This window comes from Eriocheir sinensis, chromosome 18 (genome assembly GCF_024679095.1).
Source record: "Eriocheir sinensis breed Jianghai 21 chromosome 18, ASM2467909v1, whole genome shotgun sequence".
Taxonomy (NCBI): Eukaryota; Metazoa; Arthropoda; class Malacostraca; order Decapoda; family Varunidae; genus Eriocheir; species Eriocheir sinensis.
This window is the reverse complement of record NC_066526.1, coordinates 885,001-1,000,000: the sequence shown is the minus strand read 5'-3', so window position 1 is coordinate 1,000,000 and position 115,000 is coordinate 885,001. Positions and strand designations below refer to the sequence as shown.

General features: G+C 43.3%; 4 protein-coding genes and 1 long non-coding RNA gene across 9 annotated transcripts; 3 read left to right on the top strand and 2 right to left on the bottom strand.

Moving 5' to 3' along the window:
• The first annotated feature begins 28,086 nt into the window (after positions 1-28,086).
• On the top strand, positions 28,087-33,569 carry LOC127000211 (acid-sensing ion channel 4-like). Its single transcript, XM_050863628.1, has 7 exons — positions 28,087-28,222; positions 28,690-28,862; positions 29,488-29,694; positions 30,128-30,218; positions 31,012-31,211; positions 31,874-32,003; positions 32,858-33,569. Exons 1-7 carry the CDS (start codon positions 28,102-28,104, stop codon positions 33,208-33,210), a joined length of 1,275 nt encoding a protein of 424 aa, XP_050719585.1. The 5' UTR covers positions 28,087-28,101; the 3' UTR covers positions 33,211-33,569.
• A 5,380-nt stretch (positions 33,570-38,949) lies between these two features.
• Positions 38,950-85,410, top strand: LOC127000209 (uncharacterized). Its single transcript, XM_050863626.1, has 3 exons — positions 38,950-39,152; positions 82,984-83,528; positions 84,507-85,410. The coding sequence occupies exons 2-3, from the start codon at positions 83,363-83,365 to the stop codon at positions 84,815-84,817; spliced, it is 477 nt and encodes a 158-aa protein (XP_050719583.1). The 5' UTR covers positions 38,950-39,152; positions 82,984-83,362; the 3' UTR covers positions 84,818-85,410.
• LOC127000210 (uncharacterized) lies at positions 58,913-60,892 on the bottom strand. 4 transcript variants are annotated; one of them, XR_007753813.1, is made up of 5 exons: positions 60,881-60,892; positions 60,625-60,720; positions 60,465-60,560; positions 60,081-60,240; positions 58,913-60,048 (listed from the first exon to the last, which is right to left on the bottom strand). It is a non-coding gene; the product is annotated as an uncharacterized LOC127000210 (long non-coding RNA). The 4 variants fall into 4 exon arrangements; XR_007753814.1 differs by having other exon boundaries at positions 60,657-60,720; XR_007753812.1 differs by lacking the exon at positions 60,881-60,892 and adding an exon at positions 60,785-60,796.
• Positions 85,411-89,410: 4,000 nt separating the features above from the next.
• LOC127000208 (uncharacterized) lies at positions 89,411-99,160 on the bottom strand. 2 transcript variants are annotated; one of them, XM_050863625.1, is made up of 12 exons: positions 99,066-99,160; positions 96,571-96,724; positions 95,973-96,143; positions 94,952-95,155; positions 94,465-94,600; positions 93,892-94,059; positions 93,259-93,453; positions 92,768-92,927; positions 92,104-92,312; positions 91,444-91,604; positions 90,454-90,612; positions 89,411-89,686 (listed from the first exon to the last, which is right to left on the bottom strand). In XM_050863625.1, the coding sequence occupies exons 2-12, from the start codon at positions 96,697-96,699 to the stop codon at positions 89,561-89,563; spliced, it is 1,818 nt and encodes a 605-aa protein (XP_050719582.1). In that variant the 5' UTR covers positions 96,700-96,724; positions 99,066-99,160; the 3' UTR covers positions 89,411-89,560. The 2 variants fall into 2 exon arrangements, with proteins under 2 accessions (XP_050719582.1, XP_050719581.1); XM_050863624.1 differs by having other exon boundaries at positions 96,571-96,736; positions 99,067-99,151.
• An 874-nt stretch (positions 99,161-100,034) lies between these two features.
• On the top strand, positions 100,035-105,320 carry LOC127000207 (uncharacterized). The gene is made up of 6 exons (XM_050863623.1): positions 100,035-100,131; positions 100,750-101,240; positions 101,446-101,648; positions 103,820-103,981; positions 104,179-104,316; positions 104,568-105,320. The coding sequence occupies exons 2-6, from the start codon at positions 100,773-100,775 to the stop codon at positions 104,665-104,667; spliced, it is 1,071 nt and encodes a 356-aa protein (XP_050719580.1). The 5' UTR covers positions 100,035-100,131; positions 100,750-100,772; the 3' UTR covers positions 104,668-105,320.
• The last annotated feature ends 9,680 nt before the right edge of the window (positions 105,321-115,000 follow it).

Sequence of the window (115,000 nt, the reverse complement as noted above, 5' to 3'; positions counted from 1 at the left end):
CTCTCTCTCTCTCTCTCTCTCTCTCTCTCTCTCTCTCTCTCTCTCTCTCTCTCTCTCTCACGCAACATGATAAAGAAGGGATAGGAGAAGAAAGAATGAAAAGGGAAAGAAAGGGTACGTTAACCGAATGCCTCCAGCCCCTCCCTCGCTCTCTCCCTCCCTCCTTCTTCCTGCCGGTAAGCCAGAAATTTTAGAGATAAATTCATTTCGTCTGAGCATCGCATTCTTCTTCATCTCACTCGCCGTCCTTGTCTGAGAGGGAAAGTTTAGTTGCAAGAAGTGGTTTCCTATTTTGTGGAGGTGGTGCGCTTTCTCTCTCTCTCTCTCTCTCTCTCTCTCTCTCTCTCTCTCTCTCTCTCTCTCTCTCTCTCTCTCTCTCTCTCTCTCTCTCTCTCTCTCTCTCTCTCTCTCTCTCTCTCTCTCTCTCTCTCTCTGAATGGTATGTTTTTAATTTGATTCTTGCTGTGTGTGTGTGTGTGTGTGTGTGTGTGTGTGTGTGTGTGTGTGTGTGTGTGTGCGTGTGAGTGTGTGTGTGTGTGTGTGTACTACAAAGTCCTGGAGTTAAAAGCGACAGGTCAGATTTGCTACATGACTTTCTTACACGTTTTCTCTCTCTCTCTCTCTCTCTCTCTCTCTCTCTCTCTCTCTCTCTCTCTCTCTCTCTCTCTCTCTCTCTCTCTCTCTCTCTCTCTCTCTCTCTCTCTCTCTCTCTCTCTCTCTCTCTCTCTCTTAAAAGTGAGGGGATTACGACACCAGCCATGAAAGTGAGGAAAAAGAGAGGAGGAGATTGTGTGCAGGGAGATATGGAGGAGGAGGAGGAGGAGGAGGAGGAGGAGGAGACGATAGAGGTAGCTTAAAATCTCTCCACTGTGCATATAAAAGCTACACACACACACACACACACACACACACACACACACACACACACAAACACACGAAAACAAATACACCTTTACACCACCAAAACCCAAAACCAAAATCACAACAAGCAACAGCAACCTTTTCACACACACACACACACACACACACACACACACACACACACACACACACACACACACACACACACACACACACACACACACACACACACACACACACACACACACCTGTTCTCTATACCTCTAATTGTGTCCCCCGGCAACCCGAACTCCTCACAGCATGTCGACACATTCTGCATCCATCGAACAATATGGAAGTCAGAATTGTGAGCCCAACGAATGGAGGAAGAACCAGGGAGAGGAAGAGGAGGAGGAGGAGGAGGAGGAGGAGGAGGAGGAGGAGGAGGAGGAGCTGGATAGGAGGAGGAGGAAGAATAAGTTGCCCAGGAGGAGTTTCCGTCATGTTGTGTTCCTGTTTCATTTTTTTTCCAATTAGTTTTGTGGTTTATGACTTTTTTTTTGGTAATGAGAAGTTAGTTAGTTAGTAGCCTCGGTTAAGTTTGTATGAGTGTGTAGGTCTCTCTCTCTCTCTCTCTCTCTCTCTCTCTCTCTCTCTCTCTCTCTCTCTCTCTCTCTCTCTCTCTCTCTCTCTCTCTCTCTCTCTCTCTCTCTCTCTCTCTCTCTCTCTCTCTCTCTCTCTCTCTCTCTCTCTCTCTCTCTCTCTCTCTCTCTCTCTCTCTCTCTCTCTCTCTCTCTCTCTCTCAATATGAAAAGAGGAGTATACAAGCTTTAATGAAATACAAAGACACACACACACACACACACACACACACACACACACACACACACACACACACACACACACACTCAAATAGAAGTGTGGAGAGGGAGAAAGAAAGACACAGAAGGAGAGGGGAAACGCATAAAAGGAGGAGGATATTATAAATACAGAATAAATAAAGAAATTGAAAAGAGCCAAATGGAAGAAAGAGGGAAAGAGAGAGAGAGAGAGAGAAAGGGGTGAGAAAATATTTGGATATCGCCAGAATATTCATGCAAGAGATGTGTATTAGAGAGAGAGAGAGAGAGCGCTTCTCCAATAATGACATTATATAAAAGTCTATTAAAATGTTATTGTTTTAGTTATTATTATTATTATTATTATTATTATTATTATTATTATTATTATTATTATTATTATTACCATACTATTACTACTACTACTACTACTACTACAGTTATTCTTATTATTTTCTATTGCTGTTTCTTTTTCATTCCTAACGTTATTGCAATGTTTTTTTACTATTGATATTTTTTGGGGCCGTTCTCAATATTAAACTTTTTTTAGCCAGAAATAAATAAAAAAAAACAGATTTCCTTCTTGCGTCGGCTCCAGGTTTGTGTTGCGAGGAACTTTGGTGTTTTACGACTACGTATGTGACGCCAATCTCTCTCTCTCTCTCTCTCTCTCTCTCTCTCTCTCTCTCTCTCTCTCTCTCTCTCTCTCTCTCTCTCTCTCTCTCTCTCTCTCTCTCTCTCTCTCTCTCTCTCTCTCTCTCTCTCTCTCTCTCTCTCTCTCTCTCTTGCATTTCTTCTTTTTTTCTTTTTCCTTTCTTTCCTTCCTTCTTTCATTCATTCTTTCTCTTTTATCCTTATTCTCTCTCTCTCTCTCTCTCTCTCTCTCTCTCTCTCTCTCTCTCTCTCTCTCTCTCTCTCTCTCTCTCTCTCTCTCTCTCTCTCTCTCTCTCTCTCTCTCTCTCTCTCTCTCTCTCTCTCTCTCTCTCTCTCTCTCTCTCTCTCTCTCTCTCTCTCTCACACCAAATCCTTCATCAAACCTTTGCAAAGAGAGAAAAGCTTTAGTAAGGTTTAACACTCACCCTTCCAGCCCTCCTTCCTCTCCCCTTCCTCCCTTCTCCCTCCTTCCCTCTCAACTACCCAACCCCTTTCTCTCCTTCCCCTTTACCTGGTCAGGTCTCCCTCCCGTCAAGTTTTTCATTCCATTTCCTTCACTATTTCTCCCCTTTCCTTCCCGTCTCATTCCCCAACCAGCTCTCCCTCCCATTATCTTTTTAATTCCCTTTTCTTCACTATTTCTCCCCTTTCCTCCCCTTATCATTCCCCAACCAGCTCTACTTCCCTTTATCTTTTCCATTCCCTTTCCACTGCCCTTCATTCTTCCCTCCCTTTCCCCTTCCATTTAACTTCTCCCCCTTCAACTTTTTCCTTCCTTCTTCCTTACCCCTTTTCCAGCTAGTTTTCCTTCCCTAACCTTTTTCCTTCCCTCTCCTCTCCTCTCCTCACCCCCCTTTCCCTTTCCATCCCGTAGCTAGCTCTTCTTACCCTCATCTTTTTTTCCTTCCTTGTCCCTTCTTTTTTCCCTTCATCCTCCTTTTTTTTCCCGTTCACTTTTCCCAGCTAGTTCTCCCTCCCTCAACTTTTTTTCCTTCTCTGTCCAATACCTTCCCTCACCTTCCTCTCCTTTCCCAAACATCTTTCCCTCCCTTCAGCTTTATCTTTCCCTCCTTCCTTTCCTCCTCTTCCACTCCCAACCATCTCTCCCTCCTCTCAGCTTCATCCTTCCCTCCTCCCTTTCCTTCCAATCTCCTCCCCCAGCCATCTCCCTCCCCTCAGCTTTTTCCTCCCCTCTCCACTACACTTTCCTTCCCCTTCTACTTCACCTTCCCTTTTCCTTTTATGGTCTTTTATCTATCTTCTGCCTTCCCCTCTTTTTTTTTTTTTGTTTAATTCGTCAGGCAATCAAATTCTGCTCTATGGCGAAAGGCACGACCCGAAACACACAACACACGAACACAAACAAAATGAAACCACAAACGAGGGAGAAAAAACGAATCAAAACACTCTAATAGTCCGACATGAATCCCTATCATTTATGAAAACCTCTCTCTCTCTCTCTCTCTCTCTCTCTCTCTCTCTCTCTCTCTCTCTCTCTCTCTCTCTCTCTCTCTCTCTCTCTCTCTCTCTCTCTCTCTCTCTCTCTCTCTCTCTCTCTCTCTCTCTCTCTCTCTCTCTCTCTCTCTCTCTCTCTCTCTCTCTCTCTCTCTCTCTCTCTCACGGACACCCCCACCCCTACACCCACATACACACACACAAACATATATTTCCTTTTAATGATTCTTTTTTTAGGCAAACAAGAAATTAAAAAATGAATAATAATAATAATAAAGTATGGGAAAAAATATAGCGCAATCTTTAATTCCTTCTATTCACTTTTTTTTCCCGCCGTCAATAGAATCATATGTTCCCTTCCAATGATGATGATATAGTTTCCCCTAAAATTTTCCTTCTTCTATAATATCCCATCTCAGTGGCTGGTTACTATTTTTCTCTTTTCATCACTTTTTTCAATATTTTTTCTTTTTTTTTCTTTTTTCCATTTCTCTTTTTTTCTTCCTTTCACGTCGGAATTTTACAAACAAGTTTTACAATTTACAATAGGCGAGAGTCGAGCGCCAGCCACCGACACGCCGCCTGCATGTTAAACGAGGCCCAGGGAAACTAGATTTACAGGGAGAGAGGGAGAGAGAGGGAGAGAGGGAGAGAGAGGAGAGGAGAGGACAGGAGAGGAGAGGAGAGGAGAAGGGAAGTGAAGGAAAGGAAAGCAAGGGAAAGGAAAGGAAAGGAAAGGAAAAAAAGGAAAGGAAAGGAAAGTAAAGGGAAGGGGAGGAAAGAGAGAGAGAGAGAGAAAATATACACACACATACGCGCTGCAATATCAAGGCTAACTGCAATAGAATAGAGTAAGAGAGAGAGAGAGAATAAGAGCGGATATCATGCAAAATATTAAACGTAACACACAAATTTTACATTCAGGCTTCAATAGGCAAAATAATGAATAAAAAACAATAATAGTAGTAGTAGTAGTAGTAGTAGTAGTAGTAGTGGTAGTAGTAGTAGTAGTAGTAGTAGTATCAGCAGTGATAGTGACGATGAGGTTGACATGATAAAAGGAAAATATAGTTAATAGGTGACAGGAGTAATACGTGTTCGAAGTAACGGTCGTGTCAAGGAGAGAAAGAGTTTTGCGTCACTGGCAATTGTGTTCATAATGGGATAAGAGAGGAAAGGGAGTCCGATAGATTTTTCTTGTTGTTGCTTGTGATTATATTGTGTTTTGAGTTCCTCGTGTAAGTGTGATCTCTCTCTCTCTCTCTCTCTCTCTCTCTCTCTCTCTCTCTCTCTCTCTCTCTCTCTCTCTCTCTCTCTCTCTCTCTCTCTCTCTCTCTCTCTCTCTCTCTCTCTCTCTCTCTCCTCTTTTCTCTGTCCTTTTTCGTCTCTTCTTTACTTTACTTTTCTTTATTTTTCTCTATTATATTTTCTTCTCAACTTTTCTTCTCTCTTTTCTTTTTAGTTTTCTTTTTCTCTTTTCTTATCTAATATTTTCTTATTTATCTTCTCTCTCTCTCTCTCTCTCTCTCTCTCTCTCTCTCTCTCTCTCTCTCTCTCTCTCTCTCTCTCTCTCTCTCTCTCTCTCTCTCTCTCTCTCTCTCTCTCTCTCTCTCTCTCTCAAATCTCCACAGGTGAAACTAATTAGGGAGACGTGAAGGAGAGAGCTCTAACTTCTCTAACTAATTACAAGCTCTTCCTGCCACCAAATGCTGCCGCTCACCTGACGACTCTCTCTCTCTCTCTCTCTCTCTCTCTCTCTCTCTCTCTCTCTCTCTCTCTCTCTCTCTCTCTCTCTCTCTCTCTCTCTCTCTCTCTCTCTCTCTCTCTCTCTCTCTCTCTCTCTCTCTCTCTCTCTCTCTCTCTCTCTCTCTCTCTCTCTCTCTCTCTCTCTCTCTCTCTCTCTCTCTCTCTCTCTCTCTCTCTCTCTCTCTTTCCTCTTCATCACATCATCTCATTCATCTTTCATTTCCTCTTTCTTTTTCTTTCTCTTTCCTTCTCTCTCTCTCTCTCTCTCTCTCTCTCTCTCTCTCTCTCTCTCTCTCTCTCTCTCTCTCTCTCTCTCTCTCTCTCTCTCTCTCTCTCTCTCTCTCTCTCTCTCTCTCTCTCTCTCTCTCTCTCTCTCTCTCACACACACACACACACACACACACCGGGCCACTCGACGGTGATCATTAGGCGGCTCTGCATCACCTGTCCTCGGCGGGTAACAAACAGGTGGAGAACGCACTTCCACACACTGAAAACACTCATACGGTCATGCTTACATATCCATAGACACATACATACAGACATACAGACAGGCAAACATACATACTTGACCTCTCCTTTGGGCACTCTTCTAAACTCCTTTTTTTCTTTAAGGGGCAGTCAATAGCGGGCTTTATTTCTCATTATTATTTTGTTTTCCCCTTGAACTGCTTCCTTTACTGTAAAAACTACATACGTACATACACACACACATACATACATACATACATACATACAGGTACAGCTATACTCACATATCTGCACACATACTCATACTTATACATATTCGCATAAATGTCTACGCATAAAAAATAATATACAGATCAACAGGCATACATTGTTTCCTATATAAATCCATACATACATGCTTACATACACGCACATACATTCATCCTTACAAGTATACAGACAGATTTACACAAATAGACAGAGAGAGAAAGATAGGCAGGCACAACCAGATAAAGAAATAGACAGAAATACGGACAGACAGACAGACACTTTTTAATCATTCCTACATACAGACAGAACAGGCAGACAGACAGACAGACAGACAGACACAAACAGACAGACGAGCAGACAGAAAAACCTAAACACACAGACAGACAGACAGACACAAACAGACAGACGAACAGACAGAAAAACCTAAACACAGAGACAGACAGACAGACACAAACACACTCGCACGTGACATACCACACAACCCTCCTCGCCAAAGTTACACAGGAGATAAAAATTAATTACGCAAATGGATGGACGACAAGCGCGGGTAGACAGATCAAAGGTGGTAAAAATATTAATTAATCACGTTAATATGTCGCCTTCCGGATATGTAAATGATTTTCCCTGAACTTGGAGGATGTAGCAAGCGGCTCGGAGCTCTACAAACTGATATTCTTCTTGTGCCTCTCGTTGTTGTTTTTCCTATTTTTCAGTTTTCCAATATCAGATTTTAACTTTTTTTAGCGTAATATATATTTTTCTTTCTCTTTTTTTTCTTTTCTTTTTCTCGACACTAGAAATTTACCAACTGATATTCTTTTTGTTTTCTCTTATTTTTTCATATATTTTTTCTGTCTCTTCTTCCTTTCCTTACTCGCAACTCTAGAAATTTATCAACTGGGTTTTTTTTTTTTCGTTTTCAAACAATGTCAGATTTTAACTTCATCTCGATAATGCGGATCAGTTCTCGTCACCTTACTGAAAAATGGATATCAAAGTGTTAGAATCGGTACGGAGGAGGATGACAAAGATGATTCACGGGTTAAGAAACTTGCCATATAAGGAAAGACTTAAACAAAAAAGAAGAAGAGGGGGGAGGAAGGAAGGAAAGGAGGAAGAAACGAGAAGGGAGACCACGTGCAGGAAATGAGGAATGATAGTAGAAGGGAAAGGAAAAAAGGAAGAGAAAACGAAGAGGAAAGAAGAAACGGAGGAGAAAATCTTGCATTCTCTAGAAAGGCGAAGGGTGCGAGGAGACTTGATCGAGGCTTATAAATGGATGAAGGGCTTTAATAAGGGGGATGTTAATGAGGTTTTGATGGTAAGAGAGCCGGGTAGGACACGTAGTAATGGGTTTAAACTCTATAAATTCAGATTCAACAACAAGCACAACAAAGTGATGAATGAGCTGAGCAGGCGTGGCGTGGATGTGGTGAATACCAATATGATAGACACATTAAAAAAAAGGTTACATAAATTCATGGATAGTAAAATTATATCAACCACAACACTAACCATCACCCACCAACAACACCCTTCCCTCCCCCTCAAACACCCTTCCTCTTCTCCCCACCAACTCTCCCCCTCCAGCTCAACTCTCCCCTCCCCTTCCTAACACCCCATTTCCATCCCCACAACTCCCTCCCCATTCATCAACTCTCCCCTTTTTCTCTCTCCTCCCCTCCCTCCACCAACACAACCCCCTCCCCTACCCTCAACTCCCCGCTCCCGTTCCCCACACCCTCTTCCCCATCCCTTGTCTCCCCTCTTTTCCTCCCCCCTCCCCCCCACACATAAGCGAAAGATCCTGGAAACACATCAGACTATTAGACGTAATTGAAGAAACGGGAACGCTGACAGACAGACAGACAGACAGACAGACAGACAGGCAGACAGACAGACGGACGGACGGACGGACCGGTTGGGACGTGACTGTGTGTGAAACTCTTCATAAAATATTTCCTTCCAGCACAAGAGAAATATTCCCTGGAGGAGGAGGAGGAGGAGGAGGAAGAGGAGGAGGAGGAGGCAAGTGTGAAGAGAGTGTGTGTGTGTGTGTGTGTGTGTGTGTGTGTGTGTGTGTACCAATAACACACACACACACACACACACACACACACACACACACACACACACACACATTTAAAATACACAAATCCACCCATCCATTCATCCATCACAAATTTAAATCCCCATCACCACCACCACCACCACCACCACTACCACCTCCAAAATCCTCTTCTCCCCATCCTTAATACTCCCTTCCTTCTTACCCACATCTTCCTTCCTTCCTTCCTTCCTTTCTTCCTTCCTCCCCACCTCCTTACCTTGCCCTTCCCCCCCTTCCTTTTCAGATATTTCTTCATTTTTCTCTCTCCCTCCCTTCTCCTTCCCTTCCTTTTCGTCTCCTTCCTTTCTTCCATTTTTTTTCTCTCATTCATTTCTTAATTTCTTTCTCACATTATTTTTATCTTCCCTTCCTTCCTCTCCCGCATCTCTCCTCTTCTTTCTCCTTCGCTTTTCTTCCTCCTCAACCCCCTCCCCATTCCTTCGTCCCTCTTTACCTTCCTCCCTCGCTTCTCTCCCTTCCTTCTCTTCCACCTCCCTATTCCTCTGTTCCACCCTTCCTCTACCTTCCTCTCCCTTTCTTCCCCCTACCTCCCCATTCCTTCGCCCCTTCCTTCCTCTTTCCCTTCCTTCCCTCACTGCTTCCTCTCCTCCACCCCTCCCAGCCGAGCCCAGTTCTCTCCCACTTGTCCTCAATCCTATTTCATCGGGAGAGCTCTGATCATGGGGGAGAGGAGGAGGAGGAGGAGGAGGGGGAGGAGGAAACATGGAAACATGGAAACATGGAAATGCAGGCAACAGAAAGCCTATTGGCTCATTACGTGGCTGCCCGCTTTGGTGATTTAATCTGCTCGACAGCCACTTGGGGCCTGGGGAGCAGATGAAAGCACCTCGACATTGAGGAGCAGATGAAAAGCACCTCGATATTGAGGAGCAGATACAAGAACATAGAAATACAGAGAGACTGGGAGAGGACGAGTGGCCTACACAGGGCAGCCCCAGAATCCCCCCTAACACTCACGGTGGGTGAGGTGTAGTTTCAGGGGCACAGGTGGAGGCTTGATCCTCGTTTTACCGGCGGTACTAGGCACGCACCAGTAACCTGTCACCTTACTGCACCCACACCTCACTCCACCTGTCATGCGGACATTAACTGTTGCTTTACTCTATTGTTGACTTACGCTACTTGCAATCTAGGCTGTGGGAGAGAATTATATGAATATAGGTTGAGGTCTTGCTGCAATCTGTCTGAAAACATGCACCTCAATATTCAGTTCACTCCTGACGCAGCGAAGTGACGGTCGATTCTATATTTGAAGGAGTTGATGGTATACGCATTTACTACTTCTGAAGGAAGATTGTTCCAGTGACGAATGACTCGGTTTGAAAAGAAAAAGGAGGAGGAGGAGGTGGTGGTGGTGGTCGTGGAGGAGGTGGAGAAGGAAGAGTAGAAGGTGGAGAAGGAAGAGGAGGATGTGGAGAAGGAAGAGGAGGAGGAGGAAGAAGAGGCGGTGGTGGGTGAGTGAGTGGTGTTGATGGAGGTGGTGTGTGGTGTTGGTGAAGGAGTAGGAGGAGGAGGAAGAGGAGAAGGGGAGGAGATGGAGAAGGAAGAAGAAAAGGGGGAGATGGTGAAAGTGGGTGGTGGTGGTGGTGGTGGTGGTGGTGGAAATGGTGGTGGTGGTGGTGGTGGTGAAGGTGGTGGTGGCGGTGGTGGTGGTGGCGGTGGTGGTGCTAATTTCTCAGCCACGCCAGGCTCCAGCACGCTCCCGTACCCTTAATCTGACAATTTGGTGTTCGTGGGTAACGTTGATATGCGGGCCGCGGGAGGGACGTGGAGGCGCGGAGGAAACCAGGAGGAAAGGAGGAGGATAGGAGGAAAGGAGAAGAAAGGAGGAGGACTGGAGGAAAGGAGAAGAAATGAGGAGGATAGGAGGAAAGGAGGAGGACAAGAGGAAAGGAGAAGAAAGGAGGAGGATAGGAGGAAAGGAGAAGAAAGGAGGAGGATAGGAGGAAGGGAGAAGAAAGGAGGAGGATAGGAGGAAAGGAGGAGGACAAGAGGAAAGGAGAAGAAAGGAGGAGGATAGGAGGAAAGGAGAAGAAAGGAGGAGGATAGGAGGAAAGGAGAAGAAAGGAGGAGGATAGGAGGAAAGGAGGAGGATAGGAGGAAAGGAGAAGAAAGGAGGAGGATAGGAGGAAAGGAGAAGAAAGGAGGAGGATAGGAGGAAAGGAGAAGAAAGGAGGAAGATAGGAGGAAAGGAGAAGAAAGGAGGACAGGAAGAAAGGAGGAGGATAGGAGGAAAGGAGAAGAAAGGAGGAGGATAGGAGGAAAGGAGAAGAAAGGAGGAGGATAGGAGGAAAGGAGAAGAAAGGAGGAAGATAGGAGGAAAGGAGAAGAAAGGAGGACAGGAAGAAAGGAGGAGGATATGAGGAGAAGAAAGGAGGAGGATAGGAGGAAAGGAGAAGAAAGGAGGAGGATAGGAGGAAAGGAGAAGAAAGGAGGAAGATAGGAGGAAAGGAGAAGAAAGGAGGAGGATAGGAGGAAAGGAGAAGAAAGGAGGAGGATAGGAGGAAAGGAGAAGAAAGGAGGACAGGAAGAAAGGAGGAGGATAGGTGGAAAGGAGAAGAAAGGAGGAGGATAGGAGGAAAGGAGAAGAAAGGAGGAGGATAGGAGGAAAGGAGAAGAAAGGAGGAGGATAGGAGGAAAGGAGAAGAAAGGAGGAGGATAGGAGGAAAGGAGAAGAAAGGAGGAGGATAGGAGGAAAGGAGAAGAAAGGAGGAGGATAGGAGGAAAGGAGAAGAAAGGAGGACAGGAAGAAAGGAGGAGGATAGGAGGAAAGGAGAAGAAAGGAGGAGGATAGGAGGAAAGGAGAAGAAAGGAGGAGGATAGGAGGGAAGGAGAAGAAAGGAGGAGGATAGGAGGGAAGGAGAAGAAAGGAGGAAAGGAGGAAGAAACGAGAAGGGAGACAGCGTGCAGGAAATGAGGAAGGATAGTTAAAGGAAAAGGAGAAAAGGAAGAGAAAACGAAGAGGGAAGAAGAAAAGGAGGAGAAAAGAAGAAAGAAGCGAGGAAAAAAGGATGAAAGGCGTAGACGAAAGGAAGAGAAAACGAGGAGGAAAGAAGAAGGAAAACGAGACAGAAATAAGGACAGGAGGAAAGGAGGAAAAAAGGATGGGTAAAGAAATATGAAAGTGTGTGTTAAGAGGCAGAGTGTTTGTGTGTATGTGTGTGTGTGTAGCTCGTGTGTGCATAAGAAAAAAAGGACGGAAAACCACAAAGAAAAAGCGAGAGAGAGGAAAAGAGATTGAACAGTGTGAAATAAAGACAGGTGAAGAGAAGTGTATGAGGATGTGTGTGTGTGTGTGTGTGTGTGTGTGTGTGTGTGTGTGTGTGTGTGTGTGTGTGTGTGTGTGTGTGTGTGTGTGTGTGTGTGTGTGTGTGTGTGTGTGTGTGTGTGTGTGTAGCTCTTACGTATGCATGAAGGGAGATGAAGAAACACAGTGAGAGTGAGAGAGTAAACGGGATTAGGAGCAAAAAAAATCAGTTTCTTTGAAGGAGCAAAGATAAAGGAGGAGAGCGGGATAACGACAGGGAGGGAGGAGCGAAGATGACACACCACGTACACTCAAGACAAACAAAGACTACTCCCTGCCAGGGTTGGACATTGAATAAATACACGTGTAATAATAGTAAATGAATTATTAAGGCGAATGCAATGAAGCCAAAATAACACAGGTAAGAAACGAAACGAAGATTAAAAAGATCGAATATAAAAAAGTATAAGGTAAAAAACTTAAAACTCGTAGAGGTAGAAAATGGCAGACAGAAAAGGTAAAGGTAAATAGAAAAGGAAATATAAAAGGAAAACGGGGAGGCGGTGGCTGAGTGGTCTGCGTGCAGGCGCGGCGTCCAGGACGCAGGTTTGCATCCCGCCCGCCGCCACAAGCTGGCAATTTTTCAGTCACCGCCGAGTGGCCAAAGAATACCCACGTGCTGCCCTGAAGACCACCTGTCAACCCGGACTCTAGATTTTCTCTAAAAGAGGAGCAAACATGAGCTCCGGGGGCACCATGAGCCACGCAAGATGGTGCCACTATAAAACACTCGCCTGCGCCATAACTAGCTGGGGCCGATCAACAGGCCCCATCAAGAAAGCCTATCGGCGCCATAGGCGAAAAAAAAAGGTTGAAAATGAAAAAAGTTAGGGTAGAAACAGGTGAAAATTAAGGGTAAGGTGAGGAAGGTGATGAAGGCACAGGTGTGAAGGCGAGATTCCTGTCATGGTCTGCAAATGGAGGACAAGACTCGACGTTGAGGAAAATGGAAAAGCAGGAAAAATGAATGAAAGGGATGAAGAATGGCCTCGGGAATTGCTCGCTCCAACACCATAAAGAAAACACACGACCAAAAAATATGTGAAATTTACTTCTGTGACTGACATGAAAATAACAAGAATAAGAGAACAAGGAAAGGAAAGATAGATCAATGAATGTAAATAAAAAAGCAAGCATAGTAAGTAGACGGTTGAGTAGAGGGCTTTATTTCTATTTATTTTTCGTTGCCCCTGAGCTGCTTCCTTTACTGTAAAAATCAAAACAAATCAATCTTCACATAAATCAGATTAGCCAAACACTCCATCACACATACAACGAAAAGACTAAACCCTCCCAGCATCCACCGCTTCCTCTTTCTCTCTCCCTTCCTCCCTTCTCTTCCCTCCTACCCTCCCTTCCCCCTCCTCCCCATCTCCCAGCATCCACCAGTTTCTCTCCCTTCTTCCCCTCTCTTCCCTTACCCTCCCTCCTTTCTCTTCCTTCTCCTCCACTCCCAGCATCCACTACTTCCCCTTCCTTCCTTCGTCCCTCCCTCCTTCCCTGCATCCCTCTTCTCCCCCTCTTTTCTTTGCATCCCCATCCCCTTCCAGTTCCAGTATCCACCATTTCCCCTCCATATCCCTCCCTCATTCTCTCCCACCTCTCCATCCCACGTCCCCAATCCTTTCCCTCCCTACCCCTCTTTCCTTCCCTTCCCTCCACTTCCCCTTCTCCCCTCTCTCCCCCTTTCCTTCCCTCCCTCTCCTAGTCCTCCATGCATCATCTCCTTCCTCACCTACACTCAAGGAGACGTCGCGGCCTTTGGATAAAGATGAATGACTTCGCAAATTTATTCAAAACGCCTACGAACCAACCTCTACTCCTTGCCCCCTTACTCCTCCTCCTCCTCCTCCTCCTGGTTCTCGTCTTCCTCCTCCTCTTCCTCCTCCTCCTCGTCCCGCGTCTCACCAATCAACATTACAGCGGCGCCGAAGCATCTATCTCACTCCGAAGTCGTTTCTCATTCTCGGTAATAGTTGGCAGTATTCTGTTTAGCCCGCCCGAGCGTCCCAGCCTAATGTAATGCTGTGCTGTGTTGTGCTGTGTTGTGCTAGGGTGCGGCGACCACCACCACCGCCACCACCACTGCCACCACCACCACCACCGCTACTACAACGATCACCACCACCACAACCGCCACCACCACCACCACCATAACTATAACGGTCTCCATCACCACGGCCACCACCACCACCACCACCACCATCGCTACTATCACGATCACCACCACTAGGTCATTTTGTTATAAAGAAAGTCTCATTAGTAAGGAAGCGAATATATTTTTTCTGAGTCAAGGCGTATGGTAGTTGTTCGGGGTTAGGTCAGGTTAGGTTTAGGGTATCTTCAAACACATGACTGCCAGCAACTTAAGTTTAAAATCAACAAAGAAAGACTTCAGTTTGTTATATAGAAAGTCTTATTAGTAAGGAAGCATATACGGATTATATTGGGTCAAGACGTATATAAGGTAATTTTTCGACACCACCACCACCAGAACAACCATATACCACAATTACCATCACCATCACCAATCAGATTAAAACATCCAGGAAAATAAAACAGGAGCGCACACACACACACACACACACACACACACACACACACACACGCACGCACAAACATCCCCTCCCCCCCCCCCCAACACACAGGCTCACTCCTCATTTACATTCAACCAACACCACCACCACCACCACCACCACCACGAGAAGGGGGGATATGGAAGAAGAAGAAGAGGAAGAGGAGGAAGAGGAGGAGGAGGAACACGCCGACGAGGAGGAAGAGAAAAAGGACGTGGAGGGGATGAGGACAAGAGGCAATTTTGGTGAACATGAAACCCAAATATATCTGAGCCATGTATTTACACCATAAACATCCGGCTTGGACACTTGTGAAATCGGTGATGCACTGGGAAAGAGAGAGAGCGAGGGGGAGGGGGAGGGGGAGCGAGAGAGAGAGAGAGAGAGAGAGAGAGAGAGAGAGAGAGAGAGAGAGAGAGAGTACAGAATATGAAATGAAGGAGGAGAATGATGTAGGAAAATAAAGATACTAAGGAATATAATGCAAATTCTCTCTCTCTCTCTCTCTCTCTCTCTCTCTCTCTCTCTCTTAAAAACTTAATTAATTAGTCACTTTAAATTATATTCTTTCCTTCCTTCCTTCCTTCCTTCCCTCCTACATTAATTATTCCTCCGTTCTTTCTTTTCTCCCTTTCTTCATTCGTTCTTTTATTACCGTGTCTCTTCCCCTCTTCCTCAATATCTTCCTCCACTCTCTAATTTCTTTCATTCCTTTCTTTCTTCCCAATATGACTTTCTTCCCTACTCCCTCTTTCCTTCCTTCCATTCCTTCCTCCCTTCCTTACTTCCTTCATTCCTTTCTTCCTTATTTCCTTCCTTACTGCCTACCTAATTTCTTTACATAATTTCCTCCTCTTTCCCTCGGTCCCTTTTTTTTATCTTTCCTTCCGTCCTTCCATCCCTCCTTCTTTCCTTCCTTCCTTATTTCTCTCCATGACTTTCTCTTCTCTTCCTTTCTCTTATCCTTCCTTTATTCCTTTCAACCTACTATTCTTCCTTCTTTCCTCAATCTCTTTCTAAATCTAATCCTACCATCCTTCCTCCCTTCCTTCCTTTCGTCTTTTTTGCCTTCCTTTCTTCCTTCCTTCCTTCTTTCCTCATTCCCTTCCATCCCTCCATTTCTTCCTTCCTCCCTCCATTCCTTCCTTCCTTCCTTCCTTCCAATCCCGGAGAAGACAACAACAGGTCGCCCCTATCACCTGGAGGCCAATCACCCAATCACCTGTTGAGTCGGAGCCAATCAAAGCTTCGGCCAGGTAAGACACCCTTCTAATCCCCTCTACTGCAGGTGATCTGACGGGATGATGAGGGCTCCTGTGTGTGTGTGTGTGTGTGTGTGTGTGTGTGTGTGTGTGTGTGTGTGTGTGTGTGTGTGTGTGTGTGTGTGTGTGTTTCCTTTATCTGTTTCATTCATCGTCTGTGTCTCTGTGTGTGTGTGTGTGTGTGTGTGTGTGTGTGTGTGTGTGTGTGTGTGTGTGTGTGTGTGTGTGTGTGTGTGTGTGTGTGTGTGTGTATTTACCTATTTTCACACCTCTAGCTCCTCTCTCTCTCTCTCTCTCTCTCTCTCTCTCTCTCTCTCTCTCTCTCTCTCTCTCTCTCTCTCTCTCTCTCTCTCTCTCTCTCTCTCTCTCTCTCTCTCTCTCTCTCTCTATCTCTCTCTCTCTTTCATCCAGTCTCCAATCATCTTCTTTCACCTGATAAACAATGACACAAGGAAGCAATGCGACTAATTAAAGCACCTTGCGACACCTGCTGCTAAGACGTCTTCCTACCTTTGACAGAATTAATTAGTCGATTCTGAGGTGAGTAGGTGAGGTATTTTTTGTCTTTCTGTGTGCGTGTAATTATATGGTTGGGAATCCTGACATAGTGTGACTTTACTTTGTTGTGGTTTCATTGGAATTGTTATTGTTGTTACTCTCTCCTTCCTACCCACTTCATAGGGAATGAATGAAGGAAGGAAGAAGGGAAGGAAGGAAACAATGGATATGAGATAGCTAGAAAAACAGATAGATAAATAGAATGAGATACAGAAAGGGATAATATAGCTGGATAGGTATAGATACAAAGAGAGAGAGAGAGAGAGAGAGAGAGAGAGAGAGAGGAAAAAGCATACACCAAAAATCGTAACAAACAGAAGAAATAATGAAAAAGAAAAAGATATCCGACGAAATATATATAAAAAAACGGTTAGGAAAAAAAAAACATATAAAAACAAAATAGGAAAGAAACTGAGAGAGAGAGAGAGAGAGCAAGGAAGAAAGATTCAGTCTGCAGGCGCGCGTCGCACACACTAATTTTGCAACTTTCTTTTATTTTCAAGATGTGTAAACTCGCGAGCCATTTAAGGGCGAAAGTTTCACCCTGGACCTCATCAAAGTGTCTTTACGCTCACGACTGACACGCCCAAAGGAGTTTATTGTGCGAGAGAGAGAGAGAGAGAGAGAGAGAAACTTACAGCCCTCCCCGTCCACCATTGTGTTCCTCATATCTAAAGTTGCCACGACTGTAGTCTCTCTCTCTCTCTCTCTCTCTCTCTCTCTCACCCACTCTCTCTCTCTCTCTCTCTCTCTCTCTCTCTCTCTCTCTCTCTCTCTCTCTCTCTCTCTCTCTCTCTCGGGTGTCTGGCACCCCGGGATAATAAACAGATCAGTGGCGGCACACAATCAATAAGACTCTCTCTCTCTCTCTCTCTCTCTCTCTCTCTCTCTCACTCTCTCTCTCTCTCTCTCTCTCTCTCTCATGAAACACAGACACAGAAAGCGGGAGGGAAAGAGAGAGAGAGAGAGAGAGTACCCCACGTGAATCTGCTTGCCTCTAATAGGGTGTAATGGGCTTAGTAATCTCTCTCTCTCTCTCTCTCTCTCTCTCTCTCTCTCTCTCTCTCTCTCTCTCTCTCTCTCTCTCTATCTATCTATCTATTTATCTTACACACACTACAAGTTTATAACATTCATACAAACACGAATTCACAAAACCCCCAAAACATCCTAACAAACAATTAAATAAAGAAATAAAAGAATAAATTTATCAGTAAACAAGTAAGTGTAGTTCGCTGATAAAGGAAATACAAAAGGAATAGGAAATAATTTAGTATACGATGAAATAATTTAATTTTCTATGGACTTCAATCTTTCCTCTGTGCTTTGAAACCTCTTCCTTTGTTTCCTATGTCACTTTTATGCTACTTCTTCTTTCCTCCTTAATTGCATGTGCTGTATTTTTAATTATCTCTTCCCTCTCGCATATATCTTCCCTTTCGCATATATTTGGCATTCTCTCTTCATCAGTTTCTCTATCTTTATCCTTTTCTCCTTTCTATCATTCCCTCGCTTCCTTTCTCTCTGTAGTTTTCAATTTTCTCATTTATTCTTTTCTCTTTCCTCTCTTTCGTATTTTATCCTTTTCTCTTCTCTCTTTCTCATTTTCATTTAATTCTTCCTTCTACTCTTTTTTATACGTCTCTTAGCTATTTTTCCTTCTTTCTCCTCTTTAGTAACTGCTTTCCTACATTCTTGTTTCTCTTTCTCTTCCAGCTTTTCCTCCTTTTCCTCCTCCTCTTCTCAACTTTTCTTTTCCATCCTTTTCGTTCGACCTGTTTATCTTGCCCTCCTCCTCCTCCTCCTCCTCCTCCTTTTCTTTCTATGTCTCCCTTCGCTCTGCATTACGAAGTGTGGATGAAGTCAACTAATTAATATTTGTATCTATGTCGCTATTGCATTGTATTTGACATGCCTCTCTCTCTCTCTCTCTCTCTCTCTCTCTCTCTCTCTCTCTCTCTCTCTCTCTCTCTCTCTCTCTCTCTCTCTCTCTCTCTCTCTCTCTCTCTCTCTCTCTCTCTCTCTCTCTCTCTCTCTCTCTCTCTCTCTCTCTCTCTCTCTCTCTCTCTCACACACACACACACACATGCACAGAAAGAGAACGCATCAAGCTTTGTCTGCCTGTGTGTGTACGTGCAAAGTCGTGTGTGTGTGTGTGTGTGTGTGTGTGTGTGTGTGTGTGTGTGTGTGTGTGTGACTTCCCCCACAGACTCACACACACACACACACACACACACACACACACAGACTCCCCGCACCCCCCAACCACAACCCCTTCCCCTCTCCACCTCCCTCCCACACAATCCCCTTCCTTCCCACCCCCACTCTCCTCCACACACTTCCTCCTCTCCCCCCCATCCCCCCCTCCCCGCTCCACACATCCCCCCACAAAAGGCATTCATCAGCGTGGAATGACGGAGCATTTAATTAAAACAAGAGATACTACCATATATCTCATTATGGACTTAATTTAGCGGGTCACCTGGTATCAATTAGCCGGCGAGAGCACTCCGTCGCCGGCCAGGTGTAATTAGCAGCCAGGGATTCATCAGGTGACTATGGTGATGGTGGTGATGATGATGGTGATGATGGTGGTGGCGAGGGTGGTGGTGTTTTTATTTTGGGTGATGATGTGATGAGTTCTTTATTGTGTGTGTGTGTGTGTGTGTGTGTGTGTGTGTGTGTGTGTGAGAGAGAGAGAGAGAGAGAGAGAGAGAGAGAGAGAGAGAGAGAGAGCAAAGACCGGAGCAGAGGAAACAGAAATTGAGAAGAACCACACATGAAGCTAACAAAAAGAAACTTGTGTGTGTGTGTGTGTGTGTGTGTGTGTGTGTGTGTGTGTGGGCGAGGTGGCATGAATTCGTCTTTCCTTCCAATTCAATCATTTAGGGGCGGAGGAAAGTCTTGTTTGTTTGCTTCGTCAACAAGAACCTCGGGGCGTCCAGCGTGGAGGCGAGGTATTAAAATTCAGATCAAGTGTTGCCCTTCACTCCCCACCCGGAGAGAGAGAGAGAGAGAGAGAGAGAGAGAGAGGGACGGAGCCAGACACAGATAAATATATAAGCAAACAGACAGATAGAGGCAGATTCACATACAGACAGACATACAAGCAGAGGGATGAAAATAATAAAAAAAGGAAAAATAACAAAGAAAATGAGCATAAATGTGTGTGTGTGTGTGTGTGTGTGTGTGAGAGAGAGAGAGAGAGAGAGAGAGAGAGAGAATAGTAAGTTGACAGATCTTTAAGTTCCTCCTCGTAACAATATCTACTTATCTACTTATTAAATTGTCGTCTTTCTTAGCCTATTATTCCTATTTTAAGACCATTTCAATATACTCTAAACTAAATTCTTACATGTATACAATTTCTACAGTCTCCCTCTATCATTTATGTGTATGGAATAAGAGAAACCGAAATTAAATGACAAGCTATCCTATATTTTGAAAGGCGTTGCTGTTTTGACTTAGTGATATTGCGTGATGGTGGAAGAGTAGTAGTAGTAGTAGTAGTAGCAGCAGTAGTAGTAGTAGTACTAGTAATAGTGGTAGTAGTAGTAGTAGTAGTAGTAGAAGTAATAGTAGTAGTAGTAGTAGTAGTAGTAGTAGTAGTAGTAGAAGTAGTAGTAGTGGTGGTTATACGTAAACTACATGAAAAGAATTATTCCCCAAGAGTAGTGGTTATAGAAGTAGTAGTAGTAGTAGTAGTAGTAGTAGTAGTAGTAATGCACTAATAAGCAACTTCTTCCAACGAATATGTATCATCCGCCATATTGGTCAGAGTTTTGTTTTGATATTCCATCGTACGCTATCGGACAGCGGCCAAACCTCCCCTGCTGGACACGAATGATATGGAGTGAACCGCCGTCCTCCAGCAAACCTAATTAAGCCATTCATGTTATAGACGAAACCACCACCATACCACTTCGGGTAACTCTTTATCTTCCTTAAAGCACAGCCTGTATTTATTTTTTTTCTCTTATGGTCTAAGTCATTCAGCTGGTCATTTTTCATTTATTCATTATTATTCAGGGAGTTATTTTTCTGTTTCCAAGAGTTAATCTATTTGACATTCACCTGAGGATGTTTTCATATGTATTTTATGACGTTTATCAATTTGTATTTTTAAAAATATTCTGGTCACGGACCGACAGACGAATAAACAGGCAATGGAACGGGCAACAACGAAAGCATTACTACCCTCCTCGCTAGGCGGAAACAAGCGTTAATTACAGCTAATTTACGGAATCCAAGGAGACATACCATGCCGGCCGTGGGAAGCAATGCTGTCACACCGCGGGGCACTCGATGCAGGCCACACGATGCATGGGACAGGTGTCAAAGCGGACAGTGGACGGTGAGGTGAAGAGTGTGAAGTGGGTGGAGAACCGTTGCGGAACTTCTGTTGGGAGGAGAGATTGTGTTAGATGGTTAGATAGTTAGTTCACGGACCCAGCTTACTGGTATAGTATTAATCATGAGAAAAATATCTACAGAACAATTGCTGTCCATCACATTGGTTTGAAAAAGATACACCTATTTAAATTAAGAAAACCAAAACTCGATTACAAGGCCCCCCGCTAACCATCAAACAGGCTGATGTGTAAACTACCCTACTACTAGTTTAGAAGCGGTTGAGGTAGGCATCGTAGGTGGTTAGGTAACTGTTCAGATGGTTATGTTACTAGATACCGTTCGTTCATTTATCGGCCTGAACAACACTACGACAGAGCGCAGGCAATTCATTACTCTTATTGCTCCACCCAGGAAGGTGACTATTACGGCTCTATCTGACGAATATAAACCGACTGATAGTGTTTACAATATTATAGTCTTAAGATAATGAGATTGAAAGTTAACTGGAATACAATCTAGATAACTGCCATGATAAGTAGATAAGATGTATGCTAGATAGATAATTACTGCCCGAAACTTATAACGTAGCAAATAGTTGATAATTCTAAAATCTTGAATTTAAATTAGATCAGATGTAATTGGTATAGCATATAGTAGATAGTAACATTCATAGATAACAAGTGCAGTATATAGGTAATTATTGCATTCAAGACATAGTTAAAGTAGATAGTTGATGTTACTTCTGCAGTCTAATTGCAGGACATAATAAATACGATACTAAGAGAAATGCAACGAGGGTAGTCAACTAACATAACTCAGTATTTACACACAACATGACTAGGACACTTACGGCACTGAGAAACGAAGATGACAATGACAGAAAACCTTGAATGTTACTTGATGACACACACACACACACACACACACACACACATGCGCGCGTCGCCACCTTGAGTTTCCAAGTGTCGCTTTTACCGTTATCTCCATGGCGTGTGACTTTCGGTTTTATAATAGTGTACATATAAAACTTGGACAGGATAACACATTCAAATACATATCATCTCATTCCTATCTCACTATACGGCCCAAGAACACTTATTAACCTTCTTTTTATTGTTTATACATATAGTTACCCTGTGATGCAACTATTTCCAACGATTTTAGTGGCCTGCGAGACAAAGTAGTAACCTCAGAGAATGCAAAGAATGGTGAATGGTGAAGCTTTTTATTCTTTATGTTCTTAGCTTAGCGGCCTGAAGACATAATTATAACTTGAGAATACTAAAGGATGAATACTATAAAAGGGATACAGTTATACATATATTGGCCATGTGAAGACTTTTTTTCCTTATGTTCTTAGCTTAGCGGCCTGAAGACATAATTATAACTTGAGAATACTAAAGGATGAATACTATAAAAGGGATACAGTTACACATATATTTGCCATGTGAAGACTTTTTTCCTTATGTTCTTAGCTTAGCGGTCTAAAGACATAATAATAACTTGAGAATACTAAAGGATGAATACTATAAAAGGGATACAGTTATACATATATTGGCCATGTGAAGACTTTTTTTCCTTATGTTCTTAGCTTAGCGGCCTGAAGACATAATAATAACTTGAGAATACTAAAGGATGAATACTATAAAAGGGATACTGTTATATATATAGTTTCATTGTGAGAGCTAGTATGTACACCGATATTAGCTTAGCGGATTGCATGACGAAAAAATAACGTTAGAGAATATACTATGGAAAGGATACTGTAGAGGGGATATCATATTTACATATATTTACATAGGAGGGGTACTGTAGCAGGATCGAGGGCCATCTTAACAATGTAAAGGTGTTAATGATGGGGCAGACACCTGTACTGGAATATATAAAGATAGAAATTATTAAAAGGGAAACGGAACACATCATACAAAGAACAACTTTCTCTCTCTCTCTCTCTCTCTCTCTCTCTCTCTCTCTCTCTCTCTCTCTCTCTCTCTCTCTCTCTCTCTCTCTCTCTCTCTCTCTCTCTCTCTCTCTCTCTCTCTCTCTCTCTCGATTTACATAAGCAGGACACCTTTTTTATTGAGAGAGAGTGAGAGAGAGAGAGAGAGAGAGAGAGAGAGCAAACCCTTCATTAATTGCGAATATAAAAAAAACAATAGTAGTTGCGCGAAGCCATAAAGAGGAATGTAATTTTGGTCGAGAGTTTAATGCAACAAGATCACGTGAACGCTCTTATGTCATCCCAATAAGAGTACTCAACCCCCCCTCTCTCTCTCTCTCTCTCTCTCTCTCTCTCTCTCTCTCTCTCTCTCTCTCTCTCTCTCTGTATCTATCTATCTACCGATCTATCTCTATCTATCAATCTATCAATCTATCTATCTACTTCCATCTCCCTCTTTCTACCTGTGTCTATTTATCTATCTACGAGTATCTATCTACCTCCATCTCCCTCTTTCCATCTGTGTCTATCTATCTATCTATCTATCTATCTATCTATGTATCAATATCTTTTTCTAACTGATAATTTTCGCCTCTCTAAAAATTATACACACATTCATTTTCGCCCTAATATAATCCTTCAAACTATACGGCCAAGAATACTTACTATCCTGTCTTCTATCGTTTATGCTTCACGTATTTTCTCTCCTACTATTATCTCCTCAGTTTATTATGCGATAAGGAATCTCCACTAGTCTAGGTTATTACGAGAACACAGCAGGTGAATATTAACAAGGGCAATACCTGGAGGCGGCGAATCACTAAACACCTGAGACAATAACAGAAACAAGATACACAAGAACAACTTTTCTCTCTGACTCATTGAACTGAAGAAACGTTATACTTATTCAGCTTTTTTTTGGATTTTTATTGCTCGGCTTTGAAATTGGTATCGATAGAGGATGTTAATAAGAGGAGGTGGTGAAGGAAGAGGAGGAGAACGAAGAGGAGGAGGAGGTGGTGGAGTTTTAGGTGATGGAGAAGGAGGAGGAGGAGGAGGTGGGGAAGGGAAAGGGGACGGAAGAATAGGAAGAACAGAACGATGAAGACGATAACGAAGAAAAAGAAAAGAAAAAGAAGAAGAAAAAAGAAGAAGAAGAAGAAGAAGAAAAAGAAGAAAGAAAAAAAAAGATGAAACAAAGGAACATCAGCACCATCACCACCACCAACAACAAAAACAACAAAAGAACTGCAGATATTCAAAGACAAAGTTAAAAAAAAAAATGGACAGAGTAAGTAACGTGAGTCAGTGAGTGGGCGAGTAACCGAGTGAGTGGGCGAGTGAGTGAGGGGAAAACAAAGTGACACATCCCCTCAGTGAGACACGGAGCACGAGGCACGCGAGGGGAAAGGTGTGAGTGAGGTGTGCGCAGGTGTATAGGCGGGGCGGGGGGCACCTGGAACGAGGGGACACAGTTTTCAGGTGACCGCCAGTACCTTCATCAACCCCTCACCGCTACCTTGTCCCTCTAATCCCCGGGTAAAAAGATCAATATAACACCGCCTCCTCCAATCAGCAGGTAGAGTATGTGTTCAATCTCATTCCGTACAGGCAGTATCACAATTAATCATATCACATCACAGGTTAAAAGAGCTATCATCAGTGCCTCCTTGAGCCCTATATTACTTCAGTCTCCCTTCTAATCCCCAGGTACAAAAGATCAACATAGCACTGCCTCTGTTCAATCCGTATAGTCGGTTAGTAGTCACACTGAATCACATGACATCACAAGTTAAAGAAGCTATCACAAGTACCTCTCTCAACTCTTCACTACTTCTTTGTCCATCCTAATCCCCGGTAACAGAAGAATCAACATAGCACTGTCTCTCCCCATCCGCAGGCAGGGTATGTTTTCGATCTGTTCGGACATTTTGCAATCACATGAAGGTTAAAAGTTATCGCCAGTGCCTCTCTACACAAACAGAGTCCAAAACTAACGCTACGGGAGGCAAAAAGGTGCTAACCAGTTTGAGATACCTGAGAATATTCTTGTGTGTATTTGGTTACTATATATAAATCGTTTTTAGATCATTTGAAAACAGACAAACAGACAGGCAAAAAGACAGACAGATAAACAAACGAACAGCGACGAAAAAAAATATACCCCTCCTGGCAATATAGAAGACAATAATAATAATAATTATAATAATAATAATAATAATAATAATAATAATAACAATAATAATAATAATAATGATAATAATAATAATAATAATAATAATAATAATAATAATAATAATAATAATAATAATAATAATAATAATAATAATAATAATAATAATAATAATAATAATAATAATAATAATAATAATAATAATAATAATAATAATAATAATAATAGTAATAAAACGTGAATGAACTACAAAAAGGAATAATCAATTTTTATCAATTTCTTCTTAACCTTACAAATGCAGAAAACTTTTTGATGTCTAAATATTAAAACAGTTTGAGATTTGTAGGACAGACATGTGTGTGTGTGTGTGTGTGTGTGTGTGTGTGTGTGTGTGTGTGTGTGTGTATCACTATAAGTAGACACGCCTTGCTAAATTAGGGCGGGTCAGACGACACACACACACACACACACACACACACACACACACACACACACACACACACACACACACGTAGCAGCTAATACACTTACTCACCTGTAGCTAATCTAATCTAATTCCAGGTAAGTTCTCGCCCCGCCCACAGGTAACCGAAAGAGAAAAAAACATGTAGCACTTTGTTAATGACGCTTAATTATTTCTTTTTTATATATTAACATTTTCAGAATTTAATAGAGAGAGAAACTAATGCAATATATGCCTGAAAATTAATTACGTTGGACATTTGATAGCACCGGTCTGGAGAAGGTCGAGTGTATTCGTTTTTGTCTGTCTGTCTGTCTGTCTGTCTGTCTGTCTCTCTGTCTGTCTACTTGTCTTTTTGTCTGTTACCAAAATATCCCTAAAAAAGATTGATGTATTATAACCGAATGCATAAAAGAACATCCTTAAGAAATAATCCGCGAAAACAATGACTTAATGATGGCGAAAGAATGATGAAAACTGACTGAGTAAATAAACTGACTGACTGACTGAATTAATATGATAAAAACTGACTGACTGACTGACTGATGGCCGCCTTCCGAATCAAAGTCCAGTCAACATGGCGGCGATACGTGGTCTTTGAAACATGCTCCTTCTATTTTTTTTTATCTATGTTTAGTTTTGCGTCGATTGCGTTAGAATAAAAAATAAAACTGATGAAATTGCACACACACACACACACACACACACACACACACACACACACACACACACACACACACACACACACACACACACACACACACACGTATACGATTCTCATTGCATAGAGAAAAAAAAGTATTCAATGACATTACTGAAACCATAAGTCCATCAGCGTGGTGGTAAGAGTGATATAACTAAATTATTGTCCGCTCTCTCTCTCTCTCTCTCTCTCTCTCTCTCTCTCTCTCTCTCTCTCTCTCTCTCTCTCTCTCTCTTCTGAATTCGTTTGTATGGGTTAAGAGAGAGAGAGAGAGAGAGAGAGAGAGAGAATGCTCATATCCCCTCCATAAAAAAGACTAAGAGCTAATGATTAAAATCTTTGTTTGTTTCCTTTGACCATCTCTCTCTCTCTCTCTCTCTCTCTCTCTCTCTCTCTCTCTCTCTCTCTCTCTCTCTCTCTCAACGAAAATAACAACTAGCACCCTCACAAAATTCCCCTCCCCCTCCTCCTCCTCCTCCTACCCCTCTTCCTCCTTTTCCTCTTCCTCCTCCTCCTCCTCCTTCTCCTACTACTACTACTACTACTACTACTACTACTACTATTACTATTACCACTACTCTAATTAATCGACATGACACACTTTCGTTTCCTTCCGTGACTCAAGCAAGATAAAGTAGTGACGTGAAGTGATGAAAAATAAATATCGTAAATACGGCATACACGTAATACGTAAATACGCGCTTTTCTTATTACATTTAGTCTAGTGAGGATTAGTATTTCTTTTTACATATTTAATTTTCAAGCGTTTGTGTTTGAGGATGTTTTTTTTATGTTTATCTGTATGTTTTCTTGTATGTCTCTTGTATGCTTTCTCTCTTCTTTATTTTATTTTTGCGTGTTGCCTATAGCGCCGGTAGGCTGTCTTGAGGGGCCTCTTGGGCGGTCCCAGCTCGTTGTTGACGCAGGCGAATTTTATTTATAGTGGCTGCCGTGATGTGTGACTCTGGCTTAGCCCATGCTGCCCCCGGTGCTCCACTTGAGCACAGTCGCTGAAGTTACGGTTGTTTGAAGATCCATACAGCACCGAGTTTTTACATTCCTTTAATATTCTAGCCTTTGTGTATAATCAGATTTTCTCATGTTTTTTTTTTTATCTTTTCCTGTATAGTCTCGCATGTTTCTTGTATGTTTTTTAATCATTCTATATATACATTTTTTAGCCTCTATGTTTGGGTAGTTCCTTTTTATGTCTTTTAGTTATTGTATGTTAAATTAGGTCGTTCGTATTCTCCTTTTTCTCACGACCTTCTCTTGTCTGTTATTACGGCAACGCTTCTCTTCCCTTCCCCTTCACCGCCTTATCTTTCGCTCCATCAAAGCTAATTTTTCCTTCCTTTCGTATTCCGGTCAACAAGGAGTCAGGAGCTGGCATGAATGTTTTACCTGACGCTATGTGTGTGTGTGTGTGTGTGTGTGTGTGTGTGTGTTAATGCTTTTGTGATTGCGTTAAAAATAGCGAGTAGTATGTGTTTACTTTCCTCCTCCTCTTCCTTCTCATACTACTACTACTATTACTACTACTACTACTACTACTACTACTACTATTACTACTACTACTATTACTACTACTACAATTTACCCTACCACTACTACGTACACTGCTAATTTTCTAATATCTCTATTAACGAATAAAATAAACATGCACTCCGATAACAATCTCCTCTTTCTCCCAGCGTACATATCAAGTCCGTTACAAGATAATAATGCGATCCGTGAAATCCTTGCGTATGGCGGGCGATTTACCGTACACTGACCCTATCATACGATGGGTTGAACAGGGAAGTGTTTTCAGGCAACCCAAAACAGGTGATGAAAAATATATATCGTAACATCGCATACATGGAATACGTAATAAGCGCTTTTTTATTACGTTTAGTCTGGTAAGGACTCGTATTTCTGTTTATATATACATTTAATTTTCTAGCGCTTGTGTTTGTATAAGACGAACATTTTAACCCAAAACATATAAGAAGAGGAATTTCACCCTAAACAATACTTTTAGGGGACAAAACAGCATAATGTACAGTATTACACACCGTAACTGTGGTGTGTAGCCTTTGACCCTGAGCTCCGTTTTAAAATGCATGCAATGGAGTTTTTACTGACTACGCTATCGTTTTACAGAGGGTTATGAATATTAATTATCCTTTACTTTGAGACTGAGAGTGGTTTGAAGTGTGGGGGAGGCATTTTCGACTTCTGTCCTGTTGATTTAGGAGTAAGGCGGGGGGTGTCCTTGCCCCATCGCTTTTCAACTCTTGTATCAGGTTGCAGTGGGTTGAACTTTATCGAACAATCGCAAGACATCCTTCGCTTGTGTTACAGAGTGTAGTGGGCGGCCTGGGCGTGTGTGTAGGCGGAATGATCGAGCTTCGGGACTACAGGGTGGGCGGGGAGGGTGTGAAGCCCGCCAAAGAATGCAAGACGCGGCCCGCCACCACGAGTCCTCCAGGAAGTCGCTTCGCTGAAATCTCCATTGCAGGTAAGACGCAAGACCTCGCAGGTAAACAAGAGAGAACTAAATTCCATCTTTGTCTTTTAGAACTTTCTACCTTATTTTTTGTCTATATGAAAAAGCGTGATGTGTTCTTTAATATTTTTTTTCTTTCGTTCGTTCCTTTCTTCCTTTCTTCCACTTTTTTTATTTCTTTTTCTTTATTCTCTTTTTTTTTCTTTCTCTTTCATTATTTCCTTCCTTCCTTCCTTCCTTCCATCCTAGCTTCCTTCTTTCCTTCCTTCTTTCCTTTCTTCCTTCCTTCCTTCCTTTCTTCCTTCCTTTCTTCCTTCCATCCTTCCTTCCTTCCTTTCTTCTTCCCTTCCTTCCTTCCTTTCTTCTTCTCTTCCTTCATTCCTTCCTTCCTTAATCTATCTATTTTTCAGCGCATTATTCCTCCTTGGTCTCTCTTCTGTACCACCAAAAGCAAAGGTCCAAAACAGTGTCTCCCTCAGGCATGTCCCGCGCGTGTGTGTCGTCGTGTCCCCGGGCGCAGCGCGGCGTGTGGACCCTGGCGCTGCTCACCTGCACCGCCCTGATGACGGCGCAGGTGTGGGACCGACTCACCTATTACCTGTCCACCCCCGTGACGGTCAACGTGCGCGTGACGAGGAACCAGACGCTCAGGGTAGGTGGGTAATGGTGGTGGTAAGTGAGGTAGTAGTGGTAGTACTGGTGGTAGTAGTCGTGGTAGTGATGGTGGTATGGTAGTAGTAGTAGTAGTAGTAGTAGTAGTAGTAGTAGTAGTAGTAGTAGTAGTAGTAGTAGTAGTAGTAGTAGTAGTAGTAGTAGTAGTAGTAGTAATAGTAGTAGTAGTAGTAGTAGTAGTAGTAGTAGTAGTAGTAGTAGTAGTAGTAGTAGTAGTAATAGTAGTAGTAGTAGTAGTAGTAGTAGTAGTAGTAGTAGTAGTAGCAGTAGTAGTAGTAGTAGTAGTAGTAGTAGTAGTAGTATACCACCTTTTCTATTAACCTTTCAGTTCCTTTCCTTTGCAAACCACTGCCTTCCTTTACGTCCTTCACTCTATACTCCAACAATCTATCTCATATCCTTTCCTTTGCAAGCCATTATTATACTTTTCGTCAAGCCTTCTATAACCAAGAAATCAATCTATTAATTCCTTTCCTTTGCAAACCAATACTTTCCTTTCTGTTCTTCCCTTTATTACGAACCACTGTCTCTCCATTCCTTTCCCTTGCAAACAATTATTCTCCAATACGTCCTTTTTTTCTAAACATAAATACTCTCTCCAACAGTTTCCAATCGTCTCCTTCTGCAACAAAAACCGCTTCAACATGACGGCGGTGCGGCAAATGCAGGAGGAGCGAGCAGAGCGCCTTGGGGAGACCAATTCCTCGGAGGTGGCGACGTGGGACATACCTGACCTCCTGGACGATGAGGACATGGACGCCGCCAAGGTCTGGACCCGCACCTCCCATGGCCTGGATCGCATGGTGAAGGAGGTGAGGGCGAGGAGGAGGAGGAGGAGTAGAAGGCTTGATTTGTATAGACTTGGAGGGTTTGATAATGCATTCTCAATACACCTGAAAAGAAGGAAAGATATATGAAGCAAATTATGAGAGAGAGAGAGAGAGAGAGAGAGAGAGAGAGAGAGAGAGAGAGAGAGAGAGAGAGAGAACTGTGTGTGTGTGTGTGTGTGTGTCAGTCGTTCATCCTGCTTAGTGTCAATATACATTCCATTTCTTCCTATTTACGCTGATAACATGCATACACACACAAATATTAAGTCACACAAATGCCAAGTTTTTATAATTTTGAAAACATATATTATTGCAGTCACCAAATTGTTATAATGAACTACAAATACTCTCTCTCTCTCTCTCTCTCTCTCTCTCTCTCTCTCTCTCTCTCTCTCTCTCTCTCTCTCTCTCCCAGTGCTGGTTCACGCGGGGCAAGCGGTGTGAGGAGGTGGGTTCCTGGTCCACCATACACACGGTACTCGGCATATGTTACCAGTACAGAGTCAGTGAGTATGAAGCAAAGAACAACAAAAAGATTAAAGATATTACATAGACCAGTGGTTCTTAATTTTCTTTACTGCCACGCCCTCTCCGCTAGGAATGGGTCCTTCCCTCCACGCCCCCTCTTGCATATATAAATATAACTCCCTTCCATTTCTATTAAACAATGGTAAGCCTAATTAGACTATAAAAAAAAACCTCACGTTGATATAGTCGATAATTTTGCGTTTTTTCGTAAACTTCTCAATATTAGCACCTCTTGCATATATAAATAAAATTCCCTTGTAATTTTATTAAACAATAGAAAGCAAAACTAGACTAGAAAAATTACATTAATGAAGCCGATAATATTGCATTTTTTCATAAAAATTTTAGGCCACGTCTTGTTGAAATAATAATAAATATTCCAAAAACAGAAATACCAACTTTAATAAAGAGCTCGCGCCCCCCTTGGAAATTACTAACGCCCCCCAATTTAAGAACCACTGACATAGACAATAGTAAAAAGTGTACCAGGGCAGGTCGAATGCGTAGGGCGAATTGTTGTTGTTTAAAAATTCTGACACCGCGCAGGGACCATGGGACTTCCTCGGGTGACGGCCAATGATGAGGACTGACATGTTTCTGTGTAGAGCGAATTATAGATGTTGGATGGTTGATGATAATGATGAGAATGATGATGACTGATTTTTACAAATGTCTCCCAGTAAACCTCCATTTTCTATCCTTTCCCTTTAGACATAGAAAACAGAAACGTTTCAATGGGTTCCCTCGGTATTTCTCGACATCCCTCAACAGACGACCCTGTGGAGACGTCGGGCATCTTCAACAACATGTATTTGCTGCTCCACGACAAAGAGCCGCAGCAGTACAACGGCGACAACGGTTTCAAGATACTGATCCACGACCCGCGCGACGACCCCGTGATAGACCTGAGGACCCACGGCACGACCATCAACGAGGGCTGGGGCAAAGACGTGAGGGTGGCCGTCAGGGAGGTGAGCTACGGCAGGAAGCTAATCAAGAGTAGCCTAGCCCCCAAAACAGTAGCCTAGCCCCCAAAACAGTAACCTAGCCCCCAAAACAGTAACCTAGCCCCCAAAACAGTAGCCTAGCCCCCCAAACAATAGCCTAGCCCCAAAAACAGTAACGTCGCCCCCAAAACAGTAACGTAGACCCCAAAACAGTAACCTAGCCCCCAAAACAGTAACCTATCCCCCAAAACAGTAGCCTAGCCCCCAAAACAGTAACCTAGCCCCCAAAACAGTAACCTAGCCCCCAAAACAGTAGCCTAGCCCCCAAAACAGTAACCTAGTCCCCAAAACAGTAGCCTAGTCCCCAAAACAGTAGCCTAGCCCCCAAAACAGTAGCCTAGCCCCCAAAACAGTAGCCTAGCCCCCAAAACAGTAGCCTAGCCCCCAAAACAGTAGCCTAGCCCCCAAAAAACAGTAACCTAGCCCAAAAAACAGTAGTCTAGTCCCCAAAACAGTAGCTTAGCCCCCATAACAGCAATCTAGCCACCAAAACTAATCTAGAACCCTCAAAGAAAGCAATCTGGTCCAAAAAACAGCAATCTGGGCCCCCAAAAGAGCACTATTTATACTTCTAATATTATCAACAACCCTTATTATGTTACTCCTGTTATGTCATCTTTCCGCAGTTCAAGACCATCTCGAGGCACCGATGGCCATGCGTGTCCAATACAAGTTACTCGTCCTCACAATGCATCTCCCGCTGCTTCCTGACCGCCCTCCACGCCCACACCCAGTGCCTGATGCCCTACATGCACGGTGAGCTCACGGCTGATGCTGCATATACTAGAGAAAGTAGTTTGCCGGTAGCTTTTTTAAACACATAGATTGATGTTTAAAGAGTAGGTCCGTATTCTCAGACACCTTCGGTTTTCACAACTATTTCCAAAGGTCACGAAGGAGATTAGTTTGGTTCCCATGTGGGTTTTTTTTCCACATTCACGGAGTAGAAGCCTTGTCAAACTATTTCCGGACGCTTTTGGCATTCGCAACAACTAATTCCAAAGGCCACAAAGGAAGTCAGTCGGGTTCTCGTGGGCGTTATATTCACATTCATGGTACAAAATCCTTGTCAAACTATTTCCAGACGCTTTAGACTTTCACAACTATTTCCAATGGCCACAAAGGATGTCAGTCGGGTTCTCGTGGGTGTTTTATTCACATTCATGCAACAAAATCCTTCCCAAACTATTTCCAGACGCTTTTGGCATTCGCAACAACTAATTCCAAAGGCCACGAAGGAACTCAGTCGGGTTCTCGTTGGTGTTTTATTCACATTCATGGTACAGAATTCTTGTCAAACTATTACCAGACGCTTTAGAGTTAGACTTTCACAACTATTTCCAAAGGTCACAAAGGAGATTAGTCGGGTTCTCATAAGTGGGGGGGGTTTCCACATTCACGAAGCAGAAGCCTTGTTAAACTAATACAGGCTTCTAAAACTACCCACAACAACCTCTCCGAAAGCCTTACCAAATGTGGGTGTGCAAGCTCCGAAGTGTGTCAGGATATGAGGATGAATGAGACGCTATACACCTGTAAAACGGATTACACAAGGTACGTATGATATGACCTGGGCACGTCAACTTCTTATGCACATTTCCTCTACACAGACATCGACGGGCGGCAATGCAACACCTCAGAGGAATACCGAAACAGCACAGACATGGAGACCCGGCTTCTATTCTTCGGGGGGTGGAAACACAGCCAATGCGAGTGTTTGAAGCAGTGCAACGAGGATATCTACTCCATCTACACCGAGGCGGCCAAGACCAACAAGGATTCGGCCAAACTGAGAGTCTTCTTCCAGGACCTGACGTTCGACGAGGTATCGGAGGAGATCGCGTACGGGACGATAGCGCTCCTGTGTGACATCGGGGGTACCTTGGGCCTCTTGTTGGGCGCGTCCGTGCTCACGTTTATGGAGTTCCTGGAGGTGGTCATTGTGAAGGTGCTGTGGCGTTAGTGTTAGGAGAGAGAGAGAGAGAGAGAGAGAGATAGGCAGATAGGCTGTGTGTGTGTGTGTGTGTGTGTGTGTGTGTGTGTGTGTGTGTGTGTCACTTCCCCCGTCACGTGTCAGGAAGTCACGTGCGTGGACTTAAGAAGCTACAGAAAGTAAACAAACGAATCTCTTATGTAAAAATCTTACGTAAAAGTAAAATAGGTACTTAAGATAAACGATGCTTATATGTCCTTTTCTTTTCTTTTTCTTTTTTTCGAAACCCTGAAACATTTATATTCAATCATCCCTTATTACCTAATCGCGGGTTGGTGTCCTTCCTTCACCATCGTCGTCATCATCATCATCATTATCAATTTGCAATATTTCACAAAAACACTCAAGCCTCTTCTAAAACGCTTCCATTCGCCTTTCTTTAGTCTTTAGTTTCCAGTTCTTTGCCTTTCTTCGTCAGTCAGTCAGCCAGTCAGTCGGTCAGTCAGTCAGTCAGTCGCTTATCGGTCAGTCTTTCCCCCGGGTCACTCAGTCAATCAGTTAGTCAACCTTTGTGTAACCAGCCAAGTACTTGAAAGGGTAAAACAAGTAGTAAACAATAAACAAGATAAGAACGCAATATATAAGTTCCCATGAAGATTAAGAAGTAAAAAGTATGCAAATGTCAATAACACACACACACACACACACACACACACACACACGCACACACACACACGTAAAAATATAAAACGTAGTGAAAGACGTAGAGGAAGTAGGGATAAAAAGGAAGAAAGTTAAAGAGGAGGAAAAGGAGAGGGGGAGAAATGTACAGATGGAGAGGACAGAAGTGAAGAGGGAAAGGGGAGAGGTGGAGAGAAGGATGAAGAGAAGTGGAGGAAAGACATAGTAGAGAGAGAGAGAGAGAGAGAGAGAGAGAGAGAGAGAGAGAGAGAGAGAGAGAGAGATTTACATAGATATACGTAAAAAATCAGACCACACAGACCCCATGGTCCAGACTTGGTGGTCTGTCCTTAAACCTAAGTGATTTTACATTAATCAGAAGACTCCAAAACGTTGCATTTCTACTCTAGTTGATATTAAGTTGAAGGAAGTGACGGTCGAGCTTATTTTTGAAGGAGTCAATCGTGTTACACTGGACCACTGATGGTGGAAGCTTATTCCATTCTCGCACTACAACGTTGGTGAAGAAAAATTTGGTGCAGTCTGAATTTACTTGTCTACATCTGAGTTTTACGCCATTGTTTCTCGTGCGCAAGGTGTCATCGATCATAAACAATGTTGATCTGTCTACATTCGTGAAACCATTAAGTATTTTAAAACATTCGATCAGTTTTCCTCGGAGGCGACGTTTCTCAAGAGAGAACATGTTAAGGGTAGAAAGCCTTTCTTCGTAGGATTTGTTGCGCAAGGAAGGGATCATTTTCGTTGCCCGACGCTGAACACCTTCTAATTTAGCAATATCCTTTGCATGGTGGGGAGACCAAAACTGTACCGCATATTCCAAGTGGGGTCTGACTAAACTGTTGTAGAGCGGGAGTATTACATCTTTATTCTTGAATACAAAGTTTCTTTTAATGAAGCCCAACATTCTGTTCGCTTTATTTGCTGCATCGATGCATTGCTGTGAGAATTTGAGGTTTGACGCGATTTTTACCCCCAAGTCCTTGACGCATTGAATGCTTTTGAGTTTAACGCCGCGCATTTCGTATTCGAACTTCTTATTCCTCGTTCCAACTTGAAGGACCTGGCACTTGTCTACGTTAAAGGGCATCTCCCATCTATCCGACCAAGCTGAAATTTTGTGCAAATCCTCTTGGAGAGAGAGAGAGAGAGAGAGAGAGAGAGAGAGAGAGAGAGAGAGGAGAGAGGCAGGGAGAGTGGAGCGAAGACGTGGAGGAGAAACTATTACCAACTTCGTATTATGTGAATCCAAGGACGAGAGGGAGTTGAAGGGGGAGACTGTCTGGCTGAGAGAGAGAGAGAGAGAGAGAGAGAGAGAGAGAGAGAAAGAGAGCGAGAGAGTGATGGCCACCCCATTTCCCTTCATTCATTCATTCATTCTCTCTCTCTCTCTCTCTCTTTCTCTAACTTTCTCTACCTACTTATGACGCCCTACACACACTCTTCCTGTCCCCTTTTCCTCCCCTTCCTTACCCTCCCTCTCATAAATTCTCTCTCTCTCTCTCTCTCTCTCTCTCTCTCTCTCTCTCTCTCTCTCTCTCTCTCTTCCGTAGATTTCCATTGACGTAAACATAAAAAAAAAAATCTATAAAGTGAATATTAGCTTAAAAAAAGGAAAAAAGAAAAAAAAAAATACCATAGAGTGCAGATGTACCCACCACCACCATCACCACCACCCAAATCGTACGTCACAGGCGACCTTGAGGAGCGCCAGTCATCTCTCTCTCTCTCTCTCTCTCTCTCTCTCTCTCTCTCTCTCTCTCTCTCTCTCTCTGTGTGTGTGTGTGTGTGTGTGTGTGTGTGTGTCCTTCGTGGATGCAAACTTATATAACAAACGAAACAGAACAGCAACAACAATAGCAAGAAAAAGAATGTTATAAATATCACACAAGGAACAAAAATAACATGACCATCATCATCATCAACAACAACAATAAGAACAACAACACCCGAAATTGACCTCCCTTTTGGCTACGCTTTACTTTTTACTTTTGTGGGAGCGGCGAGAAGCGGGCTTTTTTTTTTTTTGTACTCTTTTTGTTGCCCTTGAGCCGTATCCTTTGATGTAAATAAATAAATAAATAAATAAATAAATAATAACAGGAAAAATATAACCACTACCACCACAACCAACAACAAAAACAACAACAACAACAAACACACCTTCAACAACAACTACAACAACAAAATCACAATCACCAACTTTATAACCGTCAACAACAAAAATAATAACAAACAATAACAACAACAACCAAATCTTTACAACACACCTAAATAGATATACAAGTAAATAAAACAGTACAAACGTCTATTATACAACAAGCCTTCGTGTCTACCAAAAATAAAAAGGCCAATGAATATAAAAAGCTAGATTAATATGTAAACAAAAAAATTAACCCAACAGACAGACTCCTTATATAGACAGACAGACGGACGGTGAGGAGATAATTTATTTTTGCATGTCTGTCTGCGAGCTTCATAACAGTTAGAGAGAGAGAGAGAGAGAGAGAGAGAGAGAGAGAGGAGGCAAGACAAAATAGATGGAAAGAAAGGGGAAAGAGAAACAGGAATTGTGGTAAAAAAAAAAAAACGGGACGTATAAAATGAAAAGCAGAAGAAACAGAAGGAAAAGCCAGTGAGAGAGAGAGAGAGAGAGAGAGAGAGAGAGAGAGAGAGAGAGTGTTATCATAAAAAAAAAACCTTTTGACATTTGTGAAACGTTAATGAACTACAAAACTGATAATAATAATGATGATGATTGTGATGATGGTGATAATGATGATGACGATGATAATGATGATGAAGGTGACAGTAACAATAATAGTAATGGTAATAATAATAACAGTAATGGTGGTAAGAGAAATAATAATAGGTGATTGTGGTAGTGGTGGTGGTGACGATGAAGGTGATGCTGGTCGTGATGGTGATGATGATAGTGGTAGTGATGGTGAATGATGCTGATGGTGATAGTGGTGATGATGGTAGTGCTGATAGTGATGGTGGTGGTGGTGGTGGTGATGGTGGTGGTGGTGGTGGTGTTACATCTCTTGTGAAAATCTCAAACTAGATACAACTAGATGCTACATTAAGTCAGATCACGGAGTCTGTTCCAGACAGATTGAGACTTAGCAGGTACGGCAGTAGTAGTAGTAGTAGTAGTAGTAGTAGTAGTAGTAGTAGTAGTAGCGAATCCCTTTAAAATCCTCATATCCCTATAACCAAATTCTACTATTAATATTATTACAACTGTTTTTTTCTATAGAAGTAGTAGTAGTAGTAGTAGTAGTAGTAGTAGTAGTAGTAGTAGTAGTAGTAGTAGTAGTAGTAGTCGTACGGCAGAAGTAGTAGCAGACTTCATCCCTTTAAAAAAACTCACATCACTACTACAAAGTTCTACTGTTACTACTACTACTACTACTACTACTACTACCACAATTTTTTCTACCACTACGTCATATTGAAGTTTATATTCATGTGTTAGACTTCCTCCTCCTCTTTTTTTCCCCTTCATCGTGCAGGAGACCGTGTAATTGTCTGCATTTCGAAACTTTATAACCTTGACGAAAAGAGAGAAACTGTTTGATCTGAAGGAAGAGAGAGAGAGAGAGAGAGAGAGAGAGAGAGAGCGCAAGCAGTAGACAGGAAGACATACAGAGAGGAAGGTAAACAGACAGGAAGACATCAGGATTTTTTTTTATACGGTGAAGTAAAAAAAACTGATTTGGAGAGAGAGAGAGAGAGAGAGAGAGAGAGAGAGAGAGCAGAAGACAGAAAGAGACAGACACATATAGACATAAAGCTGAACAGACGGGAAGACATCAGGATTTTATTATATGGTGAAGTAAAAAAAACCCTGATTTGAAGAGAGAGAGAGAGAGAGAGAGAGAGAGAGAGAGAGAGAGAGAGAGAGAGAGAGAGAGAGAGAAACTTTAACAGACAGGAGGAAGATATCAGCATTTTTAGACCCAGAGGAAGAAAAAAAGAAGCAAAAAAAAAAAATAAAGGAAAATTGAACAAACTGAGGCAACTTAGCAAACATTCCTTTCCTCTGCACGAAGAGTAAATGCAAATGTCCCAGATCACAAGGCTGAATCTCTCTCTCTCTCTCTCTCTCTCTCTCTCTCTCTCTCTCTCTCTCTCTCTCTCTCTCTCTCTCTCCACTTGGCTACATGAACAATAAAAAAAAAAACACGGAAACCACAACTAAAATAACAATGACAACAACAGCAGCAACATTTTCATTTTAGGCAGAGAGAGAGAGAGAGAGAGAGAGAGAGAGAGAGAGAGAGAGAGAGAGAGGGCAGACACTCAGACTTCAATCCCTTCTTATAATACCGTTTTCTTCCTTTTCTTCACTTTCCTTCCTTCCTTCCTTTTCTTTTAACTCTTCTCTCCCTTCATCTTCTCACTCCCTCCACCCTTTTCTTTCTCCCTCCATTGTTCTTTTACCCTTCTCTCTTTCTCCTCTCCTCCCCTCTCTTCATCTTTCTCTCCTTTATCCTTCTCTCTCTCTTTACTTTCCTCTTCCTGCACCCTTCTGTCTCTCTTTATCGTACTCTCCTTTATTCTATCCCTTTATCCTCTCTCCCTTCACCCTTCTCTTTCTTCGCCTTCCTTTCCATTATCTTCCTTTACCTTCCTATTCTTAAACTCTCCCTTCATCTAGCTCTCTCTACACACACATTCTCTTTCCTTCCCTTCCTTCTCTTCCTTTAACTTCCTTTCCTTTCATTCCTCTCTTTCCTTCGCCTTCCTCTCCATTCCATACCTTTACCTTCTACTTCTTAACTCTCACTTCATCTAACTCCTTCAACACACACACACGCTCTCCGTCCCTCTTCCAATCCTTCATCCTCTACTTTTACCTTCATGTCCTTACCCTCTCTCTCCTTCGCCTTTCTCTCCATCCTCTCCCATTACCTTCTCCCTTCATCTAACTCTCTACACACACACGCGCGCTCTCTCCCTCCCTTCACCCTCTCCCAAGGTCTGCTGCGGTAAAGTCATCCACAAGGGCGCCGATAGAGAGTTGTAGGAAGCAAGGTGAGGTCTGGAGGTGTCGCAGGAGGAGAGAGGCAGTGAGCAGGTGGCCGCGGGAGAGAAGGTTTCAGCAGCAGGAGGATCAAACTTTAGAAGGATCAGCTTAACATAATAGCATCTCTTTTGGCTTGCGTGTTATGGGTTCCGGATAGGTTCTGATTCTCCTGAGTGCGTGTGTTTTGTTTTTTTAGTGAGATTTGATTCTTCGCCTGTTTGGATTTCGGCAGGTGGTGAGTGCTTTTGTTTTTGTTGTTTGGTGTTGTTTTTTTGGTGTAGATTGTTTATAGTGTTTTTTTGTTGTTTCTTTTCTTATCTGTTTGTCTGATCGCTTATCTTTGTGTTTTTCCGTGTAGGTAAAATGCTTAATCATTCCATTGTGTGTTTGAGTGTTTGTTTGTTTGTGTGTGTGTGTGTGTGTGTGTGTGTGTGTGTGTGTGTGTGTGTGTGTGATGATTTTTCGAGTTTTGTATGTTTTTTTCTTCTTTTCTTTATCTGTTTGTCTGGTTACTTATCTGTGTTTTGTTCAAGCTATACGTCTTAATCGTTGTCGTTTATTCTGCACCTGTCTGCCTGTCTGTCTTCCTGTCTCTGTCTATGTCTGTATCTCTAAATCACCATCTGGCTTCTGTCTCCTCACATAACTATTGCTTAAATGACACTCTCATAAGTAGGTCTGGGTGCGAGAGGGATTTAGGGGTCTTAGTGAGCTCTGATCTCCGTCCAAGGGCACAATGCATTCAAGCTAGAAATCGAGCTAATAGGGTACTGGGATTTATTTCAAGGAGCGTAAGCAACAGAAGCCCCGAAGTCTTCCTCAAACTATATTTAGCATTAGTTAGACCACATCTTGACTATGCGGTTCAGTTCTGGTCACCTTACTATAGAATGGATATCAAAATGTTAGAATCGGTGCAGAGGAGGATGACTAAGATGATTCAGGGGTTGAGAAACTTGCCATACGAGGAAAGACTCAAACAGTTAAACTTGCATTCACTAGAAAGGCGAAGGGTGCGTGGAGACATGATCGAGGTTTATAAATGGATGAAGGGCTTTAATAAGGGAGACATTCACAAGGTTTTGTTGGTAAGAGAACCGGGTAGGACACGAAGTAACGGGTTTAAACTGGATAAATTCAGATTCAACAGGGACATAGGCAAAAATTGGTTTACTAACAGGGTGGTGGATGAGTGGAATAGGCTTAGCAGTCATGTGGTGAGTGCCAATACAATTGTCACATTCAAAAATAGACTAGATAAATTCATGGACAGCGATATTAGGTGGGGTTAGATACACGGGAGCTTAGGGTCAAAGGAGCTGCCTCGTACAGGCCTACCGGCCTCTTGCAGACTCCTGCGTTCTTATGTTCTTATGTTCTTATGTTCTTAAAATGTCTATTCTGCTAATCTCTCCACCCCTGTCTACCTCTCTACATGTTTATTTATCTGTCAATCTGTCTTCCCGTCTGTGCGTGTTTCTGTCTGTATCTCCTTCTGTCTATTGTCTCTCATTCTGTCTCTTCTGCTAACCTCTCAACCTCTCCACCCCTGGCTGCCTCTCTACTCGCTTATCAACCTTTCTCTACCCGTCTCTTTATCTAACTACTCTCCCTGTCTGTGTATCTGTCTGTTTCCGAATCCCAACCTGTCTCTTGTCTCTTCCAATCTGTCTAATCTCCTACCTCTTCACCCCTTTGTATATTTATCTGGTCAGCTGTTCATATGTCTGTCTGTCTGTCTGTCTACCTTCCTGTCTGTCTCCCTATCAAGTTTTGCACCACCATCTGTCTCACTTTCTCTTCCCTCTTCCCATCTGTCAACCTCTGCATCACAAGCTGTCCTGTCTTCCAATCTGTCTCTTCTACTAATTCTTCTTCTGTCCCTTTTTGACTCTACATGTTTATTCACCTGTCTATCTATCTCCCTGTCTCCCCTTATCACCCTCTGTCTCCTATCTCTTCCTATCTGTCTCCATGTCTCATTCTGTCTCTTCTGCTAATCTGTCCATCGCTGTCTGCCTCTCTAACTTATTATTTATCTGTCTACCTATCTCCCTGTCAGCCGCTGCATAATAATCCATCTCCCTCTCTCTTCTAATCTGTCTTTTTCTGACCTCTCCACCCCTGCCTGCCTCTCTGTCTATTTATCTGTCTGTCTATCATCCTGTCTGTGTGTGTGTCTATGTCTCTGAATCACCAAGTCTTCTGTCAGCCTGTGTTCAAATCTGCCTCCCTGTCCTAATCTGTCTCTTCTTCTGACCTCTCAACGCCTGCCTGCCTCTGTCTATTATTTATCTGTCTACTATCATGTCTAAGTGTGCGTGTGTGTTTGTCTCTAAATCACCAAGTCTTCTGTCAACCTGTGTTCAAATCTGCCTCCCTGTCCTAATCTGTCTTTTCTTCTGACCTCTCAACGCCTGCCTGTCTCTGTCTATTTATCTGTCTACCTTCCTCTCTATGTGTGTGTCTGTCTCTGAATCACCAAGTCCTCTGTCAAGCTGTGTCTTCAAATCTTCCTGTCTTCTAATCTGCCTCCCTGTCTCTTCTAATCTGCTTCTTCCCGTGACCTATCCACCCCTGCCTGTTGTTTATGTGGTCAGGTGTTTGTCAGGTGTTTATATCTGCCCCCGTGTTTACGTCTGCTTGCCCTGTCAGCTGATCACACACCGGGCGATGAAGTGTTCCTTGGGCATGCCAGGGTAACTTTTTTTTCTTAGTTAAAGGGGGAGAGGGGCAGGGAGGGAGGGAGAGAGGGAGGGGAAAAGAAGGAATGCCAAGTTGGGCTTAACATTAATTTGCTTGTGCGCAGTTAGGAAATGAGAGTAATTGGAGAGAGAGAGAGAGAGAGAGAGAGAGAGAGAGAGAGAGAGAGAGAGAGAGAGAGAGAGAGAGAGAGAGAGAGAGACCAGGAGGAAGTTGAAGGAGGAAGGAAAAGGAAAAATAATTAGGATAAGAAATGGAAAAAACTGAAGAATAGGGGGACTAAAAGGAGAGAGAGAGAGAGAGAGAGAGAGAGAGAGAGAGAGAGAGAGAGAGAGAGAGAGGGAAGTGAAGGGGGAGGAAAAAAAAAATAATTAGGATAAGAAATGGAAAAACTGAAGAATATGGGGACTAAAAGGAGAGAGAGAGCAGCGTACTGTGTGGAATGCTAAGTCTATAGTTATGTAATATTGCGTAACTCCATCGCTGTAGATTTGTGTAACCAGATAATCTTCCCCCTACATTCCTAACGCGTACCATCACCACCACCACCAGCATCACCACCACCATCACCACCACCACCAGCATCACCACCACCATCACCACCATCACCACCACCACCAGCATCACCACCACCATCACCACCATCACCACCACCACCAGCATCACCACCACCATCACCACCACCACCCATAACCACTAACACAACCACCACCATCACCACCACCACCAGCATCACCACCACCATCACCACCACCACCAGCATCACCACCACCATCACCACCACCACCATTACCACTAACACAACCACCACCATCACCACCACCCATTACCACTACCTCACTCATCGTTACCACCACCACTATTACTGTCTTGTCCACTCTGCAACATCAACACCAACACCACCAACACCACCATCACCAGTACCATCACCATCATCACCATCAACACATTCAGCGTTATCATCACCACCACACCGGTACCACCATCTTGTCCACTCTCCAAATTCAACACCATCACCACCACCACCACCAGCAACAACAACAACAACAACAACAACAATAACAACAACAACACTTGGCTACTACTACAGGCCAATTCATATAAACATTTGGCGAGAAAATGAAGAAAAAAAGAATGAAAATAAGAGAAAGAAAAATATAGGAAAAATATGTGTTCCTTTTCCTGTTTCACATCGGAGCCTTGAGCCAAAGGAATGAAAGCCAGACGGGAATAGATGCAGATTGAAAAAAAAAAATTAGAAAAATAAACAATTCTTTGATGGTGTTGAAGTCTTGATAATGAAATGAGATAAAAAAAAATGTGCTTGAGCGGAATAGTGTGTGTGTGTGTGTGTGAGAGAGAGAGAGAGAGAGAGAGAGAAAAAAAAATCGTGTAAAAAAAAAAAAAAACGCACTCCCGAAAAGAACAACTAAAAACTTGAGCTTTCCAATCAAGATCAGTAGAAATAATCATAGGTGTGTGTGTGTGTGTGTGTGTGTGTGTGTGTGTGCCAAGGCTGCCACGCCACGCCACACCCCCAAGTCAGCCCACAAAAGAAGCTCTCCCATTGGTTAGTCTCCTCACGAATGTCTCATACATGCGCACAACACGTCTCCACCAGCGTTCCCAAAATACCTTACTCACCGCTCACCATACTGCATTTCCCTATTTATAACACACAACAATAACAAAAATAAGTTCTATGTTGTTATTTGTGTAGGTACGACAGTTTTTAGGATCTGAAACTGTAAATGCAAGGTTGAGTGCGATAATCTAGTGACCCTGGGCCTCTTTTTCTCGCGTCTACGATTATTTTCTACTACTCCGGCGGCCACTTGTGACTCGCCATGTGCGCCGCCCGGGGTAATAATAAGCTCTCCCTCTCCTTCTCCCTCTCTCCTTACAACCCACGCACGCAAACATATTCATAAGCCTCGTTCTAGTTCCAGATTCTTGTAGCACTCCTGTTTCTCTCCTTGTACTTGTTCTAGTCTTGTACCGATTTTGTCGTTTTCCTGCCCCATAATCTTTTATAAATCATGTATATCTCTCACCATAATCCTTGTACTCGTTCCATATTCGTGTAGCACTTGTTTTTCTTCTTGCGCTTTTTCTGTAGTCTTGTGTCACTCTTGTATCTTTCCTATAATCCTTGTATTGGTTCATTAATCTTTGCAGTTGTTTCTTAATCCTTGTTTCTGTTCCATATTCTTGTAGCACTGTTGTCTTTTCTTCTTGCGCTTGTTCTATAGTATTGTATCACTCTTGTATCTTTCCTATAATCCTTCTATTGGTCATTAATCTTTGCAGTTGTTTCTTAATCCTTGTTTCTGTTCCATATTCGTGTACCATTGCAGTTTATATCTTTGTACTTGTTCCATAGTCTTGTATCGATCTTTAATATTTTTTCCACAATCCTCGTATCTGCTATCAAAGGAAGCCGTTTTATAGAGATATGGAAGCTTTGTTGCAAGAGATAACTTTTTTTCGTATATCGTATTAAAGTTATCGGGGCTGTGAGAACATTCACTAGTAAAACAACAACAACAAGGACTTAGGTGGCACAGGTGGCCTTTCGTAACCGCAGGTGTGTGTATCAGTGCGACACGTGTGCAAGACGAACTCAGGGGCGCCACGAGGGGCCACGAGGGGGATGCGATTATGTAAGACTCAAGTGTTAGCTGCGGTAAAGGGTGCTCAACATCACCATCGTCATCATTCTCATCACTGTCTGCTTGTATCTTTCCACTGTACGATATTTTACTTTTTTATGTTTGTTATGTATTTTAACCCGGTAGCTGCAGGGATCATGTTTCTTAAAGCCCCCTCCTCTAAGAGAGAAAAATGAGAAAAAAAATCATCACTCACGGAAACCATTTCATAATATATATCAACGCATTTGTGGTCAGTTTATGCATCATCTATTTTGGGGGGTTTATATCACGGCAAAAATTTGGCCTGTCGCTGGTACACGGTAAAGCCACAAATTTGGTCCATCGCTGCTACCAGGTTAAGATATTTACCATCATACCCATCTGTTCCTCCACTTCTATGATCTATATTCTCTGGTTCTCTTTCTCTTCTCTCACTGCCTTCGTCATTCCACTGCAGGATATATTGTTTTTATTATATTTGCTTGTTTGTTATGTATTTTAAGATATTTATTTCCCTCCTATTTTGCCCCTCCAATTCTAAGATCCATACTCTATCGACCTCTTTCTCCTTCTCTTATTCATTCTCCCCACATTTTCATTTAATTTACAAGGATGTATAGAATTATCATGGGCAGACACAAGACGGACTGACTTTTCTCTCCATAATTAGTAAAGGTTCACCTCACCATGGGACATCTTCACCACTAACGAAAAAAAAAAAAAAAGAAAAAGAAAACGAACCATGTAAGGAGCGGACGATAACCTGACAGACAGACAAGCCATTAATCCAGTTACCAAGATCACATTCACTTCCTCTCTGGCAGCTTTCTCTGATTAAAATCCTTCAATACGGGGGCTTCTTCTGTTTTACCTATTATATATAACCAAAGGAGTCAAATAAAGAACAGGAATACTATACCTATTAGCAAGATCATCCCATTCACTTCCTCTCTGGCAGCATACATCGGTAAAGTTTCTTCTTTCTTACTCTCAATTACAAGACCAGGAATAACGACCAGGAATAACAACCAGGAATATCATACCTATTGAGCTTGATGCCCCAGAAACAAGGTATCATGTGGTCTTTCTACCTAAAAATGACAGCTCCTACGACTCGAATAAGCCCTTAAATCTTCAAAGTATATATTCAGTACATTTTAATCATATGAAATGGCAACGCAAGAAAATTAAACTTGTTATATAATATTTTTTGAGGGGGTGAGTGGGGGCTGCAACGTCTCTTAAACACTTAATACTTCAAAACAATAGATTCCACAACTCTGTCTATCAAAAACAAATTAAGTAGCGATCAACGGTAACCAAACTCTCTTCACTTAGATGGAATAAAGAAGAAAAAAAAAACTGTAACCTATCCCCAAAACTAAATACTTCAAAAGAATAGATTCCACAACTCTGTCTTTCCAAAACAAATTAAGTAGCGATCAACGGTAACCAAACTCTCTTCACTTCGATGGAATAAAGAAAAAAACAAAACTGCAACCTATCCTCAAAACATAATACTCCAAAACAATAGATCCTAAAACTCAAATGCAAGCTCCAACTATCCAAAACAACATAAATAGCCGCTAACGGTAACCACACACACTTCGCTTCGATGGAATAAAGAAAAAAAAAATGCAGCCTATCCCCAAAACTTAATACTTCAAAACAGTGGATCTTAAAACTCAAATGCAAGCTCCAACTATCCAAAACAACATAAATAGCCGCTACCGGTAACCACACACACTTCACTTCGATGGAATAAAGAAAAGACAAAACTCCAACCTATCCTATTATTCCTACCCAATGAGACGGAGATGAGCACCGAGGCCACGCAACTTTATCTTTCGCTACCGACCCTTCGTACCTAGAAATAACAAACTCCTCCCCGGCACCGGCACACAACACTTCCTATCTTAAACGAGTTGATAGGAAGCCAAGTAGGAGGTGGAAGCTGGAGATAACCTGGCAACTCGTGTGTGTGTGTGTGTGTGTGTGTGTAGAAGCAAGCGTTACGCAACAATAGTACTCTGAGCACCTCCACCACCCCCCACCACCTCCTCCACCACCCCCACCACTACCTCCACTACCGCCAACAACAACAACAACAACGCCATGGTACGCAGTTAGCCAACCACGCCTCGCCAGCAAGTCAACCAGTCAGGCAGTTGAGTGGTTGAATAACCACTCAACCACTCTTAACCCAGATATAAATAACAGCTTGACTTACCGATACTACTACTACTACTACTACTACTACTACTACTATTGCACAAAACTCTATACCCTTTCGCTGTCTGCTCACTCGCCTGGCTTTCATCTTTCACTTCCTGCTTCGAATGACCAAGAAGTTTCGTTTTCGTAAAGTGAAAAAAAAAAAAAAATAGAGAAAGAAAGAAATAGTTGAAGTTTTGGTTCCTTAATAATGCAGTGTTTTAAGTTCCTTGAGTATGTTATTTACCTGCGAAGCGACATTTATCAACAGGTATTACATAAGAGAGAGAGAGAGAGAGAGAGTTTACATAAGGAAAAGGTATGTTAGTTACTTAATCTGTTTTCAGGGTGATAATGAGTGTTTTCAAGACTTACGTATTACATAAACAAGATATATCATTAGTTTAGAGTTGATTAAGTTGTTAATGATTAAGAATTAGAATTAGAGTTAATGTATTTAATGTTTTTTCGATTAGTGCAGTATGTATGTATATATATATATATATATAGAGAGAGAGAGAGAGAGAGAGAGAGAGAGAGAGAGAGAGAGAGGACCAGGAGGAAGTTGAAGGAGGAAGAGGTAAAAGAATTAGGATAAAAATGGAACAACTGAAGAATATGGGGACTAAAGAGAGAGAGAGAGAGAGAGAGAGAGAGAGAGAGAGAGAGAGAGAGGACATCAACCACAACAATACCCCCACTGAATATACATCACAAGACCTCACTCATGCAGTACGATTCAAAATGTCAAGGAGGAAGAAAGAGCGGAATACATGAACGTCAGGGAGCAGTAAATCAAGGAAACGAGAGGAAAAAAAGCGAATAAAGGTAGTGTTGTCCTCAATATCAAAGAAACGTTGTCATAATTATGGGTTTTGTGAGGTTGTTGACTTAGATGTTGGCCAAGGGAAGTAGGTCGAGACAACTAAGCTCTCTCTCTCTCTCTCTCTCTCTCTCTCTCTCTCTCCAATCGTAGGGGAAATCAGAAACCTCAGGGTCGAGATATTTGCCTAATCGATTTGTAAATTGAGACATATATACAAAAAGTTGCTGAGAGAGAGAGAGAGAGAGAGAGAGAGAGATTCAAGGGTGAGATATTTCCATCCTAGGCATATTTATTTTCGTTTTTGTCCTTTAACTTTTTTTGGGTCATCGTTAAAGAGAGAGAGAGAGAGAGAGAGAGATTCAAGGGTAAGTTATTTCCATCCCAGTCCATATCTTTGTTTTTGTCCATTAACTCTAACTTTTTGTCATCGTAAAAGGTTATACACGTAAAAACTAAACCCAAAATACCAACCAATCACAATGGGTACTGCTGAGGACCAATGAGGAGCAAGAACGTGGTGAGGGGATGCCAATCAGTAACTACCAGCACGTTTTTATCATTATTATCATTATTATATATTACTCTGAGTGACGAGGCAGATAGAGGGAGGAATGCGATTTCTCCATACTAACAAGACACCTCCGTTAATGTGTTACGTCACGAACCAAAAGACGAGAAGAAAACAAAGATGAGCGATACAATACCAAACACAAGGAATGACTGACTTGAGTTTACTTTATATACATGTTCGAAATTTATATACATGAAACAGGTAGAGATGGAAGAGCGCGATTTCTCCACACTAACAAAACACCTCCGTTAGTGTGTTACGTCACGAATAAAAAAGACGAGAAGGAAACAGACAGCGATGAGCGATACAATACCAAACACAAGGAATGACTGACTAGGGTTTATATACATTATTCTTAAAGATGAAACAGATAGAGATGGAATAGTGCGATTTCTCCACACTAACAAGACGAGAAGAAAAAATGCAACGACGAGCGATATGAACACAAGGGAATGACTGACTCGAGCGTATGTGTATTACTATTCTTAAATGGTGAAACAGGTAGAGAGGAGTGCGATTTCTCCACACTAACAAGACGAGAAGGAAAGATATAACGAGCGATACGAACACAAGGGAATGACTGACTCGGGGGTATGTGCGATTTCTCCACAATAACAAACCGCCTCTGTTGGTTTGTTACGTCATGAACCAGAAGACGAGGACACAAACAGCGACGAACCCAAGGAATGACTAAGAAAAACAGAGGGGGGAGTGCAATTTCTCCACATTAACATAACTCCTCCGTTAGTTTGTTGCATCACGAACCAAAACAAGAAAAGGAGACATGCAGCGAAGAGCGATACAAACTCAACACAAGGGAATGACCGTGCCGGCTTCAAGCATGCACAAACTAGTGATGTTTATTAACCCGAGTGGCCTGTCCCTGATATATACAAGCGAGGTTAACACACACACACACACAAACACATGCACACGTATAAACACAGACGCTGCTTCAACATCTCTCTCTCTCTCTCTCTCTCTCTCTCTCTCTCTCTCTCTCTCTCTCTCTCTCTCACACACACACACACGCGTATAAACACATGCAGATGCAGCTTCAACGTCGACATCTCTCTCTCTCACACACACACACACACACACACACACAAACACACAGAGCATCCGCCGGTGTCTGTGCCGGGCAAAACACGCCTTATACACGGTGTCTGCAGAGGCGAGTGTTTGGTTATGCAACAGAGAGAGAGAGAGAGAGAGAGAGAGAGGCCGCGTTGCCACACTTCTCCCTTCCCTGATACCCAAAGCCACGGTGCCATGTTTTCACCTAAACAAGGAATGGGACGCGTTGCCAAACCTTACCCTGCACCAGACGGCTGCACACACACACACACACACACACGGTCGTACATGATAAAGCTGATTATGCTCTGTGGTACGATTCAGTTTTCTCTCTCTCTCTCTCTCTCTCTCTCTCTCTCTCTCTCTCTCTCTCTCTCTCCACTGTAAGAGGGGGATAAGGATAAGGAGAGGAATGACTTTCGGTTACCTGGCTACCCTTTGCCTGTTTGCCTAAAGGACTACAGGACAGGTTACTTTTATATTGGTGTAAGGAGGAAAGGTAGAATCAATCCTTTACAACTCGACCCTCCTAACACTATGAGGATTGAGTTAAGGTGGGTTGAAGGAAAAGAAAAGTAGAGAAAGTAAGGAAACGAGGAAGGAGAAAGGACAGACTTGACCCACATAACTCAATCCTTAATATAACCCTCCTAGAGTAATTACTGTTAGGAGGGTTGAGTTAATGAGGATTGAGTTTAGAAGGATTGAGTTTAGGAAGATTGAGTTTAGAGGGAGTTTAGTTGGGGAGAGTTTGAGGGCTGTGTTAAGGAGGGTATGTAGGAGTGTTGCGCTTATGAGTCAAGCAGCAAGCCGGCACCAAATGTTATGCAGAGAAGTGTAATAAAACTCAAGGCTGTTTACCTCCAGTACCAATGGTTACCTGGGCACTGGGTGAGGGAGGGTAAGCTAGGAAGTGCCAGAGGAGGCTTACAGCAACAAACAAGTGGCGCCCAAGGCTATGTATAAGAAGAGGGCTCCGACCCGCGCCAAGGCCAGAACGAGAAGGGGGCGGGGCGAAACAGGGCATGTGTCGGGGGACTTGGGGCTCAACATGTGACCAGAGAATAACAAACAGCAGGCTCGAATTACAAGATTTAAGTGATGTCTTGCTGTCAGTTCCCCCGAGAAGGAAGGGATAAAGGGCCATGTTATTGTGTACTGGAACTCTACAAGTGACCACAGAGAAACAAACAGCAGACTCGAATTACAAGAAGATTTCAGTGATGTCTTGCTGTCAGTTCCCCCGAGAAGAAAGGGAAAAAGGGCCATATTAAATTTTCTCGCCCAAGCACGACCATAGACAAACAAACCGCAGCCTCAAATACAAGAGTGGTCCAAGTGGTGTTTTGTTATCAGTCACCCCGAGAAGAAAGGGATAAAGGGCCATATTACAAAACCCTTCCTCGCCCAAGCACGCACATTTGACATGGCTTTCGTAGGAGTTGTGAGCCTTTCCAGGGGGTAGTTTTTTGACCATGTAGGGAGTTTGACAAGGCTGTGCCATAACCTCTAAAATCACTCATGAGAACGCATTTTATCTCTTTTTTTGGCATTTAAAAACAACTGATGTGAGAATCGGTAGCGTCTAAGAGTTGATTTCGCAGACCAACACAGTGGTTTTGTAATCGGCCGAACCAAACTCTTCAATCTTCTACACTCCAGAATGGTTAGGTTTTCGATGCAACACCAGACACAGAAGAGGGTTCCCGTATCGTTTCCTCAAATTTCTTAACTTAAACATGAACACAAAACATCACGCGAGGAATTTTCGGAGTCTTTGGTATTGGTTTGGAGGCTTATTAACCCATCATGGCGAACTGTGAAAGTGACCCTATATAAGAATACTAACCAAACAGCAATCCACTCGCACTTGATAGCACCATATTTTCGAACACTGATAAGCAGCACTAAATAAACACACGAAGACATGGGGACGAAAACGTGTGGTGAAAACGCAACGAAAATGTGAGTGGGAAAATAACCGCGACTCGTATAGTTTTTAGCCGCACAGACGATGAACGAAGATGAAAGGAAAAGTGAGGAGCAGGTGTGACCGACGATGGACAGCCGCGTAGGGAAGGAAAATGAAAGGAAGGACGGAATGAAAGCAAGTTAGGTGATGAAACTGAGAGTGAGTGGAAACGACAGTCGAACGGAAAAAAACAAGTTGATAAGAAAGGAAGGAAAAAGACATTACAGAAGAAAATGAAAATGAAAGGGAGGACGGAATGAAAATAAGTTAGGTGATAAAAGTGAGAGTGGAAGCGACAGTCGAACGGAAAATAACAAGTTGATAAGAAAGGAAGGAAAAAGACATTACAGAAGAAAATGAAAATTAAAATGAAAGGGAGGACGGAATGAAAACAAGTTAGGTGATAAAATTGAGAGTGAGTGGAAGCGACAGTCGAGCGGAGAATAACAAGTTGATAAGAAAGGAAGGAAAATAACTCATAACTGAAGAAAACAAACTTTGGTGCCCTTGAGTATGAAACCAAAGACGCAATTCTCTCACAGGTTTTCGCTTATTGTCATTCAGCTTGAAGAGAGAAAGCAAATACCAGTTATAATCAAGGGCCGAGAAAACCAGAGAGCAAGCAAAGTTCAGACCGTTGAAGATAAAAATAAAGTCCTCCCGGAAACGTATAAAGGTTAGAAAGAAACAAGAGTCCATGCAAGCAGTCCGCCATATAAGAGAGAAAGCAATGGTCAGTTATAATCAAGGGTCAAGAAAACCAGGAAGCAAGCAAAGTTCAGACCGTTAAAGATAAAAATAAAGTCCTACCAAAAGGCATAAAAGGTTGAGAAGGCACAAGAGTTCACGCAATCAGTCTACCACAAAAGAGAAGAAAGGAGGCGAAGTCCAGTTAAGCGTCGAGATAACCAGAGACCAATGCCATTCAGTCAGTAATTTTATACCGTTTATTCACTATCGTTCCAGCTGTCCTTATTGGAGTGTTCCTAAAAGCTAATGCGTTTGAGATATTTATTATTCGCCTAAAAAATATTCTCACGTGTATTTGGTACTATCTGTCAATTCATTTTTATTTTTATTTTGGTAACGGGCAGACAAACATAAGCAAACAGACAAACAAACGTACATACATATAGACAGACAGACAAGCAGACAAACAAACTTACAGACAGACAGACAGGCAGAGAGACGCACAACGAGGATTTTTTTTTTTTTTTAGATATCTTGGTAATGAACAAACACATAAAAATAGACAAACATGCATACATACATACATACATACAGATAGACAGACAGACAGGCAACGACGATTTTTTTTTATACTGCAGCAACCGACAGAAAAAAGACACAAACACACAGACAGGTAGACAGCTATGCAGACGGACGGAATTTCTCATCCCTCCTTTCTAACAGCGGGACAGGACAAACAAAAAACAGACAGACAAATAAACAAACAAAACATACAGACTGACAGATAGGTAGACGGGTAGGATTTTTTTTATAGTGGGAGAGGACAGAAATACACATACAAACAGACAAACAAACAAACAAACATACATGCAGACAGTCAGACAGGTAGACGGACGGATTATTTTTTTCACTATTATTATTATTTTCTTTTTAGCTCTTAATAGCCGTGCGGGCGCGAGAGAGTATGCGAGGAGGCTGTAAGCAAGGACACACGTCAGTTTCCTCCTCAAGGTGAACCAGCGAGACAAACATAGACGCGCCCAGCGACCAAGCAAGCAAGCAGAAGCACTAAGCCCAACTTCATCAGGATATCGTATATTTATCACACTGTATCATTCGTTGGCTCACCCATAAGAACAGAAAGAAAGATCGATAGTTTACGGTTTTTATGCGAACTTCGACTGGCTAGCATTAGTGGTGTGGCTATGGTAGTTTTAGGGTCATGAAGGTGATAAATGCAATGGTATGAGTGCAAGGATCTGGTACTGATGACCATAAGAACAGAGAGAAAGATCGATAGTTTACGGTTTTGACGCGAACTTTGGCTGGCTTGGGGTAGTAGTGTGGCTATGATAGTTTTGGGGACCGAATGTGATAGATGCAATGTTATGAGTGCGAGGATGGTACCGATGACCATAAGAATATAAAGAAAGATCGATAGTTTACGGTTTTGACGCGAACTTTGGGTGGTTAGCTTTAGTGGTGTGGCCATGGTAGTTTTAGGGTTCTGAAAGTGATAGATGCAGTGTTATGAGTGCAAGGATCTGGTACCGATGACCATAAGAATATAAAGAAGGATCGATAGTTTACGGTTTTGATGCGAACTTTGGGTGGCTAGCATCTGAGGTGTGGCCATGATAATTTTGGGGTCCTGAAGGTGATAGATGCAATGTTATGAGTGCAAGGATCTGGTACCGATGACCATAAGAATACTATAAAGAAGGATCAATAGTTTACGGTTTTGATGCGAACTTTGACTGGCTAGCATTTGAGGTGTGCATGGCCATGGTAGTTTTGGGGTCCTGAAGGTGATAAATGGAGTGTTATGAGTGCGAGAATATAGTAACTGTGATCAGTCACGTACAGACGGCCAGACAGTCCTGGGAGCAAGACGATAGCAACCAAGCGATTAAACAAGCGATGTCAAGTCTAGTTTGATCTAGTTTGTTTAAGTCCCAGGGTCGAAATAGCTGCGAGAGAGAGAGAGAGAGAGAGAGAGAGAGAGAGAGAGAGAGAGAGAGAGATCGTGGCACCACAGAATTCCTTATACAATTGATACTAAGCGTGTCAAGCTAATATAATAATGAACATCAATTAAAAGAAAAAGAAAATAGGGCGAAATAAAAATACGATGAAGTCCAAAGAATACAGGTGACAAAGAAAAAAAAATGTAAAAAAAAATTAAAAAATAAATAAAGGAAACACTTTTATATCAAGACCAGACAGGCAAAGTTCATGCATAGGATAAAGTCCCCAAGAACTGTACAAAGGTTAGGAAGAAATGAGTCCATGAAATCAGTCCACCACAAAAGAGGGGAAGCAAAGAGTTCCTCTCAAGGGTCAAGAAAATCAAGGGTCGAGAAAACTAGACGGCAAGCAAAGTTCAGGCCGTTAAAGTCCCTCAAAATTCATAAAAGATTAGGAAGAAACGAGAATCCATCCAATCAGTCCACCACAGAGGAGAAGAGAGAAGGCAAAGTCCATGATGTTCAAGCCGTGAATAAAACAGACAGCAAGCAAAGTTCAAGCCGTTAAAAACAGACACCGGACGTCGAGAGCACCTGGTGGAGAGAGGAGGCAAAGTCCAGTACTCAAGAGTCGAGAGAACCAGAGTGCAAGGAAAGTTCCGTCAGTTTGAAGTACTTAGAGACGACAACAAAGCAACTGGGGATGAGATAGAGGAAGCAAAGTTTAGAGTCGAGAGAACATGACACTGCAAGCCAAGTTCAGCCCGTTAAAAGTACGTAGAAACAAAACAATAAGAGCTGGGGACGAGGGAAAGAAAGCAAAGTCCAGTAATGATCAGACGATACCAAACCAGACAGAAAGGAAAGTCCGGACAGTTAAAAGTACTAAGACACAGGATAACGAAGCAGCTGGGGACGAGAGAAAGAAGGCAAAGTCCAGTAAGGATAAAACGAGATACCAGACGGCAAGCAAAGTTCGGACCGTTTTAAAGCACATAGAAACACGACACCAAACGCAGCTGGGAACGAGAGAAAGATCAAACGCCCAAATAAAGTTCAACGGCCAGTATATTATAAGCCCGACGTCCAGGGAACCACAAGATAAAGACTGCCGTGAGAGGCAAGGTTCATGTATCTAAATAAAGGCTCTAGGAACAAGATGTGGTCAAAGTCCTAGAGGTCATGGAGTTCTGCTACCAAGGAGAGCCACTCGGAAATTCACGACGTGGTTAAAGTCCTCTCGTCCACATAGGCCTAACAACCAGGGAGTGTCATATGGAAAATTTACGAAACAGCAGTAGAGGAATAGTTAATAACGGTGCAGAAATGAAGATAAGGCAACACAAACAATCTCCAGGCAGTCCAAAAACTAAAAAAAAAAAAAAAAATAAATAAATGTTAGTATATCAGTTCTAGATGGAGAGAAGAGACAAAACGATTCCCTCTCAGCCTTGAAACTACAGAAAAGACACAGTAAGTATTATACAAACGGTCTTGAGTCCTACACAAGAAAGAGCAACGAAAAAGCCAATCTAAAACAAATCCAAACCCAAGACAAGTCCCAATAGCAATACCAAAACATCCTTGGAACAGAATCTAGACGAAGCAACAGTTATGAAAAAGGACAAACAATAATAATACCTAAAGTCCAAAACCCCAGTAACGGCACCAAAGGCAACCAGTTTTTTTATGAAAGGAGAAAACACAGAAAAGTATCCAACAGCCTTGAACCATAGCAAGATACAGCAAGCACCATATCAAGTCCAAACCATCCTCAAAGCAAGGCAAGACACGGAAGGCAACACAAGATCTAAACACTTCGACGTAAAACCGAACAAAACACAATAATAACCAAACCGTCCCGAGGCTACGACAAGATTCACCAAACAGAAAAAGTCGCTATAAGATGAAGATAAAAGACAGCAAGCAACCTATACAACCAGTCCCGCGTTAAACCGAACAATACACAATAACAACCAAACCGTCCCGAAGCCACGACAAGATTCACCAAACAAAAAAAGTCGCTATAAGATCAAAACAAGAGACAGCAAGCAACCTATACAACCAGTCCCGCGTCAAACCGAACAAAACAACAATAACCAACTCGTCCCAAACCCTAAGCAAGCCACAGCAAGCACTATTCAACGTCCAAATCGTTTTATAACCAAGGTGAGACCCAACCGGTCATATCCAGACAATCCTACCCGAAAACAAGACACGGCAAGCGGTAAAAAGTTCCACCAATTATAAAACAAAAAACACCCAGCTCGTCCCAACCTGAAGGCAGGACTCAGCAAGCAAGAAAAAGTCCAAATCGGTTTAAAACTAAAATGAGACATAATCAACAATGCCAAGACAATCCTAAACCGAGAACAAGACATAGGAACCAAGAAGAACCTCCATCATTTACGAAACAAACATTAAACAAAGGCAACGCGCAGAAAGCAAGAGTCCCAAGCCCGTACCAAGGATCTGAACGCGGCATAACCTTCCCCAACGTCTTGAATGGTCTGCCAGGGAGGAGGCGCGACTGCAGGCACCACTTGGCTGTCTCCTCTCCCCGCCGCACACCCTCACGTAACCTGTCCCACGCCAGCCGCTCTTACCTAATGCGCAGTAACTATCACCTGTCCTCACCAGACTGATTAAAAGCGTTATTCAATGATTTCGTGCTTCTTAGGACTGGACGGGATTTGTTTAGCTATAAGTTTTGCCTTACGTGGAGATGCAAAGAGCTTAGAATACAGTGCCGGGGAAGGGAGTGGAATAGCTGTCATCTGAACCTCACAAGTATTATTCGTTGACTTGGTGCTGCATAGGATTGGAAGGGATTTGTATAGCTATCCTTTGTTTTACGTGGAGATGCATAGAACTTAGAATAGAGGAAGGCAGGAATAGCTGGCACTTGCCCTTCACCTGAACTGCATACCAACGTGACTTCGTGCCGCATAAGACTGGAAGGTACTTGTATATCGACGCTTATCTTTTCCTTATCTTTTCTTTTTCTCTTTTGCAGCTTTAGCAGCGTTTTTTTTTTTTTTTTTTTTTTTTTTTTTTGCTTGCTGAGCTGTCTCCCTTTTAAAAAAAAAAAAAAAATATCTATCATTTATTACACGCGAAGATGCACAGAACTTAGAATAGAGTATATAGGAAGGCAATGGAATAACTATCACTTGTCCTGCACATGAACTCCATACAAACGTGACTTCGTGCTGCGTAAGATTGGAAGGGATTTGTATAGCTATCTTTTATTACACGTGGATATGCAAACAGCTTATAATAGAAAAGGTGGGAAGGCTGTGTAATATGTATCATTTGTCCTTCCCCTGAACAGAATACAAACGTGACTTAGTGTTGAATAAGACTGGAAGGTATTTGTGGAGCCATCATTTATTACACGTGGAGATGCAAATAGCTTAGACCTTAGAATAAAGAAGATGGGAAGGCCGTGTAATATGTATCACTTGTCCCTCACCTGACCTGTATACAAGCGTGACTTCGTGCTGCATAAGACTGGAAGGTATTTGTGGAACTCTCATTTATTACACGTGACGATGAGTAGAGCTTAGAATAGGGAAGGTGGGATATGTATCACTTGCCCTTCACCTGAATTGAAGAAACGTGACTTCATGCTGCATAAGACTGGAAGGAATTCGTGTAACTCATTTATTACAGGTGGCGATGCAGAGAGCTTAGAATAGTGTGTGGGAAGGCCGTGGAAAGCGACAACACGACATGGAGTTCTATATAGAGATGACTAAAATCGCTCTATAAATATCCAGTCGCCTGTTTCTGCATCCTAAGCCCCACCCACACCTCGCCCAGGCCCGACGCTCCAAAGGTCGTATTCTGAAACATTTCGGAGCCCAAGCACACATATTTGACAAGGCTTTCGTAGGAGTTTGTGTGTATTTCTTTGGGTAGTTTTATGACCCTGGTGGTAATCTGACCCTTCCTCTGTGCCATGAACCTAAGACACCTCTCATAAGAAACCGACTAATCTCGTTTTTGGCCTTTGGATATAGTTGATGTGAGGAGTAGAAGCGTCTGACAATACCAACCCAAATGTCAGCGGCGAGGAAGTGTGGAGCAGGGAGTGTCGAGTTCCCGAAATAAGACGTTAAGAAATACGGCCAAGTGGAACGCCGCCTCACTCTTGACTTCATTACGAGGCACACACATGAACACACACAGACACGATGCAGATGTGCCAGGCGTGAGGGGCGGGGCAACGGGCCGTTCAGTTCCCTAAGATAAGACACACACACACACACACAAAAAAAAAAAAATAATAATAATAATAATAATAAATAAATAAAACAAAAGTAAAAATAAGCTGTCACACACACGTACACACAGACACACACCCTCCCCCTCTCCACACACACATATAGTACACGCACCAACACCCACACCCGCCCACATACAAAAAAAACAGATATGAGAACGCTGCTCCACGCTGGTTAGTCAAGTGTGAAACACACGAACAAACACAGGATAGCTCAGTAGAGATCAAGGTGGAGTGACCACAAACATAAATATGACAAACAAGGCAATTACGAGCCATGAAAACACAAAGCACTCAAACCTAAACCAAGTGGTGTGATCAAGAACATGGTTACGAGCAAAGCAAATGTTCGGATTATGGAGAATTTCAAACAGCAATAAAGAATCGTTTTTAAAAGGGCAACCAAGGCCAATTCAACGAAAGCAAAGAAATATCAGGAACTGAAACTCGCTAAACTAAAATTACTTTCCACCTAAAGAAAAATAAAGAAAAAATGTCTCAAGATTAAAATTTGAATATCCAGTTTTACAATTTTTTCTGTTTGTAAGTAATCCTTCTCAAATATCCTATCAATCAACTTTTTCAGCCTGCAATTGAGACTTTTGAAATACTAAAAATAAAAGCCCTCTGAAATAGAAAAAATCGAGACCTTGGAAAGAGAAAAATAAGACCTTTAAAAATTGAAAAAAAATATAAGACCTTTAAAACAGAAGAAAAAAAACAAGACCATTAAATAGAAAAAATAACCCTTTAAAATAGAAAAAAATAAGACCTTTAAAATTGAAAAAATCTACCCTATTCAGTGAAGAGACAAAGGAAATTATGAAACTGAATCCATGAAGCTCAGACTAGACTCTACGTGACGCCCAGCAGCTTCACACACACACACACACACACACACACACACACACACACACACACACACACACACACACTGTTATCAGTTCAAGGGTAACACAACAGCCTGTCACAGTCTGAACGCCTGGATGACGCTGGGGGGAGGAGGAGGAGGAGGTGGCTAAGGCAAGGGCGAGAAAGTGGTATACGTATAATAAATCGAACTTTCCTAAATGAGAATCAAAGTATAACGCTATGTTGGGATGGAACTTCTGAAACCAAACTTAAGGTCATATTCTTAAACATTTCGGCGCCCAAGCACATCTGACACGGCTTTCGTAGGAGTTGTGGGCCTTTCCAAGGGTAGTTTTATGACCCTGGTGGTAGTTTGACCCTTCTTCTGTACCACGAACCTATAAAAACACTAATTAAAATTCGATTGATCTCCTTTTTGGCCTTTGGTAACTGAGGTGAGAGTTGGTAGCGTTTAAGAACATCAACCATATTTTGACGGTAAAGGAAACTGCTCAAGGGCAATAAACAAAGAAAAAAAAAACTATAAAAACTAACCGCTGCTCCTACAAAAGCAAACAGGAGTGACCATCAAAGTAACCATAGATGCAGAGAAAATAAACATAAGACTTGCGTTGTAGCTTCACTATGACGAGGCGACACAAGAGTATTAGTTCAGGCCCGTATTCTCAGACGCTCTTGGCTCTCACAACAACATTCCCCAAGGCCAGAAAGGAGATTACTCGGGTTCTCATGAGTGTTTTTCACGTTCGTGTTGCAGATGCCTTGTTAAACTATCACTAGGTTTACAAAACTACCCATGGAAATACCGACAACCTATACAAACGTTTTATCAAGTGTGGATGTGTGTCCAGAGATATTTAAGAATATTTACAGAACCTTCACCAAAAGAACTATTCATTGTAGCTTAGGAGACCAACCCTGACACACAAGCACAATAAATAAATAAATAAACAGGCAAATGAATAAACAAACTTCAAGGGAACGGTACATCGGAGTCATAAATTACTCAATGAATATGACTGTTTAATCTGAATCTTTAAACTGAATTCGAAAGCCTGTAAGTGTAAAGCTAAATCTCAGTTTGAGAGTAAAGCTGAATTTGAATTTTGTGTAAAGTTGAATTTGAATATAAACCTGAGATTCAGTATGAAGCTGATTTTGAGTGTAAAGCTAAATTTGAGTGTAAAGCTGGAAGTTTGAATCTACGTTTGAATCTACAAGTGAATTTGAATCTACGCGTGTAAATGTCAAGCTGAGTTTGAACCTACGAGTGTATATGTGAGGCTGAGTTTGAATCTACTAGTGTATATGTGAAGCTGAGTTTGAACCTACGAGTGTATATGTGAAGCTGAGTTTGAATCTACGAGTGTATATGTGAAGCTGAGTTTGAACCTACGAGTGTATATGTGAAGCTGAGTTTGAACCTACGAGTGTATATGTGAGGCTGAGTTTGAACCTACGAGTGTATATGTGAAGCTGAGTTTGAACCTACGAGTGTATATGTGAAGCTGAGTTTGAATCTACGAGTGTATATGTGAGGCTGAGTTTGAACCTACGAGTGTATATGTGAAGCTGAGTTTGAATCTACGAGTGTATATGTGAGGCTGAGTTTGAATCTACGAGTGTATATGTGAAGCTGAGTTTGAATCTACGAGTGTATATGTGAGGCTGAGTTTGAACCTACGAGTGTATATGTGAAGCTGAGTTTGAACCTACGAGTGTATATGTGAGGCTGAGTTTGAACCTACGAGTGTATATGTGAAGCTGAGTTTGAACCTACGAGTGTATATGTGAAGCTGAGTTTGAACCTACCAGTGTATATGTGAAGCTGAGTTTGAACCTACGAGTGTATATGTGAGGCTGAGTTTGAACCTACGAGTGTATATGTGAAGCTGAGTTTGAACCTACGAGTGTATATGTGAAGCTGAGTTTGAACCTACGAGTGTATATGTGAAGCTGAGTTTGAACCTACCAGTGAATATGTGAAGCTGAGTTTGAACCTACGAGTGTATATGTGAAGCTGAGTTTGAACCTACGAGTGTATATGTGAAGCTGAGTTTGAACCTACCAGTGTATATGTGAGGCTGAGTTTGAACCTACGAGTGTATATGTGAAGCTGAGTTTGAACCTACGAGTGTATATGTGAGGCTGAGTTTGAACCTACGAGTGTAAATGTGAAGCTGAGTTTGAACCTACCAGTGTATATGTGAAGCTGAGTTTGAACCTACGAGTGTATATGTGAGGCTGAGTTTGAACCTACGAGTGTATATGTGAAGCTGAGTTTGATTATTTCAGCTAAATTCGAAAGCTTGTAAGTGTAATCCGCAAGAGAAAATCCAGGTGTCAATTTGTAAGTGTGATTCGTAAAGTCCAAATCTAAGTGTAATCTGTAAGTCTAAATCTGTAAGTGAGATCGTTCGGTGCAAATCTTTAAGTATGAGTGTTAAGTGCGAGTGGGAGATCTTGCAGACTTTTAAGGACACATCTGACTCCTCCCTCGACTTGTCTGGCCGACCCTGAGGCGGCCTTGAATGTGTTGATGGCGTGTGTTGGTTGCGGTGGTGGTGGTGGTGCAGGTTTGCTTGGTGGTGGTGATGCGCAGCTGAAACGTGTGAGTGTGTGTGTGTGTGTGTGTGCTCTATTAGATATTACTCAAGGACACGAAACATAAAAGGAAACGAAAACGAGAGAAATGAGAAAACAGGAAAAAACAAAAGAGCAAGCTGAGATAAAAGGAAAGAAAATGACATATGAATAAAATAATCTTCGATTGTATTACTGAAGAAAGACGAATCAAAAAAGAAAACGAAACGAGAGAATTGAGAAAACAAAACAAAACGAAAAAACACGGAACATCAAGTGGAGATAAAGGGAAAATATAAGAATATAAGCATACGCAAAAAATAACCTTCGATCGTATTACTCAAGGAAGACAAATCATACAAGAAAACGAAAACTAGATAATTGAGAAAACAAAAAAACACGAAAGAGTAAGTAGAGAAATAAAAAAAAATTAAACACACATGATAAAATAGTCTTCGATCGTACTATTCGATGGAGACGAAGCATAAAAGAAAACGAAAACAAGAGAATTGAGAAAGGAAAAAAAACAACAACGAAAGAGCAGGAAGATACAAAGGGAAAATAAACGCAGATACGAAAAAAAGAGAAAACGAAAAAAAAAGAAAATGTGAAAAATGAGCAAGGAAAAAAACGAAAGAGCAGGAAGATATAAAGGAAAAATAAAAGCAGATACGAAAAAACGAGAAAACGAGGAAAAGAAGACGAGAGAAATGAGAAAACAAGAAAAAACGAAAGAGCAGTAAGATATAAAGGAAAAATAGAAGCAGATACGAAAAAATAATGAGAAAACGAAAAAATGAGAGAAATGAGAAAGGAAAAAAACGAAAGAGCAGGAAGAGATAAAGGAAAAATAAAGGGGGATACGAAAAAAATAATGTGAAAACGAGGAAAAGAAAACGAGGGAAATGAGAAAACAAGAAAAAAACGAAAGAGCACGAAGATTTAAAGGGAAAATAAAAGCAGATACGAAAAAAAATAATGTGAAAACGAGGAAAAGAAAATTAAAGAAATGAGAAAAAAATGAAAGAGGAAATAAAGACAAAGGAAAAATAGAAACAAAAAAATATGAGAAAACGAGGAAAAGAAAATGAAAGAAATGAAAAAAGAAGAAAAACAACAACGAAAGAGCAAAAGACAAAGGATTATTTTTACAGAAATGGAGACAGTTCAAGGGCACGCACACACACAAAAATAAAACAACAAAGAAAAAAAAACAACAAGATAAAACAGGTATAAAAACAAATCTTCACTCGTACCGTCTGACGTAACAATGACCACGGTGACTTTCCTTATGTCACCTGAACGACAAAAACGCGGTACACAGACGTTCAATTATTAGGGGTGTTGCGCAACGTGTGTCACTCCCTCACCTGACCAACGCAACCGTACCCAAAGAATGTAAGGTTAATCACGAGTGAGAATACTTTTTTGGGGGTTCTGTACAAGAAAAGGAATTGAGAAAGAGTGATAAGCTTCTCCACGGTGAACCTTAACTGACAAAAATAACTAAATAATCTGCAGCAGGACTGTAAGTTATGTAAGTTAAGTTCGGAGCATACGGTATAGCTGCGGGCGCCTCATGTAGCTGTCCATTGAAATACCAAGAACCTCTGTGAAAGCCTTAGCAAATGTGGGTGTATGAGTCCCAGAATGATTGGAAATATGAAACAACACACACACACACACACACACACACACACACACACACACACACAAAATGGCCTACACGGGGCAGCTCCAGATTCCCCACCTCTACCACCTGTCATCCTCGTCCATGAAGCTATCAAGTCTACTCTTAAAACAAACTATCGTCCCTGCACTCACTATGTGATTGCTGAGTCTATTACATTCCCCCACCACCCTATTACTAAACCAATGCTTGCCTATTTCCCTCCTAAATCTATACTTTTCTAATTTAAATCCATTACTGAGTGTTCTATCCTGCTAGCTAATTCTCAGTACTTTACTTATATCGCCTTTGTTGTAACCCTTGACACATTTGAATACTTCTATCAGATCTCCCCGCACTCTTCGTCTTTCTAGAGAATGTAAGTTGAGATGTTTCAGCCTGTCTGATTATGGGAGGTTCCTCAGTCCCTGAATCATCTTGGCCATCCTCCTCTGAACTGATTCTAGCAAGTTGATGTCCATTCTGTAGTGTGGGCACCAAAACTGGACAGCATAATCTAAGTGTGGCCTAACTAACGCTAAATAGTCTGAGGATGACCTCTGCACTTTTGTTGGTTACAGTCCTGTTAATAAAGCCTAATACCCTGTTAGCCCTATTCTTTGCAGTAATACATTGCTTCCTTAGTTTTAGGTCAAAGTTCACTAACACTCCCAAATCCCTTTCACACTCAGACCTGCCTATCGCTGTGGAGTCTAAACTATACCCGTGTAATGGGTTGCGTGTTCCTACACTTTGTACACTACACTTGGTGATGTTAAAATTCATCTGCCATTTCTCTGACCAAGCTGACATTTTGTTGAGATCCTCCTGCAGTGCTCTAGCATCCTCCCCTTTCCTAATAGTGCGTCCTATTTTGGTGTTATCCGCAAATTTACCTACGTCACTGGTTATCCCATTGTCTATGTCATTGATGTAGATAATGAATACAAGCGGGCCTAAAACTGAACCTTGAGGAACCCCACTGGTAACATTACCCCATTCGGATTTTTTACCGTTAATGGTAACCCTCTGTTTCCTGTCGCTAATCCACGCCCATATCCAATCATAAACCTTCTCTCCTATTCCACGAGCCCTGACTTTATTTAAGTCTCTGGTGAGGTACCTTATCGAAAGCCTTCCTAAAATCAAGATAAACTACATCGTAACTCTCATCATTGTCAGAAAAAAGAAAAAACTTGAGGCTGTATTCTTAAACACTTCGGTGCCCAAGCTCACTAATTTGACAAAGCACTCATAGTTATGGGCATTTCCAGGGGTAGTTTTACGATTCAGGTGGTAGGCTGCCACATTCCTCTGTACCGTGAACATAAAGAAACCCTCATTAGAACCCGATTGATCTTTTTGGCCTTTGAATATACGTAGTTGATGAGGCGGAAATGTCTAAGAATACCGACGTCCGGGTCACGAGACAAGGTACACGAGTCTGCACACTAACACTCAATACGTATCATGAACCGAACGATAGTATGGTCACGTGACAATCGATGTACCTAAGAGCGGAAGACTTCATATGACCGAAGCGGAATTTTTTGACATTGGTACGCTGCCCCTCGCCCTCTATGGAGGTCGAGATATACGGTCTTTGGTGTTTCGTAAGCCTATACGGCCCTGAAGTCTGCCAAGAATTTACGCAATGAGGGTTGAGGACCTTTAAGACCTTTAACATCACGAGACTTGGTGATATAATAGGGAGAAGAATAAAAATAAGAGTAACAGTAACAACATCTACTCCCCCTCCTCCTCCTCCTCCTCCTCCTCCTCTTACTCCTCCTCCTCCTCCTCCTACTACTACTACTACTACTACTACTATTACTACTACCATTACTACTACTACTATGACTACTACTACTACTACTATTCTTCTTCTTTATCTTCCTCTTCTTCTTCTTCATTTTCCATCACAAATCATAACAAAACAACAACAACAACAACAACAGCAACAACAATGACTAACAATAACAATAACAACTACTACTACTACTACTACTACTACCACTACCACCCTTACCATTACTATTACGACTACTATCCAGACAATCCTACCCGAAAACAAGACACGGCAAGCGGTAAAAAGTTCCACCAATTATAAAACAAAAAACACCCAGCTCGTCCCAACCTGAAGACAGGACTCAGCAAGCAAGAAAAAGTCCAAATCGGTTTAAAACTAAAATGAGACATAATCAACAATGCCAAGACAATCCTAAACCGAGAACAAGACATAGGAACCAAGAAGAACCTCCATCATTTACGAAACAAACATTAAACAAAGGCACTACCATTACTACTATTACTACTACTACTACTATTACTACTACTACTACCACCCCTACCATTACTACTACTACTATTACCACCACTACCATTACTACTACTACTACTACTACTACTACTACTACTACTACTACTACTACTACTATTACTACTACTACTACTTCTATTCTTGTCAGTGTCCAATAAAAAAAACACAATAAGAACAGCGTTGCGTGGTAGCGTTCGTCGGGGAATTACGGGAAATAAAAAATCATTGGAATAGAAGAAAGAATGTCGTATTGTCCCACTTTTTTTTATTTTTTTTAGGGATGTTAGTTGAGCAAGTGTTATCTCTCTCTCTCTCTCTCTCTCTCTCTCTCTCTCTCTCTCTCTCTCTCTCTCTGTCCTGGCAACACTGAATCGTGAGTAATATCCGGTGTGTCTTACTCCTCTCCTTACCTACATTCCTCCTCCTCCTCCTTATCTCCTTATCTCCTCTTTCTCTCCTTTGTCTTGCCGTCACGTTCTTTGATTTTCTCTCTCTCTCTCTCTCTCTCTCTCTCTCTCTCTCTCTCCCTTCCATTTTCGTACCTCCTATTGTTCCATTTTTAATTTTTCCCCCATATCATTTTCTAATTATTTCTCTCATCACTCTTCTATCCATACTTATCCTTCCTCTAGAGTCGCTTTTTCACACTTTTTTTCTACACTTCTATCGCGTCACATTTTCAAACAATTTATTTTATTTATTTCCCTCCGATATTTGTTTTTCTCCTTTCTCCCTTCACTCTCCTTCCCCCATACTTGTCCTTCCTCCAATGTCGCGTTCTTAGTATTTTTTTCTCTTTGTGAGGGAGTTATTTTTCTCCTCTTTTCTTGATCAATGGAGCGGAACAGATTCAACGATAGAAAAAAAACATGATATTGAAATACCTCAACAGAGAGAGAGAGAGAGAGAGAGAGAGAGAGAGAGAGAGAGAGAGAGAGAGAGAGAGAGGAGGGGGAAGGGGAGGGAAGGCAAGTAGAAAGAGAGAAGGTTTTGATCAAGGAAGAGTGTGGAGTGTAGGACTGTGTGTGTGTGTGTGTGTGTGTGTGTGTGTGTGTGTGTGTGTTCAGTGCGTCATTCCTAACTAAAACAAAGAGGACAAGTCAGCTGGGCATACACCAATGCACACACACACACACACACACACACACACGTCACTGCCTCCCTCTTTCCGTTCACATGATGCAGGCAAGAAATAAACTCCGTGATACACACACACACACACACACACACACACAGAGAGAGAGAGAGAGAGAGAGAGAGAGAGAGAGAGAGAGAGAGAGAGAGAGAGAGAGAGAGAGAGAGAGAGGCGGGAGGGCACTAAAGGTTACACGTCAGTTCTGATAACCAACTTCACCATCTCTTTTTCTTCGCCTTTACCGAGAAGCCACAAAAGCTTTCCTACTCTCTCACGACCCCATTAAACTAGGAAAGGAAACAACGACTCAGACGCTTCCACTAAATTAACAAAACCCTTCAGTATTACAACAGACAATAACTTACATGAAAGAGGAGCAAGTAAAGGATGAAATTCAAATGACAATACAACTTCTGATATTACTTTCTTAACTAACATTATTATTTAACTCATTTTTATAGGAACAGTGATTTGCGGGCTTATTTTGCATTATGGTTTTCTCTTTTTTTTTTGCCCTTGAGGTGTTTCCTATGCCGTAAGTAATGAAAAATAAAGAGGAACGGAATGCTACTTATGCTGTTTAAATAAAGTAGAGGAGTTTAAGTAATGAAAAGAGAGCATTGCCTTAGTGTGAGATGATATTCAAACGACACAACAATTTCAGACATTACTTTCTTCACAAACAGGGAGATGAACGAACGAAAGGCAATTAGTAATGTTTAAAATAAAGTGGAAGTCATAATACTTGTCTAAATGAAAAGAGCAATTGCCTTAATAATAGATGAAACTCAGATGGCAAAACAGCTTCATATATTACTTCATATATTACTTTCTTCACTAACATCAGAGAGAGAGAGAGAGAGAAACTTGCTGAACTTACATCTCTATATAAAACTTCATATATTACTTTCTTCACTAACATCCCCGACCAAGGAAAAAGAGAGGAACGCAACGCAACTTTTAATGATTAAATGCAGGGGATGAGTCTTAATAATATCACGAAAAGAGCAATTCCTTAACAATGGATGAAACTCAAGTGACAACTTCAGATGTTACGTTCTTCACTGACATTTACGATCGAGGACCCAGAGAGAGGAAAGAAAGGCAACCTCTACTGTTCAAATAACGCGGACGAGTCTTCGTAACTATCTAAATGAAAAGAGACCAATTCCTTAACAATATGACAAGTTCAGGTTACGTTCTTCACTAATAATAACAATCAAGGACACAAGCAGAGGCAAGCAACACGACCTTCAATTCTCAAATAGAGTGGAGTCTTATTAGTATCTGTAGGGCATGACTGGCAAGAGGTAGAGATGCTTAGAGAGGCGTACAAGAGATTGGGAATGCGAGAAAGCGGCTGTAGTTACGAAAGTCTTGCTGGATATAAATACGTGTAGGCAGGAAGCGTTCTACAGGATGAGATCTGGGTACCAACTTTATTAAACGGATGTGAAACGTTTATACGGCGTAGGCAAGAGAAGTGAAGAAGGAGAGAGAACAGCGAATGAACACCTCTCAAGTATCGTTAGGTCGGCTGGTCAGAACAGGGATGTGAGGGCGATATGTGGAATACAGGGAGGAGGAGTGTGATGAGAAGTGTTAATATTATGGAAATAGAGAGAACCATACACGCGGAGTCACTGGAGATTCTGGTGATGGCTCAGGAGGCCCCGCACGAGGAGGCGAAGCTACTTGATTTTCCTGGGCCAAGGCAAAGGTACAGGTGTCTGGAGGTTTGATAAATGAAACCGTACAGTCTGTTCAAGCGTGTGGCGAGGACACTGGGTCGTATTACAAAACATTTCACCGCCCCAAAACGCATATTTGACAAGGCTTTCGTAGGAGTTTTAGGCATTTCCAGTAGTAGTTTTAAGAGCCTGGTAGTAGTTTGACCCTTCTTCTGTACCGTGAACCTAAGGAAACACTCATTAGAACGCGACTGATCCCCTCTTTGACCTTTAGAAATTGTTGATGTGAGAAGCGAAGGTGTCTTATAATACCGGCCTAAGATCTTGGAAAATCTCACACACCTTGGTAGCGTAGTTCAGTACACCGGCGGGTCTCAAGAAGTCTTACAGCGGACTGTCTGGGCCTACGATGTTATGGATACGCTCAGAACGAGTATATGGTGTTGCTGAGGTACTTAGAAAAGGACAGGGCCTACATGGACACTTCCCCGGAGGCACCCGAGGATTTGGCGTCGTAGGGTGAGCGAGGCGACGTCCCCCACCCACGCAATGATTGATCGATAAATACGAGGTTCTTTGTTGTGGTGCTGACGGGGTAAACAGACAAAGACGAGCATTAAGCACTTGACAAAAAAAATAACCCTGTTAGGTGTAATCATCGTTTTTTGTGTGTTTGCGATATGATGTCCTTGTGCCCCCGCCGTGTGCTGATAGCGCAGATAGGCGGTGCATGAGGGGACAGACACCTATCTCGGAAACAGCGATTAAAAAATGAAAGTTCTCAGACGATAAAAGTTAACGGCCACGATGAACTGACGGGCGGTGAAAGGCGAATGAAAGGCGAATGAAAAGCAAAACAAAGGTTAAAGAAATGCGCGTTATCATGAGAGAGAGAGAGAGAGAGAGAGAGAGAGAGAGAGAGAGAGAGGTGATCAAGACTGGTGAGGCTGCTGGTCACAAGTCCGTCAACGTGATGAGGCGGAGGCACTCCATGTTACTAAGCAGACAGAAGGAGGAGGAGGAGGAGGAGGGGGAGGAGAAGGAGGAGGAGGAGGAGGAGGAGGAGGAGGAGGAGGAGGAGGGGGAGGAGAAGGAGGAGGAGGAGGAGGAGGAGAGACGGAGATGGAGAGGGAAGGAGAGGGAGAAGAACAGACAAAGACAAAAAAATAAAAGCTACAAATGATGAAAGAAAAAAAAAAGGTCATGTTTCCTGTAGTGAAGAAACTCGCATCATTCACAAAGACGACTCAAGGATAGGAGAGAAAACGAAACTGTCCAGACGGGTTCTAGTTTTTTTTAACTACCCAACCACCTTCACGCGTGGGTCGCCGCTCACAAGGACGCTGCACGCTGCCCGGGGATGAGACAGGTGACCTCTACACCTGGATGGCTACAGGTACGCCAGAAACTACCTAGAAATGGGAGACCGTCGCTGAACCTTCTATCACTACCTATTTGTTTCGTATCTTACTACCATATAATTTTTACAGCAAATCAAGCAGCTCGGAGACAAGAAACAAAAAAACAACAACAAAAAGTCCGCTAATGTTAAACACGTATATTATTACCTACTTTTGGTATTGCTTGTATTTCAACATCTAACATTGGTAAAATCTATGTTTCAACGGTTTATCTTTCCTCTTTGTCATGAAATACTGCTACACTTCATGACGGTGCTAATTCTATTTTTCTTGGTCAAACATTGCTACGACTCCGCATCACCATCCTTATCAGTGTTATTGTTATTATTCTACACACAGCCCTCGTGGACAGAGTGGTGTCTAAAACCCGTATTCTTAAACATTTCGCCGCCCAAGTACATGTATTGGACAAGGCTTTCGTAGGAGTTGTGGGCATTTCCCGGGGTTGTTTAATGGCCCTGGTGGTAGTCTGACCTTTCTTCTGTACCATGAACCTGAAAAAAACACTCATGAGAATCCGATTAATCTCCTTTTCGACCTTTGTAAATAGTTGATGTGAGGGATGAAAGCGTTTAAGAATACCGACATAAGGCTCTTCGTCCCATCAACTCCCCTCTTACTGACAGTCTCCTACCTCTTAAATTCCACCGCAACGTTGTCTCTCTCTCTCTACCGATATTTTCATGCTGACTGCTCCTCTGAACTCTCTAATTGCATGTCACCACTAAGGGCACAGTCTCCACTCCTTCTGAGGCCCCGCTGCACAAGACGTACTACTCTTTCTCATCCCTAGTCTACCCAAATCCCGTATACAAGAGTTAACCAACATCATTCTTACATCCCTTCCTTCGTGTACATTTCCTCCTGCCTACGACATTATTTTCTTCAAGATGGGAGTATCAAGACACCTCTCCATCCGTAATTGAGCTCTCTTCTTGGCTTCATTTCTCCGCTTTTATAAGAGCAGTGCTTGGCGGGCTTCTTTGTTTTTTGTTTGATTTTGCTTGTTTTGGCCTTGAGGTGCTTCCTTTATCGTAAAAAACAGTAATTGTCTCCTTTTTTCCATTACATGTTACAGACACGTTATATCCTTATCTTTTAATGTGTACTTCAACCAGTCATTGCTACAACTCAAATTATTCATCTTTATCTTATTTTTTTTCGTCAATCAAGCAACATTTAGAGACGCAGGCCCTAACGACGCCACTCAGTACAAACACAAAGACACATGTAGCAAACCTGACTCATTTACTTTGTCTTCGAATGTAACGGCGCAGCTGCAGGGGCCAGTGATAAGAAAGGACTTGTGAATCATATACTCAGATGTTCTCCTCAAGCAAACACTTCCAAAGGCCACAAAGAGGATTAGTCAGATTCTCATGAGTGTTTCTTTTGCGTTCATGGTGAAGAAGCCTTGTCAAACTATCACTAGGCTTACAAGACTACCCATGGAAATACCCACAACTCCTACGAAAGCCTTGTCCAGTGTGGGTGTGCATGCGCCGAAATGTTGGAGAATCTGAATGCCGGTATTGCACGTTGCTTCCTGACTACCAAAAAGCACTAATTGGTGAGGCAAGCGATTTAAAGATGCTGAAATTATAATTGACGTCAAACCAGATGAAGATGATGTTGCAAGAGATAAATGAGTGGAAAGTTTTGGTTGTTTATTCTACGAGCTACACTTTTGTATTTATTAAAGAGAAGAACAGAAAAAAAACAAAGGAAATAGTGGTGGTTTACTAACGATTAATACAAATTAATTCAAAGCGTGACCAGAGACGATAGATGAGAGAGAGAGAGAGAGAGAGAGAGAGAGAGAGAGAGAGAGAGGAATAAGGAAGGGTGGAAAGGGAGGGGAAGGGACGGAAAGGGAGGAATGTGTCTGTCTGGTGCGTAGGTGAGAGAGAAGAAGGGAGGTGGGGGTGAAGGCAGGGGAAGGTAGGACAGGTGAGGGAGGATTAAGGAAGGGTGGGATGGGAAGGGAAGGGAGGAATGTGGCTGTCTGGTGAGCAAGAGAGAGAGAGAGAGAGAGAGAGAGAGAGAGAGAGAGAGAAATGAGGGTGGCGGAGAAGGCAGAGGAAAGGAAGATGGGTAAGGAAGGGAGGGAAGGGAAAGGAGGGGAAGGGGAGGGAAAGAAAGGGAGGGAAGGGAGAGGAAGAGAAGGGGAAGGAAGGGGCTGTCTAATGTGCAAATAAATGAGAGAAAAATAAAAATGAGGATGGCGGGGAAGGCAGGGAAAGGGAAGATATGTAAGGAAGGGAGAAGGAAGGGAGGAAGGGAAGGGAAGGGGCTGTCTGGCGTGCAGGTGTTTGGGCAAGGACGAAGGGAGGGAAAGGTGAAGACTGAGGTAATTAAAGACGTTGAGGCTCGTAGAGGTGACGGCGACTAACTTACGACTTGGCTTATGCGGTTGATTCATTTTTTTTTCCATTTTTGTTTTACTTTGTCCCTTTGTATTATTGTTTATATTTGTTTTTAGTCGTGTTGCTACCTTGTGCAGTGTTGTGGTTTTATCCTTATTATTTACTTTTATTATTATTATCATGGTCTTGTTTTCTCTTCTTATCTCTTGTTATTTATTATTATTATTATTATTATTATTATTATTATTATTATTGTTACTTTTATCCTCATCACCCTCATCATGCTATTTTTCTTATTGTTTCTTATTTTCTTTGCTTTTGTTGCTGTAGTTAATATTATCATTATCCTCATGTTCTCATTCTTATTGCTTTTTATGTTTTCTGATTATCATTATCATTACTATAGTATCATCATTATCATTGCTCATATTCTTTTTTTTCTGCTTTTTCTTTTTTTTGGTTTGTTTGTTTGTTCTTGCTGCTGTTGTTGTCATTATCATAACTATAACATTATACTCTGATTTTTCTCTCTACTTCTTGTTTTTTTTCTTATTATTATTACTTATTTCATTTTCCTGACCTTTTACTACTTATTGCTTCCTGTTATCATTATCATTCCTCATTTCTTATTCATACTATTACTTATTTATCTTATCATTGCTATCACTCATCGGCGGGAGGGAGGGAGCGAGTGGCAACGGGTGGCATAACATCGGCGTTGTTACACACTTTCTAATCAGCGCGAGCCTTTCTTTTTATCTACCCGGGCAGCGCCGTCCCAAGGTGCGCCGATACTGAGGGGGGAGGGGGGGACACAACAAAGCCCTCTATCTTGTTTATCACCTCGCCGAGTCATTGCCGTTACTGCTGGGGGGTGGGGGGTGGGGGTGGGGGGTATTTACGTGTGTGACTTTTTTGTGGGTTTTGTTTTGATTTGTTTATGCAAGTGATAGTGGTGGTGGTGGTGGTGGTGGTGAAGGATGTGTTGTTGTCATTGATTTTAGGTGTTTGTGGTGGTGGTGATAGTGGTGGTGGTGGTGGTGGTGGTGAAGGATGTGTTGTTGTCATTGATTTTAGGTGTTTGTGGTGGTGGTGATAGTGGTGGTGGTGGTGGTGGTGATCAAGGAAATTTAAAGGGTGGTGGTGGTGGTGGTGGTAGTGGTGGTGCAAGCTGTTTTCGTCACCAACACAACCATCACCACCACCACCTCCACCACCACAACCACATACCACCACCACCATTACCATTACCATCACCCCCCCCCTCTCTCTCTCTCTCTCTCATTTTTCCTTTCTCCCACCTCCACCTCCACTAACAACAACACCACTACTTGCCAAAAACATACGAAAGAGTGCGAAACGAAGGAGGAGGAAGAAGAAAGTGGGCTGCCGTGGGTGTGGTCGGGAGGGGGGGGGGGCATGAGGGGAGAGAAGGGGAGGGGGAGGGGGGGGGGGAGAAGATGCTGTATTGGTTGGCTCTACGGGCAGGGCGATGATGATGGAGGTGGTGATGAAGGTGGTGGTGGTGGTGAAGGTGGTGAGTGGGTGGACGTAAGGGTGGGTGGGTGAGGGAAGAGAGTGGTAAGTGAACGGAAATAAAGTCACGTGGAGGGAAAAAAAAGCCCCAGGAAAATAGTCGCAGGAAAATACTAATGGGGAAAAATGTCGTAGGAAAAAAGTCGCAGGAAAATACTCGAGGGGAAAAAAGTAACGGAGGGGAAAAAATGTCGCAGAAAATAGTTATACAAAAATACTCACGGGAAAAAAGTTACAGAAAAAAAGTCGCAACAAAATAATCGAAGGAAAAAAGACTCAGAAAAATAACCTCACGCGAAAACAAACAAACAAAAAAACAAAAAATACAAAAAACACAAGGGGAGGTTTCATTTAAATACTACAAACAATTAAATGAAAAGGAGGAAAACAACAAACACATAACTTCCACTTTTTAACTTGAATAACGAATGAGCGAGGAGGCGGTGGTGGCGGTGGTGGTGGTGGTGGCGGTGGTGGTGGCGACGTGATCTGGGGAGGTGCCAGGTGGTGGTTCTTCTAATGCATTATTATCGTCTCGGTCAGGGCAGAGAGGGGAAGGGGGGAGGGGAAGAAGGAAGGGGAAGGAAGGGGAGGGGGGGGGAAGATGGGCAGTATTGGGGCTTCGCTTAAGTATGTCAGTATGCATTGATAAAAAAAAAATACGCGTGCAATAATGTATGAATAAATAAATAAATAAATAAATGCATCACTTCATAACATTCAATCAGGGAAGAAAACAAAGCAATACATATATCCGTAAAGCAAATAACTAGCCTTGAAATGTATATAAAGAAACGTTAGAATTTTCCATATTTATCAAGACTAATCATAATAAATCCGATGACGTTTTTTTTTTTTTTATTATTCTGAGTTTTCCCTTCGATTATTTTCCTGTGACTTTTTTTCTGTAGCTTTTTCCCCTCGAGTATTTTTATGTGACTATTTTCTGCGACATTTTTTTCCCTCCGTGACTTTTTTCCCCTCGAGTGTTTTCCTGCGACTTTTTTCATGCGACATTTTTCCCCATAAGTATATATTCTTAATCCAGTTTTCGAAATAGTCACATCAGTATTGACGTGAGCTTCGGTAATGCGAGACTTTTACTATTCCGGCCACCACGTAAAATCATAATAATAATAAATTACTTTTTTTCATATTAATCCAGTTTTAGTTTTAGTTTTTTTTTTTAGTTTTCGACATAAATCACATCAATAGTTACGTGATTTTTGGCAGTGTTTGATTATATTTTCCACCCACTTTGTGACACTATAATAAGAGTTGTGGTAATTTTTTTTTTTTTCATATTTATCCAGTTTTCGAAATGGGCCGCAGCGATATTTACTTGATTTTTGGTGATTTTTTACTTCAGTTATTCTCTCCATGTTGAAAGTCTAATCATAATAAAAGCAGTGTCGAATTCTTTTTACACACTTTTGTTCAGTTTTCGGAATGGCCACCTCAATAGTTACGAGATTTTTGGTGATGTTTGACCTTTAATTACTTTGCCCAGGTGGTGTAACTAATCATCATTAAAGCAGCGGCGTTTTTCCTTCATTACTCCATTTCCGTGTATCTTAAGAAGCCCTGACCACGCGAGTAAGCCAGGTAGGAACACGGCCTGCACACGACACGGCCCGCCCAGCCACGGACGCCCCAGTAAGATTAGCGACCGGCGAATACCAGATTGTGACATGCGGGGATTGTTATCACGCGAACACGGCTGGAGGCATGACAGCTTGCGTCAGACACGAATGGAAACGATTAGAAGCATAGTGGAGTGATGCAGGCTTGTGAGGATGATGATGATGATAATGATGATGATGATGATGAAAGGAACAAACAGACGTACAGGTGTGAATCAATTATGTATCACCATATCTCCACCAAACAGATTACATAGTGTTAGTGTTAGTGTTAGTGTTAGTGTGTGTGTGTGTGTGTGTGTGAGTCTCTAAGTGCTTTCTGATTATTATTATTATTATTAATATTATTATTATTATCACAGCCACCACCACAATCACCCCCACCACTACTACAACAACTACTACTACTACTACTACTACTACTACTACCGTTTTAGTCGTTTTGATGAATGCGGAGATGTGGTTTGGTCTAGTTTTTCCCTTTGTCTTCTCTCCCTCCCTACTTCCCTCTCTCCCTCCCTTCATGCCCTCTTTCCTCCCTTCCTCCCTGCCCTCTCCTTCCCTCCCCAACCTACTCACTTCCTATATCAGTCCATCACTCACTTCCTGGATCAAAACGTTTCTTCCTTGTTTATGAGAGAGAGAGAGAGAGAGAGAGAGAGAGAGAGAGAGAGAGAGAGAGAGAGAGAGAGTGGGGGGCGACACGTGTGAGAAACTTACGTTCTTTGCAATCTGCGCAACACCTAATATTTATTTAATGGTAAGCGCGTCATCACATGCGCACAACCAATATATTACTGCGTTTGTGTCACGAGATGCATCTGCGGAGGATTGAAATTCATAAACAAATAAGCTGACCAAATATCTATCTATCTAACTAACCGATGAACTACGTAACCAACTATCTATCTACCTAACTGATTAACTAACTAACTAGCTGGCCAATAAACTATCTAACCAACAAACTAATCAAATAACTACCCAACTAACTAAGCAAATGATTAAAATATTACTAACCAACTTACTAACCTAACTAGCAAACTAACTAACTAACCAGCCATCAAAGTAATAGCCATGTCACTAATAGCTAATAAGTCGACTATTAAATAACTGGAGCTGTATGAAAAAGTACTCAAGTAAATAAAAGATAAATAGAGAAATAAAGAAAGAAAGAAAGAAAATGCGAGATAAGTTCCATTTTACCATGATTGTGATTTTGTGACTTAACATAAAGGTGAAAGAAAAGAGATAAAAGTGAAGGAAAATGATGGAAGGAAGAGGAAAAGTAAAAGACTAAGAAAATGATAGAGGAGAAAGGAGGAGAGGTGAAGATGTGGATGAAGAAGATGCAAAAGGAGACGTGGTGAGGAGAAAACAAAGAAGGGAAAGAAATAGAGAGAGAAGGAAATTATTTAGGTAACAAGTTCAAGGAAAATGGATATCAGGAAAAGCCTTGTAATCCCTTGTAATCTCGGCAAATCTAGTTTTTGTTTTGTTTCGTTGTGTTTCGTAATTCCTCACACACGAAGGAATGGAGTTGAAGGAAAAGAAAAAAAAAGTAATATAGTTCGAGGGACTTAAAGAGCGTTAAGAAAGGAAGATGAGTATAATTTGACGCAATGCATTCCTCAGCTGACGTCATGTATGTGTGTGTGTGTGTGTGTGGTGACGTTACAAGGAAGAAGCTAAATTTCTCTCTCTCTCTCTCTCTCTCTCTCTCTCTCTCTCTCTCTCTCTCTCACACACACACACACACACGCACACACTTGCATCAGATAAGAGGATGTCAAGACCAAAAAACCAACAAACAAACAAACGCACACATTAGCTAACACCAGAGAGAGAGAGAGAGAGAGAGAGAGAGAGAGAGAGAGAGAGAGAGAGAGAGAGAGAGAGATGATGCATATGGAAAGTGGGACAAAGGAGAATGAGAGGAATTAAAACAGAAGAGGTGGGATAAAGGAAAGAAGAAGAAAAAGAAGAAAAGGAGAGAATGGCAGGAGAGAGGATGAAAGATGGGTAAGAAAGGAAGAGGAGAATAAAACAAAGAGAAGAAAAGGACAGAAGTAGAACAAGAAGAGGGGATTGGGAGGGAAGAGAGGACGAAAGATGGATGAAGAAGGAAGAGGAAAATAAAACAGAGGAAAAGGGAGAAAGGGAGAAGAAGAGTAAGATGGGAAAAGGGATGATTGGGAGGCAAGATAGAACGAAAGATTAGAGAGAGAGAGAGAGAGAGAGAGAGAGAGAGAGAGAGAGAGAGAGAGAGAGAGAGAGAGATAAAGGTGAATGAAAATGATGAATGGAGGAAGAAAAGTAAAAGAAAAGAACAAAATAATATGAGATAAGAGAAGAAAGAATAGTGAGGAGGAAACAAAGACAAAGAAAGTGAGAAAGAAAGAAGAGAATAGCAAAAAGAAGAAAGGAAAGAATGGCAGAAACCTGTATAATGTATGTATGTATGTATGTATGAATGTATGAACGTTTGTTGTTGTTGATGTTGCTTGTAGTGTAGATGGGTAATAAGGAAAAAAATGAGGCAAAGAAATAGATGAAGGAAGAATGGAAATAAATGAAAAGAAAGAATAACAATGGTTTTATTTATTTATTTATTTATTTTTGCTTTTGTTTTGGTGGTAATTGATTTTTTTTTTGGTTGTTGTTGTTGTTGTTGAGACGAAGAAAGGAGAAACTAGAGAACAAAAAAAAAATAGAGAAAAGGAAAATGGGAAAAAATAAAAGAAAGGAAGGAATAACGACTTAGTTTTTACGTGATGAGGAAGAAAAAGAAAAAAAATAAGGAACAAAAAAAATAAAGGAAGAAAAATCGAAAAAAAATGAGAAGGAAGAAAAACACGAATTATGTTTTTTTTTTATCCTTGTTTTTGTTATTGTTGTTGAATATTCGAGTGTTTGTGTCTTTGTGTGAGTGTTTGTGTGTTTGTTGTAATTGGTGGAGTGAGAAGCGGGAAGAAAGTGCTCCTTATCTCTCTCTCTCTCTCGTGACCTCGTGGGTAACTGATACGCCTCTCTCTCTCTCTCTCTCAACAAAGTGACTCACAACAGAGCGATTTACAGTTACAGACATACGTAGGAGAAAGAGAGAGAGAGAGAGAGAGAGAGAGAGAGAGAGAGAGAGAGAGAGAGATGTAATAGGGAGAGAGGAAGAGGGTGGTGTGGCGGAGAGAGAGAGAGAGAGAGAGAGAGAGAGAACGCAAGCTGTGATAGGGAGGAGGAGGAGGGAGGGAAAGTCGTGTACCAGAAATTTCTGGATTAGAGAGAGAGAGAGAGAGAGAGAGAGAGAGAGAGAGAGAGAGAGAGAGAGAGAGAGAGAGAGAGAGAGAATGCAAGCTGTCATAGGGAGGAGGGAGGAAAACTCGTGTACCAGAAATTTCAGGATTAGGGAAGAGAGAGATTTACATAGATTTACATAGAAAATCAGACCACACAGACCCCATGGTCCAGACTTGGTGGTCTGTCCTTAAACCTAAGTGATTTTACATTAATCAGAAGACTCCAAAACGTTGCATTTCTACTCTAGTTGATATTAAGTTGAAGGAAGTGACGGTCGAGCTTATTTTTGAAGGAGTCAATCGTGTTACACTGGACCACTGATGGTGGAAGCTTATTCCATTCTCGCACTACAGCGTTGGTGAAGAAAAATTTGGTGCAGTCTGAATTTACTTGTCTACATCTGAGATTTACGCCATTGTTCCTCGTGCGCAAAGTGTCATCGATCATAAACAATGTTGATCTGTCTACATTCGTAAAACCATTAAGTATTTTAAAACATTCGATCAGTTTTCCTCGGAGGCGACGTTTCTCAAGAGAGAACATGTTAAGGGTAGAAAGCCTTTCTTCGTAGGATTTGTTGCGCAAGGAAGGGATCATTTTCGTTGCCCGACGCTGAACACCTTCTAATTTAGCAATATCCTTTGCATGGTGGGGAGACCAAAACTGTACCGCATATTCCAAGTGGGGTCTGACTAAACTGTTGTAGAGCGGGAGTATTACATCTTTATTCTTGAATACAAAGTTTCTTTTAATGAAGCCCAACATTCTGTTCGCTTTATTTGCTGCATCGATGCATTGCTGTGAGAATTTGAGGTTTAACGCGATTTTGACCCCCAAGTCCTTGACGCATTGGACGAGAGAGAGAGAGAGAGAGAGAGAGAGAGAGAGAGAGAGACCCATTTGACCCAATAACCGGTATTTTCTGGATATATATTTACCTAAGCCTAATCATCCCTTCTCCTCCCCCTCCTCCTTCCTTCCTTTAACACTGACCGCTTCCTCCTTCCCGTTCCTCCTTTCCTTCTTTCTTCCCTTCTTTCTCTTTCCATTCTTTCCTCCTTTCCTTCTTTCTCTCTCTTCTTCACTTCTTTTCATTCTTTTTTTCCTATAGTTTATTTCCTTAACCTCATCCTTTTCCATTCTTCTTTTCCCATTTTTTTCCTTTCCTCCTTCCCTTCTACCTTCTCTTTCTTCCCTTCTGCCTTTCCTTCTTCCTTCTCTTTCCTCCTTCCTTTCTTCTTCCCTTCTTGCTTTCATTTCTCACCTTTCCTTCTTCCTCCTCCCTCTTCCATCCATCCCCTGACCATCCCAAGGGACCAAAATGAGGTCTTGGCGTGCATTAATTAAGTTACTATGCTGCGGAGCCTTCCTTCCTTCCAACGGAGATAATAAATGATGATAACCGAAAATACACGAGAGAAAAACCGGCGATATTAGAAAAAAATGAATGTAATAGTGAAGATAGATGGATAGAAATATTACTATACCATTGCATAAAATAAAATAAAGAGAAAAATGATTGAAATAAAATAGATGATAAGAGAAAAATTATGGAGGATAGTAAAATTGTGAAGACAGATCGATAGAACTTAACACCATTACATAAAATATATAAAAAAAATAAAAATTGTACAACTTGAAAACGTCACAATCAAACAAATTTTTGAAAGTTACTGAGGAACTACTACTACTACTACTACTATTACGACTACTACTACTGCTACTATGAACCGAAACTCAATACTTCACACCCACTACTACTACTACTACTACTACTACTACTACTACTCCTACTACTACTACCATCACCACATTATCCCTGACCTGACCCTGTTCTCTCATTCCTTCCTCCTACGCTTCTATCCTTCCTTCCTACGTTCTAGATTTCCTTCCCATCCCTTGAGTCACGTCTGAGCCTTGTGTGCGGCTTAATTACTTAATAATAATCTTGTGGGTTAATTAGTGGTGAGGCAGACTTAATTAGAGACCATTGACACCCGCGCCTGATTTATTAGCTTGCAGTGTGACCTGATTATAAATGTTTTTGCCACCTGGTGTTTTCGATGTAATTACTAGTCTCTAATGTTAATAGGTGGGCAGTAATAATGTAACAGCACAAACAATAATGACAATAACAAGGAATTTACTGGATTGGATTTATTGGAGAACTTATTGGTGTGTGTGTGTGTGTGTGTGTGTGTGTGAGACATGCCAAAGGAAATGCGCACGTGATATGTGGGTTCCCCTCCCTTCGCTCTCCCCTTCTTTCCTTTCCTTCCTTCTCTCTCTTCGTTCCCCTCCCAATTTTCTCCTGTCTTCCCCCTCCCTTCCCTCATCCCTTCTTTCCCTTCCTTCCTTCTCTCTCTTCATTGCCCCCCCCTTTTCTCCTTTCTTTCCCCTCCGTCCTTATCTCCCTTCTTTCCCCTGCTCTCTCTCCCTCTTCCCCTTTTCCTCCTCCTTCCTTCTCTGTTGTCTTTCCCTCCTTCCCTATCTTTCTTCTTACCTATCCCCTTCCTCCTTTTCTTTCTTTCCCCTCTCTCCGTTCTTCCCCTCCTTCCCTATCTCATTTTCCCTTCCCTTTTCTCTCTTCCTCCTGTCCTTTATTTGCCCTACCTCCTCTCCCTTATTTCTCCTCCTTCCTTCCCTCCCTACCTTGTCCTCCTTAACCGGATATAAACATTAATAACGATGACCTCGACCCTAAAATAATGATGATGTATGAAGGAATATTTTACCTCCTCCTCCTCCTCTTCCTCCTCCTCCTTTACCTCCTTCTCTGTTTCTTCCTTACCTCCTCCTCTGTCTCTTCTCTTTTGCCTCCTCCTCCTCTTCTCCCCCTTTACCTCCTCTTCCTCCTCCTCCTTCTTCTGTAGAGTTCAATGACACTATGAAAGGAACACACACACACACACACACACACACACACTAAAAAAGATAAACTAAGAATGATCAAGCAGTTCAACAAGAGAGATAAAAACCGAGAGCAGGGTACGAGTGAGAGAACAAAACAGGGAAAGCGAACAACAACAACCACCTCCTCCTTCGACGGTCTCTGTGATGTTCTAGAAAACGTCACTGGGGGAATCTTCTCGTAGGTGTATCATAAACTTTGGAATGTATCACCAGCGCCAACCTCCTTCACCACCACCATCACCATAATCATCACCATTATTTGTATTCGGGTATGAAAACCAGAGAGAGAGAGAGAGAGAGAGAGAGAGAGAGAGAGAGAGAGTGCTGTGGGAATCTTCCGCGCCACCGCCAAATGAGAAGGAAAACAATGAGAGAGAGAGAGAGAGAGAGAGAGAGAGAGAGAGAGAGAGAGAGAGAGAGAGAGAGCATCTTCAGCGCCATCGCCAAATGAGAAGAAAAGCAATGAGAGAAAGAGAACAAGAGTATTTAGAAGATTATATATATAGAGCAACTTAAGACTAGGGTAAACATATCTTATAACACACAACAAACAAACAAGCAAGGAAAAATTAGTCAACACCAAGCACGTGGGGTTTTGATCGTGTTGCGGTAGGATCTAACCCCTTTAAACTAACCCCCAACCCCACTCCCCCATGTGCATCATCTTATCACACACACACACCGCGTATTCTGGTTTGTTTTGGTTGTGGCGTGTGAAATTGCGTCCAATGTCCTCGCTTGCTTCCCCCCCATCCTCCATCTCCCCGCCCCCCCAACCCTCTTCCTTCCCTTCCTACCCTTGAAGCATGCGGTGATATAACAGGAGGAGGAGGGGGAGGGGGAGGAGGAAGGGCGTCATAAGTGCGTCACAAAACTACAGTGAAACTTCGAGGTCATTGGATACGTTTCGAAGCTCACGTCGGTCAAATGAGAGAGAGAGAGAGAGAGAGAGAGAGAGAGAGAGAGAGAGAGAGAGAGAGAGAGAGAGAGGTAATAACACTAGACACAGGTATGCAGTAATAAGCCCAGGTGTGGAACAGGTGTGAAGCAGACAGGGAGGGAGAAAGGAGACAGGTAAACTATATAGGAAGAGGTCATCACACGAAACTATAAGAGGAAGAGAACAGGAAGAGGGAGAAAACAGCGGTATGGTGGGTAAGAAGCGTATGGGGGAGGTAAAGAGGACACGGATGTTAATAAATAAAGGTATACAACAACAATAACAGTGCAAACGAGAGTAAGAAAAGAAGGTAGGAAGTGGACAGGAAGAGGCAAATAAATGGTGTGACAGTGAGGCCACCCCAAACCAATCTTTTTAGGGGCAGTAAATAGAGCTTTTTTTTTTCATTATTTTTTTCATTTTTTTAAGCCCTTGATCTGAATACTTTGCTGCAAAAAAAAGAGCAAGCAGGTATAGAGGTCACGCATACTAACAAGGGTAAATAATAAACAATAGCAATGCAAACAAGAGTAGGCAAGGGTGATAGGATGGCGAACACATAATAAGAGGTGTAGAGGCAGGTATAGAGGGCACGCATACTAACAAAGGTAAACAATAAACAATAACGATCCAAACGAGAGTAGGAAAAGATAGTGGGGCAACGTCGGCGTATGCTTGTCATCCGGTTCTCAGTGACCAACCCCCACTTTTGTTCTTTTCCAGGAATTGACTCACCGTCTAGCCACCTGCTAAGCCCGCGAGCCCGCCTGACGTCACTGAGGAGGCAGCCAATCCCAGCTTGAAACGTGAGGGCCACCCGCCACCCCGGCCAGCCCTCCGCCCCGCCCCCCACCGTCCCGCGGCGAACATATATCCGCGCGGGGCCATTCCTCCCATCAGTAGACAGTCAGCCCTCAAGTAGTTTGTACGTGGCGTCGTGTGCTGCCCGCCTTGAACTAAACTAACGGACTTACAAACGGTGCGACCAGAACTGTGACTTGAACCTCCAGACGTGACCTGAGTGTTGCTGACGAAGTACATCAGAACTCCTTCGTCGGTTTCCCTCGCCACCACCAAGCTGTCGCCCAACCCGAGCTCCGCTATGTGCTTCAACAATATGAACGGACCTCCGCATGTGGAAGTAGCAGGGGTTGCGACTCTCTGCTTTGACGAGGAGGGGACGTGGTTCCAAGGCTCCATCACGTCCGAAGATGATACGCAATACGCCATCTACGGCACCAAGTCCAAATGGGCCACGCAGAACACAGGTGAGGCGCGGGGCAGGGGGGTGTACTAAGTTTACAGAAAGTTCCTTGCTATGGTTGAATCGAGGCGTATGTGTGGGGTGAAATGCATATGTGTGACGTGGACTGCGTAGGTGTGTGGTGGATTGCGTAGGCGAGGGATTTGTGTCATATTACGAGAGAGAATCTTTATAATCGATGCCTCAGGAAGTAATCTTAAGCTTACGATACACATCCTCTATATGGAATCAAAATGTACTAGTATTTCCTTGCTTAGAGAGAGAGAGAGAGAGAGAGAGGGGGGGGGGGGGAAACCACCGCGCCTGGCTAAAAATACTGCGTAATGCTAAAAGAGTACCTAAAAAATTAAAGGTTTTGCAAACTCTATCTTGTAATGGCTTTAATCCCCTTGTCAGAGAAGAACTTCGTAACTGAAATACATATTAAAACATACTGGAAGTAAGAGGCGCGTACTTTTCACCCATGCGTATGGCGTAGCTTTGCGTAGCGGTGAGTCCCAGAGAGCTAAGTGGCGTGGAAGGGAACGAAAACTTGCGGGAAGCGGAATCTTCTCGGGGAGTCGGAAAATTCCCAAGTCAGGTGAAATTTCCTTCCTGATGCAAATGTTTGAGGCAGGTGGTGAGGGTTGTGTGGGTGTGTAGGCAGAGTGCTTTCAGGCGGAGGGGGGGGGAAGGGGGGGGGCTATGGAACGTGAGGCTGGGCACGAGTTTGGCGTGATAAGGGCGCGGCGTGGGGCAGTGTTCCCAGCCCCGTGTCAGAGGGTGTTGCCCTTCGTAGGCCTCCCTTCCCGTCTAGAACCTTCCGTCACTGCCACTCGCCCATGAACCACTTTCTCGGGACACGCCTCTTGCTAGTCACTAGTGGGTTCATGTAAAAACGCTTAGCGTTTATTTAGCTTTTTTTTTGTGGGGACTTTAGTCATTGACCTCTTGACATGTGTTTTCTTCATCATTTTCTGACTCCTGCCTTCTCTGTCCGCAGATGACTGTGGGTGTGACGCCGCCGGCGGCAGCCAGGGCATCCCCGTCACCTTCGACATCCGCGTGGTGGACTGCGAGGTGGGCGAGGAGTACAGCCTGCGGCAGGTGCACGGCCGCAACGGAGAGATCTGCACCTTCTCCTGCGCCGCCGTCAGCTTCACCACCGAGAAGGTGTTCCGGGGCCAGCGCGCCGACATGGTGGCGCAGCGCTGTCTGGGACGCAAGATGAGCGGCCGCTACAACCACGTGTACCGCGGCCCCATCCGCCTGCAGTGCGTGCCCACGCGGCGCGACGCCCCCTGGGTGATGTGAATCGCCCCCCCACCCCCAGCCCCGACTCAGCCGTAAGCCACGAGCTGCACCCACTGCGGCACTACTGGGCGTGGTGCCGCTGCGCCCCGCCAAGATTCCGGCCAGGCGCGCGGCGCCAGCGGATCAGCCTCCCTCCCTGCCCGCTACTGCCGGGCTGACGGGAGGTCGATCAGGTCGACAGCAGGAGGCCAGCAGCCCCGGTGACCACCAGTAGGGACAGCACGCCGATGGCAGGTGTCCTCGCCATGTTGACGCAGGACTCTCCGTCCCGGCAGCTTGGCCAAGGCGGCACGCAGCGTGCAGGCCACACACGCCAGCCATCGCCCTACACATACCACCACCCACACCCACACACAAAAGTCAGCGTGTTGCGTGACCAGATTACTGCACTTGAAGCAATGCTGTGGCGCTTCGGCCCACAGTGATCGTGTTCCTTTTAACCGTTGACAGCACATCTATTCCTGACGCGGTCCGGCGAGGCCTTGGGAAGCGTGATGACTCGACTAAAATCCTCTTGTACGGACAAAATCTATTAACCTACCTACCTTTTAATTGACTTCTTAGCTGACATCACAATAAAATGAAGGAATGGATTGCTTTGTTTTAGAACCCTCATGTTCTATGGATAGTTTGGATCTCTCTTTCCTCTCTGTCGTCCCTTTGTGGCACACCTGCCTCGGCAAGGTGTGTGCACACCACGGCAAAGATAATTGAAACTTATACTCTATAAATATACACCAAATTACCCTGAACAACACACCAGACATCTACACTACAAATATACACCAAATTACCCTGAACTACACACCAGACATCTACACACGGAGACTGGTAACACTCACCACGAGGCGGGTCGTGACAAGCTCGTAAGGGTGTACCTGGACGAGAGCCTCCAAGCAGGGCTGCCAGGGTGGTGCACAGGTGCCTGGAGGGGAGACACCCGCACAGCGACATGGGGAGCAGAGGGTGGCGGTGAAAGCAGTGAGTAATAGACGGCCTGAATAATAAGAGAAGTTATCTATAAAAAAAAAAGTCGATCGACTTTAACTTTAGCCTTTAGGCACGGCTCCCCTGAGCCGCCCTATGCCACATCACCCCTGCGCACTCCTCAGAGGAGCTGGCTACACCCCCGCCCCTCCTCTCACTGTCTCTTATTTACGTTATATAATTATAATAGCTTTTGCTTGGCTGTGCAGGACGGAAGTGAGACCTACGCGAGTCTTCCGTGGTGGCGGAAGGGTGAATGGTGCAGCACCTTCGCATGAGCCACGTTACCAAGTGAAATGGAATGTTTACAGAGCTAACATATGAGAGGAAGAGATGGGTGTTGGGACTATGGGGAAGAGCAGAGGGGAGGAAAGGACCCGCGGAATCAACGCCTAAACCAGTAGTTCCCAAACTTTTTTTTCAGGCGACCCCAATCATGCATCTCTAGACATGACCGCGACCCCACTAGTTTAGTTGTATATGTGTTATTATAATATAATAACACCATGTTTGATATTTTGAGGTCTTGGCGACCCCAGGAAAAACGCTTGGCGACCCCACTTGGGATCGCGACCCCAGGGTTGGGAAAGGGGGGCCTAAACGGACTATTTGAAGTGGTTTGACTATAGATGTGTAAACAATGGGGGGTTCCCCGGGCCAATCCATAGGGCTCAAGATTGAGTCGATCGACTTTAGAGTATTGTTGTTCAAACTGGGGTCCGCAGCATAGATCAATGGGGTACGTGAAAATACGATGAACACACACACACACACACACACACACAGCAGAAACTTCCCATGTTCTATGCAAGAAAAGAGAGAGGGAGGGACGGGTACCTAGGAATGACGCCCTAAATATAATATAATATAATTGAGTTTAATCAGCCATGGGGATACGTAACAGTAGAAGGTAATAAAGGGTACAATAGGCGAAAAAGTTTGGACAGCACTGAATTCTAACACATTACATAACACACATGGTGCCACTCTTGGCCACCCAGAGATCATTTAAATCTGACTGGTGCAGGTGATGCTAATTAGTCTGGTTCTGCTTTAATACGTGTAATAATTGCAAACGAGTGAACTGAGAGTAAGAAAATTCTGGATTTGGGGGATCCACCTCGAGGGAGATCTCACCAGACAAGGACGTCAGCATTTTTCTTTGTTACTGGATTATTTACTGGCTGGCATCAATCATCCCATGAAAGGGAGCATACATACACCAGGGGCTGCATTGCCTCAACCACCCTTGGACACCATTCCTGGGGGGCCTTTGAGCAAGTCTCCATGTGGGCCCTCTCTAGTAGCTCACAGGGGGAGCCATTGACTTGCTTGAGTCGAGAGTTTTTTGGGTGTCCCTTGGCCTCCTCCATACAGTTTTACTCTTACAGATACGATCCAGTAAGTAGGATCAGCTGAATAGTAAGCCACATGCCCCTACAGCAGTTCAGTGTTCACAGGGCATGCATGTAACAGCCGTAAATTCAGTCTCAGAGTAATTGCAGATTTGCAGAGGTGGGCAATGCGGTATTTAGTGCGGTAGTACCGCATCACAAAAAAGTACCGCACTACCGCAAACATTATGAAAATACCGCACTACCGCGGACCGCACTAAGAAATCCTGCGGTACTTTGAAAACTATCGAAGACATTTGCAGCGCGGCATGCTCCCAGAAAAGTTTTTTTTTTACAGTAAATCGGACTCATCAGTCAATCGGTATCAGTCATCAGAATCAGTGATTCAATCATTCTGACTTTTCAGTTATCGTTCGAAATTAAACACTAAATAAGAGACTAAACTACTACACTGCGAGTCTTCTTTAACCCGCGCGGTGCCGCCCATTTCAACCCCGGACCCGTCCGTGGTGCCGGCCGATTTTTCATTGTACTATTTTAAGCATGTTTCCTTTGGATAGCCAGGATAGGCACTGAAGTATTTTTATTTTTATTTTGACTACCGCTGCCGCAGTACCGCACACCGCGTACCGCACTGGGAAAGAAAAAAATGGGACCGCATTACCGCAACCGCATTACTCCGGAAAAAGTATCGCACTACCGCAACCGCACTACTGATTTTTCAGTACCGCGCCCACCTCTGCAGATTTGAGTAATTTCCACGATACTTCATGATTCTGTGATGCCACTTGCCTAAGGGATCAACTTGCCTCATCAAGTCACTTTTCAGTGTCCATGTCTCAGAAACACATGCAGCACAAGCAATCTGAGTCTTTGTCCTACACAGGTATTGACAACACCATGTACTTGTACTGAGGGATACTATGACACCATGAATCAAGCCAATCCACTGTAAGACTTCCTCATGAGACCCACTATGATACCAATGTTACGTTTGTGAAGTTTTCCATGCTCTCAATGTCATCACAACACAGACGAACAGACTGTACCGTTTCACCTGGTAACCCTTCATACACCTTGTCTCAGTCAAAATAACTGGTCTTAGCCCAGGAGACCTGGAGTCCCAAAGACCTCCTCGTGCAGTGCCTCAAGAGCCATCATCAGAACCTCCAGTGATTCCATGAGGACACTGCATCATTGTTAAAAACAAGATCAGTGCTGCTGGTATTGCCAACAGATTCTCCACAGTGACTATGGTCCACAACTCTGCCTAATGCTCAGTCCTTACAAGTGTTGTAAAGTGAAGGAGCAAGGACACAGCCCTGCCTACTCCTGCATTCACAGGACAGCTGGTCATGTCCCTCCCCCCACACACATACACTTCACAGTACTCTCAGGCCAGGAGTCCAGGCCAGCCAAAAGACCAACAGTCCTGGCACAAATCCCACAGTTACAAGAGATCCCAAAATGCCTTGTGATGAACTGAATTAAATAGCTTCTAGGGACTGACAAAGGTTGCAAACATCCCATTAAAACTTACAGTAACACTTCAAACATGCAATGCACTAAAATACGATCAGCTGTTGACTTACCAGGTGAGAACCCTGAGTGCTCATGTTTCTGCAGCTTCAGCAGTAGGCTGAAAATAAGCATGAACAATAGATGGGCAAGCACCTTTCCTGGCACACTTGGCAGAGTAATACTGTGGTAGTTGTTGCAGTTCTGACAGTCCCCTTTCCCTTTTGAGATTGTGGTGGCCAGCCCCTTTGCCAGCCAGGAGGAATGGTGCTTAATTGCCATATGGCAGTCAAATTGCATGTCAGCCATGGGTCATGGCTTCACCTCCAGCTTTGAGCAGCTACTTACTGATATTACAAGCACCAGTTGCCTTTCCACCCTTCAACCTTGCCACAACTTCTCTGACCTCATCAAGAGGATGGAGTTTCGCCAATGGGTGGGTGGATCAGCAAACACTACTTGTGGCGCAGCAGCTGAAAGCTTCCATTTCACATGATGACACAAAACCAGTCACACACCATTCATGTCTGACTATATTTGTTCCATGGTAAGCACAGGACCAGTTGTGCCAGAGCTCAAGGTGCCTTGGTTCCGAGAAAAAAATCTGAGATGGAATTTTAATTACCAACCTTGGAGCGCACGTGAGAATTCTGCACCACCACATGGCTGCAGACAATGAAATCCTTGGTCCACTTAGAGTCTTAGACAATACATCAGTAAATGAGAGCCCAGGATAAATCTATGAATTTTACTAAATATGAAATACAATACACACACACACACACCATCAGTCACAGATGAGCCCGAGCAGACCTACACCCACAGGAGCCAGAACAGGCTTACACACACCTGTCAAGCCACTCCTGCCAGCCAACACCAGGCCTCAGGGGATGACCAGGCGCTCCAGGGAGTAAGGAGCCGACGTGTGGGTGTGTTTGGACAGCGGCTCGCCCTTCACTATCCTTCTGGCCAGCAACTCAATGTCTGCCATGCCCTCCAGGAACTTGATCTGGGTACAGAAACATGTGTATTTTGAAGCCTGTGAGGCTTCCAGTATATGCAACAAAACATGAAACTATAATAGACCTAGAACACTGAATTTCAAACCATTGTTAGTTTTGAATGGGGGAAGATGAACCTCAATGTAAAGCTTCATTTCTCCCCTTAATTACACACAATCTTAACCCTTTCCATCCGTGATGCAGATGTCGGCGTCACACTATGGAAAGGGTCAAGAGGAAATGGAAGAGATTGATCCTCTTCTAAACCTCTCAGTCCTCCTCTAAATTCCTCTTCCATTTCCTCTTAAGAGGTTTAGAAGAGGATTAAGAGGTTTAGAAGAGGATTAAGAGATTTAGAAGAGGACTAACGGTGACGCTGTCGGACCCCGACGTTGGCGTCGCCGGAGTGAAGGGGTTAACATCTATCATTCTCTCTTTTAACCCTTGACTGTGGATTTCGTACAAGAAGACCTCACCCAGCTACAGGAATGGAACAAAAAGTGGCTGCTACAATTCAATGAAAAAAAATGTAAAGTCATGCACCTTGGGAGGGGATGACCAGCATACCAATACCACATGGGAAACACTCCACTATCCACCACAGAGGCAGAGAAAGACCTGGGACTGTATGTTACCAGGCTACCAGTGAAAGCCAAATCCATGCCAATTGCAGCAGATGGGTCAACAGTCAACTGTCTCCCTTCTCTGCATTATGGACTTGCAGGTTGTCCACAAAGAATAATGACAAAAAATTCCCCATTTGGCCACAACTCACCATGCCGGAGACTTGAGTGAAGCAGGAGAGCAGCAGGCGGTGAATGTCCACCTCGGAGCTCATGACCAGCTGGTGGTAGTTGGTGTCCAGCAGCAGACTCAGCCACAGTGATGCCTGCCTCAGGGACGGGCCTTCCTTCTCCTCAGGGCTCAGGTTCACCTCAAGAGAACACCCAAACCCATAAGTATGCTTGCCTATTTGTGCCCATCAGTGCTCACACCAGGAATGAAACAACTCTGGGCTACTGAACCAAGGTGGAGACAACTCTGGGCTACTGAACCAAGGTGGAGACAACTCTGGGCTATTGAACCAAGGTGGAAACAACTCTGGGCTATTGAACCAAGGTGGAAACAACTCTGGGCTATTGAACCAAGGTGGAAACAACTCTGGGCTATTGAACCAAGGTGGAAACAACTCTGGGCTATTGAACCAAGGTGGAAACAACTCTGGGCTATTGAACCAAGGTGGAAACAACTCTGGGCTATTGAACCAAGGTGGAAACAACTCTGGGCTATTGAACCAAGGTGGAAACAACTCCGGGCTATTGAACCAAGGTGGAAACAACTCTGGGCTATTGAACCAAGGGGAAATAAATGAACTGTTACCAAAATAAAATGTTCATCAATCTTTCCTTTGACAATATGCAATACCTACCCTGGTCAAACTCTCCAAAGGTGTGTTTCTAGTGGCATGAGTACTAATTGGAATAAAGTATAGATTGGCAAGAATATCCTAGACTTATTCAAACATTCATTATTCAACACCCACACACCATGTATCACTGTTCCCTTCATTATCAAAAGAACCCTCTAGGGGATACAATAAACCCTTCAAGCTGTTCCTTATTTCTTCTCTGTGTGAGGATCAGTTATTAGGGTTTTTAAGATATAATCATCAAGGGTGGGAGACTCATAGCCTGCCCAGCCCCATAAAGGAAAATAAGGACATTAAATGAGGAGAAGAAGAAGAAGAAGAAGAATGCCTGCTTACCTCTCCTGCTGCTATGAGGAAGTGGAGGTACTTGATGAGGCTCAGGACGTGGTCAAAGCACATCTTGGGGAGAGCCGCCAGCAGCTGGACATCTGTGAAGGGCCGCCTCAGCACACCGTTGATGAAGTAGGCTTTGGCTCCTTGAAACGGACACACCACCTCTGCAAGAATTATTGAAGGCATGACTAAAACAATGATAAAAGGGACATGACCTCTGCAAGAATTATTGAAGACATGACTAAAAAGATGATGAAAATGATGAAATAAATGGACACACAACCAACCTCTGCAGGAATTATTGAAGACATGACTAAAAAGATGATGAAAATGATGAAATAAATGGACACACAACCTCTGCAAGAATTATTGAAGACATGACTAAAAAGATGATGAAAATGATGAAATAAATGGACACACGACCTCTGCAAGAATTATTGAAGACATGACTAAAAAGATGATGAAAATGATGAAATAAATGGACACACGACCTCTGCAAGAATTACTGAAGGCATGACTAAAATAGTAAGAATAAATAGGAGAATAAGAATAAAAAGTACAAGAGTAAGAAAAAGAATAAGTAGAAGAATAAGAATAAAAAAAGTAGGAGTAAAAATAATAATAAGAAGAGGAGCAAGAATAACAATAACAAGAAACACTCACTCTCTCCCTCTTCCTCCTGTGGGTCATATTCCATGGGCATGTGCGGGGTCACACACAAGCCCTCGAAGGCCATGCTGGGCTGGTCCAGGTAGAAGGTGAGGACGTCCACCAGCGAGGACTCAGGGACATCAACAAACACATTCATGGCTTCCCGTAGGAGGTTCAATTTCTTCAGTTCTATGAGGCGGGCAATCACCTCCGTGGCCATCCTGAGGAGAGGACGGAAGGAGTAATGTTAAACTCTACAACATATTATCAGCATCGTCTTCTGTTTAACCCTTTGACTGCTGATTTCCTACAAGAAGACATCACCAAGCAACAGGAGTGGAGCAAAAAGTGGCTGCTACAATTCAATGAAGAAAAATGTATAGTTATGCTCCTTGGGAAGGGAAATCCAGCATACCAATACCACATGGGAAACACTCCACTATCCACCACAGAGGCAGAGAAAGTCCTGGGAGTATATGTTACCAGGCTACCAGTGAAGGCGAAATCCATGTCAATTGCAGAAGACAGGTTAACACATTCGAGAAACAATACTTATTCATGTCAATCTTACAACTAACCCAATCTCTTTTTGTAACATTTCCCTGGTGTCTGTTGGCCAGAAGAACACCAACACTGAAAAAGGACCAGAATGAGCCTTCAACATCAACCCACTCACATGCTCTCCGTAAGGGCTCCTCTGTCGACATCCTGCATCACCTTGTTCAGCTCTACACTCTTCTTGCTGTAGATGGTCTCCTTGGCTTCCTTGGGTACAGCCTCCTGCAGGTTCTCCTTAGCCCAGTTGCGGCACATCTCAGACGGGAAGCCTTTAGTCTCTGTAACAACAAACAATCCATGGGTCATTCATATCTAGTTGTATTCTTTGTGGGGGTTGGCAAAGGTGTGGCATTGAGGTGAAGGGGCCATACCTCCACAGAACATCTTGCAACAGTTGGGTATCAAACTTGGGATTCAAACTTTTGTCTATGAAGTGTAATGAAAACAAAATCCAGGTATTGTGTTGCACTTAATGACATTTGCTGCTGTGAGAACAAAAGCTATAACCATTCCCCTATACAAGGCAGCCCCGATGATCACCTTTAAGCAAACGATCAGCAGTATTCTTCAGCAGGGTCTTGAATATCTTACATCTGTCTACTGCCTTACCTGCCACCCTGCTGCCAAAGACCGTGGCCAGGTTGGACTCCTTGACAGTGAAGGGGATGAGGGCCAGCGAGCCACCCTCCACCACCACCAGGCCGCTCGGAGTGACCCAGGCATGCGGCGGCCGGTAGTACATCTTGAGGGGCTGTGTGCTGGTCACCAGGCCGAACTTGATGTCACGCAGGACTATTACCCCGCCTGTGAAAAGATTTAGGAATTATAACTCGTTTCACATTCCAGACATGCTCTTCTTTCTAGTTCACATCAAAGTCTACCAATTTTAGCCAGAAAAAAAAATGTCAAGAGACTAATCATGACTTTCGTGTGGGCTATCTATAAAGTATTCTAAGTCACTGCAAATATTAAGGTTTGACACCCAAATTATGACTGCAAACCCTAAAACCAGCTGGAAGTTCAGCAGCCCTTAATTTTCACAATTGATTCTTAACCCTGCAGTACTTCCACAGCAAAACACAAATGAGTATCATGTCAATACAGTGATTTATTATTACAGTAAACAACTCAAATGCAATAAACAAAGAAAAAACAAAAAAGCCTGCTATGTGCTGCTCCTGCATAAGCAAACCGCTGGAGTGGCCAGAGAGAGAGGATGCAGCGGAGCAGTGACAGTCTTACCCTCGTCCTCATTGTCCTGGCCCACCACCGCCACGTGGCTCGGTGACAGCTCCAGGATCTTGGTGGGTTTGGCGGCCACGGCTTGCTGCTCCGTGGTGTGGAGGCGGCCCGGCAGCTTCTCGAGGTAGTCGTGCTGGAACTCAAAGATGTGGATTGCTCCTGTGGACCCTGGGACGGAGAAACAAATGGCTTAGAGAATGATATGTGCGTATCTGGATTGTGTCGAGGACCTTTCAGGATAGAGTTCAAGGAAATATATAAATTTTTACAAGCTTAAACTCAATTATCCCAAGAAACTAATACTACTGTCAAACCATTTCAAACAGTCCATTGGGGCAGTCTTCCACGGATCCTTTCCTCCACTCTGCTCTGCCACACAGTTCCAACACCTATCCGGTCCTCTCATATGTTGCCTATAGGTAACATATGAGAGGGAAAAATAGGCGTTGGGACTGTGTGGCAGAGCAGAGGGGAGGAGAGGACCCATGGAAGACAACGCCCCAACGGCTGTTTGAAATGGTTTGACTCTACCACACCAGGGATAGAAAAGGAAGGTGAGCATCACAAACTCACATAGCGTCACAAGCTTGGCTGACGACATGGCACAGATCCCTGTGAGGTGAGCATTGCTGAGGGTGAGGCTGTGGCTGTCCTGCGGCTGGCTCACAGACTCCCCCAGCGGCAGCGTGTACAGCGTCGGGGAGCTGCCCTGGGAGACAGTAGTAAAGGTCAAACCAAAACCTTAAGGTATTCTCTCATCATCCTGATATAATTAAGGGTAATAAAATTAAATCCAAACAGCAAGCAACCCTCCTGAATTAGACTATAAATAATAAATGAAAAGAAAGATAATTCAACTCCCTATTTCTAGGTATCACCAATAAGAATATGAAAAAAATGAAAAGAATAATAAACAGAATATGTTATTAACATTATGTCAGTCCAATTTTTAAGTATCTTGGTAACAGGAAGACTGGCACAGATAAACAACAAGAACATTACTGCCCTCTTTACTCTGTGAAGGCAAGGGATACCGATTCCCCTTCCCCTCTAGCCTCACCTCCTTCTGTGCCAGCATCACCATCAGGCTGGCCTCCTTCACAATCTCCACGTAGGTGATGGTCTCCTCAGCCCCCAAGAAGCCAGGCCGTGGCTTCTTGCGAGAGGCCAACAAAGTAGTTGACAGCTTCTCCACATGGCCGGTGGCAAAGACAACGAGCACAGAGTCTCCGCTGGTCAGCAAGGTGTGGATGGGTGTCTCAAACTGTGGGTGCAGAGTGTGTTCTCAGTCCTTCATCACATCACAGTAAGGGTGCACTCAGTACGTAAGACATCATATCACTATTTGTACAACTTGATCTTGTATAAAATGAGACCTGACACAGCCAACAGAGAAGCTCATTGTAACTATCAAAATAAACTATGACAGGGGCAGCTTCCTTTAGCAACAGCTAATCAATAAAAGCAATGAAGCAAACCTTGAAGACCTAACTACAGCTGCTGCCGGACAACTACACTTCATCCTTGTATAATATGAATTCATATTTTTTAATTCTCCTAGTTTGTAAATCCCACTGGGAAGACATCAAATAATATTCAAGACAATCACACTTTACAAACCAGTAATGTTCCTGAAAAAATGTTTACTAAGCAAAATTTTCATTGGACCAGTTGTCTTTACTTGTTTGGGTCACTGAGTTGGCTCGGTGGTGGTCCCATCGGGGATGAGAACCAGGAAAGGGACTGAGGGAGAACGGGGTCTAAAATTATGCAGCAATTTCCAATGGGAATGGTTAGCAGATCACTGATATGGATGACAACATGTATCAGATAATGTCCACCAGTGTGATGGGTCTTTATTAGGAAATCATCCCAAAATAACCTTGACCACTTAGCAACAGCTGCAGGAAGGGGATGGGTTTGGGGAATTAGTTGGTTGCCACTGACTATGGGAACCTCACCTAACTGAAGGTCATTTGAACAAACCACATCTGCTCTACATGACCCAAGTAGAGTACAAAGAGACATACACACATAGCCCAGTCAACAAGGAAGTTTGAGAAAATAAAACAGTTACTCACACTGGACCGCTTGCTGCTGTCCAGGTCATGGTGCTCCAGACTCCACTGGGCCAGGATGGACCCGCTCACCACGGCCACCACACGGCTCCCCTCCCGCTGGTACACTGCCGCACTGGTGAAGGGGTGCCAGCTCTTGGTGGTCCAGTTCCTCACTTGCTGCCGGTCAGTGACCTGAGGAGATGAAAGAAGTCGTTTTTTTCAGAGCTGCTCGTTAACCCTTAGACGGCGGTGGAACTATACATAGACGGTCCAAAATTCAGTCAGTCAGTTTTGTGTGGCAGAAATATAACAACACTTCCAGACTGCGGTAAAATCTAAATATAGATGATAGTTAAAACAACCATTATGCGGCATAACTATGTTTATGCTACGGTCCTAAGGTTGCCAGTCACTATATATAGACAATTCATTTTGGGGGGAGCTACTCGTCAAATACTGCCACCGTCTAAGGGTTAATAACTACACAGCATCAAATTATCTCTGGATCCACTTGGTAAATAGCTACACACAGGGTGGGTGAGGTGCTGCCCACCCCCCGAGTGTATGCCCCTAGACTGATTGCTACATCCCACTCTGTCCTTCCTGCTGGTGTACTTACGTTGTAGCGCTTGATGAAGGACCTGAAGGACACCAGCAGGTGGCCGTCTTCATCCTCTGACACACCAAGGAGGTTCTTTGGGGCAAACCCTCCAAAGAGCAGCCCCGTCTGGTGCAGGGTTGCCGCCATCACCGGGCGCAGCGCTGCCACCAAACTGTGTGGGAACCTGAGGTAGAAGACAAAGAAATGTGCATAAGTCTGTAGATCCTAAAATAGAGGCAGGCAGCAGGACTTAGTTAGGTTATATTAGGAAGCCCGTGAAACTTATTGGGGAGTCTCTTTGTAGGTTATTATTAGCAGGGTATCAATGAAATGCTTAGGGAATATGTACACTACTGTCACCTACTCTGCCACCAGGGATAACGACGGCACTGTGCGAAGCATACTACATGTATTTACGGTAAACAATTAAACTTAACAAGTCTAACCAAACTAAATCTAACATAACCGAGCGATACCTAACTCAACCTGACCCCACCACTGCCAATATGTGATGTGCTAGACTGTGCTCATGAACTCTTTACATCAACATTTTTTTCTAAGTTTGATTTTCAGGAAGCTATTAGTTACTGCACTGCATTCTGAGACCAAAAAACAATAGGTGTCTACATTTTCTTTTTCCTAACCTACTCTTGAATTCTGACCATGTGCCAGTTGTGGAAGATACACCTTCCCAGCCATACTAGTCTTTCTCCAGCTTCTCCCGTTTACCGTTTATGAGGCCCAGGCCCTGCTCCAGTGCTAGTGCAGTGCTCCGTAGGGCTATCAACAATATAATAAAGGTATCTGCATTAAAAAATTATCAATGATGCGCATGTTTGTAACGTCGTAGGATTTAGTGAATTTGTGAGTTTTCAGTGCTTTCTTGAAGGTTACTGGTGTCATTTGAGGAATCTTGGCACTATCCAAGTTTTGGCTAGTGCTAAAACATCAAGATCTTTTTCTTTTAAAGGCGGGTGGGTGCATCTGTCACTGTGCTGTGGGTCGCCCCCTCCCATGCCTAACTAAGCCGGTGGTGACCCAGACAGGCTAAAAAATAAGGCAAGAGAAGACGACTACCACAAAAGAAAGAAATATCGGCTTGCCCATAAAATTAATCCTAACCAGTGTTATCCTCCATGCGGCCATCTCCCTCTGATAACCTGGAGAGGCCAAACAGGTTAGAATATCGGTAAAATAGGAGACAATACTCAATACACGGACATAATAAGCCCACATAGATATATACAGTGTGTGTGTTATAACCCGAGTACTTGAGTAATAAAATTTCCTCTACAATCAACTGTATAGCTACTTTCCAGCAAGATAATGATGTACTGAATGGAATGGTAAAATCATGGGGTCTTAACCTTCACCCAGACAAATGTGTGGCTCTAAGATTTGGCAGAGATCTCCCTCCTGCTGGCCTTTATGACCAGTACTTCATTAGTGAAATTCCTATCCCATTTACCACTCTGAGCAGAGATTTAGGGCTAATGATTGATACTAAACGGAAATTTCATGACCATATTTGTTCTGTGGCTTCCAAAGCGGGTGATGTGGCTTCCAATTTGTTGAAATCAACACTATACCGTTCTCATGATTTTATGATGACACTGTACACTACTCATGTTTGTCCTCTAATTGAATTCAGCTCAGTTGTGTAGAACACTGGCTATATTGGTGACATTAAGCTGCTAGTCAGTCCAGCAAAGGTGGACCAAAAACATGGATGGCCTGAGAACTTGTCCTATGCAGAGAGGCTTTCTGCTCTTGATCTTTTTTTCTGTTCGCAGGAGGTTATTGAGAGCTGATTTAATTGGGTGCTGGAAGATCATGCATGGTGTTGCCCCCTTTGGCTTGCTTAGACTATTCCAGCTTGCTCCAGTTGTGGGTACAAGAGGTCGTGTCTTCAAGCTTGCTCATATTCGTTGTTCCCTTGAGTGTCGGGGTCGTTTCTTCCCAGTTCGTGATGCTGGCTCCTGGAATTATCTTCCCTCTGCAGTTATTGAGCTGAGAGACTTTGGTGCTTTCAAAGCTGCTCTAAAAGATTTTCTTGGCCACAAGTGTTACGACTATTATCCCTGACCATATGAAATGAATTCCCAATGCACTTTCCGGCCTATGTCTTATTGGATTATGTTCTGTTGTTTGATGAGCTTGGCAGTGGTTGGTGAGACCTTTCGGTTCTTTGCCTGACGGTTTACTCAAGCATGGCTCATAGGGAAAGGTCATCCCTATGCGTGGGTCTGATAAATACCTGGAAATATATACAGATATAACAATAGAAATAGATATCGGCTCGTTCATAAATCAAATCTCAACCAATATTATCCTCACTGTGATCTTCTCCCTTTGATAACCTGTTGAGGAAAGGATAAACTGTTAAGAATAAGTAAAAAGGAGACGATACACAACACACCGACATTTTGAGACTACACAGATACATGTAGTGTGTTCGTTATAGCCAGGGTGCTTGAAGGTTAGTGTGTGGACTGCGTGGGTCTGATAAATACCTGGAAATTTGAGAAAAAAAACAGCAAATTCTGGCCAAGAGTGTTCCTCGCTGCCTCCCTCCCGCACACGTGTTCTCGGTCTGGGTCTCGGGTTTTGTTTACTTCTTCTTTTGACAATATTATTCTTCTTTTCTTTCTTCCTTTCTCGGTTTTTCTTTACTTCTTCTTCTTCTTTTGACACTTATTTTCTTTCCTCCTATCTCGGTTTTTGTTTTCTTTTTTTGACACTTTCGTTTCTTTTTTTTTTATTTATTGGGGATATACCCCAATGGAGGAAGGCGGTGCATGCCGCGCAACCCCCCAGACGGCTGGTAGAGAGATGCCCAATGTTTTCAAGGAGGAGGCCCAACAACGGGGCTGAGGGTGTCGGAAAGAGCCCACCTTTCCTCTCCCATAGCACCGGGCAGGTCTCGAACCCATACGCTCTAGCACCCCGCCAGGGCGCAAGGCTGAGACTACGGGAGCCCCCCAATTATTATTTTTTTTCGTTTCTTTTCTTTCTTTTCTTTTCTTCTTCTTTCTCCTTTTCTTCTGTCTTCTCTTTTCTTCTTTCTTTTTTTCTCTTTTCATTTCTTATTTTCTCTCTTCTTTTCTTCGTTTCTTTTGCCTATCCTGACTTTTGCATTCCTACTTTCCTTCCCTTTGTTTTCTTCCATTAGAGATAAACCTTCGGAGAATCATAAACTGGAAATCATATCTAAGTAAACAAGTAAACATAATACACATAAGAGACATTCATATTTTGGTGACGTTCAGCCGATTTTACGGGCATACTAACCCGTGTTTAGCAATTATTATACCTTATTGCTAGCGAAATGCGTATGATATAACAAGAACAGACACGTAAGAAGGTGCTATATGCCATTGAATCAAAGAAAATAAATGAGAAAAGATAATCATTGTGACATTCAGCACCATGGTTGTCATAGTAACGAGGGACGCCGGGTGTGTGTGTGTGTGTGTGTGTGTATTTGTGTGAGGCAGCACCGTGAGGATTATGTCAGATGGAGGCGTGCTAATATCCCATTTTCTTAGCCTTGGGACGCTACCTGTTACCGGGAGAGAGGTTAGTAGCATGTCAAGTACTTCCCGAGCGATGTAAGTGAAAGATAGCGAAATACGAAGATTAATAAGCAGTAATTTGGTATTTCGATTCATTTAGCCTTTCATTTTTGTTCCTCGTGTATTACATTTCTGGGACACGTATGGAAATCGCAGGAATGAGACTGATAATATTAATAAAATAACTTCATAGGAATATTACCACAATACAGTGAAATACTTAAGTTAATACGTTCCATGTTTATATTCTCGTTCATTCCACTTCAAATCGATTTCCCATGCATTTCCTCCCCCAGAATATGCATAAAGATCGTAAGGAAGACGTAAATAATATAAATAAAACAAAATCATAGTAATATAACCACAATACAGTAAAATACTTAAATTAATCCGTTCCATAACTAAGTATTCTGATTCATTCCACTTCCAATCGTCTTTCCCATCAATTTCTTTCCACAAAACACGCATTGAGGTTGTAGGAAAGAGGTTGATAACATAACAAAGATAAATTCAAAGCAATATAACAAGAATCTAGTGAAATAGTTCAATCAATATCTTCCATAACAAAGTATTCTGACTCACTCTACTACCAATCATGTTTTCTATGCATTTTCTTCCACAGAACACACATAGAGACCGTCCACGATGCAGAGAGAACACGCGGGAGAGGAAGGAGAGGAGGAGGAGGTGGGCGGGGCAAAGACAGATGGGAACGAGCTGGGGAACGGGAGGAGAGCAACGCCCGCCTCGCTCGACCCCTCACGGCTACCTTCAGCGGGGGAGGAGAGGCCATCAGCGGCCCTAGAGTTCCCTGGTGTCCGTTTCGCCGACCATAACATCACGACGAAGCCCCAGCAGGAAACACAGGTGGTGGTGGAGAGCCTGAGGGAGAACGAGGTGAAGGATGCGAGGCCACAGGAGCAGGTGGAGGAGATGGTGGAGGTGGACTGGTTTGGGACTCCACTCGCCGTCTCCACCCTGCCTGACTTTACCTCGATGTACCGCAAACACTACCCCAACCCCCACCACTTCCTCCACCGCCACTACCAGCTGCAGGAGCGAGGAGGGACGCAGGAGGGGACGGCACCAAGAGCGAGAGAGATACATGAACAGGTACTTTTTTTCGTTCTTGTTTTGTTTTTAAGGGTAAAGGAAGGAGCTCAAGGGCAAAAACAAAACAAAAACAACAAAAAGCCTGAATTTGATCCTTTTTCACCATAGAAGTCCATCTTTTCACCACTTATTTGTGTTTTTTTGGTAAATTTGTGTTTCTCTCTCTCTCTCTCTCTCTCTCTCTCTCTCTCTCTCTCTCTCACAGTTCGAGGGCGTTGGGTGGGTGGCACGCGACACGGCCCCGCCAGGTCAAGTGGGCGGCTACGTCAAGATGGGCGGGGAGGTGGGCCGCGCACTGCTCCACCCTCAGGCAACCCGCTGGACCACGCCCCCCTCCCGCCTGGCTGTCATCAGGAGGACCGACCCCGTGGAGTACTTCAACCTGTGTGACCCCAGTAACAAGATACCGTGAGTGGGGTTGTGAAGGTTTGGTTGGGTTGGCTTGGGTGAAGATTTGTTTTGGTTAGGGGGGAGGTTATCTTTTTTTGTGTGATATTTTTCTTGATTTTTTTGTGGGGGTTGTTTGGGTTTGGGTTATAAAATTATATTGGTGATCTCTTTTCTTGTTTTCTTCCTTTTTATTTTTTTCTTTCCACGTTCATTCATTCATTCGCCAAATTTTTTCTTGTTTTCGTAGTCCTCTTCTTTTTTGCGTTTCCTTTTTTTTCTTCCTTTTCTTTTTTTTTGTTCTTGTTCTTTTCCTTTTTTTCCTTTTGCCTCTTGTTCTTGTTTTGTTCTTCTTTCTTCTCCTTCACCTTCTTTGTCCTCCTCCTTGTCTTCTTCTTCCGGTGAGTCCTCCACCACTCAGTCTCAGTATCACACACACACACACACACACACACACACACACACACACACACACACGCCACCTACAACACTAAGATTCACACACAAACGCATCATTATTTATTTACCTCCCAACCGCGCCGAACACTATGCCAGGGATCACACCGTTTCGCCAAGTGACCAGCCCAATAGACCTCAGGCTGATAAAGGAGTTCAACGGCCTCTTCCTCCCACTGAAGATGGGCAACAGGAAGGTCAAGTTCCTGGTGGACACGGGCGCTTGCTGGACACTGATGAGTCTGTCGCTGGTGGAGGACTGCGGGCTCAAGGACTCCATGACTGAGATCCACGAGGGCGGGTTGATCATTAGCGGCGTGCTGGAGGCCGAGGTGAGGGCTGAGGGCGGCATCTTCCTAAATTTCGCGGTGGCCGTGATGCCCCGTCTGGGTATGCCTCTACTGGGTATGAACTTCCTGTTACGTTATGGGTGCCGGCTAGTGCTTGACCCTGAGTTGCCCCTTATGACGGCGCGGCCAGCGAGGCAGATCAAGATGGGTCTCATGTGCGGGGTCTACAAGAAATGCCTCCTGTCCAACCGCCTTGTGACTGCCATGCTGGACACCGGCAGCACCCATTGCTTCATCAGCCAGGCGTTGGTGCGGGAATTCAGGCTGAAGAGGAAGTTCACGATCCCGAGGCTGGTCACGATGTACGACGGGAGCATCAACGTCCTGTTCCGGCGGGTCAGCAAGGTGGAGGTCAACATTGATGGTCTCCGCTTCGCCACCGACCTCCTCGTCCACCCCAACAAGAACTTGCCCTTCATTATCGGCATGAACCTCCTCTACGCCTCCACCCTGTGCCTCGAGAAGAAGGAGATCCTGATGGGTACCGTGAATCCTCTCTGCGTCGGGGGAGAACAAAACCCTAAGCCGTCGTCAATCACTCTCACGCCCCCTCAGTTCTCCGCCCTTAGCTCCTCTGGCCGTCTCATCTCCGCCTCAGAGAGAAAACGAGTCTTTCCAACATTCAAGAAGTGGTTCAAGTTCCTCAGACGCTTCAGGTGGCCAGGACGCTGTAGCAGGAACGAGGCGACCAGTGAAGGATTGAGTGACCTGGGGACTTCAAAACGGACGGAGAGTGAGCGCGAGACGGGTACTGAGAATCAAGGAAGTGAGAATGGCCAGGGAAAGGGTGGTGATCAGTAGGTTCCAAGGCTTCCGTGACAAAATAATAGCATGTTCCTTTCTTGGTAGCGTCTTGAGAGCGCGCGTATGTCATGTTTTTATTATCTCTACCTTGAATGTTTGAAACTTAAATGACGGTACTAATGGAACAGAGTTATGACCCTATAGTAACACTAATCACCTCTATTATCCAACATATTATACGTATCATTGTCTTTAGTTCTTCGAGATGGTAAACTCTCTCTCTCCCACAAATTAAGATAACGTTTATTTTCCTAAGCGTCTGTTTTGTGATGCTAGTGATGGTTTTACCCGACATCTGCACCATAAACTATAGTAACACTAATCACCTCTATTATCCAACATATTATACGTATCATTGTCTTTAGTTCTTCGAGATGGTAAACTCTCTCTCTCCCACAAATTAAGATAACGTTTATTTTCCTTAGCGTCTGTTTTGTGATGCTAGTGATGGTTTTACCCGACATCTGCACCATAAACTGAAAAACCATCCATGAAAACCAAGTTAATCTTCTCTTGGGCCATGGAAAACAGTCGTAATGTGAGCCCGATGCGTTTAAGAATATGACCTATCTCTTTCATCAGGGTGGAGCGCCTCGTGTACCAGTGGACGCTGCGGGACCAGGCGGCCGTGGACGAGCAGGTCAGTCTGGGTCGTGCCTGCAGGTCCTCGGGCTTCACAAGGAACTCCACCCCGCACCTGCCGCCCCAAGAAACAAGGACCTTCGCCTCTGAGTATGCCTTGAGGTGAGTCGGACCGAGAGGCGAGGAGAGGAGAGACGGGACGGGAAGAGGACTGAGAGAGAACAGTAAAGATAGAAAAGATGGTAGGATAAATAACACGGTATATAGAAGGGAATTTTCTTTTTATTTACAGTAGGGGAGGCAGCTCAAGGGCAAAAATATGTGTTACCTGTAGTAGCGTGATGCCCTTCTATCCACAGGTATGGTTCCAAGGCCCCCAGAAATGACGTCGAGGGGCTCCATCCTGCCCTAGAGGAACCCCCCGTCCCCCGGCCACCAGAGTACCCAGCCTACGGGGGAACTACGACCATGGACGACACCCCTAACGCTTTCCTCAGGTGTGTGTGTGTGTGTGTGTGTGTGTGTGTGTGTGTTGTTAGTAGTGGCAGTAGTAGTAGTGGCAGTAGCAGGAGTGGCAGTAGTAGTAGTAGTAGTAGTAGTAGTAGTAGCAAAATCAATAATACAGACAGTCATTACCCACCACCACCACCACCATCACCATCATCACTACCACCACCACCACCACCACCATCACCATCATCACCACCACCGCCACCACCACCTCTCCAGCCACTCCGTCTCTCCACAGGTTCTCTCCACACCTGCTGAGGAAGGACCCACACCTGCAGAGCCCCGCCAAACCTGCCCACGCTCTCCGCCAGGCCCATAAGGACTTCACCAACTTCTAACACACACACACACACACACACACACACACACACACACACACACACACACACACACACACACACACACAGCTTGACCTGGCTTGGTTAGATGTAAGGTTGAGGTTGTCTTTGTAGGGATTCCCAAAACTTGAAGCTGGGTTTGTTGTTATCATTGTTATTAGTAGTTCTTCTTGTTCTTGTTCTCCTTTTTCTAATCCATGTTTTGTGTTTTTACTTTTATTTATTTCTTCTTCTTTTTCTTCTTCTTCTTCTTCCTCCTCCTCCTCCTCTTGTTCTTCTTCTCTTTCTTCTCCTTTCACTTCTTGTTCCTATTCTTGGTCTTGTTTTTTTACTTATATTTATTTCTTCTTTTTTCTTATTCTTCCTCCTCCTCCTCCTCCTCTTGTTCTTTTCTTTCTTCTCCTTCCACTTTTTGTTCCTATTCTTGGTCTTCTTGTTTTTGTTGTTGTTGTACTTCCTCCTACCTTATTCCTATTCTCAACATTCTCATTTTCCTTATCATTATAAAGTAAGCGCAACATCTGGTACTAAAAGGGTCAGACCACAACAGGCTGCTCGAGGCCGGCACCGCTACGTCCCTCAAGCACTGAAGAGCAGGAAGCGAAAAAGACGGTGTGGAAAGAGAAGGAAAAAGAAAGAGGAAAAAGTTTTGACACAGGCGATGAAATAAAACTGTTTCATAATGTAGGATTTTGTTATTACTGTTCCTGCTGGTGCTAGTGTTTTTGTTGTTGTTGTTGTGGTGGTGGTAGTGGTGGTGGTGGTGGTGGTATTGTTTTTGTTTTCGTTTTTTTTTTTGTTCTTTGTTTTGTTTTGTTTTTTGTTTTTGTTGTTGTTTTCGTTTTTGTTTTGTTAGTTTTTTTTTGTTATTGCTGTTTTTGTTTTTGTTTTCGTTGCTTTGTTTTCGTTTTTTTGTTTTCTTTTTGTTTTCGTTTTTTTCTTTATTTTTGTTTTCGTTCTTTGTTTTCGTTTTCGTTGTTTTGTTGTTGTATTGCTGTTTTTGTCGTTGTTGTTGTTGTGGTGGTGGTGGTAGTGGTGGTGGTGGTGGTGGTATTGTTTTTGTTTTCGTTTTTTTTTGTTCTTTGTTTTGTTTTGGTTTTTTGTTTTTGTTGTTGTTTTCGTTTTTGTTTTTAGTTTTTTTTTGTTATTGCTGTTTTTGTTTTTGTTTTCGTTGTTTTGTTTTCGTTTTTTTTGTTTTCTTTTTGTTTTCGTTCTTTTTCTTTATTTTTGTTTTCGTTCTTTGTTTTCGTTTTCGTTGTTTTGTTGTTGTATTGCTGTTTTTGTTGTTGTTGTTAGTAGTAGTGGTGGTAATGGTGATGGTAGTATATTCTAACAGTGTTGGTTATGGTGGTGTAGGTCATGGTGATGGTGGTGATGGAGTACTCATGATGCCGGTGGCGGTGGTAATGGTGATGATGAAGGTGGTGGTGAGGGAGGAGGTGTTGATGGTAATGGCGGTAGTGGTGGTAATGGTGATGATGAAGGTGGTGGTGAGGGAGGAGGTGTTGATGGTAATGGCGGTGGCGGTGGTAATGGTGATTATGAAGGTGGTGAGGGTGGATGTGTTGATGGTAATGGCGGTGGTGGTGGTAATGGTGATGATGAAGGTGGTGGTGAGGGAGGAGGTGTTGATGGTAATGGCGGTGGCGGTGGTAATGGTGATGATGAAGGTGGTGGTGAGGGAGGAGGTGTTGATGGTAATGGCGGTGGTGGTGGTAATGGTGATGATGAAGGTGGTGGTGAGGGAGGAGGTGTTGATGGTAATGGCGGTGGTGGTGTTATTGGTGATGATGAAGGTGGTGGTGAGGGAGGAGGTGTTGATGGTAATGGCGGTGGTGGTGTTATTGGTGATGATGAAGGTGGTGGTGAGGGAGGAGGTGTTGATGGTAATGGCGGTGGAGATGATGATGAGAGTAAAGAGTGTGAAAAAATAAAGAGAAATATTTTGTGCGTGCGTGCGTGCGTGAGTTTGTGGGTCTTGAGGCCGGCGGGTGAGGGGAGAGGTGCTTGATTACGGACTTTCATAACGAGGCTGCTTTTGCGCCTGTCTGTCCGTCTGTCTGTCTGTCTATATATATCTACCTATCGTCTGCTTGTCTCTTTATGTCTTTCAATCTGTCCATTAGCCTGTCTGTCTATCATAATATGGGTGAGTGTTTTCATGTCTGTGTCTATTTCTCTGTCTGTCTATCAGTTTGTCTGTCTGTCTGCTTGTTTGTATGTATCTGTCTTTCTAACGATCTGTCTGTGTCCCTATCTGTCTGTTTGTGTCTATCTCTGTCTATCTGTCTGCATGTATGTATATCTATCCCTCTAGCTATCTGTCTGTCTGTGTCTGTCTTTCCTTGTGTCTGTCTGTCTGTCTCTCTCACTCCCCCCCTCATCCCTTCGCACGAGCTACAGCGTCTACAAGGATTTCGGCATACAAGATATTCTCTAATGCGCCTTGAATGGGAGAAGATGAGGACGAGTCTGCGGCGAGGGAAAGAAATGCAGCGATAAAGAGAGACCGCAACTTGCCGCCTCCTCGCCGTGATGAAAGAAAGTCGTTTGGTGGACGATTGCGGAAAAAATAAATGATAAAATAAATAGCTAAATAGGAATAAGTATAAAAGTGGTAAGGTACTCGTATATGAAGTGGCCTTAGTGTTGAGGTTTCTTAATGTGTTTCCTTGTGGATTTAAACATAGTGAGAGAGAGAGAGAGAGAGAGAGAGAGAGAGAGAGAGAGAGAGAGAGAGAGAGAGAGAGAGAGAGAGAGAGAGAGAGAGAGAGAGAGAGACTAGCCACAAAAACAAAAATAACAAAAAAACGCTAATGAAGAGAACGAAACTAAATCACACAAATAAAAAAGTGAGTAAATAACATAAAAAAAACTTGCCATAATACACACACACACACACACACACACACACACACACACACACACACACTCACATACCAACCCACCCCACTTCTAACCCAAACCAAACCAACCCAACCCAAACCCAACCAACCCTAACCAAACCCAAACCAAAACAACAACAAATAACAAACAATAACAACGCCAACACCATCGCAAGACCCACAAGGCGCACCACACAAACCTAAAACAGCCCTTCTATATATAAACCCGCGCGCAGGAAGCCTTGAGCCACCTGTCCACACCTTTCCCAAGCCTCTTCTTATCCTTGAAAACACACCAACAACCCTCCTCCTTCTTCTCCTCTTCCTTTGCTCCTCCTCCTCCTCCTCCTCCTCTTTTTGTTATTATTCTTGTTCTTGCTATTCTTGTCCTTGTTATTCTTCCTTCTCTTCCTCCTCCTCCTTCTCCTTCTTTTCCTCCTCCTCCTCCTCCTCCCCCTCCTCCTCCTCTGCTTCTTGTTAATTTTCTACATGTTCTTTTTCTGTTCTTGTTCTTGTTCTTGTTCTTATTCTTCTTGTTCGTGTTCTTCCTCCTCCTCCTCCTCCGAAAAAAAATAACTATGTAAGGAAACCTGAAGAATGAGAGAGAGAGAGAGAGAGAGAGAGAGAGAGAGAGAGAGAGAGAGAGAGAGAGAGAGAGAGAGAGAGAGAGAGAGAGAGAGAGAGAGAGAGAGAGAGAGAGAGAGAGAGAATATTTAGACAGGCAGAAAACCAAAGAAGAACGAAGAAAATGAACGAGATTGAAAGAAGAAGACAAAATTAATAAAATGTCAAGGAAAGAAAAGAAATAAGGAAGAAAAGGAGAAGAAGGAGGAGGAAGAAAAGGAGGAAAAGGAAGAGCAAGAAGCCTACAAAACCAACGAGCCATCATGACGAGGAAAACCCCCCACTAAAAAAAGGGAAAGAGGAAAAGAGGAAAAGACAGAGAAGGGAAAAGATGGTAAAATAAAAGGGAAAAGAGAAGGGAATAGAGAAGAAGGAAAGAGATGATAACAGAGAGAAAGAGAAAGGAAGAAAGAAGACAAGAGAGAAGGAAAAAAGGGAAGGGAAAAGAAGCTAAAAGAAAAGATGGTAAAAGAGAAGAGAAGGGAAAAGAGAATAAAGGAAAGGAAGAGAAGGGAAGAAGGAAGACAAAGGAAAAGGAAAAAAGGGAAGGGAAACGAAGAGAAAAGAAAAGAAAAGAAGGAAAAACGCCGAAGACAAAAAAAAAAGAGAATATTGAGAAGAAAAACACGAATGAGAATATTGAAGAGAAGAGAGAAGGAAAAAGAGGAAAATGAAGAGGACGAATAATAAAAATAAAAATGGAACGAAGTAGATGAACGTGAAAAAGACTAAGGAGAAGAGGATAAAAGAAAGAATAATAACGAGAATGAAGAATAGAAATGAAGATGAGAAATGTCTTAGTCTGCTTGGCTATTTTTAAAGTGAAGAACAAAAAGCTCCACAAACCAAAAGAAAAGCAAGAAGAAGAAGAAAAAGAAGAAGAAGAAAAAGAAAGAAAAAGATGATGATGATGATGGTGAAAAAGAAGAATAAAAAATAGGAAGAAAAAGAAGAAGAAAAGGAGAAGGAAAGGAGAAAGATGAAGAAGAAGAGGAAGATGAAATATAGATAAGAAGGAGAAGAAGAAAAAGAAGTAGACAAAAAAGAAGAAGAAGAGGAAAAGAAGAAAAAGAAAGAAAAAGATGATGATGATGAAGGTGAAAAAATGAATAAAAGAATACGAAGAAAAAGAAGAAAAAAGGAGAAGGAAAGGTAGAAGATGAAGAAGAAGAGGAAGAAAAATATAGATAAGAAGGAGAAGAAGAAAAAGAAGAAGTAGAAAAAGAAGAAGAAGAGGAAAAGAAGAAAAAGAAAGAAAAAAGATGATGATGATGATGATGATGGTGAAAAAGAATAATAAAAAAAGAGGAAGAAAAAGAAGAAGAAGAAGTAAAAGGAGAAGTAAAGGAAGAAGATGATGAAGAAGAGGAGGAAGAAAAATATAGATAAGGAGAAGAATAAAAGAAGGAAAAAAGTAGAAAAAAGAAGAAAAAAAAGACAAGTATTCAGCTCTAATATTTTCTTCTTATTTGTTTTCTCTTTTTATCCATTCATTTTTTTTTTCTTTCGTTTCCCTTGTGTTGGCGCGGGACAGCTCAGGTCACACACACACACACACACACACACGCCTTGGTCCTGTGTGTGGCTTCAGTCAAGGCCAACAAAGGCTAAGGTTAGTGACATAATTCACCTTCCCTTCTGTTAACAAGCTCTCTCTCTCTCTCTCTCTCTTATTATGTCGATTAGGCGTTTATTTTTTTTTTACCTGTGAAAACAAATAATGACAAGGTTTTCGTAATATTAAATTAGTATAAATTATCGTCTCTCTCTCTCTCTCTCTCTCTCTCTCTCTCTCTCTCTCTCTCTCTCTCTCTCTCTCTCTCTCTCTCTCTCTCTCTCTCTCTCTCTCTCTCTCTCTCTCTCTCTCTCTCTCTTTCAAGTTATTTATTCACATTTTATTATTTTTAGCATTTGCAGATTTATGAAACAACTTTAAAAGGCTTTGGTAATGTGTGTGCGTGTACGTGTGTGCGTGTGTGTACGTGTGTGTGTGTGTGTGTGTGTGTGTGTGTGTGTGTGTGTGTGTGTGTGTGTGTTTGTGTGCGTGTGTGTGTCAAGAGAAAATGTCCCAGAAAACTCAATCCCCTTTCCAGCTATTCTTCATTTTCTCTGACGATCCTTTTTTTGTAAGGCGTCAGGGGTGCGTGAGTGTACATTCCATACAACACACATACACTATAGGTCATCCCCTCATCCCTTCCGCGTAGTGTCTCGAGGCCTTCGTGGGTGTGGTACTAGGACGGGGCTGTGGCTGAGGGGTGGGTGTAGGGATTAGCGGGTGAGTGGACGGTTTGTTAGGTCATAGAGTGGACAGAGTGGTTGAGTTTGTGTACTTGTTTTTTTTTGTGTGTATGGATGAGTGGATGTGGATGGTTTAAGTTAGTTGGGGGCATACACTATAGCTGCGCGTGGCCTTAGTGTTTATCTCCGTCGCATCTTGTGGTTATGTGTTTAGTTGGGTATAAATTGCCCTTGGTTGGGTGTTGGTGTGTGTAAAATGTCATCGGTTGGGTGTTAGTGGGTGCATGGGTGTATTATATGTTTGGGTGAGTCTCGGTGGGTGTATGGGTGTAACATAGGTTTGGGTGGGTGTAGATGGGTGAATGTGTGAGTATAAAATGTCGCTGAGTGAGCATGCATGGCTGGGTGGGTGTAAAACGTCGTTGGGTGGGTGGGTGTGGGTGGGTGTGGGTGGGTGGCCGGGTGTCTGCTGGTGCGTGAGCCTCGAGTCAGGTGTCTGTGTCCAGCCCGCGGCGCCGTGCCCCCCCGCGGCCCCTCTGCTATATAAAGGTTGGGCGCGGCTTGTGGTGCTTCACTCCTGCTTTGCCGCCCCGCCCCGCCACGCCCCGCATCGCCCCGCCGCCAACACCCTCGGCTCCTAGCACCGCCGGCGTGACTGACCGCCGCCCCCGGAGCCGCCGCCCCCCCTGCTGGCAGCCACCACAAGCGCCCATCCTTACTGACCTCAGCTGACCTTCCGCCGCCGCCGCCATGTTTCCGTCCCTCCGGTCCCCCAGCTCCAGCCCGTGCCCCTCGCCCGTGCGGGAGTTCGCCGCCTCGCTGCGCCGCGCCGGCAGCCCCATCTGCGGCAAGAGCAAGTACAAGACCCTGCAGGGCCCCAAGGAGCCCATCATCTCCAAGGGTCGCCTCACCATGACGGGCGGCTTCACGGACCTGCGGCCGCGGGAGATATACAAGACGGACTCGCTGGAGTCTGAGGGCGACACGTCCTCCTCCTCCATGCTCTCGTCCCGCTCGGAGTCCTGCGACTCCGGCGACGCCATCCTGGAGCCACAGGGCTCCGCCAAGCCTCCCCGCCAGTACTTCAAGATTCCCAAGAGGGCATTTACGGCCGCCATGGGACACATGTCGCCCAAGCTCGGCATGTCGCCCAAGCTCGGCAAGAAGCTACAGAAAGGAGAGGAGGCCTCACCGACACCCCAGTACCCCATGTGGCCCACCGTCATGGCCACCTACGGGCGCGGCGTGAGCCCCTCCCCCGTGCAGAACATCATGACGCCCCTGGAGCCCAGCCTGACGGCCATGAAGGCCCAGGCCATCCTGGACGAGCGGAGGGACGTGCGCGCCGCGCTGCAGATGTTGGCCTACAAGGCGGAGCTGCAGCGGCAGGTGGAGAGCCTCACCGCGGCGGCCATTGAGCAGCTCAACCTTGGGGACGTCAGCCACGACGGCGACAGCTTCGAGAGTGACGACTCGCACGAGTCACAGGACTCCCACGACGAGGCCGCCGACAACAACCAGGAACAGGACGAGACCGCCGACATCGGCCAGGCACAGGACGAGGCCGCCGACATCGGCCAGGCACAGGACGAGGACGGTGACAGCGGGCTGCCGACCAGCACGCCTAAGGTCTCAAGGGCGCTGCACGAGATGTTCCCGATCAACCCCGCCATCAACGTGCGCTGCCCCGACGGCCGCACCGACACCCCCGACGAGGGGTTCCAGGAGGAGACCCTGCTGAGTGCCCTGGACTTGGACGCGGTGCCCACGCTAACGCCGGAGCAGCTGATGGCCGTGTCCATCAATGACGTGCGCAACGTGCACGTGGTGAGTGACTACGTGGTGCTGGAGACGGCGCCGCCGCGCGAGTCGGTGTTTGTGTAGCGTCGCGGCCGCCATGAGGCGCCGCCGCGCGGAGCACCGTCCCTCAGCCACGGCTCACGGGCACGTGTTCCGCCCTGGACCTCCGCTCCTGGAAGGTGTGCGGCGCCGCTCACAGCAGCGTGTGGGCCGCGCCCCGTGCACACCCTGCCTGTTGTTACAGAGCAGGTGTCACGAAGGGACATTCTTTTCGCGAGCTGTTCGCCGGGCGCCAGCATTTGTTGGCCATCGAGTGGCCAGCACACACAAGAACTCAATGGTTTGGCGATTATCGAGCGTCATCGCCGCGGCGGCCTGTGAGTGAATCTAACTGCAAACACCTTGAGTCCTGGACGTCACCCGGCAGCCTGATTTCTCAGTGACCAGAAGACGTGCGGCGACCGGACACTGAAGCTTGGCAGGGACCCTGAGACCCAAGGCGGTGCTGACGTGACCTGAAGCGGCGACACGACCTCTCCTTACCACAAGGGGGGGGCCGAGGCAGAATATACTGTGTGCGTGTGTGTGTGTGTGTGTGTGTGTGTGTGTGTGTGTGTGTGTGTGTGTGTGTGTGTGTGTGTGTGTGTGTGTGTGTCAATAGGGGGAGGTGTGAGGTGGGGGTGGGGGAGGATAAAGGAGGGGGGCAGAGGGGGACTTTATAGCAGGGATCACAATCTCTATAAAGGGGCGAACCGTTTAAGTAATATTCCATCCAGTAATAATAAAAGGTAAGAGCTAGTTGTGTGTTCTCTGTGTCTTTATTTTCTCCCTTCACGCACTTATATACATTACAGTAAGGAAGCAACTCAAGAGAAAAAAAAAAATATGAACGCTTGATGAAAAAAAGGTGTAATGTAACAGGTAACGATAATGTTAATAATGAGTTAGTTAAGACACTAGAAAAGTATAATTCACACTAAAATATCTCGTAAAAAAAAAGGTGCATAAGTTCTCTCTCTCTCTCTCTCTCTCTCTCTCTCTCTCTCAGCTTGTTTCTCACGCATAATAAAAAAATATACTAATAAAAACAAAGGATAAACAAAACATAACTCTCTCTCTCTCTCTCAGCTTGTTTCTCACGCATGATAAAAGAATACTAATAAAACAGGATAAACAAAACATAACTCTCTCAGCTTGTTTCTCACGCATAATAAAAGAATACTAATAAAAACAGGATAAACAAAACATAACTCTCTCTCTCTCTCTCTCTCTCTCTCTCTCTCTCTCTCTCTCTCTCTCAGCTTGTTTCTCACGCATAATAAAAAAAAATACTAATAAAAACAAAGGATAAACAAAACATAACTCTCTCTCTCTCTCTCTCTCTCTCTCTCTCTCTCTCTCTCTCTCTCAGCTTGTTTCTCACGCATGATAAAAGAATACTAATAAAAACAGGATAAACAAAACATAACTCTCTCTCTCTCTCTCTCTCTCTCTCTCTCTCTCTCTCTCTCTCTCTCTCTCTCTCTCTCTCTCTCTCTCTCTCTCTCTCTCTCTCTCTCTCTCACCCCACCCCCCCAGACGTCCTCCAAACGCAAGACCCCAATCAAGGAAGCACGTCAAGTCCGGCTGACCCGCTTCTTCGAGGGTAAAAGGGATCGAATCGTGTCTGAGGAAACCAATGCGCGGAGAACTGAGATTAAGGGGGTTTCGATCCTTTAAGTGAAAAACATCATTGGGTACATAGTCTTGCACTGATATGACCTCTTTATTAATGGTGCGAGATAGATAGATAGGTAGATGAATTGACAGATTGAGAGGTAGATAGATAGATAGGTAAATAGATAGAGAAACAAATAGACAGATGGATAATTAGAGATAAATAGATAGACTGAGAAGTGAATAGATGGATAGAGATGGAGAGATAAGAGATTGAGATGGATAGAGAAAGAAAAACAGATAGATAGATAGGAAATAGATAGATATAGATAGATTGATAGAGGTATCTAAATAAAAATGACAACCGAAAAGCATAGAAAATTAATAACAATGACAAACGCTTTCTTAATATCTTACAAATCTTCACCAGAATCAATTAAGGAAAACACGAATAAATAAGTCAAAAAAACATACTGAAACAAAATCATAGAGTGCCTGATATGATTTAAAACTCACGGTACATAAATCTAATAAGAAGGAGACGCGAAAAGTTGCAAGCCAATAATTTAAGTTATAGCTTGGACATAAATCTATCGTGTTAAGGTTAAGGAAAGTATTAGTGGGAGCGAATATGATCTAATGCGCGGCGGGGAGGTTGAAACACGGTAAAGGAGGTGAGCTGAATGAGCTTATTTGGCGGTACTGAGAGGTGAAGGTGAAGCAGAATATTGATTGCGGCATTTTGATCAGGTGTGCATCGGGGCGTGCGGGAAGCAGGTGAAAATGCGAACAATACCGGAGAAACGATGGAAATTTTTGGAAGCATGGAAAAAGAGGCTACAACAAAAAATAGAAGAAATAAACGGCGAAAAGACGAAACGAGGCAAAAACGAAGACAACTTACGGGCAAAAGATGAAAATTTGAATACCGTGCGGGGAGCAGGTGAAAATGCGAACAATACCGGAGAAACGATGGAAATTTTTGGAAGCATGGAAAAAGAGGCTACAACAACAACAACAACAAAAAAAAAATAGAAGAAATAAACGGTGAAAAGACGAAACGAGGCAAAAACGAAGATAACTTACGAGCAGATGAAAATTCGAATACCGTGCGGGAAACAAGTGAG

Coding starts and splice junctions, on each gene's coding strand:
- LOC127000208 (XM_050863625.1), bottom strand. CDS start 96,699: ATGGCGGCAACCCTGCACCAGACGGGGCTGCTCTTTGGAGGGTTTGCC. Junction 96,144..96,570: donor CCTTCATCAAGCGCTACAAC/GTAAGTACACCA, acceptor TCATCTCCTCAG/GTCACTGACCGGCAGCAAGT. Junction 94,060..94,464: donor AGCCAAGCTTGTGACGCTAT/GTGAGTTTGTGA, acceptor TCTCCGTCCCAG/GGTCCACAGGAGCAATCCAC.
- LOC127000211 (XM_050863628.1), top strand. CDS start 28,102: ATGATCGAGCTTCGGGACTACAGGGTGGGCGGGGAGGGTGTGAAGCCC. Junction 29,695..30,127: donor TGGATCGCATGGTGAAGGAG/GTGAGGGCGAGG, acceptor TCTCTCTCCCAG/TGCTGGTTCACGCGGGGCAA. Junction 30,219..31,011: donor ATGTTACCAGTACAGAGTCA/GTGAGTATGAAG, acceptor ATCCCTCAACAG/ACGACCCTGTGGAGACGTCG.
- LOC127000209 (XM_050863626.1), top strand. CDS start 83,363: ATGTGCTTCAACAATATGAACGGACCTCCGCATGTGGAAGTAGCAGGG. Junction 83,529..84,506: donor ATGGGCCACGCAGAACACAG/GTGAGGCGCGGG, acceptor CTCTGTCCGCAG/ATGACTGTGGGTGTGACGCC.
- LOC127000207 (XM_050863623.1), top strand. CDS start 100,773: ATGCAGAGAGAACACGCGGGAGAGGAAGGAGAGGAGGAGGAGGTGGGC. Junction 103,982..104,178: donor GCCTCTGAGTATGCCTTGAG/GTGAGTCGGACC, acceptor TTCTATCCACAG/GTATGGTTCCAAGGCCCCCA. Junction 104,317..104,567: donor ACCCCTAACGCTTTCCTCAG/GTGTGTGTGTGT, acceptor GTCTCTCCACAG/GTTCTCTCCACACCTGCTGA.